General features: G+C 40.4%; 1 long non-coding RNA gene across 2 annotated transcripts; it reads left to right on the top strand.

Annotated features, from left to right (window-relative positions):
* The first annotated feature begins 34,333 nt into the window (after positions 1 to 34,333).
* Positions 34,334 to 108,361, top strand: LOC126084052 (uncharacterized). 2 transcript variants are annotated; one of them, XR_007518920.1, is made up of 3 exons: positions 34,334 to 34,362; positions 96,457 to 96,552; positions 107,834 to 108,361. It is a non-coding gene; the product is annotated as an uncharacterized LOC126084052 (long non-coding RNA). The 2 variants fall into 2 exon arrangements; XR_007518919.1 differs by lacking the exon at positions 34,334 to 34,362 and adding an exon at positions 34,631 to 34,650.
* Positions 108,362 to 144,179: the final 35,818 nt, after the last annotated feature.

Genomic DNA, 144,179 nt, shown 5'->3' with positions numbered 1-144,179 from the left:
CCATACATACCTTGCTAATTGAGGAATCTGTCCCTGCCTCAAGATTTAAGGGTCCCTGGCACAAAAAACCTCTCTTTCTTGAGCCAGAAACTAAAAATATCCTTATCTTAGTGTTTCTGAGCTGTGGTTCTATATCAGGCCCTCTGGAGGGCTTTAGAAAAATATGTATGTCTGAGGCCCACCCTCAGCTATTTTGACTCAGTGGATATGACATGAATTCTTGTCATTTGTCTTTTGACACGGCTCACAGAGGTTCCTAGGTACATGCAGTGTTGTGAAACACACTGCCTTGGGTCATCAACTCCTCTAAATGGACACCTGGCGGGATCATCAGTTTGGTCTCAGCCAGGCTACTCTGGTACAAAATACCATATTTTAGGCAGACAAGGTTGATGCCTTTTAACTTACTTGAACAGCACCATATTTGGATAAGAAAACAATTTATTATTTTTTGTTTCTACCTGAGGGTAGAAGTTATAGTGGAAATAGTAAGCCCTTATCCCTGAAAGCACTCCAGGAGAGGTTGAGTGACCATCCCTGTGAGATGCTGCAAAAGGCATACAGTTGGACTGGCTCTAAGATACTATGATTTAATTAACTAATAACACACATTTATTGAACCCCTTTTACGTAGTTTGGGGGATAAGAGAATAATTAGATATACATCCTGCCCTCAAAAAGCATGGAATCTAGAAGGGGAGATTTCATCCTCCACTGATTGATTCATCTACTTTGTCGGGCAAATAAAGTTAACTCTTTATTGAATACTTTCTCAGTGTTAGGCACCACGTTAACCTCTGGGGCTATGATGATGAACAAGATAAAATTTCTGCCCTCATGCAGCTTATATTCTAGTGGAGGAAATAGACTTCGAATATGGAAACATGCCACTTACCTGAAAACAACTATCAGGCATGGTAGAAAGTGGTGAGTATCTTAAGAGAGGTTGAGATAAAGTGCTCTGAGATTTCAGAGAAAAGGTATCTATATAGGCAGATTTATCCTTTAAGACAAAAGTCATGAAATTCAAATGCTGGACAAAACAATTAGCTCATGTAATGTCATTTTTATGCATGAAAAAACAAAAGCAAACTATAAGGGCTAAGATAACCAGACAGTGCTGTTCTGAGTTATCAACATGGTTCTAATAGAAGTGAGTCCACTGGAGAGATGGGAGCAGAGACTCTGTTTTATTCTTTTTTTTTTTTTTTTGTATCACTTCAGCCCTGAGAACAGATCTTTACACATGGTTTATGGAACTGAAATGAATTGAAATAACTTGTCAGCTGATCTGTACCTACACCTAATAAAAGACTCAGAGGAACAAGCTACTTGACAATGAAACAGCATTTTCTATTTGAATGTTGTTTACAACAACCACAAATCTGAAGTGTGTCAAAGGAACAATTTGTGATTCATTTGGGTAACACTGTCTTTCCCGGAATGAACGATTCCTTTTCATACAGAAATTGAAAAAGGAGTACGCCCTTTTTTTGAACTTATAGCTGAAGCAGCTTTGTAAACAAGAACAGTTTTCCAAGTCACAGAAATGATTTTCCAGTCTGTCATCCCATGAGGAGGTACAGTGTGGAAAATAAACAGACCTAAGGATTGACCAAATAAAATATTTCCCTTGGGGGCAGCACTCTCCAGCTCTCAGATACCCACCAGTCCTTGCTCACACTTCTTAGAAGGCACTTGGGTTGGTTGTACCATCCAGCACACATGAACCTATATTGCCTATATTGATGGACTGCAATTTGAAAGTGTTATTCACTTATTTCATACTACATTTAGTCCTGCAGCAAAAGTTGGTTGAATTAATAAGATGAATATACACCTATCACCCTAACTAGAATGTCTCCCTTCAATTTATTTATTTTTTTTAGATACTCAGGGTTTACCCCCACCCCACCCCTCCTCCTACCCCATGTAGCACAAAGTTCAACATGTGACATTTGTTATTCATTTATATTTATTATTTCTTGATAAATATTAATTTACTGCCTTGGGCAAGTACTCTTCGTAGGTATCTAAATATCTAGCATCACAGTGAGAAAACTGTATGAGAACTTAGATTCATAGATGGCATTTGGTTTCAGGGAAAATGTAAAAGAAACAATGGAAAACCAAAAACCAAAACAAAACAAAAAAACCAAGCCTCAAATATAAGGATTTACAGATCTCTATTACTCTATTTTTATTTACGTTTTATTTCTCTTCCTTTACATTTCCCCCTCTAAGGTGGTGAGATTAGCATTTGTTATATGAGATTTAGAACATTATCAAGATATGAATGTAAACTTAGAATTGAAGAAAATGCTTAAGAACATATTCAGTTATTTTAAGATTTACTGGAGCGCTGGTGGTTCAATGGTTAAAGCGCTTGGCTGCTAACCAAAAGGTTGGTGATTCGGAACCACCAGCCACTCTGCAGGAGGGAGAAAGATGTGGTAGTCTGCTTCTGTAAAGATATACAGCCTTGGAAACCTTACAGGGCAGTTCTACTCTGTCCTATAGGGCCACTAGGAGTCTGAATTTGCCTCGATAGAAATGGGTCTGGTTTGGGTTTTTGCTTTTTCCTTGAAAAATTATTCTGAATTTTCTGACATTTCCATCTAGAAGTGAGGTTTCTTTGAATAATCGGGGCCTTAAGAAAAGTTTCAACACCACTGTGTTCAATCCATCCACAAGACTGACCTTGCACGCAAACATCCCCTTGACGTCAGCAGAATTTTGGTGAAGTTCTTTTTTTTTTTTTTTTTCAATCACTGGGAACTGGGGAGTGGAGGTGGTGGAATGAGGTTCATGGGACTGTGCCTGGGTGCTAAGAGTGAGTTGACTGTGGCGAAATTTGGAATGTCACAGTTTTTTAATAAAATTGAGTCTTACGCTATTTTCTCATACGACAAGAAAAAAATGTGCTCAGAATGACATTTATTCCAGGAACATTTTAAAATTCTTCCATCATGTTTGATAGACTGAAGGCTGTTTTATGGTTTAGGAGGACTGGCCAGTGTTAAAAGATTTGGCATTTGATTTTGGAAAAGTATAGCTCTGAGCTGAATTTACTGGACTCTCTAAGACTGGCCCACAAGTCGAAATCATGTGTGTTTTTTCCAGCTGATGCTTCAACATAGAAAATGGTGTGCTTATGAAAATTGTGCATCTTTGTACTGAGGATAGACAATGCTAAGGAAGACTGAAGAAAAACTGATGCTTTGAATTACGGTTTTGGCAAAGAATATTGAATATACCATGGACTGCCAGAAGAATGAACAAATCTGTCTTGGAAGAAGTACAGCTTCTAATCATGTTCCTCAGAAGTGAGAATGATGAAACTTTGTCTCACATACTTTGGACATGTTACCAGGAGGGACCAGTCTCTGAAGAAGGACATTATGCTTGGTAGACGGTCAGTGAAAAAGAGGAAGACCCTCAATGAGATGCACTGATGCAGTGTTTGCAACAATGGGCTCAAACATAGCAGTGATTGTGAGGATGGCACAGGGCTGGGCAGTGTTTCGTGCTGTTGTGCACAGGGTCGCTATGAGGAAATGACTCAACGGCACCTAACAACAACCAATTAGTTTCATAAAAATCTACACGCTCCAAACATTTTTGAAATACAAAATAATTGATTATTTTTGTCTCGCATTTTTCAGTCTTCCATCTTTGTCTTTAGGACTTTAATTCATTTCTAAAGCTTCCTATCCTACTAAACTTGAGCAAACAGTTTTCTTTCTTTATTAAACATGTCTAGAATCATTCTGTTTGATTTACAAACTTTTATTGTATGCCTATGTGCCTAGCTCTGTATACAACAACCATGACAACCAGTTCTTGAGTTGATTCCAACTCATGGCAACCCCATGTGTGTCAGAGTAGAACTGCACTCCATAGGGTTTTTTAATGGCTGAGTTTACAGAAGTAGGTCACCAGGCCTTTCTTCCAAGGCACCTCTGGGTCTACTTGAACCTCCAATGTTTCTATTATCAGCAGAGAGCATTAACTATTTGCTCCACCCAGGGACTCCTAGCTCTGTATAGATCTGTCAGAAGGTCTCTAAGCTAGCTGGGTAGATAATATATAAGCACAAAGCATTTATGAGAACAAATACTTTTTGGGAGTGGTTTAAAATCTTAGTTAATTACAGCTTATAGAGGGGAGGGGTCATTGTCTGTAGAAATAGAGGAAAGCTTCATGAAAGAGATGGGACTTTTAGTGGATTTGGTAATTTACTATCAGATTTATAAAATACTAAAAAGACAACAAGATGGGAAATTTTTAAATTAATTTTGGGTTTTTTGGGGTCAACCATGGAGTCATGTGTAGATAAGTTTCAAGTTGAGCTATGCCTTCTTAAGGTAGACATGTGCCTGTGAATTCTTATTAGACTGTGTTCCTTTTATTTATAGCTCCCATTTGATTGTGCTCATAAGGTCTTTACTAATACTGATAAGATTTGTGGGTACAGAAACAGGTTGAAAACAACCTTTTCTACTTTTTTTTTTAGTTCTTTAGCTAACATAAAGGGGAAACTGAACAAAAAAAGAGTAACCAGATATTGTGAAGCCCCTAAATTTCTTGACCTTAGGCCAGGCGTCTGTTGAAAATCTGATTTACTCTAATCATGTTTGGCGCTCAGCTTCATTTAAACTAAATAACATGAAGACTTTTCTTGTTTGTTCAATTCAAGCGTAGTTCTACATAATCTGTCAATCAGCTAATAAGTATTTATCGAGCATCTATTATGTCCTCAGAGTTTTCTTATATCTGTAGTTTTTTTTTTTTTTTTTGCCTTACAGAGCTTAAAATATTTGCCACAAACAATAGAGGACTGAGTGTAATGAAGTGCTGATTAATTGTGTGATGTCATAATGGAGTGATAGTAGGGGGAGTCCTGGAAAGAAAGAAGTAAAAGACACCTGAGGTAATCAGAGATTTAGATAGCCACTGAGAAGAGGAGGCCCATTGGTGACTGGAAAGATAGGGGAGAAAGCCCTGAGGCAGAGAAGTGGAAGAGTGAAATACTGATGGGATTAGAAAGAATTAAGTGTTTTCCAAATAATTTTACTTTCCTGGTTATTTGAGAGTGCAACAAGGAGAGTTCTGAAATAATTTTATTTAGCACTTTTTTTGAGTTCTCATTTTCCTTCTATGTGTATTTGGGTGGATACACACACACATATACATATATTTATATCTAAAACTTCTTACTAATTCCCTTGATTACCTTTGTGGTTAATAATAAGAAATACCAGTCTTTAATATAATTGGTAGAAAAGTTAGTAATAGTTACAGTTGTAATTTTTAAAGATTTAAAATGTAAGTTTTATTGGTCAATAATCAGATCTGTGGTTATTATTATTTTTTAAAAATCTTAATAAATATTCTAAATAAGTGAGTTCCAAGGAAAAAATTTCATAATCATATCAAGAAAAGTCACAGAAGTTGAGTCCCTTCAATAGGCCATTTGGAAGTAAAAGTTAAAAACCAAGTATGAGAAATGCAGAAGTTATAAAGGGAACTTGACAATTTATTTTTAGACTCTTAACCAGACACACTTTTCTTGGCTGGTTCAAGACCCATTGAAAGAGTGCTCATCCAGAGAAACTATAATCAAATCTAAATTATTGTTTCCAAATAACGCATATATATTTGATGATTAATCTCTTATGGGTAAATTGCAGCCATTTCTCTTAAAAATATTAGTACCATGCTTTTCAAACTTTGTTGTGCATGTGGATCCCTTAGGTATCCACATGCAGATTCTGATTCAGAAGGCCTGGGACAGGGCCTGGATTCTGAGTTTCTAAGAGGCTCCCAGGTAAAGCGGATGTTGCTGAAACATGAGCCACACTTTGAGTAGTAAGATACTGGAAAATAGCACAGTGGCCTTTGGTGCTACACATTTATAGTACATTGGCATTTATTTTATTTGAAAATGAATGCAGTGTCAGGGTAGAGAGGAGCCTTTGTACTTTAGTATGGTCCAGCAATGTTGACCACTCATTAGTTTATTTGACTGTAGAAAGCTGCCGTGGGCAGGGGCTGAGCCACTTTTCTTTGCCACTTTATACTAGCTGTGGAGCCCTGGTGGCTCAGTGGTTAAGAGTTTGGCTGCTAACCAGAAGGTCAGCAGTTTGAATCCATCAGCTGCTCCTTGGAAACCCTATGAAGGCAGTTCTACTCTGTCCTGTAGGGTCACTATGAGTTGGAATTAACTCGATGGCAATGTGTACGGTTTGTTTTTTGTTTGTATACTAGTAGCTAGCACACAATAGATGCTCAATAAATGTTTAAGTAAATGAATACATTTAGTGTTGGCCTGAGAATGCCTTTAAGTGATATGCTTTTCCTCTTTGCACAAACAGAAGAAACTGAAAAAGCACAAGAGTCTTGTAGTCTCAACAAAGGTTACCTGGACCTTCAGGATTTATCCGCAGAAACTCAACTTAAATGCAGGTATTACTGAATTCACAGAGCAGTGAAACCACTGCCTGAAGGGGCTATCAACCTGAACCCAACCTAAAGAGAGAGAGAGAGAGAGAAAAAAAAAAAAAGAGAACTCCAAACTTCCTGACGGACTCTCTTTTAGACAAAGTTCTTACTACATACCTAAGAGGTCTCCCCCCACCCCTCCCAGCACCTCCTTCTCTGGTCAGCCCTGTTCTGGTCTCAACTCTAACTTCCTCTGCCCCTCCTTAATCTAACCTCTAGTGCTTTTAGCCATGCCCCAGCAGGTCCATCTCAATCTTTTCTCCCTTTTGGTTTGTGTGTGTCCTCCAAGTTCTCCCCGTGGCATATCTAGCCAAGCTTTGTGATGTATCTTGTTGTTTATCAAAGCAGAATGTAGCTCTTTCCTTGACCGCCTTGTTAGTATTGCCTAGAGAATTACAGCTATGGCATACTTCACCTTTTTTTTCCCCCCGCTCATTAGCTTATGACAAATAAAGAGCTGGTACTTGCCACCAATGTGACTATAAACTAGAAACAAGAGGAAGTACCGGCATTGTAGGGCAGTACTAAATTTTAAGGAGGTTATGAAATAATCTAAAATATTTATATTAATTTTTACAATTATTATTGAAATGGAAACACAAAACCAAAAAAATCCATGTAGAGAACTTGAGGACCCCCTAAGAATACTTCTTGAGATGTGGGAATTTTTAAACCCCAACTGGGGAACTTTCGCAGGCCTCTAGGTAAAAAGAGGCTTCCTGGCTTCTTTTGGGTCTCTCGTATTACCAGGAGAAGATGACGGGCTTTAAGGCACAAACCTTGTAAACCATGGTGTTTGTTTCCTGGTGCTTTCCTTGGTATGTCTCCCCTATGAATCTCTGGCAGTAGTTGGCTGATTCAGAATTAGAGGGTTTAGCATTCGTGGTCCTAGTCATATCAGAGTCTACAAAATATTCTGGAATACAAACACTCAGTTTGAGAGCTCTAGTCTTCCACAGAGAAATTACCTGGGTGAACAGGATCTCCTAGGTTCTTTTTTGCTTATTCCACTACACCTGAGATGCTTCTGAACGAGCTTACTAAAGTACAGGTTCTAAGTTTTAACACTGTCCTCTTCACAGCTTGCCTAACAGCTTTCTCAACAAATCAGCCCATCCTATCAAATCTTGTGCTATGTTGTTCTGCCAGGAGCTTGCAGCCAATTGAGAAGTTTTGCCCATAGTGGCACTCACTTGGTTACATGTCTTTAGTACTAATCATTCTGTTCTTCTCTTCAATTTTCCTTTTGCTTTCTTGCCAAGAAGCTCTATTCTTCAGATTGACCAACATCTGATTTTCTTCTTCCTAGTCCTTTCCCTAGACTATAATCTTTCGGTGCCTCAGGTTAACTTCCTTTTAAGTCCTTTTCCTCCTCAGATGAAATAAACTAGAAGTCCAAAAATTCCTCCACTACCAGAAAGTGGCGTGTCGAGCTTCCTCTTGACCAATGGTCAAGCCCCCGGAGGGAGTTAGTAGCGCTGTAATTGTGGATTAATGGAATTCAGAGTCTTAAAAAAACCAAATGAACCTATCATTCTTGATGTGGAAGCCTCCTTGATCATATATTGCAAAGTGCAATGTCCTTTTCTAGAATAGGAATCATCCTTAATTTCTTTCTCTCTTGATTTTCTTGTTTTGTTTTCTTCATTTGTACTGCTTCTAATTTGGCCCATATTACCATCAGCATGGTTTCCTTGCAACCACTACCCACTCCTACATCCACCCTCATCTTCTGAAAGGGATTTTTCTGAACACAATCTGATTACATCACTCTCTCAATTTAAATTATTCAGTGACTCCCCATGGCCCACAGAATAAATTCCAAACTACTTAGCTTGGTTTAGAAAGCTTTCGTGGTCTGGGCTCTGTTTACTTCTGAACAAGTCTTGCCACCCCCTCCTCTCTCGGTGCTCTAGCCAGTACTGGATTGCTTTCAGTTCCCCTAATTCGTGATGCCCTTTCCCACAGCTAGACCTTTGCACGTGCTGGCTCCTCTGCCTGGAAGGAAACTTTCCTCCAGACTCCTATTTCTCCTTCAGGAACTCAGTTTAGATATCACTTCCTCAGATAAGGCCATGCTCTCACAATGTTGTTGTTGTTGTTAGGTGCCATCGAGTCGATTCTGACTCATAGCGACCCTATGCACAACAGAATGAAACACTGCCCGGTCCTGAGCCATCCTTACAATCGTTGTTATGCTTGAGCTCATTGTTGCAGCCACTGTGTCAATCCACCTCGTTGAGGGTCTTCCTCTTTTCCGCTGACCTTGTACTCTGCGAAGCATGATGTCCTTCTCCAGGGACTGATCCCTCCTGACAACATGTCCAAAGTATGTAAGACACAGCCTCGCCATCCTTGCCTCTAAGGAGCATTCTGGCTGTACTTCTTCTAAGACAGATTTATTCGTTCTTCCGGCAGGCCATGGTATACTCAATATTCTTCGCCAACACCACAATTCAAAGGCATCAATTCTTCTTTGGTCTTCCTTATTCATTGTCCAGCTTGCACATGCATATGTTGCGTTTGAAAATACATGGCTTCAGTCAGGCACACCTTAATCTTCAGTGTGACATCTTTGCTCTTCAACACTTTAAAGAGGTCCTTTGCAGCAGATTTACCCAATGCAATGCGTCTTTTGATTTCTTGACTACTGCTTCCATGGCTGTTGATTGTGGATCCAAATAAAACGAAATCCTTGACAACTTTAATCTTTTCTCTGTTTATCATGATGTTGCTCATTGGTCTAGTTGTAAGGATTTTTGTTTTCTTTATGTTGAGGTACAATCCATACTGAAGGCTGTGGTCTTTGATCTTCATTAGTAAGTGCTTCAAGTCCTCTTCACTTTCAGCAAGCAAGGTTGTCTCATCTGTATAATGCAGGTTGTTAATGAGTCTTCCTCCAATCCTGATGCCCCATTCTTCTTCATATAGTCCAGCTTCTCGTATTTGCTCAGCATACAGATTAAATAGATATGGTGAAAGAATACAACCCTGACGCACACCTTACCTGACTTTAAACCAATCAGTATCCCATTGTTCTGTCCGAACAACTGCCTCTTTATCTATGTAAAGGTTCTTCATGAGCACAATTAAGTGTTCTGGAATTCCCATTCTTCGCAGTGTTATCCATAATTTGTTATGATCCACACAGTGGAATGCCTTTGCATAGTCAATAAAACACAGGTAAACATCCTTCTGGTATTCTCTGCTTTCAGCCAGAATCCATCTGACATCAGCAATGATATCCCTGGTTCCACATCCTCTTCTGAAACTGGCCTGAATTTCTGGCAGTTCCCTGTCGATGTACTGCTGCAGCCATTTTTGGATGATCTTCAGCAAAATTTTGCTTGCCTGTGATATTAATGATATTGTTTTATAATTTCCGCATTCAGTTGGATCGTCTTTCTTGGGAATAGGCATAAATATGGATCTCTTCCAGTCAGTTGGCCAGGAAGCTGTCTTCCCTATTTCTTGGCATAGCTGAGTGAGCTCCTCCAGTGATGCATGTGTTGAAACACCTCAATTGATATTCCACCAATTCCTGGAGCCTTGTTTTTCACCAATGCCTTCAGAGCAGCTTGGACTTCTTCCTTCGGTACTATCGGTTCCTGATCATATGCCACCTCTTGAAATGGTTGAACATCGATTAATTATTTTTGGTATGATAACTCTGTGTATTCTTTCCATCTTCTTTTGATGCTTCCTGCGTCATTTAATATTTTCCCCATAGAATCCTTCACTATTGCAACTAGAGGCTTGAATTTTTTCTTCAGTTCTTTCAGCTTAAGAAATGCCGAGCGTGTTCTTCCCTTTTGGTTTTCCATCTCCAGCTCTTTGCGCATGTCATTATAATACTTTGTCTTCTTGAGAGGCCCTTTGAAATCTTCTGTTCAGTTCTTCTACTTCATCAATTCTTCCTTTTGCTTTAGCTGCTCGGCGCTCAAGAGCAAGTTTCAGAGTCTCCTCTGACGTCCGTCTTGGTCTTTTCTTTCTTTCCTGTCTTTTCAATGACTTCTTGCTTTCTTCATGTATGATGTCATTCCACAACTCATCTGGTCTTCGGTCACCAGTGTTCAATGAGTCAAATCTATTCTTCAGATGGTCCCTAAATTCAGGTGGGATATACTCAAGTTCATGTTTTTGCTCTCGTGGACTTGCTCTGATGTTCTTCAGTTTCAGCTTGAACTTGCGTATGAGCAATTGATGGTCCATTCCACAGCTCGCCCCTGGCCTTGTTCTGACTGATGGTATTGAGCTTTTCCATCGTCTCTTTCCACAGACGTAGTCAATTTGATTTCTGCGTGTTCCATCTGGCGAGGTCCATGTGTATAAAAAAATGTGTATAGTCATCATTTATGTTGGTGAAAGAAGGTATTTGTAATGAAGAAGTCATTGGTTTTGCAAATTTTTATCATCTGGTCTCCGGCATTATTTCTATCGCCAAGGCCATATTTTCCAGCTACTGATCCTTCTGTGTTTCCAGCTTTTGCATTCCAATCGCCAGTAATTATCGATGCATCTTGATTGCATGTTTGATCAATTTCAGACTGCAGCAGCTGATAAAAATCTTCTATTTCTTCATCTTTGGCCCTAGTGGTTGGTGCGTAAATTTGAATAATAGTCGTATTAACTGGTCTTCCTTGTAGATGTGTGGATATTATCACTGACAGCGTTGTACTTCAGGATAGATCTTGAAACATTCTTTTTGACAACGAATGCAACACAATTCCTCTTCAGGTTGTCATTCCCGCATGGTAGACTATATGATTGTCCCATTCAAAATGGCCAATACCAGTCCATTTCAGCTCACTAATGCCTGGAATATTGATGTTTATGTGTTCCATTTCATTTTTGACGATCTCCAATTTTCCTAGATTCATGCTTCGTACATTCCAGGTTCTGATTATTAATGGATGTTTGTAGCTGTTTCTTCTCATTTTGAGTCATGCCACATCAGCAAATGAAGGTCCCGAAAGCTTTACTCCACCCACGTCATTAAGGTGACTCTACTTTGAGGAGGCAGCTCTTCCCCAGTCATCTTTTGAGTGTCTTCCAACCTGGGGGGCACATCTTCCAGCACTATACCAGACAATGTTCTGCTGCTATTCATAAGACTTTCACTGGCTACTGCGTTTCAGAAATAGAGTGCCATTTTACACAGTACATTGCTTTGTACTTATTCCCTTTAGAGTTCTTAGCGTTCTGCATTGCATTAGACTATCTCTTTGTCTCTCCTACTTAGGATGGTGAGCAACTTGAAGGCAGGCATTGCATCTTACATTCATCTTTGTAACCTGTGATTTCTCAGAATTTCAGAGCTTTCCAACACCCAGTTTCCTGGCAAGGAAATTTTAGCAGGAACAAGGGGAAATGAATCGTTCTATTCGTTCACAACAGGGTACCAACTGCTGGACTATCTCTTCCATATAATAAGAGCTGAATTCTTCCTGGCTTGACCTAAGAAGGAGCCTTGGGGGTGCAGTGATTAAGGGTTCAGCTGCTAGCCAGAACGTTGGCAGTTCGAATCCACCAGCTGTTCCTTGGAAAACCTATGGGGCCATAGTACTCCATTCTGTAGGATTGCTGTCAGTTGGAATTGACTTGTTGGTGACGGGTTTGGTTTTTTTTTTTTTTTTTGGTTTGACCTAACAAACCCAAAAACTCACTGCTGTTGAGTTGAATCCGATTCATGGCAACCCTATAGGACAGAGTAGAACTGTTCCAGAGGGTTTCCAAGACTGTAATCTTTTATGGAAGCGGCCTGCCTCATCTTTGTTCTCCTTCAGAGCAGCTGGTGGGTCCAATAGCCAGCCTTTTGGTTAGCAACTAAGTGATTTAACCGCTGCTCCACCAGAGCTCTTAGTATCCTGATAAGGTAAAATTATACTGTCTTCATCTATGCAAGGGTTTTTAACTCACTGCCTGGCACATAATAAATTTTTAATATATAGTAGATACTAGATATTTTGTTAGCGCTATATCTATGAGTGTAACTACGCAAATATTTTTAACCAAGCGGCCAGCAATCCATGTTGCCTTTTTAATAATTAGCTTGTTTTTATTTATGTCTACTCTATAATTTGATTTTCTGGTACATTTCTTTCTTTGAATTTATTCTGATCTTCGATATTTCTAACCCTTAGTCTGCCTTACACAAAATGGAAAAAATGAAAGTTTGGAGGTAAGAAAATCTGTGGGAATAAAGATCTCTCCAAATTCTTCATTAAACTGCTTGGATTTAAGAGCGCAAGAGTACCCGCCTAAACTGAATTGTGGGGAGAAGTTTCCATTTGCAACTGCAAACCAGGTGAAGCCTAGCTTGGTTCATTCTTACCCAGGAAAAGCAAGCTGCTCTCATTTGGCCATTTTGATCTAGAAAATTCATTATATCATTACCTAACATATTCATCCTTAAACTTTTATTTCCTGCTTTATTATTTTATAATGTATGTTACCTCCCCCACGAGGAACTGAGAGCATTTTACTACCTCTCATTTCCCTTTACTGCTTTGCCTGAAATTTATAATTTCTAAATTGTCGAGGTTTATGTCATTTACATTTTTTCCTTTAATAATGTTAAACTTTTCTGTTCTTACTCTAAATGTTTCTTCTAATAATTTAACTCCAACAAATCAGCAAAAGTTAAATCATGTGATTCGGCCCATAATGAAGAAAATGCAACCCTGAGTCAACTAAAAATCTTGTTGCTCAGAATAGACTATCTCAAATGTCAAGGTCCAGTGGAATCCTCTTCTAATTATTTTCAGCTTCCTTTACCTCTTCTGGGTCATACTCAGATACCACTGTTTTGTTGATTCACTTGCCATCCTCTTTCTTCTAAAATTGTTTCTTGATTTTACTGTTATACTTTCTTGAGTAACGTATTCGTATTGAATTCTTGGATGGGAAAGCTTCTAGTTCTTTCAGAACTTAAAATTTATTTGTCCCTTTATTTGGCCCTTCTGGAGCCCTGGTGATGCAGTGGGAAAGAGCTTGGGTGCTAAAGGTTGGCAGTTGGAATACCCAGTCATTCCTTGGAAACCCTATGGGGCAGCTCTACTCTGTCCTATAGGGTTGCTATGAGTTGGAATTGACTCAGTCGCAAGGAATTTTTCTTTTGGGTGGGTATTTGGTCCTTAATTGGTTACTTGGTAGAACACAGACATTTTAGATTAAAATAAATTTCCCTTATAAATTTGAAGACATTGTCTCTTCTTCTAGCATTTAGTGTGTTGATGACAAGTCTGATGTCAGACTGATTCTCATTACTTGAAGATCTGGAATTTTACTTAGAATCTATTTTCTTTGGAAACTACTACAATTTTCTCTTTATCTAAAAAATTTTGAAATTTCTAGTACAATATATATATCAATACATAAATTATATGTATATAAATTCAGAACTAAAAATTTATTGTCGTAAGATATATGTAACAATATTTGTAATTTAACCATTTCAAGTATATAATCTGGTGGCATTAATTATATTCACAATGTTGTACAACCTTCACCACTATCTACTTCCAAATTTTTTTCATCACCCCAAATGGAAACTCTGCACCCATTAAGAAATAACTCCCCATTCTGCTGTCCTTTAATCTACTTTTTCTCTCTTTGGACTTGTCTATTCTAGATATTTCATATAAGTGGAATCATGCAATATGTGTCCTTTTGCGTCTAGCATATTTCACTAAGCATAATGTTTTCAAGGATCATTCATGTCATAGCATGTATCAGAGCTTCATTTCTCTTTATGGCTGTATAATATTTCATTATATGTAAGTACCAATTTTTGTTTATTCATTCATCTGTTGATGGACGTTAGCATGTTTTTACCTCATGGCTATTGTAAATAGTTCTGCAATAAAAAGTATTTGCGTAAGTCCCTGCTTTTAATTTTTTTGGGTGTATAGCTAGGAGTGGAATTGCTAGGTCATATGGTAATTCTGAAGCAGCTCTGATGGCACAGTGGTTAAGAACTTGGCTGCTAACCGAAAGCTCAGTGGTTTGAACAAGCCAGCTACGGCATGAGAGAAGATGTGACAGCCTGCTTCCATAAAGAATCTCCCCCTGCCTCCGTGCCATCGCATAGCCTTGGAAACCCTATGAGGCAGTTCTACTCTGTCATATAGGGTCACTATGAGTTGGAATTGACAGCAACAGTTCTTGTTTTGTTTTTTTGGTTTATGGTAATTCTAAGGAGTCCTGGTGGCACAATGGTTAAGCACTCAGCTACTAACCAAAAGTTTGGTGGTTTGAACACACCCAGCGGCTCCACAGAGAAAGACCTGGTGATCTGCTCCCATAAAGATTACAGCCTAGAAACTCTATGAGGCAGTTCTACTATGTCACACGGGGTCACTGTAAGTTGAAATGCAGTCGTTATGAGTCAAAATCGACTTGACAGCACCTAATAACAACAACATGGTAATTCTATGTTTAACTTTTTGAGGCATAATTTATATTTTAAAATTTTGCTTTTTGGATTGCTTTCAAGCCATTTCAAGTCCTTTGGGTGACACCAAAGGAAGAAGAGATAAGGCAGGGAGGAAAAGAAAAAGAAGAGGGGAAAAAGGAATGGAAGAGAGGTAAGTAGAGCTTATAAGCGGATTTTACTTGAAAGGAGGATTTTCTGCTGAGTAAGAATTGGTTGAGGCCTTACACTGGTTTGGACTAGCCTATCTTTTCTCCCTCTCCCTTCCTGTATCTCCTTTCACTTTTGCTCTTCTAACTCTGTTCTGCTGGTAATCTGTTTATTTTCTTTGGACGACACTAGAATTTTTTTCTTTAAAGAATCTTGAAATTTTTAACATAATATATAAACTGTATTTCAATTCAGAACTAAAAAAATTATTATAGTAAACTATATATACTATAAAATTTGCCATTTTGCAGCAGGGGCAGGTAGCCCCAAGTTGTGCATGTTAACTTATTCCAGCAAGTGCTGCTGACAATTATTATGACTATATTTTCATCTTCATTTTCTTTGATAGGAAGAATCACCCATTGGCCCAAAGACCAGTGCACTGTCCACATGATTCAAATGACCAAGAGAGCCCTTGGGTGGAGGATAAGAGGAAGGAAACTTGCTGTGTCAGGAGCTCTCAGTTCTACTATTGATGGGAAAATGTCTTTACTTTTCTTTTTTTGGTCTGGGTCTGTAATTCCTCATTTTTTCTTCATACCCCAGCCCAGGTATGCATGCATCAGTGTTGTCCAGTGCAGTCTGCTCTGTGTCTTTCCCCCCAGCAGCCAGCCTAAGTTCCTGCACTTGTCTCTTCTAGAAAGATAGTAATAAAGAGGGTTTGAAGTATGTCTTTACGGTTTCCTTCTATTAGGCTATGGTGAGCTCAAGTGATAGTTACTCCTGAGGCTAGAAGGATGGATGTGTTTAGAAGTGGCAATTCTAATGGGTTCAGTGGACATTGCAGGCAAACAGGATTTTCAGACTTGCTCACAAAGAACATCAGTTTCTCGCCTAGGTGTGTATTAAGCTGAGCTTATTTTTTTCCCATTAATCAAGTCACATTTTTCTCTTTTTATATTGTTATAAAATATATACGTGTGTATATTTTAATTACTAAAATAGTAATTACTAAAATACTTTGAATTGAATTGTATCCTTCCCAAATATGTGTTGGAATCCTAACCCTTGTACCTGTGGTTGTAATCCAGTTTGGAAATAGGGTTTTCTTTATTATGTTAATTACATCGCATCCAAATGGGATGGGATGTAAGACTGATCACTTCTAAGTTATAAAAAGAGCAGAATGAACACAGACACACGTGAAAAAAGACAGATGACATGTGAGCATCACCACAAGTGAAGAAATGCCAAGGAACCAAGGAATGTTCAGGTCTACTGACAAGGACAGAACCAACATGTCCAAGACCATGGCCAAGACCCTAATTTGGACTTCTAGCCTCCAGATGGAGCCCTGGTGGTATAAACTGAGAATACAAATTTCTGTTCTTTAGAGCTTTCCACTTGTGGTATTTGTGTTACTGCAGCACTAGGTAACTAAGGCAAGTTGATTACAAACTGATATGCTTATTTAATGTCTCAACAAATAAAAGATAATTGACTTGAAAATGTGATATTATCAAGGGTCTAATCATTTATTATTTGCCTGTTACATGATCAATTCTTTTTTTGCTAAAGTTGATGATGCCGTGTTCATGTGTGATAAATCTGTTTCTCTGAGTGCCTTTAAACATTTAAAAAATAAATAAATGAGAAAAAGGTAATGCTATTTCAATTGCTTTTGTGCTAGCCACAGGGTAATGTCTGCAGGGGAGCTTTAAATGTGGGGTGAAAGCATAAGGAATGGGAGAGGATCTTTCCTCTCCAAACCTCGGCATGCTGAATTGATCTTATCTGCAACATTTGACCCAAAGAAGGCCCCAATAACTGTCAGAGAGATGATCAACACTGTTGTTATCTTGTGTCCATGAGCAGATAACACCTGGAATTGCCATGACCTTCTGGTCTCTATAACCTTGGATAGGACATTAGCCTCCAGACTTCCCATTCTGATGGGTTGACCTTGGCACATGGTTGCCAGAGCTGACTTTGATTATATCAGGCCAAGCCAGGTTTCTGGAAACATCTCACCTAAGGACCTGCAGATGTGCAGGACTGTGTGCTTTGAGGCAGTGGCTGGAGTCACTGATGGTGCCCTGACCTGTGAAGGGGCTGGTCCTGCTGGGGTGTCACCCAGAACAGCTGGCCAAGATGGAAGTGAGCGTGGATCAAAACAAACCCTTCATAACAACACCTCTCTCTTTGATTTTGTGTTTGTTGTTGTTCAGAGGGGCAGAGCTCCTGCTGGTCAAGCCCTAGAAGTCTAAGGGGATTTCCCCGGGAATGCCCAGCGTGCCTCCATTTCCTTGATTCAGCATAAAGCCTGTTTCTGATTTCGGGGTATGGTTCTTCACCATCTGTTCCAGGCTACAGCTGGTGTTGTTTTATTTTGTGTTACAGGACTTATTACTATTGTTGGTTCATCATTACATAATGTTTTATTTATATTCGCAAAAACTTTATACCACGTTGTTGTTCTTTTGAATAAAGTGCAGATTTCCTGGAATTCAACAGACACACGGAAACCTCTGGATCCCCTGGGGAGGGAAGTTCAGAGCTGGGGGAAGGGACCAATTATAATTCTGTTTTACCTTCAAGGAAAAGCATATGCAAGTGCACTGATAGAGTCAAGCTCCATCACAATCCTCTTTAATGTTAAGTGATGTTGAGAACCTGAAGGAAGTCTAGAAAATATAAACCAATGATATTCAGAATGTATATGTGTATATAGGGGATGTTGTGGTGAATGAAGAATAAACTGCTTTTAAACTTTCTTTCCCTGCTCCTTTCTTTGCCCTAATCCAAACCAAACAAATCTGTTGCCATAGAGTCAATTCTGACTCATAGCAATCCTGTATGACAGAGTAGAACTCCCCCATGGGGTTTCCAAGGAGCAGCTGGTGGATTCAAACTGTTGACCTTTTGGTTAGTAGCCAAGCTCTTAACCACTGAGCCACCAGGGCTCCTTGGCCTAATAGCACTCTGAAAATGATTGTTCAGCAATCTCTGTAGAAGGAAAAAATGTATTTCTTTATATTTGTTTCTAACATTGTAAGAAATGTTTGTTTCATCAATATATCATTGATTAAGAGTCTGTGGCTGGTGCAAATGGTTTAATGCTCAACTACTAGCCAAAAGGTTGGCAGCTGGAACCCACCCAGAGGCTCCTTGGAAGACAGGCCTGGTGATCTGCTTCTGAAAGATCAGTCTTAAAAACCCCACGGTGCAGTTCTAATCTGCATACACAAGGTCACCATCAGTTGAAATTGACTCGACAGCAACTAACAACAACAACAACAACAACAACAACAACATATCATTGATTAGGAGGCCCAAAGGATCTTACCATGTTTCTACTGGGACAATGTGAGAGAGCAAAGATTTCTGTTCTCCACATTGCCCTTACTTTTTTCAAAAAAAGCTTTTTAGAGCCTGTGACTATGGAAGGCTCTGGACAGCATTTGGGTTCCACTTCTAATTGTTAACACTCTAGGACACATGTGTGGGGCAGACAGAATAAGGGCATTATACCAACAAGTGAGGAGACAGTCAAGTATTCACATCATTTGCAGTGAGCTTTTGTTAGGAGCAGGTAGCAAGAGTAAATACAAATGTGAGGAGTATATCAGGAAGCTTCATTTTAGGATTTCCTTTTCTTTGCAGGGTGATATTTGTACATACTTGTGGTCAGGTGCTCTGTTCCAGGCACTGAATACGTGAGGAAGTGGTCAAATCTGTCAAGTTTGGAAGGTTTTATTCCACCCTCAAGAGCTACATTGACCTTGCCAACCTGTTAATAGGTTAAATTGTATTCAGAAGCAGTTGTGGGGTTGAAGTCTCCTTATGGTCCTACTGAATAAAAAACTCAGAGAATGATTGGGGGAACTATGGGGTGCTCCTTCCCCGGGGCCCAGTGTGTGTGTGCAGCCCTGTTGCCAGCAGCTTTGCATCTATTGGTAGAAACATAGGACCAAACCAAATTTGCTTTTTAACTGAATCCTCCCATCCGCACTTTAACACATCATCTATGCTGTGGATAAAGATGGCCACCTACTGTGAAGAGAATGATGCACATTTCAACTAAACTTAAAGACCTTTTGACATATAATAAGAATTCCCATAGTGCCTATTATAAGTCAGGCACTGAGATAGAAGCTTTAGATAAAAAATCTCTAATCCCTACCATGATCCTGACAGTCAGAGGAGGCCCTCTACCTTCATGGATAACAAATATGGCCGATGTCCAGGATAAGTCATCAAAGGAACAGAATCTCAACTCAGGTCTGAAAGCAAAGCCTGGATCCTCCCTTCAGTACACCTTTCTGTGCCTCTTATCATTCTCATGCTCTGCATTTACCAGCTGAGTCAGGGAGCCCAAACTTCTTTTTCAATATTTTTGAAGTAGAAAAGAAGATGATGATGTCATAGCACTGGGCTGAAACAAACAAACATTGCTAAATCAGCTTCAAACTTATGTTTGGATTTTCAGATAAAGATAATGGGCTTGCTTCCCTTGAGAAATAAGATCTGGGGAAGGAAAGGATGGGGTATATAAGGGGCATTTAGACTAACATTGATGAAATGGATTTGACTATTAAACCTGTATGGATCTGTGAACAGCCTATGTCTTAAGACCCTCCCCCTGCCTGTGAACACACTGTCTGACATAGATGGAAGTCTACAGAACACATAGAGAACAGAGGGGAAGCATTGAAGAGAACTTAAAGTACTTACTAATGAAGATCAAAGACCACAGCCTTCAGTATGGATTACACCTCAACATAAAGGAAACAAAAATCCCCACAACTGGACCAATGAGCAAAATCATGACAAACGGAGAAAAGATTGAAGTTGTCAAGGAATTCATTTTACTTGAATCCACAATCAACACCTGTGGAAGCAGCAGTCAAGAAATCAAAAGATGCATTGCATTGGGTAAATCTGCTGCAAAGGACCTCTTTAAAGTGTTGAAGAGCAAAGATGTCACCTTGAAGACTAAGGTACGCCTGACCCAAGCCATGGTATTTTCAATTGCATCATATGCATGTGCAAGCTGGACAATGAATAAGGAAGACCGAAGAAGAATTGATGCCTTTGAATTGTGGTGTTGGCGAAGAATATTGAGTATACCATGGCCTGCCGGAAGAACGAATAAATCTGTCTTAGAAGAAGTACAGCCAGAATGCTCCTTAGAGGCAAGGATGGCGAGGCTGTGTCTTACATACTTTGGACATGTTGTCAGGAGGGATCAGTCCCTGGAGAAGGACATCATGCTTCGCAGAGTACAAGGTCAGCGGAAAAGAGGAAGACCCTCAACGAGGTGGATTGACACAGTGGCTGCAACAATGAGCTCAAGCATAACAACGATTGTAAGGATGGCTCAGGACCGGGCAGTGTTTCATTCTGTTGTGCATAGGGTGGCTATGAGTCGGAACTGACTCGACGGCATCTAACAACAACAACAACAGGACATGGACATGACCTGCTTGTATCTAGTACAGATCAAAAGTGAGTGTGCCCATGCGTGATGGGCTTCAATCAAGTGCACAGCTGGGAAGGAAACTGGATGGTGGTCACATGCTCCTAGGACACAACAGATTTCTCTTGGCCACCACTCCAGTCCACACCGATGCCCAAATAAATGTGTGGACTAGTCAAAAGGAAAGTGACCTGCCAAGTATAATGGCCACACTCCTGGACTCCTAGTGGGTTTGCTACTTTGTTGTTAGGCAACTCCTCACAATCATTGCTATCTTTGAGCTCATTGTTGCAGCCTCTGTGTCAATCCATCTCCTAAGGGTCTTCCTCTTTTTTGCTGACCCTCTACTTTACCAAGCATGATGTCCTTCTCCATGGACTAGTCCCTCCTGATAACATGTCCAAAGTATGTGAAACAGAATCTTGCCATCCTTGCTTCTAAGGAGCATTCTGGTTGTCCTTCTTTCAAGACAGATTTGTGTGCTCTTCTGGCAGTTCTTGCTGTACAAAAACTCGTTGCCATCGAGTTGATTCTGACCCATAGTGACCCTATAGAGCAGAGCAGAACTGCCCCATAGACTTTCCAAGAAGCGCCTGGTGGATTGGAACTGCCAACCTTTTGGTTAGCAGCCATAGCTCTTAACCACTATGCCACCAGGGTTTCCGTTCTTGCTGTAGTTAGTGGCATTTCTTGTCATCATATTCATTTACCTGATATTCAAAATGATCCAGTGGTTTTTCCCCCTGAAGCTTTTTGTGGGAAACAACTTCCTAACCATATCCTGGTGCATGGTCCCACGACTCAGGGCCCCACCTGTCTTGATTTGGGGAAAGCCCTTTCTTTGTCAGCATCCCTCCCTTCTCAGCATTGCAGGCAGATGTGGCAGCAGAGGGAGGTTAAGGAACATGGAGCTCGCCGATACAGCTGGGGATTGTTTGCAACAATCAAGGAGCAGCATTAAAAGGCAGCAGGGCTGAGTGTCTCGGTTCTTACCCTGGCCTGCCTGAGGAAGCCATCTGGACAGAGGAAATATGCCTTAAACCTTGGCAAGAGAAATTTGTTCTGTTTGAACTTTGTTTAAAGCCCCAGAGTGGGTGATCATTTTGTTTAAACTTTCCTTAAAACAAAGAGTGGGAGATCCCCTGCAATTAACAACAGGAACCTTCCTCCCCTCTTAACAGATTTGATAGGAAAAAAAAAAAAACAAAAAAAACACAAGGACTGCTCTGACATCCATTAAAGTCGTCCGGTTAGCAGGATGGAGAGGCAGATACAAAGGAGTAAGATTTTGTGGCCTCGGGAGAGTTAAGATAATGCAATAAGTGTATAATCACATTATGCTTCATCCTTATTTGGACCTTTTCCCATTTGGGCACTATCTCATGGTATGGTGGAGGGCTTCAGCCTGTGGCTACTGTACAGCAGCCATTTAATTTTCAGCAGAATTTCCTGTGTTCACTATTCATCCTTGCCTGTGAATTCACACAGTGCTCTCAAATAAGGGGATTTGCCACTCTGATTCAGCAGGGAAGCACATCCGCTCAGATCGGAGGCGGTTACAAATGCAGCTGCTTTTCCTCTAGCACTGACGATTTCTTTAATGCAGTTCAAATATTGGGCTTCAGCCAAACTCACAGAGGGTACTAATGAAGTGAGCAATTTTAGCTTTAATTCAAAAGGTTAGTATTACATATGTGTCTGTATTGCTATACAATTATTTATATTGATACACGTGTCAATTGAATATCTAAGTAATTATTCTTTGTTGCTAAAGAAAAATCTAAAAGCATTACTTACATATTGACTGCATGTATTTCGTATGGGACTAAAATTTAATTTCAAATGTATGATTTTTTTTTTCAGTGTTGTATTTTGAGTCCCCATAGGAAAGTTAACAGAGAACCGTCCCCCCCACACCCCCACCGTTTTTACTGGCATAGACCTATGGATTCACTTTGTACAAAGTCAATTCCGTATCGGATCTAGGGCAAAGCCTTTCCCGTTCTGGGTCCCACTTTCTGACCCCGTCAAATGTCCTAGTTGGACTTGAGTTGGTATCTTTCTGCTCTAATGCTCTGTCATTTTATGACTATCAATAGGTGTTGAGGATGTTCAGCTGGTCTCTTGGATGGTGGGTGCAACAGTGACTGTTGGCTACCCTCCCTGCGAAGAGTATTTTCTCCCTCTCCATTCCCCTACCCCTGCAGCCTTACCCTGATGCCTGGCTAATGTCTATTCTGTGTTAACCATCAGGCCTCTGCTCAGTCTCTCTTCCCCCAGAAAGCCTCCCCTGCTTCCCCAGGCTGACTCCCGAGTGCTGCTATGGTACTGTGTTTGCTCTGTGTTGCCCTTGCTTGTCTAATGGCTTGTCTCTTTAGCTAGACCATAAGCCTTGTGGGGGAAGGGCATTCATGTTTACTGTGGGTTCTCTATGCCCTGCACAGTAGCTACTTCATAGTAAAACAAACACACAAACAAACAAACACAACCAGTTTCTGTCTGGTCAACTCTGACTCATGGCGACCCCAAGTGTGTCAGAATAGAACTGTGCTCTGTAGGGTTTTCAAAGGCTGATTTTCAGAAGCAGATCACTAGGCCTTTTTCCCGAGGCACTTCTGAGGGGCTTGAACCTTCAAACTTTTGGTTAGCAGCTGAGCATGTTAACCATTTATATTTATTACTGAGTAGGTATTCGATAACAAAAGAACAAACTGGCAAATGAATGACCGAATAAAAGGAAAGAGGAAATAAACAGTTTCTTCATGCATAAACATTCCTAAGAGGTGAGTTTAGGGAAGCCCAGTGGAAGGGATTGCTGCCATATTCACAGGCCTGACAAACCTGCTGAACTTGCAAGTGACTTGGATGAAAACATAGCCGCGTGATTGCTTCCTCAGTGCTAAACGCCAAGGGCTGCTGTGGACAGAGGAGGAAGCTGCATGGGTGTTACTCGCAAAGGATTGTGGGGAATGTAAGCCAGGAACACCTTCTGTCCTCTAGCAGAAGAGGGGCTGTGAACAGGAGGGATTCTCTAGAAGCTGTGGAGGCTCACAAGCAGAAGATCCACATTTTCCCCGTCCTGTATCCTGACTTCTTTATGAGAGAGAGTCTGCTTTTTCCCTCTTGCTGCTCTGTCAACGCATCCTGCACACGGGGAGCTCCGTGGTAGGGTAGTTGGCGCAGGTGGTACAGGTGCAGGAATGCTTCATAGGGGTAAACAGAATTCGGGGCTCCTGCTTGCCTCTCTGCAGTTCCCTGCTCCCACCCCCAAGCCTGAACTACTTCATCCCTTAATCCCGTTATAGTGCCTAGGTTTATAATTAGGTGGATTCTTAATTATAAACCACATCCATTAAATACGTAAGTGCTTTTGTCTTTGTCGCTGAAGCAAAACCTGAAAGCAATACTTAGGTATTGACTGTTGTTCTGTGTGCATACATACTTCACTTGGGACTTAAACTTAATTTAAAATGTATGTTTTTTTTTTTTTTTTTCAGTGTTAGACCAGCCAAACATTATTGGTCAACTAAAAAATAAGACAAGCGTGAACCTGTATGTATGCTACAAGTCATAAACAAACACTTATTTACAAAATGTTCATATGCTCTGCTTCAATAATTTGGCTTCTGGGAGTCTACATCCTAAGGAAATAGTTCAAAATGCAGACAGAAACGTATGTATAAAGATGTTCAACACAGCATTGTTTATAAGAGCAGAAAACCTGAAATGAGCTAAATGCCCAACTTTAGGAGAATGGAGAAGTAAATAATATCACATCCTCCTAATGAAAAGGAATGAAGCCCTAAAAACTATCTTTACAGAGGATATTTAATGATGGTTTGTGTTGTGAGGATGGCGCAAGACTGGGCAGTGTTTCGTTGTGTTGTATATAGGGTCACTATGAGTTGAGGCTAACTTGACAGCACCAAACAACAGTTTCGATACTAAAATAGCAGCATATAAAAGGGTGTGCATAGTATGGTTTCAACTATTTGAAACAACATGCATAGAAGAAGGGAAATGCAACAAAATGTTAACAGTGATTGTCTGTGATAGTCAATTTTTAGTCTATCACATTTCCCAAAATTTCTGCAGCAAACCGTCATTACCTTTTCAATGAGAACCGTTTTTTAATTTTATTTTATTTTGATTGTGGTGAAAATATACACTCCAAAACATTTGCCAGTACAACAATCTCTATTAAATGATTAGAATAAGAAATAAATGATTATAAAACATTGTAACAGGTATTGTACCACTGGACCACATGCTAAGCCAGCATCACTCTTCATCAAGAAGAACAAGTCATGACATCTTTTCAAGCTTAGAGGGGCACCAAAAATTATAACTAACATTTTATAAACATATACAGCAAAAAATTCGTTGGTCAAAGTAAGGGTATTATTATTATGCAGTTCTTGCTGGAAATTTCTAAATGAATTAGGCCCTCTGAGCAAGTTCTTCCCTGGAACCAACAACTAATACATTCTCTTAGAGTAGAAATAACCAGGGTGAATTACTGGTTCGTAAGATGTCTTATACAGAGGCTGAAGTCTTTATCACTTCATAGTTCACATCACAATCCTACTGAAGATAAGGTGATTTGTGTCTTGGTTTAGCTACTTGGGGGTATTAAATGGTGCAGACCTTGGTCATTATGGCCCAGTTTGGGATTGCTCTGCTGTCCTGCAAGCACTACTTGTACAGGCAATAGCCAGACAATTTTAAATTAGTGGAGGCATCCTTGAGGATGGTGAAGCTGCGTAATTAAAGGTCTAGGTGCCGGCACGTTCACTTGATGCAATATTCTCTTTTCCTCTGAAGAGACTAGGTCAAACAGAGGCTTTGGGTCATGTGTGGACACGATTGTGGTCTCTGCATCCTTTTTCAGTTGAATTTCAAAACTGCCTATGATGTGCCCCAATAGGAGGCCTCTGTATGAGCTGGAAGATTGCAGTATAGAAAGAAAAAGAGCTCTATTAGGGCTGGATCATAAAATCTGTGATTCTTCCTGTCTAGGTTGAATTTAGTTTTATTCACCCTATTCTTTCATTTAATTCTCTGAATTTTGGAGCTATCATAATTTATTAATCTCAGCGGAAAGGCTGTGTTTCAGAGCAGCCAGCGTGAAATGAGAAGGCTGGATATGAGTTGAGAAAGAGAAATAGGAACAAAGGAAAAAGTTCCCTGAGTTCTACCTAACTCGTCTACTGTGATTAGGAATGTTCTCCATCTCAACTAACAATAATAAACCAAAAAACCAAAACAGTTGCCGTTGAGTCAATTCCAATCATAGTGACCCTATAGGACAGAACAGAACTGCCCCTGGAGTTTCCGAGGAGGCTGATGGATTCAAACTGCTGACCGTTTTTGGTTAGCAGCCAAGCTCTTAACCACTGAGCCACCAGAGCTCTACTAATAATAATAGGACAAGATATCTATTGAGCCCTGCCCTAATGTTTTACTCTATTATCTCATTGAACACTCACAACTACCATTTGAACTAGGTATTTTTCCCCTCAATTATCTATGACTAAAAGGGGGTGCAGAGTCACTAGACTGGAGGATAATTTTCCTCCCTAGGCCAGGATATCAAATTATGGGCCCTCTACAAAGATTGAGCATTTCTACGAATCACTTGAGAACCACCATAAAACCAGTTGCAGTCGAGTTGACTCATATACATGATGACCCCATATATAGTCCTGGGTGATGCAAAAGGTTAACACTCTCAGCTGCTAACCAAAAGGTTGAGTATACCCAGAGGGACTGTGGAAGAAAGGCCTGGTCATCTACTTCTGAAAAATCGGCCATTGAAAACTCTGTGGAACACAGTTCTGCTCTGGCCCACATGAGTTTACCAGGAGAACCACCATATTGTATGTTTAATCATAAACAGCTGTCTCTGCATTTCTCTGTGCATGGAAATAGAACCTGCTCTAATTCTCAGGGTGTCTAGGACCCTGAGGTCACCAACAGTTTACACAACCCTGGTGAAGTTAGGACTTGAAGCATTTCTCCATCTTTACCTTTAAATTGCTTAAGGTAAGCCAAAGAATGAACAGTGAGGGAAAACTGAAGTTTTACTGGCATACGGTAATTCTCTCAGGAGTGTGACTTCCCACCACATTCTCAAGAAGCAGTCCAGAGTGGAAAAAGCCAGATGGAAGCTTTAGTTACTACCAGCAGTGCTGTCACTGTTCCTTGTCTTTTGTGGTGGGTAACCTCAGCTATTCTACTCTAACCTTTGAAGATGTAGACTTTACCTGTTGGGCCAATCCTCCAATTCCAATGGATCTTATAGGCTTCTGGTCAAGATGAAAGTGTAGTAAGCGAACACAGGGAGTCTTTGGAGACAGAAACAGTGGTTGTGGAACGGTAACAGGAAGCTTATGGAATGGAAATGTAAAGATCAAGAAACGATGATGCAGTGGAGAACCATCACTCACTGAATTGACTCTGATTCTAAGTAAAGTTTTCAACAAGTTATTTGGAGAGGAAATAGTTTTATTGTCCATGGATATCCCTTACTTGACCTTTTTTAAAAACTTGAATTTATCTTTAGCCAGGGAGAAGTTGGTAATTACTATTGGTCACTTACACATGAGGTACCTGCCCAACTATGCAGCTTTGTCCGAAGATATTAATGGGGTATTTGTCACCTTTGATAGGGAACCCAGACCTTCTGGCAATGTATTCCTGAGAAAATAGAGGTTGTGAATTTCACGCTCACAGGTGCATTTCCTAATTTTTTTCACTGATTGTCCACGTGATTCATGATTTAGTTCAACATGAGGACTTGTATACCCTGGATTTTAAGTTGTTAGTGCTGCTGTGACAGAAATACTACAAGCGGGGTGGGTGGCTTTAATAAACACAAATTTATTTTCTCACAGCTTAGGAGGCTAGAAGTCCAAATTCAGGCTCCAGAGGAAGGATTTCTCTCTGTCAGCTCTGGGGGAAATTCTTGTCTCAGCTTCACGAGACTTGACATTCCTGATTCCTTGGTGATCCTCGCAAGGTTTCTATCTTTCCCCGATTTGTGCTTGCTCCTGTCTGGGTAAGAAGCCCTGGTGCACAGTGGTTAAGCATTTGGTTGCCAACCGAAAGGTTGGTGGTTTGAACCCACCAGCCGCTCTGTGGGAGAAAGATGTGGCAGTCTGCTTCCATAAAGATTACAGCTTCTGTAAAGATTACAGCCTTGGAAACCCTGTGAGCAGTTCTATTCTGTCCTATAGGGTCACTGTGAGTTGTAATCAGTTTGACAGCAATGGATTAGCTCTTTTTGTATTTCAAGAGTCATTAGGTTTAGGACACACCCTATACTGAAATGACCTCATTAACATAACAAAGAAAACCCTATTCCCAAATAGGATTACATCCACAGGTATGTTGTTGTTGTTAGGTGCTGTTGAGTGGGTTCCGACTCATAGCGACCCTATGCACAACAGAATGAAACACTGCCCGGTCCTGCGCCATCCTTATGATCATTGTTATGATTGAGCCCATTGTTGCAGCCACTGTGTCAATCCACCTCGTTGAGGGTCCTCTTCTTTTCTGCTGACCCTGTACTCTGCCAAGCATGATGTCCTTCTCCAGAGACTGATCCCTCCTGACAACATGTCCAAAATATGTAAGACACAGTCTCTCCATCCTGGCTTCTAAGGAGCTTTCTGGCTGTACCTCTTCCAAGACAGATTTACTCGTTCTTTTGGCAGTCCATGGTATAGTCAATATTCTTCACCAACACCACAATTCAAAGGCATTAATTCTTCTTCGGTCTTCCTTATTCATTGTCCAGCTTTTCACATGCATATGATGCGACTGAAAATACCATGGCTTGGGTTAGGCGCACCTTAGTCTTCAAGGTGACATCTTTGCTCTTCAACACTTTAAAGAGGTCCTTTGCAGCAGATTTACCCAATGCAATGCGTCTTTTGATTTCTTGACTGCTGCTTCCATAGGTGTTGATTGTGCATCCAAGTAAAATGGGTTAGGATTTCAATGTGTATTTGCTGTGTGTGTGTGTGGGGGGGGGGCACACAATTCAATCCATAACACTCACTAATATTGTATTTTCTCTTCTCCTTGGGAACGTGGGTGACTACATTTCCCAGCCTTGTGGCCAACGGACATGTGCCACTTCAAAAGCAAGGCAGTGGGAAGCCCTTATGCAAAGTTCAAGCTCTCTTGTCCATTGCAGAAGCAGCCTGGAAACCATGGGTTAAAATTCTGAAGGGTACAGCCTGATTCTTCTGTCGCAGGTGGGAAGGAGCCGCCTTGAAGAGCTGCAGGATCCACAGCAGACTCTCCAGCAGTGAGAAAAACCTTTCAATAAGTCATTGCTGCTCAGGGTGTGCCTCTCCTGATTAATACACGTGCTCTTCCCCGGGGTAGCCTCATAGTGAAAGTTTCTCTACTGCTCCATCGTGCATCTCGGAAATCTTTTTCTAGTTTCCAAACTTACTTGGAATCTGGCCTAGCAAAGAGAAGCTGCTGAAAATAAGATTTTCCTCAACATCTGGAGCAGTTTTCCTAGAACCGTCTCAGATTGCCCGGTGTCTGAATCTTGCCTGAATGGTCTTGATAAACACCGTGTTTTCTTGCATCTGAGTGATTTATGGCCAGGAAACTGTACCGTGCCACATAGCAAATGAGGGATGCGTCTCTTTGGTTGTCTCCATTTAGACTATCCAAGCTAAGAGTGACCCTTTTGCTTTGCTTTTTAGGACAACTAGCCATTTTTCTCCCACCTTCATGGTTTTTGCATATAGCCCTACCCCCTTAATTACTTTTTAGTTAATACTTTTCTCTACATTAACTCATTTTTGACTTAAATATAGTTTGAAGTAACCATTACTGCTGGAAATCCACTATCATTTGCGGAAATAGAAGGTAACTATAAAAATAACTATAGTTTAAAAAAAAGTTATTAAATTAAGCTAGCTAATATTGCGCACTGAATGTCCTGAGTCTGAGGGGGACCTTTTACCTAAAAATAAAAGGGGAGAAAAGCAGTTGTTATAGAGATGTTAAGGCCACATTAGCCCAGTCTGAGACATCCTAGTTGATGGAATCAGAAGGATTGAAAAAGGATTGAATGAAGGAATAACTTTCCCAGCATTAAAATCAGACACCACTTCCGGTGGCATCTGTCTCACCCTTGAGTAACAATGATGTTACTCAGCAAAGGCGAGAGTTAGCCTGTATATCCTGGGACTTCAGATAACACATGAGATGGTTCCTTCCTCATACACACTATGTGTTTCTCATATCGTTTTCTTCTCACCTTGGCTTTTATCTAATTAACATCTACAGAATATTTTAATATGAAAATGAGGGAAAACTCAAGGCCTATTTTACATAAGATCTAAATAGTTTTTCCATGTCAGCTGAAGAGTTGGGGGGGGCGGGGTGGGTCTTGCATCTGACATGATTTATTCACATTTCATTTGACTGATCTTAGTAAAAGAAAAATTAACAGCTTTAACTATTTAAGAAATACTTAGGCATAAAAAGCAGTCTTCTTGCTGTCTTTTAGGCGATAGGTTTAGCTCAGTATTTAATAACAAGTTTAACGTAAAATAATTAGAAAATGAAGTTCTGTGGTATATACATATAGAGAGACATTGGTTCTATCTTCTTGCCCACTTGCCCTTAATTCCTTTGGGCACTTAAAAATTCAGTTTATTTATCTGCTGTAGTGAAGACAAGGCTGTCAAAGCTCATTATGAAATTCCCTCCAATAAAGAATTCAGCAAGTAATGTATGAATTCAATTCCAAACTTAGCTTGCCCATTTATTCCAGATTTAAAGTAGACTGCTGAGTTTGTTCCGATAATGGTGGTTTCATGGCAAAAGGAATAGCGTCTCTTTTCTAAAGCAGGGCATTGGTAGACACACCTGCTCCCAGCTGATGCACGAGGACATTGTTGCTGTTGTTAGCTGCTGTTGAGTTGGCCCCAGACTTAAGGTGACCCCATGTGCAATAGAAAGAAACGCTGCCCAGTCCTGTGCCATCCCTGATTGATGTGGTCATTGTGAAGCATGCCATTATTAAATGTTGTCTCAATCTTCAAGTCCTGGCATCCAGGGCACTTCCTTCCCTTTTTCGTTTTCGAGGACAGTAGTCATTCGTTCCATTCTTCATCTCTGCACTTGGCTGACTCATTTTATCTCACTGTCTTCAAATCCTATCTTGTTGCATTCCACCAGGCTGCTTGCTACAATTGAAAGTTTCCCTCTTCCAGTCCAAAATGCCACATTCCATTTTTCTTTCAACTTCCTCAGATAAAACTTCTGCAGAGTCTTGTACTGACCTTCTTCATAAGTAAGGGATGGAAACAGGGCTGTAAATGTCCACTAATGTTAGTGGTCTTCAAACAGACCACTCTTCTGCCCTGGGCCCACCTCCTGGCTGCTGACCAGATAGCTGTTTCCCCGGGATGTAAACCGAACGACTGTTTCCTGGGATGTAAACTGAACAGCTCTGGGCGCCTGCCAGTATGGATTCTGTCCCAGCGGCCTGACTGTTGGTGGTCTTCAGGAACCCAGACAGGGCTTGGCTCACACTGACTGACACTTGCAGGGCTCTGCTCATTGCAACCAGGTGATTCCCTGCAGTGTGTACATGGACAACTATTTTCCAGAAAGGGTCTCCAAACTTCCCTTGGAAATCCTGATCAGTAAAAAATATGAGTACATGCCTCTGGTATCTGTACGTTTATTAATGTACAAAATATATGCATGTTCTACTGTACCAAAATATGATACATTTTATAAAGCCTATATAATATATAACTTTTACAGGTTTGGGCCAAGAATGCAATAAACAAGTTTTAAGTATAATTTTTATTTTATTTAACTCAATGATACAAAAGACCTTTTTGAGCTCATTAAGATAAATGCTGTTATTATATATATGTATTTAGTGAAAGTACCCATTGCCATCAAGTTGATTCAGACTCATAGCGACCCTGTAGGACAGAGTAGAACTTCCCCATAGGCTTTCAAAGGCTGTTATCTTTACAGGAGCAGATTGCCACATCTGTCTCCCGTGGACCAACTGGTGGGTTCAAATCACTGACCTTTGGTTTAGCAGCAGAGCGCTTAACCACTGTGCCACCAAGGCTCCTTTTGGTGAAAATACACACAGCAAACCGGCTCCCAGTCCACAGTCTCTAGGCATAATGATCATTGACATTGGTAACATTCCTCACATTGTGTCAATATTCTTGTTATTTCTGTTCTAGTTATTTCACTTCCATTTACTTAATCTCCCTGCCCACCAACCTTCTCATCTATCTTTTAAAATAGCTGTTGACGCTTTGGTCTTACATAGAAATTTTTTTTTTTTTTACTTTTTAAAATAATCTATTTTTTATTGTGGTAAGAATACATACAATAAAACATTTGGCAATTCAGTGTTTTTTACATGTACAATTCAGTGGCATTGGTTAAGGTCGTAATGTGTAACCATCACCACTACCCATTTCCAAATTTGTTAATAATATTTTTAATAAGAGCAGTGTGATTTAATAAGTGAATTCAGATGAGAGCACCATGATTTTTAATGTCATAATTTGGATGATGAAGAGCTCTTACTTGGAGTGGAAGAGGCGTTGACTTTGCCAGTTTCTTTTTGTTTGCTGATCCTTGTATTAGAAGTATTATTTTGAATCCACAGTTTCTTTAAAGGAATCTTTTTGTTGCCATCTGTCTGTTTTGAGAGGGCTATTCAGTTAAAGATCTGATAGCACAGTGGTTAAGTGCTTGGCTGCTAACCAAAAAGTGGGTGGTTTGTACCCACCAGACACTCCAAGGGAGAAAGATGTGGCAGCCTGCTCCAAATAACATTACAGCCATGGAAACCCTATTCAAAAAAAAACCCAAACCTGTTGCCGTTGAGTTGATTCTGACTCAGCGACTACTCTGTCCTATAGGGTTGTTATGAGTAGGGATGAACTTGACTGTAGTGGGTTTTGTTTGGCTTTTGGTTTATTTAGTTAATACTAGGTAATATGAACTATAAGCTCAATCACCTAGGCACATGTGAGCTGCTGTATATTGCAATCCCCATCCTGCTAAGCCCCCCACCATCCACCAAGAAACACCCAGGTACACCTGTTCAAGTGTTGAACACAAGTGTTGTTGAACACAATTTTCTCAAGACCTCACAGTTTTTTCTCTGTCCTTCCCAACCCTCCTTCCCAGGAGCTCTTAAATAAATAAAATTTAATTGTACATGATTGATTACTTTTTTTCCTAGCTTCTTTGACTTGAATTTACTTTTGAAATGTCTGGGTGAAGAGATAGCATTTATGCTCCCGGTGCTTTACAGAGCCCATCTCATGCCATCTTCAACCACCTGAGGAGGCGCAGATAATATGAGGCCTTGAGGCTCAGAGATAGTAAGCAAATTGCCCAAGGCAACAGAGCTAATACATCATACCAAACCTGTTGCCATGGAGTCAATTCCAACTCATAGTGACCCTATAGAACAGAGTAGAACTGCCCCACAGAGTTTCCAAGGAGCACCTGGTGGACTCAAACTGCTGACCTTTTTGATTAGCAGTTGTAGCTCTTATCCGCTATGCCACCAGGTTTTCCAGAGCTAATATAGAAGAGCTGAAATTTGAACCCCAGTCTCTTTGACAAGAAGTCCACTTGTATTGACTTCTATCAGTGTTTTAGTGACAGAGAAAACCTGGTAGGGGCATCTTACTAGGGGGTAGTACAGAAGCATTAGTTCATGAGAGACCAGAAGCCTCAGGTCAGGAATTTTTATAGGAAAGCCCACCTAGCCATCCATTCGTCCGTCCGTCCATCCGTCCGTCCGTCCGTCCACCCATCTATCCAAATACATCTATCCATCCATCCTTCCCTTCACCCATCCCATCCATCCCATTCGTTTCATCTATCCATCCAAAAATCTATTACTTACTATAGTCAAGCCTTGGGGTAGGCACTGAGAATATAACAAGTGAGGGAAACTATGGGAGGCTGAGATGAAGAATGCTGAGGGTGGTGGATGGGGGCACCTATTTGGGAGGAGGCTGTGTAGCCACAGGGAGAGCCACACCAGGAGGGAGATGGAAAATTAGGAGGTCAGAGGCTGGAACAGGTGATGAGGAGCAGTGTTGGTGGGATGGAGTGAGTGGTTTAGAGTGAAAGCTATGGACAATTTTTGGGAGATGGAGACTCATGTTAACATGCTGCTCGTTCCATGGTGCATGTGTAGGCCAGGGTGTCTAAGTGCTGGGCAACACTAAAGCTGTTCCTTAGGCCCTATGATCTCTCCCCCAGTTCTTCATAGCACCTCTCCTGGACTGGAAAGAAGTAAAATGCTCTTTGATTGGTTGTCCTGTTGAATGGACTTATATTTTGTTAAAGTTCAGTAGGGTACTCTTGTATCATTTATTGCTGATTAAAAGGACCATGGCTTCTTTTATAACATCGATTTCTCTCTGAAAATCAGATCAAATTACATTATTTTGTTCACAGCATCTTTGCTAGAAAGCTAACTCAAGCAAGCTTGAAGTTTGCCTATCATAACATCTACTTGGGGCCCTCTGGGACTTTTTATTCCTCCCTCTTCCCCAGATGTTCAGGAGGTTCACAAAGTTAGTCATCTAGACGCCTAAATCCAAGTTTTTGATGATAGCTAAAGAATTGCTTCACAACATTAAAGTGACAGAGAACATTTCCTGTTTCCGTAGACTCCATAAATAAGTAGTGTCTCATTTGTCATATTCACTACTGAATCCCTCAAGCCTAGAACTGTGCCTGACACATGGTAGGTACTCAATAAATATTTATTGAAAGATGAATAAATAAGTTGTTTAAGAGAGAAAATAATGAATTATATATTATTTCACTCAGGTAGTTGGTGCCTGTCAGCTTTTATTCTATAAAGAAAATCTTAAGCAATTAAGAAAATGTTTATCATTTTAAGTAGAAAAAAGTACTTTTTTTTTTTTTTGTGCTTAAATTGGCTTTGTTCACAGGCGCTGAGTGTGTAAAGGTAGACATGCTGAGCTGGGGACAGCTGAGATCCACGCCCACACTCTCCGACCAGGCCTGGGTAATTCTCTTTCATGGCTGCTGCAAGTGTGGAATTATTTTCTTTTAAACATTGTGAGCAATATACCGAATGTATTGTGTTAGGGACATTTTTTTTTTCTTCGTTCATTTTTTAAAAAATGGGTGCGTGTATTCAGGGAAACGTAAGCCGTAAGTTTCTGATTCATTTATACCTAACTAACTCATCCAAATGTGGTTTTATGAGCACTCTTTGATATCCAAGAAGCCTTATGATCCTTTTTACTGTACTGTTGTACTCCTTTCCCCCTCTTAGAATCAGGAAGTAGTTGCATTTGGCCAGGAATATACAATTCTACACCAAAATACTTAAGTTGGACCCAAATGCCAATATTCTAGGAGGCTTTAAACCTGAGAAAATGTTGTCACAGTTCAATACATTTTTCCCTGTGAACAAGTGTTACAAAACCCCGAATAGGACGTGGGGTTGTTGTGCTGCCTATGGCTTGGGAAGCTTTCTGGTTCTTTCTTTTGAGAAAGTTCCTGGAAACTTGTGTTTAGGGAAGTGAATGTATGTTGATCTAATGGATTTTAGCTGTGAAGTATCAGTTTTTCCCCTTGTGCTTGAGTACATAATACAAATAATAAATGACTGAATAGTAAACAAACAAATAAAACTACTTTTTTTAAGCAGGGGCAGAGGGTAACATGGTATATGTAGGCTGAGTTGCAGCAAAATTTTAATATTTGAAAAAATGAACAAAATGTATGCATTCTGTTATTTCCCATTTTCTGGGTGGAGGTGTTCAGGCCCCAAAATAAATATACAAGATCGCTAAGCTATATATAAATTCCAAGTTTACTACAAATGTAGAAGAAATATGCTGTCCAGAAGTACTTGTACGTTGCTAATACAGAAATGGTATTTTTTTCAGGAAGTGTTTTTATAAAGATAACTTATTATCAGAATATTTCGTCAGACAATTTTGTAAAAAAAAAAAAGTTCACATGTGCCAATCTGAGACATTTCTAGAAATCAAATGTTCTGAATCCTACAGTTCCAGTTTTGTAACACACAAGCTGATAAAAGTGCTGTATGCCTTGTTTGCCTGCATATAATGTGTATTCAGGCCTCATGCTAATCTTTAGACCTGGGTAAACACACATTAACCCCATTTTCTGTAACAAATTAGTCTGAATGCTGAGCTGGCAGACAGCTGCCACGGGTTGCATGAGAAAAATAACTGAAGAAATGAGAAAATGTTATTGGTTCCTTAAATACTGGAGGTCAGGACTTTGAGAAGACAGGAAACAAAGTGCTTTGGGATTTTGCCAACAGGCTTCATCAGTTTCAGCTGTGGATAAAGAAAGGCCTCATCTAACCCCAGGGTTTTTTCCTGCCCCTATGTAAGTGATCATGGGCAGACTTTTTCTAAGGAAATCATTGGAAAGACATCAGAAGATGATATAAACTCTCTTCAAATGTCCTACTTTATGTCATTCCGAGAGTGTTTTTCCTTTTTTTACCTGAGTTAGCTAGCCTTCCCCAGTCTATTACACATTGTTGTTTGTTGTTGTGTGCCGTCGAGTCGATTCCGACTCATAATACCCTATAGGACAGACTAGAACTGCCCTGTAGGGTTTCCAAGGAGCAGCTGGTGGATTTAAACCGCTGACCTTTTGGTTAGCAGCCTGAGCTCTTAACGACTGTGTCACCAGGGCTCCTATTACACATTAGTTAGGCCTAGATTGGAGTTCCTGGGTGGTATAAACAGTTAACACACTCAACTATTAACCAAAAGATTGGAGGTTCAAGTCTACCTAGAGGTGCCTTGGAAGAAAGACCAACTTCTGAATGAGCCACTGAAAACTCTATGGAGCACAGTTCTACTCTGACACACACAAGGCCACCATGAATCGAAGTCAACTCAGAGTGAACCTGGGTCAATTTATCAGATTCAGACATGAGAAGACCCTCTGGGAGATAATAAGAGGAGGCTACATTCCTAAATCCACCGCTGACTTCTACAACAATAAGTGCATCTGCTTTTGTTCAAGAACTCCTCCTGAGTGGACAATAAGATATGGAATGTCTATACTTCATTCGAAGGGACAGACATGACAAATTGGAGTTATTCAGAGCTGCAAATTCTTAATCAAACAATGGCCATACTTGAAGCAAGCTGATGTCTTGTGACAGATTCAGGCAGTTTTATATATCACCACATTTTTCTCTAGTTAGTTGCTTCAATTGAAATTCATATTTCTGTTTTTATGACTAAAGATAGGTAGGTAGGGTATCTTGACCAAGCAATATAGTATTGACCTGGCCAAGGATGGATATCTCTACCTGTATTCAAGAAAGACCTTTTAATGTTTACCTTTTCCTCTTATCTCCAGATGATGACAAAATGTCTCTAATGCTGTGACATAGTTACTATGACTCAACCATCCAGTGAATTCATTGGTAGATAATTCTTAGAAATTTGGGAAAATCACTGAATTTTATTTATCCTCCCTTGACTGGTAGTATTGCTATCTTGTATTTTTTTTTTTTTAATGTTTCATGTTGTCTGAATTTATTCTACATTTGCTTCACATACATAAGATTCACAGGTTTCAAACATTTTGTTTTCTTCCAGTTTATCTAATATAAGCCCTGTCTGTGTGGATGACAGATGAAGAGTAGTTCACACTCTGTATGTCTGTTTCTGTATCTCCATTCACTCTTAAACTCGTAGCAATGTTGTTTCCACCTAGATTATTCCGAGATTCTTTTTTTTAATTTTATTTATTTTGTTGTTATTGGGCTATCTTGTGTTCTTGATGCAGAGAAAGCATGGAGTGAGATAAATGTGTTCCTGTTGATAGAACCATTTCAGAAATACAGTGCTGGGTACTTTGGGGAGCTCAATAAAACATCGATGATCAATATGGAAAAAAAAGATGGAAGAATTGCTGTCAGGTAGAAATTAAGAAATTGTTGTTTCTCAAATGATGAGAGTTATAGGAAGAAGTGGAATTTTCCAAAATGGTGATATTCATCTCTCATCTGTCTTCCCCAACTTTCCCCACCCTGCCCTCTAGCACCAAGTCACTAAAACTTAGAATGTGGAAAAAGAAGCCCATCTCTAAGTCAGCGTTATGTTGCTCAGCTTTGTCCTATATGGAGCAGCGGTGATTCATGCCTTCCTCTGCTGTCACACTGTCAGCATCCGCTAATCATAGCCCCATGATCACAGGACTTGTACACATAAACAATTTCCAGGAGGTACAGAACAGCCCAGGGACCTCTCAGGCATAAACACCAGTTATTCTGTAATTCATTACACCCTCTCCCATCATCTTGACATGTGCTTGAAATAATAGCTTTCCTTAAAACGTTTGAACATGTCCCAGTGGACCAGATCCTTTTACTGTCTTATACGTTTTTGTTTCACAAGGTCCCCTTTGGAATGAAAATCTTTGAATCTTCCTATGAAGCTCAGTAGATTTGCTTCTTGAAGAATACCAAGAGGATATGGTGATGGGACTTCAAAGTCATGCTAGTTCCTCTTGTGCTTTGCATTTATATTCTTTGGTTTTGGAGGGTCCAGTGGGCTAGCGTGATGCCCTTTATGGTTATTGTTAGTCAGGCTGTGTATATTTGGTGTTTCAGTTTGCATATTTTATTGTTTTACACTAGTTAGTTAGATCATTTAATGCTCGCTCCTCCCCAAACAGGTGTCTTCAACAAACTAAGTAAGTTGCTCCAGTCAGCCTGTTTATCTTGAGGCAGGAGCCAATAACTTTTAGTTACTCTGATGTAAATTATTTCTTTATTCAGTCAATACATGTTTATTGGACATCTACTGTGCCACACATCGCGATTGGCATTGGAGATTTAACAGTGAATGCAAGAGTTTCTGCTTCTATGGAGTCTAGAAAAAAGAAGAAACATTTATGATTTGAAACCAGCGCTGTCTGGTGCCTGAAGGCTCTGATGGGTGGTTACAATAAAAAATAGCAAAGACAACAACAACAACAACAACAAAAACAGTTGCCACTGAGTCAACTCCAACACATGGCGGCCCTACATGTGTCAGAGTAGAACCGTGCTCCGTAAACTTTTCAATGGCTGATTTTTTTGGAAGTAGATCGCCAGGCCTTTTTTCTGAGGCACCCCTCAAAAACAAAAAAGCAAACCCATTGCCGTCGAGTCACAGCAACCCCACAGGACAAAGTAGAACTGCCCCACAGGGTTTCCAAGGCTATAATCTTTATGGAAACAGACTGCTACATCTTTCTTCAGCAAAGCCACTGGTGGGTTCGAATCATTGACCTTTTGGTTTGCAGTGAGCCCTTAACCACTGCACTACCAGGGCTCCCCCTGGGTACAGTAAAGCTTTGTAAATGTTATAGAATATCTTAATGATATTAAACTTTCAAACAGAGAAGAAAAAGTGTTATCTATCCTTTGTATGTCAAAGTTAAATAATGCTCTCAATTATTAGAAAATTAGAAGATTGTATCTGTGTTGGAACTTCTAGTGTCCAAGTGTTGTTTTACTAAGTGTTCTTAGCTCTTTTAGTTGTGTTTCAAAACTAAGCCAAGCTTTTAAATTTTTTACATTTGAATACATATTTGCAGGTTTCCCCGGGCCTCCCAACAGGCCTGCATGGGCTTTCATATTATTCCTTTTTATTGATGGGGACATTGTTTCAGCATTTTTACTTGATTTACTGAAATAAGTGAACCCAGTTGATAGGTAGAAGCTGGATTTGATCCCATGATACAGCACCTGTACCATTTTGTACTGATCGATGAGAATAGCAACAAGTGTAAAGATGGGGCAAATGTTTTCGTTTAAAGACTGCTTGTGGACCTTGATGAGATTTTAACTGTGCTGCCTGTGGGGAATGTGCTTGAATCAACATTTGATACATTACGTGAGAGGAGAGTCAGGAGGAACTCCTAAATCATTTAAATACCACTTTGGAAGTCATTTTTGTTCCTAATTATGCTTTCTTCCCGCCCCCATGCTCTGGAAATTATGAATAGTTTTAATTATTCAATGAAACTATATTGTTAAAGTCGAGTTGTCAGGAACAGATAATTCACAAAAAAGACATATGAAGATATAAAAAATGCTGAATACTAGTCAACAACACACGCGTTAAAATAATAAAGCAATAAGAAACAACAGTAGCATAAATTGCAGCTCAATAGTTACCCCGACGAGATGAATCTCTTATGTTTTACTGGTGGTATTTTAAATTAGGATAAATTCTTAAGAAAGCAGTTTGGCAATATCAAGAGCCAGAAAAATGTCCATGATCTTTGACCTTGTAATCCCACTTCTGGAAATCTGTCTTGAGGAAGCAAACCAAAATATGGGGAAAGATACACCCATGAAAAAGCAGAAAAAGCTTGTGACCAGCATTAGTATAATGGCAAATCGTATTTTATCTGCCTGATAGAATTAATGGCCTTTAAAAATGATGTTGTTGTTCTATGCCACTGAGCCAGTGTCGACCCGTAGACATGAAAGTTGTGTAGTGACGAGGACAAAAGCTTAGGATACAATGTTAAGTGAAAATGCAAAATTAAAATATATATGAATCTATTTTATGATTACAAATAGGAGAAAAGCAAACACGTATTTAAAAAAAAAAGCTAAAGGAAACACACTAACAGTGGTTGAATTAGGGTCATGGGACTTCTTGGTGGTTTTTCTTTTTCTATTTTCCAAAATTTCAGTCATGTTATTTATATTACTTTTATTCAAATGATTAATAAAAATATATCTAGTTTAGTTGTTCTCCACAGCTGTGCTGAGGCTTACCAGTGGGTATGGGAGTGAGTGGGAGGGAAGGGGTGACGTTAGAGCTAGCAAGCAGAACAGGCACAGAAGGCTCTGGCCTGCCCTCTCCACATAGCTGCCCATGGGGAGGGACAGTTACTGAGGGAAGTGTGGTCTGTAAAAAGTGCTTGTCTTAGTTATCTAGTGCTGCTGTAACAGAAATATCACAAGCGAATGGCTTTAACAAACAGAAAATTATTTTCTCACAGTTTAGGGGGCTAGAAGTCTGAATTCAGGGTGCTGGCTTTAGGGGAAGGCTTACTCTCTCTGTTGGCTCAGAGGACGCTCCTTGTTTCTTCAGCTTCTGCTCCTAGGCAATCTTCATGTGGCTTGGCATCTCTCTTCCCCTACCTCTTGTTCTCTCCCTTGCTTGTTTAATCTCTTTTATATCTCGAAAGAGATTAACTCAAGATACACCATATTCCTGCCTTATTAACATAATAAACACAGCCTAATTTTTTTTAATCCTCATTGGGAGCCTGGTGGCTCAGTGGCTAAGCATTCGGCTGCTAACCAAAAGGTCAACAGTTCAAACCACCAGCCACTTCTCGGAAACCCTCTGGGGCACTTCTACTCTGTCCTATAGAGTTGTTATGAGTCGGAATTGATTTGATGGCAATGGGTTTGGTTTTGGTTTTTTAAATCCTCGTTGACATAACCTAATCCTGCCTCTTTAACATAGCAAACCCAACCTATTCACAAATGGGATTATAACCATAGGCAGAGGTTAGGATTTATGACACATCACAAAATGGAGAATAATTACATCAGATCACAAAATGGAGGACAACCATGCAATACTGGGAATCATGGCTTAGCCAAGTGGACATAACTCAATCCATGAAGTGCGGAGGTGATATTTGTTCGCAGAAATACTAATAAAGGTTGTGTTTTTCATCTGTTTCTTCATCTGAAATTCTGGAATAATTATGCTGATCTGACTTCCTTGCAGTGTTTTGCTGAGAGTGCAAAGGAAGTAATTCATATGAAAGACATTGTGTACCAAACACCCCATATGGATGTCAGTTACTATTATTTTAGTAACAATAACAAATACAGTAACAATTTATTAGAACTGTGGTTTCCTTACCGGTAAAATAGTACTAATAGTTTCTGTCCTGTTTACCTCACAGGATTATTGTTAGAATCAAATGGAATAATGTATGTAAACGAGTTTTGTAGATTCTAAGTGTTACAGAAATGAAAGCTGTTATTATTGGCTGCACACCTGGACTCCTAAGGTGTCATGAATTTTGGAGTAATGCCGAGAACTAGCTTTACAAAACAGGACCCTTTTCAAATATTTGTCTCTGCAACAGAGAAATACATGTTTTGAAAATTCTTTTTTCTTAGTTTCTGGTAGGCCAGGGTAAGAAGATCCGGTTTGCGTCAGTGAAATAAGTTGTTTAAGCAGAAGAGAATTTGCAGTCAAGATTATCACAGTGTAGACGATACATCTGAGGACGGTTGGTTTGATCGTGTTGGCTAATGAGGGAACGTGGTACAACTGTTGTCATCCTCCAGAGACAAGAAGCAGCAACTGTCAATATCCCAGAAAGGATCTGAACATGAGGAAGCCGCCAGCATGCCAACTTCTGGAATTTCCTAGGCACATTTCTCAATCAGAATCTGGAATATTAAACAGGAAAAACATCAGCTTAAGATAAATCCCATCTAAAATAGACCACATTCTGTCAATTTCTCTCCTTCAAAGATCATGTCTATAATAGAAAATCTCCAAAATGCCCGTGACTCTGTGAATACCAGGTTAGAAAAAATAAGGAGAGGGGAAAAAAAAAAGGTGATATTCCCCAGGCTTTGGCACCAAATGCCTTTTGTTCTCAAGCCACAGCTTCAGTGCTAAGAGTTGTGTATGCTGAAAAAATACTGATACTTGGGGCTGATATTTGGCAGGGCTCAATTTTCTTATAGACTTAGAACTGGGAAGACAATGATTCGGAAGAAACCATTGGGATTAATTGCTTTTCTAGGATGACATTTCAGGGCCTGGTGATCACTCCTGCCCAGTAAGTGAGGTAGGGTGCAGGTAAAATCATTTAATAATTTCCTTTAGAAAATGAAACATAACATTTTGTGCAAACTAATCAGAGTAAAGTACAGAGCTATATTGCAACACACATATTTATGTAAGAAAACCCCATCTCAGGGCTGACTGCGATGGACGATTTCCCCTTGTCAAGGGCAACAGTGCCCTCACATAGGACCTGCCTGCTCCAGTTAGGAAACACTTTGACCCTTAAGTTTTACACGAACTTAATTTTCCTAAGTAGTCTGTTTAAAATCAAGCCTAGCCACAAAAGAAAAAAAAAAAAAATTAAAATTGAAAGGAGTAGGGGTAGGCCATAGAAGAAAAAGTAGCTTAAACCAAAAATCTATTTAAAAAAAAATTTATTTCTTTTGTTGTTATTGAGAATATATACAGTAGAACACACACCAATTCAATAGTTCCTACATGTACCATTTAGTGACATTGATTACATTCTTCAAATTGTGCAACCATTTTCATCTTCCTTTTTTGAGTTGTCCCTTCCCCATTAACTTAAATTCACTGCCCCCTAAGGTTCCTATCATCTTTCCAGTTGCTTTTGTCGGTCTGAGCCCACATATATAGTTCTTGTTGTTCGTTTCCCCCCTTTTAATCAGGATTTGGAATAAATGTACTTGACCAGATCTTTTTTTTATGACAAAATAAGGACTCATTGGAACCAAATTCTACTCAGCCCAGAGAGTTAGCATAGATGCTTTTATCAGACAGACCTAGGTGGGGTTCAAATCCTGGCACCAGCTCACTTACTGTGTGACCTTGAACAAGTCACCCAGTCAATCCTCAGTTCTTATCTATAAAATTCAAGTGACTGATGAGTAAATTAGAAAACATCTATGAAATGCCCAGAATATCAGTGTATCTGTTTTACATCTTTCTCTCTCTGTAACAAACCAAATGCCATCAAATTAATTCCAACTCATGGCGACCCCATGTATGGCAGAGTAGAACTGTGCTCTATAGGGTTTTTAATGGTTGTAACCTAGTCTTTTGAAAGCAGATCGCCAACTCTTTCTTCTGAATTGTCTCTGGGTAGATTTGAGCTGCCAGCTTTTAACTTGTATACAAGTGGTATAAAGACTCCAGAGTGGTTATATTCGTAAGATTTTGGATCAATTTCGTGAATTGGATCACAGTTTGAGAGATTCTCCATGAAACGGGTGTTAAAGGGTCTCGGTGGGAAATTGCCCTGTAGCATTTGTCTTTGCCTCCTGTTGTATTAACTCATAAACTGGAATTTATTTTTGACCTGATTTTTAATTTTAGTATTAAAAACACTTTTTATTTTATGCTTATTTTTGGCGTGATAGAATGCAGTTATGTAATCTAAGTAATTTATTTCCTGGTGGGTGAATACTGAGGCCCAGAGAGGTTAAATAACTGGAGCTAGGTAAAAGCAAAACAAAACAAAACAAACACCAAACCCAGTGCCCTCGAGTTGATTCTGACTCATAGCGACCCTATAGGACAGGGTAGAACTGCCCCATAGAGTTTCCAAGGAGCACCCGGCGGATTCCAACTGCCAACCCTTTGGTTAGCAGCCATAGCTCTTAACCACTATGCCACCAGGGTTAGCTCAGTTGGTTAGAGCGTGGTGCTAATAATGCCAAGATTGCAGGTTCTATCCCCATATGGGCCACGGAAAGAGAAGAGCTAGATAGCAACCAAAAAACCAAACCTGTTAACCACCGAGTTGATTCTGACTCGTAGTGACTGATCCCCTAATCAATTTTTAAAAAATATTTTGTGTTTTTGTTAAAAGTTTATACAGCAAATTAGATACTCACATAATAATTTCTATTTTTATTGTTCAGTGGCATTGGTTACATTTTTCACAATATATCGGCGTTCTTCTTATTTCCATTTTGGTTGTTCTGTTTTCATTAATCTAGCTTCCCTGTCGCCCTTACTTTATCATCTTTTATCTAGGGTAAATGTTTACCGCTTGGTTTCATTTGGATGATTATTTATAGGATCACAGTACTCAAGAGTGACATTATTTATTTTATGAGCCAATCTGTCATTTGGCTTAAAGGTGACCCCTGGGAGTGGTTTGATTTCCAAGTTTAAAGGGTATCTCAGGGTGATAGTCTTGTGGGTTCCTCTAGTCTCTACCGACCCAGTAAGCTTAGCCTTTTTCAGGAATTTGAGTTTTGTTTTACATTTTTCTCCTATTGTATCTGGGACCATCTACTATGTCCCTGGTTGGGACAGTTGGTAGTGGTAGTTGGGCACCATGTAGTTCTTCTGGTCTGAAGGTAGGTGAGGCCATTGTTCACGTAGACTATTAGTTCTGTAGGCTAGTTTCTTCTTTGAGTCTTTGGTTTCCTTCTTTGTCTTTTGTGCAGACCAGTAGATACCAATAGTTGTATCTTGGATGGCGACTTGCAAGCTTTTAAAACCCCAGACTTTACTCATCAAACTAGGATGTAGAACACTGTCTTTATGAACTATATTGTGCCAATTGTCCGAGTTGCCCCACAAGACTATGGTCCTAAGTCCTCAAACCCAGCAAACCAATCCTGTGGGGTGTTTGGTTATATCTAGGAAGTATCCATAACCATGCCCCCAAGTGATTTATTTTATATATGAATATACATGCAGCACATAAATGTGTATACATATGCCTACAGACACACCTCTATGTGCACATCCAATATTCATATGTGCCTTCCTGTACATATATACCCATATGTATGTATCTATGTAACCACACACAGATTTTTTAGTTATTACTGTCATTGCAAAACTGTATACCCCTCAATCAATTTTATTCTGAGAAGATATTTTTTAATTGAAGTATTTTAAAAACAATCTCCATGAAGATGATTTTCTCTAGGCCTTTTGAAAATATGCACAGCACGTATTGACGAGTAGAATTTTTGCTCTATGAGAACTTCACCATTGGATTCATCTAATTTTCCAAGAAAATGCCCTTTCAGAAAAGTTCTGTGACAAGTGATGTAAAAGTGAGTTTTTCTTTTCTTAAAAAAAAAAATGCTCTTAAGAAAAGAAGGAAGTGCACCAGGACAAAGGCAGCAGCTGAGAACAGTGAGTCGGTCGGCTCCATAAATTACAGCTCTCAAGATAGTTTGAGTGAGTGCTCACATTTCCGAAAAACAGACCACCATGGCACCTAAGGGTGTAGAAACAGCCACAGATGCAATTAGCGTTATAAACAGCAAGAATTATTAAGTGTAGTAACCCTAAGGTACTTGCTGGCCCAGAAATACATACTTAAGTAGGCAAGTGCCAAAGGGCCTGTTGTGCATTGAGAAATCATTACCCTCAATGGTGGTGAGAGTTAAGATTGTGGTGTGTGTATGCAACAGAGGAGCTTGCCTGCCTGTGTACTTTTTGTGACCTAGGATGGAGTGAGGGAAGGGGAAAACAGCACAGAAAGGCTGGGCGCCATGTTCTCCTCAGCTGGAGGAGCAAAACGGACCCAAATAGCCTGGTCTGTTCCTATACGCCGCTTCCTTGGGTTTTTTTTCCCCCAAGGTCACAGGCCATAATCCCTTGGAAAGCTCCCACTTAAATGGATCCTCTTGAAAATGAACACTGGAGTGGAAACACCACCATTTGTTAGTTTTGTACTGTGATTGGCTTGCGTGTTCCTATGATGGCTAACGTGTTCAAATACCAGCAGAATCACCTATGGTGAACAGATTTCAGTGGAGCTTCCAGGCTGAGACAGACTAGGAAGAAAGGACTGGCAATGTACTTTGGAAAATCAGCTAAGGAAAACTTTATGGATTCCAACAGAATATTATCTGATATAGCGCTGAAAGGTACAAACACACCGATAACCAGGAAGACGGTGTAGAATCAGGCTATATTTTATTCCGTCAGACATAAAGTTGCCATGAGTTGGAGCTGACTCAAGGGCAACTAACAATAACAACAACTTGATAATGAGGAAAATTGAGTCAGAGTCTGAGAACTGACCTGGATAAGTCCATGAGACTGCACAGAGAGCACAGCTACACTGATAAAAGTATGTTCCCTCAAGACGCCCAATCACACACATTCTTTTATCATTCTCTTCCTTCATCTTCCGTCTTTGCAGCAAATATGTGAATGTTAGAACACTTCTTTAAAGTTCTTGGCCATCTCTGTGGGTATATTTCCAGAGAAGTCTTATCAGTTTCAATCTCTCTCATGCTGTGGATAATTTTTGGTGAATCTCCCCTGCTTGGCTTACCCCGCATCTACACACCACTATGGAATCCCCTCCATGCTCAGTCTTCCTAGATGAAGTTTTCCTGGCACCTGGAGTTGTTAGGCTCAGTCACTGGATTAGGTGTAGAATGTGTTTCCTTTCATTTCTTTCCCTGTAGGTGAAGAGAAAAATACAGCAATTTCTACTTCCTTCCTGACCCAATACCAATAGAAGCTAAATTTAAATTTATGGAGCAGAGCTATTTGCCTCATTAGCAAAATCAACTGAGAACATTCCAGAAAAAGTACATTTGGGTCTCCTTTGACTGTAACATTATTTATTGTCTGTACCACCCATTTCAGAATTATGCTATGTTGTTTTCTAATAGTTTAATATAGAAAGGCTTGTTAATGTGATATTTTGTCTTGTCTCATAAATAAGCATGTAAGCCCCTTGGGAGTTGGTGTTTGTTTGTCTTTTATTTGTCATGTGTCACGTGGACCCTGGGTAATGAATGGGGCATGCTCAGATTATACTCTGTGGTTCATTGGCTAGAGAATTCTGAGACTATAATAAACTATTTTCTCTTGAAGTCTAAGTAAAACCCTCCCCTGTTTGACCATTTCCTGTGTAATTGTTTTAGATACCTGAGAAAAATCAAGGGGTTCGCTACCTTTAAAACATAATCTGATAATGAGCTCCAGTTGGCCTGGTTCCCTCTGCCAGCTGCCCCTTCTGAGAAACAAGCTGAGGGTGATTGATAGTGGTTTATATCACCAACCTCTAAACATTTCAGGGTGCTCCCTTGGATATTCCAGTCCTTTTTTGCAAAGCATTTAGGCCCCTATTTGAATCAAATGAAATTTCTTCTTGTCATGGCTGCTATTTTACATTCTACACTAATCTCTAGCAGATCTCCCCCAACTCCTCAATCTGCAAAGATTTTAAAACTTCTTAAAAACAGATATTTTAACTACTATAGATGTGACAACTCTTTTTTGTCTTAATACACATTTTATTATGTTTTTAAGAAAAGTTCACACAAGAAATTAGGTTCTCATTTAACAATTTCTATACATATTGTTCAGTGTCCTTGGTTACATTCTTCACAATATATCAGCATTCTCTTTATCTCCATTTTGGTTGTTTTGTTTCCATTAGTCTAGCTTCCCTGTCCCCTCTAGCCTTCTCATCTTTGGCTGTGGATAAATGTTAACCATTTGGCTTCATCTAGATGATTATTTTGAGGAGCACAGTATTCACAGGTGATATTTATTTTTTGGGCAGATGTGGCTACTCTTTGAGGAGGAAATTTAGGCGAAAAACATTTGCGGGTAGATGGAGTAGGTTTCTTCCACATCACGCAAAGAAAGTCGTTTCTATGTGCTTCGTGGCAATCTTCTTTGGTTACTCATTTTCGATTACACTCCTAATTTCAGGTTAAATCTAATCACGAGGAGCACCACAGCCTCCATGAGCATGGTTCTTAACCCAAAGTCAGGACACATGCTCTCGCACCAAGGATTTTTGTGCCTTTTCTAGATGCAAGAGGTAACCTGGAGACACAGTATGAAAGTTTAAATATTGGGTTTCCAAGGAACAGCTGGTGGTTTCAAACCGCTGACCTTTTGGTTAGCAGCCTGAGCTCCTAACCACTGTGCCTCTAGGGTTTCACTTAAACATTAGAATAGTATATATGGGCAACATGACCAAAACCTGTCACCATCGAGCTGATTTTGACTCATAGCAACCCTATAGCACAGAGCAGAACTGTCTATGCTGTGATCTTTACAGAAGCAGAATGAAACATCTTCCTCTCCCTGAGCGGCTGGTGGGTTCTAACCTCTGACATTTCCGTTATCAGCTGAGCGCTTAACTATTGCAGCATCAGGGCTCCTTGGACAACACAGCAAAATGCTTTAAATAAGGATCATTCCACAAAATCTGGAATAAATGGTTGCCTTTGTAGGTTTTTATGATGTTGCGTTTGGGTTATGCCAAATGCATTATGAAATATGAAGCACTCAGATTGGAGGGTGGTGATCACCAGACTTTATATAGTGCAAGGGTTAGCAAACTTTTTCTGTAAAGGACCAGAGAATAAATATTTTAGGCTTTGTGTGTCATACAGTCTCTGTCAGAAACTACTCAGTTCTGCTGTTGTAGTGTGGAAAAGCCATAGAAATAAGTAAACAAATGACTGTGGCGTGTTTCAATGACACATTATGGTCACTGAGATTTGAATTTCATGTAGTTTTCATACGTCATAATTTTTTTTGTTTTTATTTTTATGATAAAAATGTGAAACCATTTTTATCTTGCAGTCTGAGAAAAAGAGCCTGTGGGCCAGATTTGACCTGTGGGCTATGGGGTGCTGACTCTTGATAAAGCGAATCAGTTAAGTCACTGGAGAAAGAGGTAATGTGTCTTACACATTTCCTGGATTTATTTGCTTTCTCCCTCCAGCTCCTGGATCTTCTGAATACAGTATTTGGGTGTGTTCGGTGATATGGAGATGTTTGTCCCTGGAGGGTCTGAGTATCACAGGGAGCCGATGTAGAGAGATTTATTAAAAATGTACTCTGATGATAGCACTTTCTGTCTGTGTAGAGCTAAGCGTCACTGACCACGATACGCACTTTTAAGAGTTGCATAAAAACCCAGCTTGCTGAAGTTTATGCGTTTAAAAGTTCCCTAAGGTGAGGAAATAGGGTGAACAAAAATAAGTTTTTGTTCTTCTTTAAATAGTAAACTTCTTAAATATCTTGGCTGTGACTATTTCCATCAAAGCAAAGGCATGACTCCAAAAGAAAACACTGCTAGTGAGCAGCATTCAGAGACTAAACCCTGTCTTAGAAAACGACTCTCCAGAAATCCCTGCTAAGTTTGCATCTTTACTTCACACCTTGCTTTTGGGAGGACAATCTCTCACCTTCCATGCACATTTTCTTCGGCATTAAATGCTTCCTTTGTTCCTTTTATTCTTGTGTTCTTAGTCTCACAGGCATAATTTGATTTTCCTTCCCCCTTCTTCCCTTTCTTAATCTAAAATGTTAAAAACTGGCTTCTACGCTAAGCCAAGTTCCCATCTCCTAGTTCCCATGTGAGTCTGGACTGCCTTTCCTTGTCTGCCTGCTGGTGAAGGAGAGGCAGGAAAACCATGTCTGCCTTCAACCGGAAGACCCAGAGCAGCGTGGGTAGGAAGACTGACTGCCTTCTGATGCACAGTATCTCTCAATGCTATTAGCACAGAAATACAACACAATAGTTACTTTCAAAAAGGGAGGTTCACTTTCTTTTAATATTGTCAGCTATATGCCTGTGGTGACATCTACTCACCAGTGGCCAGCCTTCACTGCAGAACGAGTGTACCTGACTATCAGACTCTGCCTGGGGTTAGTGAAGTCTCCAGCTTCCTTCTGGCTTAGTCTCTACAGTGCAGAAAGCACATCGGAAGAACCAAGAAAAGAATTAAATGAGTACTTATTTTTTAATTGAAAAACTGTACCATATTTATGCCTAATTTCCTCATGTGTACATAAATATTTTGAATACTTTAATAAAATCACCTGATAGAGGTTGCAAAGGAGTTCATTTGTATTCTGCACTCAATTCTTTGAATATTCCCTGAGCTCGTGATTCTTCTGTGGGCTGAGAAGCATTCTTGTCGCTCTCCACCTTCTGCAAAGGAGAGATTTAAGGAACGGGAAGTCGGAAGTCAGATCTGATGAAAGACTCACTGCCTCAGTGAAGGAGATGCTGCTGATTTTTCAAATCCTTTCATTAGTGATATTATAGGGGCAGTGGTGAGTTGGTGATAGAATTCTCACCTTCCATGCAGGGGACTAAGTGTGATTCCCAATCAATACACCTTATGTACAACAACCCCCTGTCTGTTAGTAGTGGCTTGTGCTTTGCTATAATCCTGAACAGGTTTCAGCGGAACTTCCAGACTAAGAAGGACTAGGAAGAAAGGCCTGGAGATTTAAAATCAGCCAGTGCAACCCTATGGATCACAGAGGTCCGACCCACAACCGACCATGGGGATGGTGTAGGATAGAAAAGTGTTTTGTTCCATTGAGCATGGGGTTGCCATGAGTTGGGGCCAACTTGATGGCAGCTAACAACAATGACATTGATGTTGTAGAGAAAAGTTACTGAGTAGCAACGGCATACCTGAACGAAAAAGTTTAAAAGCTACTGGTCTTAATTCCTAAACACAAGTTTCATAACATAGGAAAAAATCTCTTTAGTGTTGGATGTCCCATTAGTCCACTCATTCAAATAGGTGACAAACTCTGGTCCCTGTGAAAATGGATATTGATCTCTGCCTATTGTAGTGAAAGAACAAGTCACTAGCCAGATCTTGTATCTGAAGGTGGGGGCTGGTGCTGGCTCTCTGTTGCTTGCGTGGCCAATGTGGCACACAGGACACTCTCACCTTCTACCTGACCCCTCACCTCACCACTCTTTAGAAGGTGAGCCTTTGCTCTTCTGCCTGGATGGTGATGGTTGGTATATGCTTATGTTCACCCTCCACCTCTCCTGTGATCTGGGGACCCCACAAAATCTGTTGCTCCAAGGCTCTAGCCCTTCTGGCCATTATCTCCCATGCCCAAAGGAAAGGATCAGAAGTTTAACTTACTATTTTTTCAGTAATTGCCCGCAACACAGACAGAAGTCACAGAAAGAAAAGAAAGCGGTAACATGAGGGAGAGGCTAAAATACAGGAAAGAACACAACTTATACAATATTTGAGTTGTGTCAGCTGACCCCCTGAATTTGGACTTGTAGCCTACTAGACAGTGAGAGAATAAATTTCTCTTTGTTAAAACCATCCACTTGTGGTATTTCTGTTACAGCAGCACTAGATGACTAACACAGTCAAATATATCTTTTTACTCGATTGGATTTTCATGAATGCATCAATCCTTAGAAAAGAATGGTATCTCCAAAATTGAGAGGTAAGATTTACTACAGCAGAATCATTTTTATGAACTAAGTTCTGATGATTTTTCCAGCTTCAGTGTTCCTTGCCAAAGTTTCTACCTATCACTAAAAAAAATTTTTTTTTTTTTTGTACTATATCTCATACAAAATGGTGACTCTTCTTGGCGTTCTACCCTGGGAGTAGAGATCATGAACACCTCTTCTTTCTGGAAACGTTTTCTTCATTGGTTTTTGTGATGCCTTATTCTCTTGGTTCCCCCAACTTTTCTAGTTTTTCTTCTCAGTCTTCTCTAAGAGGAAGCTCTTTCTCATGTATTTTGCTACAAGTTGTATTTCCTGAGGAATTTCCTGTCTCAGGTCCCCTTCATTTCTCACACTATACACACTCCCTGGGTAATTTAATATGAACCTATTACTTTAATTATCATCAATGATAATCATGCCTATGATTATTAAATTTATACCTCCCACCCAGATCTTTCTTCTGTGCTCCATGTCAATTCTACTATTGCCCACTTAACCTTTCCACTTATGTATATCAGGGGAACCTTAAACATATCTGTTGGAAACTGACTTCACTGACTTCCCAGACCTACCTCAACTGCACCCTACCTGCTCCTCTTTCAGTGTCCCCTACATCTGTGAGCAGTTACTCAGTTCCCCACACAAGAAACCAAGGAATCATCTTTGACACTGTACCCTTTCTCACACTTCATATCACCAAGTCTTCTATGTTTTCTATATTCTATATTGCTTAAATATCTTTCCAAATATGTCTACTTCTCTCCACCTCTCTCTAGTCTAAGCTACCATCATGTCTGGCCTCAATGACTACAACAGTTACTCCACTCTTGCTTCCTTCCATTTTTCCACACAGCAGCCAGAGTGATCTCACTGTTACAACAATGAACACAATTTTTACGTGGGCGCATCTTGCTTTGTCTGCCTCTTCTTAGGCCACAGTCGCCCTCACTCTGTGCTGCAGACCCACTGGTCTGCTTTCAGTTCTTCAAAATATCATTCTCCTTCCTTCCATTGGATTTTGCCCAAACTTTTCCCTCTGTGTGGACAATTCTTTCTCCCATTCTTTAAAATCTTGTACTGCAGACAGATTAGCTCAAATGTCAATTCCACAGAGAAACACCTCCAACCCTCCCCTCTAGGTCAAGTTCCTCCATAATATACCCACGTAGCAACTTGTTCTTTTCCTTCAAAGCACTAGACTTGGATCGTGTGATTATTTAGCTAAAAATAGATCTCCCTCATCAGACTGTAAATTCCATGGCGCTGGTTAAACGTTCACTGAAATGGAGGGACAGGATCCATTTTTACATGGAGTTTTGCACTTAGTAGGTCCTTTATAAGCATTTAAAAAAAAAAAAAGACAGTGCAAAATGACCATGATTGAGGGAAGGCAGTGTGGGCACTGGGAAAGCTGGAATCTCTTTCGTTTTCCATTCAATGCCCAAGCTCACTCTTAAGTTTACTGCCCCAGCAAAGGCAAGGAAGTAGTGTCTCTTCCTGGGGCCTCAAAAAGTGTAAAGCTGCAGTAAATGTCAGCATGATTTAGATTTCAGAGGAGGACAGTAGTGAAAGTGGGGATCCTGTCCTTGTTTGTGATGCCAAATTCCTGAAGTCAGTGGTTCTCACACTTTAGTGTGCATAAGAATCACGAGGGTCTTCCTTCCTTCCAGTTTTCCATGCAGCAGCCAGAGTGATTTCACTGTTAAAATAATGAACAAAATGTTTACATGGGACATCTTGCTTTGTCTGCCTCCTCTTAGGTCACAGTAACCCTTACTCTGTGGTCCCAGTATGGGAACATTATTTTTTTAAATACAGATTGCTGGGCTCCATCCCCATGGTATCTAATTCAGTGAGTTTGGAGTGGGGTCCAAGAATTTAAATTACTAATATGTTCCCAGGTGATGCTGATGCTGCTGGTCCCAGGCCACACTTAGAGAACCACTGCCTTCAGGAATTTCATCATGAAGCTCAGTCCAGACTAACTGTCCTTCATAAGGATGGGCTCCCACACCACCACCTTCTTGTGGCTCTGGCTATCAACTTCATGAACTTGAAGAAGTGGGCATTGGGTGGGCAGGTGTGATCCCTTGATGATTCTACCAGAGGAAAGTTCTGACTGATTTTAATTATTTTATGAGAACTGACAGCTCTGTCAGATACTCTAAATAGTAAACACGTTATCTATTTACTGCATTTCCAGATGTCTTAAAAAATACAGTGTACTAATTAGAGTGTGTTAAGAAAAGGAAAAAGAAAAAACACAGGTGATCTTCTGTTTGTGCTGAATGACAGATGAGTATTACGACGAGATCTTTTGGCAGGGATAGACCACCCATTGTGGCACAATGCAAGCTGACACAACCCAGCAGGCGAGACTGTAGCATGGGGGTGAAAGCTAAAAGATGAGCTCAGGTAGAAGCAGCCCTTTGGAGAGTGAAATAGAATTTTAGTCCAGTAACATTTTAGTTTGGATGCTAAAGACTTGAAAGAGCACAAGGCATGGAGGTGACGGTGTAAAATTGTGCAGAAGAATTGGCTAAAGAATCAAAACCCATGGTCCTAGCTCTGCTTTGCTGACTTTGACAATTTATTTCATACCTCTAGGCTTCAGTTCCTTCCCCTGTAAAAATGAGGTTGTTAGTCTAGGTCAGGGCTCACTGAATTTTTTCAGATAGTAAATATTTTAGGCTTTGCGGCCATCCCTGTCAAAATTACTCAACTCTGTCATTGTAATGTGAAAACAACCGTAGACACCGTGCAAATGAATGGGCATGGCTGTGCCTCAATAAAAGTTTATTTACAAAAACAGGTGGTAGACAGAACTTAGTTCAGGAGCTGTAATTAACCTTTGAATGTTATTGATCACACACTCCTATTAAAAATAACAATAAAATTTTATCATGCAAGTTTCAATAGATTTATATTAATTTATAAAAAATATGTACATTATAAAATGCACTCTTGGAATAGAGCTTAAAAAGGATATGATAAAATAAATAAAAACAGGTGATTTAATAGTTTTCTACATTCCAATGAATCTTCTTGCACATCCCCTTGAGACTCTTGAGGTCACTTGTCTTGACAGTTTCTAAGGTTCTTCAATGCTCTAATGTCCTAAACCACCCAGAATACACATCTTCCAGGTGATTCTTGGCTGAATCAAATAAAGAGTGTACTCAGGGAACTGTGTTGTTGTTAGGTGCCGTCGAGTGGGTTCTGACTCATAGACACCCTATGTACGACAATACAAAACACTGCTCAGTCCTGCACCATCCTCACCATTGTTGTTATGCTTGAGCGTATTGTTGCAGCCGCTTTGTCACTCCATCTCTCCAAAGGCCTTCCTCTTTTTTGCTGATCCTCTCCTGTACCCAGCAAGATGTTCTTCTCAAGGACTGGTCCCTTCTGATAACATGTTCAAAGTACGTGAGACTAAATCTCGCCATCCTTGCTTCTAATGATCATTCTGGCTGCACTTCTTCCAAGACAGATTTGTTCGTTCTTCTGGCACTCCATGGTATTCAATATTCTTCACTAACATCATAATTCGAAGGCATCAGTTCTTCTTTGGTCTTCTTTATTCACTGTCCAGCTTTCACATGCATATGAGGCAATTGAAAGTACAAGGCTTGGGTCAGGTGCACCTCAGTCCTCAAAGTGACATCTTTGCTTTTTAACACTTTTAACAGGTCTTTTGCAGCAGATTTGCCCAATGCAATGTGTTCTTTCATTTCTTGACTGCTGCTTCCATGGGTGTGGACTGTGGACCCAAGTAAAATGAAATTCTTGACAATTTCAATCTTTTCTCTGTTTATCATGATATTGCTTATTGATCCAGTTACGGGCATTTTTGTTTCCTTTATGTGGAGGTGTACTCCATACTTCATCGGTAAGTGCTTCAAGTACTCTTTACTTATAGCAAGCAAGACAATATCATCTGCATATTGCAGGTTGCTAATGAGCCTTCCTCCAATCCTGATGCCCCATTCTTCTTCACGTAGTCCAGTTTCTTGGGTTGTTTGCTCAGCATAACAGATTGAATAAGTATGGTGAAAGGATACAACCCTGATGCGTACCTTTCCTGACTTTAAACCACGAGGCCTCTCCTTGTTCTGTTTGAACGACTGCCTCTTGTTCTATGTACAGGTTCCTCATGAGCACAATTAAGTGTTCTGGAATTCCCATTCTTTGCAATGTTGTCCATAATTTGTTATGATTATGATGAACTCTACTGACAGGAAAAAGAATAGATGTAGGCAATTAAAAATAAAAGATGCAGCCTGATGTTGCTTTGGAAATAACAAAATCCTGACCCTCACAGGCTAGGAGCCCTTTTCAGCTGGGCACTTACTGCAGTGGGCTGGGCAGTGGGAAAGGTCAGTTTTAGTGGTTGTGGGTAATTGAATATTTACATATGAAGAAAGTAAGTTATGGGCTTTTAATTCTGGAAGACGCTTCAGGAATCAGCCCTTCATGTTTCTTTCTTTTTCTTTTTATTGTACTTTAGATGAAGGTTTATAGAACAAACTAGTTTCTCATCAAACAGTATACACATTGTTGTATGACGTTGGTTAACAACCCCACGACATGTTAACACTCTCCCTTCTCAAACTTGGGTTCCCTATTACCAGCTTTCCTATTCCCTTCTGCCCCAGGGCTGGTGCTCCCCTGTAGTTTAGTTTTGTTCCAGGCCTGCTCAATCTTTGGCTGAAGGGTGAACCTCAGGGGTTCCCTCATTACTGAGCTGAAAGGGTGTTAGGGACCATACTCTCTGGGTTTTTTCAGTCTCTGTCAGGCCAGCAAGTCTGTTCTTTCTTTTCGAGTTAGAATTTCATTCTATATTTTTCTCCAGCTCTGTCGGGGACCCTCTATTGTGATTCCTGTCAGAGCAGTCAGTGGTGATAGCTGGGCATCATCTCGTTGTACTGGACTCAGTCTGGTGGAGGCTGTGGTAGATGTGGTCCATCAGCCTTTTGGACTAATCTTTCCCTTGCATGTTTAGTTTTCCTCCCCCCGAAGGGGTAAGATCAGTGAAGCCCCCTAGATGGCTGCTCACAAGATTTTAAAACTCCAGATGCTACTCATCAAAGTAGAGTGTAGAACATATTCTTTATAAACTATGTTATGCCAATTGAGCTAGCTGTTCCCCAAGATCATGGTCCTCACAACCCCCAGCCCAGCAATTCGGTACCTCAGGGAGTTTGGATGTGTCTATGTAGCTACCATGACGTTGCCTTGTACAGGTTGTGCTGGCTTCCCCAGTATTGTGTACTGTCTTACCCTTCACCAAAGTTTCCACTTGTCTATTAAATGATTTTCCATCCCCACACCTCCCCTACCTAGTAACCGTGAAAAGTTGTTTCTTTTTGTATGTAAACCGTTTCATGAGTATTATTAGTAGTGGTCTCATACAATATTTGTGCTTTTGTGATTGACTTATTTCACTCAGCATAATGCCCTCCAGACTCATCCATGTTACAAGATACTTCACAGATTCATCACTGTTCTTTATCATTGCGTAATACTCCATTGCGTATATGTACCACAGTTTGTTTATCCAGTCATCTGTTGATGGGCGTCTAGGTTGTTTCCATCTTTTTGCTGTTGAGAACAATGCTGCAATGAGCATGGCTGTGCGTGTGTCCGTGTGACGACTCTTATTTCTCTAGGATATATTCCTAGGAGTGGGACTGCTGGATCATATGGTATTTCTATTTCTAGCTTTCTAAGAAAGTACCTATTGTTTTCCAAAATGGGTTTATCAGCTGTTCATGTTTCAATGAGAACGTCGTATCCAGAAAAATTAAGTGACAGGTAGTTAGAGGTAAAGTAGGGCCTGAAGCTCGGTACTTTAAACACTCTTATCAAAGTTCTCTCCAGTAAAAATATTTTATTTGTATTTCTTCAGTGCCTTTCATTTGAGAATAACCTAAGATTACAGCCATTGAAAACTCTGTGGAGCTCAGTTCTACTCTGAAACAAGTACTTGGGAACTGGGGAAGGAATGCACACTTTGTAGCTTCTTTCCAGTCTCTCCATTTTACCTTGCACTTGAAGCACATGGGCACCTGGGACCTGGAGAAAACGCATCCCTAAATCAGCAGAGTGTTCTGTGAGTACTCCCATGTCCGCATCCCATTATGATCAGTCATTGACCTGTGATGAATGTGAAGGTGTTTGCAAAAGGAGGATAAATTCTGAATTCAATAATCTCTGTGTGACTTCATGCAAATGTTTTCATGAATTCTTTCTTTGAAGGAAAAAGAAATAGCGAGAACTCAAATAGGGGAAAGTTCTCCCCTATCCGATACCACACACCATGAGACCTTAAAAAGATAGAGATTATAATGCAGTGAAGAGATTTAGCTGCAGAGTAACCTGGGCTACCAAAGACACCAAAAGCTGATCTAGCACCTGATGCCTGTCCCCGAGGGATCAAAGGACAGCTAAGACAAGAATCTCTTGGATGCTGCAGCAAGTTGGTGTGCCTTGAGTAAGGATGGGAGAATAGGAAAGGCGTAGGAGTGTGATGCTTCCATAGACTGTGGGCTCTGCTGAGGACTTGACCAGTGTGAGCCATGGACAGAAAGCAACCAGGACAGCTAAGCTACGCATGGTGAGAAACTGATCTGCCTGTGTTCTTTGTAAGTTCACAGTGTGCAGACACATCTGGTGTCCTGATTCTGCTGGCAGTTCTGCCCAAATTCATCTGCCAGTCCCTTCCTTTTTGGATGTGCTTCTGGGCATTCCCCTTTCAGAAGGGCATTGGGATGGAAGTCCCCAAGGGTCTGTTCCCTTCCTCTAAGTTCATATTTCCATGGTAAGGAGTACAAAAATTTTCTGTGTGGGTGGATGCTAGAAGGGTTTCTCTTTTTTCTACTTTTCCCCTCCATGAGAATAACGATGAGCATTCTCTCTCTACAAGGTGTTTTGGCACAAAAACACCACCCTGTGCTGTCTGATCCTACTGTCTATCTTGTTCTTTCTTTCTTTGCAGATCTAATTTCAACTCTAACTCACCAGCTCAACACCACAAATTGTAGATCTGGAAGAGAATTTTTAAGACAGCCCCTGTCCTCACTCCCTTTCTTTTATGTCTTCTGGAGACTTATTTCACTCATTAGTTCTTTCACTTGCTAGTTTTTCTTTGAGTGGAATTTCGAGAGTGTTTTCTCCCTCTGGCTTCCATTTTCAATCACTCAAAGAGAGAATATGCCAGAATTATTCAGTTTTTCAATTTCCTAAAGAGATAGTGATTTTGGATGGATGTGAAAGAGAATAAAAGAGGATATAATGAGATTCTTTATGATATGAGAATCTGATTATATGCAGTTCTGTCCTCACTTTCCCTTGGAAAAGTGAAAACTTTGCAGCAAATCAAAGCTTATTCACTCCTTTTCTTTTTTTCTTTAATGTCTGGGCTAAAATTTCCTCTTGTTCCCATATTTGAATCTGAATCTTTGCTTAGGGAAATCACAGCTGACACAATGGTCTCTGATGGGCATGAGATCTGGTTCTCTGCAATTTTCCAAACACAAAAGTTAAAAAATAAAATTGTTGAAATGCAACCAGAAGAGTTCAGGATGCTTCAAGGTGAGTGCGGCTTGATGTGTTCAGGGCTGGCCAAAGGTTGACAAGGCTGAACCTTGATGGTGTCAGAGTTATACAACCTCTCGTAACAGAACTGAGGAAGCTTGCTGGTGTGGGGGGAGGGGAATTTTCTAGGAAGCGCTGCACACAGAGCTGACAGCATTTTCCAGGACAGAAAGTAAATAGGGGTTTTGTGTTGGTCTTTGAATACAGTACTTGTAAAAGCCCCAAACAGAAAAACAAAAATCTCCCAGATGTAGGTTCTAGTAAAAGACATCATGTTATCTACCTCCATCCATAAAATTAAAAAAGAAAAGAAAAACAAACCCAATGAGAGTAAACAGCACCTTCAATGATTCTTCAAATGCTTCATTGCACACCTCACCTCAAGTTGGTTGATTGAGTTTCCTCTACAGGTCTGAGGGGCATTGTTCCCATTCTTAAGAAATGACCTAAGACCCACGAGGTAATTGGGTGATTTGTCTGCTCCTGAATGGAAACCTTCCTGCTCATGAAAGTCTCCTCAAAGCTAATCACAGGTGATGTATGGGGACTGCATTCCTTCTAAATGCACCTTTCTTTATAAAAGAGTGTTTGGAACTTTGGTTAGAAAAGAATGTTACTGCCTAACCTCCAACTCCCAGGCTATGCTCTATGGCTCAAAGAAACACTTAGTCTCTTCAAGTTCTCAACCAGACTGAAGGGGACTTGTCACCTTTCTGTGCACAGGTGAATTTTTGTCATATTTATTCAAGGACTTCACGTGTAACTTGACATCTTTCAAAACAGAGATATAACTTGGACACTTAAAAATCCTTACATTCAACATCACGGAGGATTGAGGATATGGCAAATGACCAGGAATCCTTACTCATCTTCTCTTTCTCGGGCTTATCACGGATCTGATAGGATTCCTTTATTTTCAGTGACTACCTTTTGAATCCTTGAGCAAGATGTACACTATATGTGTTATATTTTTTCAATGTCTTTACTATTTCTACCAATATAAGACTCTTCATGCTTTTTAAGGAGGTTTGGAAGACTACTTTCACAACTGATGGTCTGTAATTCTTACCATAATCTTCCATCTCTCATACTAGACATCAACCTCCTGGAATGTCGGGGCCAAAACTTTTCATCTTTTTTTCCTTCACCACTTCCTGTACCCCAGCAAAGAGAAAAAGAGACACAAACTCATTGCCATTGAGTTGATTCTGACTCATGGTGTTAGAACTCCTCCATAGGATTTTCTTGGCTGTAATCTTTACAAAAACAGATTGTCAGACTTCCATGACACCGTTAGGTGGATTTGAACTACCAACCTTAGTAGTTGAGCACAAACCATTTGTGCCAATCCTCCAAAAAAAGTAGCACATAATAGGTGATTGGTAACAATAACTTACATTTTTGAAATATTTTACCTCTAACAAAGTACGTTCACAGATATTCTCCCACCTAATACCGAGTCAAGAAATCAAACGACTTATTGCACTGGGCAAATCTGCTGCAAAAGACCTCTTTAAAGTGTTAAAAAACAAAGACGTCGCTCTGAGGACTAAGGTATGCCCAACCCAGGCCATATGCATGCAAAGCTGGTCAATGAATAAGGAAGATCAAAGAAGAATTAACGCAGTTGAATTATGGTATTGGAGAAGAATATACCATGGACTGCCAGAAGAACAAACAAATCTGTCTTGGAATAAGTACAGCCAGAATGCTTTTTAGAAGCAAGAACGGTGAGACTACATCTCACGTACTGTGGACATGTTATCAAGAGGGATTAGTCCCTGGAGAAGGACATCATGCTCGGTAAAGTAGAGGGTTAGCAAAAAAGAGGAAGACCCTCAACAAGATGGATTGACACAGTGGCTGCAGCAATGGGCTCAAACACAGCAACGATTGTGAGGATGGTGCAGTACCAGGCAGTGTTTCTTTCTGTTGCACATAGGATGGCTATGCGTCAGAACCAACTCGATAGCACAAAAACATGAGAATTGAAATTGACTGAAGTAACTGAATTGTAACTACTTTAGTTGAGTGGTAGAGCTCTAGGCAGAAGAGGCAAAATCGAAGTGATTAAAATACATAAGGTGCAGAGTATAAAGTGCTACTAACAGCTATTTCAGGACCATATAAGATCCATTAAACAAGCATTCCTGCTACTCTAGATGAATGCCATTCTGAGCTCCATACAAAGAACTCTGGCCTTAAAGGCACAGAGTAGCTTCTAAAAACTTGGAGAAATGAGTTGAAAAAAAGGTTCACTTTTCTGGTAAGAAAGATGCTACTGGGAGGAACGCACATCTTGGTCACAACCCCATGGTCTTTTGCTTTTTTTTTTTTCCTCTCTGCTGAGAGAGTAAGCAGAAATGGGGTTCAGCTAAGCGATGAGGAATTTTTCTTTCTTTAAAGGAGACACAGGAGAGTTAACCAAGCAGGGAGAGAACAGGTAGGTCCTTGATTCTCTCAAAGTCTAAAAGAATGGTGAAGCCCTTGATGCAGGAGCCTGGGCAGAAAGAAATAGCAGTGATTGGAAAGAGCTTTCTTAAAACCAACAAGGAAAGCTATACTTCAGCTCAGCAGTGATTGGTCACTTGTGGTTAAGTTTTGGTGCAAATGGTTAAGAATGTGGCTACTAACCAAAAAGTTGGTGGTTCAAACCCACCCAGAGGTACCCAGGTAGAAAGGACTGGTGATCTGCTTCCATAAAAATTACAGCCAAAAACTATATGACACCACCTTAAAAAGCTAGAAATAGAAATACCACGGGATCCAGCGATTCCATTCCTTGGAACATATCCTAGGGAAATAAGAGCAATCACACAAATAGACATATGCACACCCGGGTTCATTGCAGCATTATTCACAATAGCAACAAGATGGAAATGACCTGAGTGATACATACACATAAACTATGGTACATACACACAATGGAATACTACACAACAATAAGGAACAATGGTGAATCCATGAAACATTTCACAACATGGATGAATCTAGAGGGCATTATGCTGAATGAAATAAGTAAATCACAAAAGGACAAATATTGTATGAGACCACTATTATAAAACCTCAAGAAAAGGTTTACGCACAGAAAGAAACAATCTTTGATGGTTACGAGGGATGGGGGGATGGGGAGGGAAAATTACTAACTAGATAGTAGACAAGTGTCAACTTTGGTGAAAGGAAAAACAATACACAATATAGGGGACGTCAGTATAACTTGACCAAGGCAAAGCATAGAATCTTCCTAGACACATCCAAATACCTCAAGGGACAAAGTTACTGGCGCTGAGCGCTGGGGACTATGGCCTCAGGGGACATTTAGGTCAATTGGCATAACATAGTTCATAAAGACAATGTTCCATATCCTACTTTGGCGAGTAGCATCTGGGGTCTTAAAAGCTTTAGAGTAGCCATCTAAAATATGTCTACTGGTCCCATCTCATTCAGAGAAAAGGGGGGAGGGGCGGTGAAGAAAACCAAAGACACAAGGCAAATATTCGTCCAAAGGACTAATGGACGACATGAACCACATCCTCTACCAGCCTGAGCCTAGAAGAACTAGATAGCGCCCTGCTACCACCACCAACCACTCTGACAGGGATCGCAACAGAGGGTGCTGGACAGAGTGGGAGAAAAATGTAGAACAAAATTCAAATTCACAAAAAAAGACCAGGCTTCCTGATCTGACAGAGACTGGACAAACCCCTGAGACTATGGCCCTCATATACCCTGCTAAGTCATAACCGAAGCCACTCTTGAAGTCCACCTTTCAGCCAAAGATTAGACAGGCCTATAAAACGAATAATAACACATGTGAAGAACATGCTTATTAGCTCAATCTAGCATATGAGACCAAATTTGCAACACTTGCCCCAAAGTAAAGATGAAAAGGCAGAAAGGGACAGGAAAACTGGATGAATGGACATAGGGAACCCAGAGTGGAAAGGGAAAGGGGAAGAGTGCTGACATATTGCGGAGATTGCAACCAATGTTACCAAACAATTTGTGTTTATGTTTTTGACTGAGAAACTAATTTGTACTGTAAACTTTCACCTAAAACACAATAAAATTAAAAAAAAAAATTACAGCCAAGAAAACTGTATGGGGCACAGTTCTACTGTGACACACATGGGGTCACCATGTGTCAGAATCTGCGTGATGGCCACTGGTTGGTTTAAGGCCATTTGTAGTGAGTGGGGTTGAAGCTAAGAACCACACAATTCACTGTCCAGTGTATGATAATCATTGTGCTGGGCACAAGGAGTATAAAGATGAAGGAGATCCTGTCTCAGTCTTTACTCCAGCCAATGAAGTTCATCATTGCTTCTTTTGCTCAGCAGACTCCACCTGATCTTTCAGGTCAATCGCTGCACCTTATTAATTTTCCTGACAACCTCCGTCACAATGTGTGATTTAAGTATTTGCCTTTGTGTGGGGATGTATGTGAGTGTAGGTGGTTATTTTCATTAGACGTAGCTTGATGAGGTTGGAGACCGTGTGCGCTCAGCTCCTATCACAGTACCCAACACTTAGTAGGTACAGAATAAATATTTGCTGAGCAAAAGAGTCAGCAGTCACAAAGCAAGTATCTGAGTTCTATAAAACCACCAAAAAATCATAATCTTTTTGTGGAAGACACACCTGTATAAATACCAGAAATATACCATAAAATGTTGGTTTTGAAACTTTTCTGGGTCACCACAGGATGGTATCTGGACCCAGTATAGATGACCCTTTTGACAGAACTTCAACAGTACCTGAGATTAGGAAAGAGTGTGTGTGCTTCCTGTCAATGGTCAGATTAATGACTCTACAAAACTCCTGAGACTATTTAAAGGATTAAGCTACTCAAACAAGAAAGTCCCTGTGGAGTGGCCACCTGCATGTGTGACCAAACTTTTGTGAACCCATTTAAGCCACTGGGGGAAATGACACTTTTTAATCTCAGTGAAGATTCCCATCTGGATCAGTCTGAGTTATGGGGATTTTTTTTGTTTGTTTATTTGTTTTCCTCAATTTATTTGACTCATTTCACCAGTCCTACAAACAAGACAGAAATAGCCTTTTGACATTTCCTTTTTTTTTTCTCCTGGAGCCTTTATTAACTGTATGGGTCCCAAAGGTCTCATAGGAAAACAAGGAAAGGAGTGGGCTGAAAAGGACGAGAAAATACCATCTGGGAAGTTTTGCAGACACCGCCACCGAACCTTGCTGTGGCTTGAAAAGAACAGGGAGGTTTGCCTATCAGAAAAGGACTCTGGTGGTGCCTTGACTCCCTATCTCTCTGTTTCCCTCCCCACCATCTCCCCCACTGCCCTTCCTACCTCACTCCTCAACCCCAGATCCTCCAACTCCACCCTTCCTTTCCGTTGCCCTGAAGGGGAGGACATGAGTCAGCATTCAGACTTGAAAGTGTGAACTGTCTCTGAGTCCTCAGAATGTAATCATTTCAGAAAATCTAGGACACACAACTACAGAGAATCACCCTCCCCACCTCCCTCTACCCCTTGGGCAGACTTTTACTTCTCTCTGAATGCAGCTTTGGCTGGGCTAAACTTTAACCTTAAAAGCAAAACAAAAAACAATTTGGGGGGGTTGGGGTCCCTGAGGAGAATAGCAGTGACAACCACCACCCAAATGCAATTGGGTGAACAGCTTTTGCAAAGAACTCCCAGTAGTTTACCATTTTGAACATCTGGTGCTTGGCAGTGTTGACTGGAATTAAAAAAAAAAAGCCGTATTCAGATCAGCCTCAGCTCTGATCTCGGAAGCCAGGATTAATTTTCTGCTTTATTTTTACAAAAGGTGAAGTGCTGTAAAATTTTTCTAGATATCATTTTAAAACTGCCAGGTATACCTTTAGACCCATGCTTTTTGGAAGGGAACCAACATCAATGATTTTTTTGTTCAGTCAACATTCTATCAGTCTCCACCTCCAGGTTTTGACTTTGCACTGGAAAAATAAATCTAAGTAAGTGCCTCTTGCCTTCCCAGAGTAACTTCTTTTGTCTTGGCTTTTCAAGAAAAGGCAAATGGACTCACAGGTGGGGTTGCTGAAGTCTTCATTGTGGATCAGACAGCTCTGAGGAAAAAATCTTCTTAGGCTTCTTAAGATTTAACATGTTTAGGATTAGGAGAAAGCCAAGACCTCATCTGCTATCGTGGGCAACAATCTGGCAAAGAGTAATTTAGAAAATTATAATTCTTCAGATATACAAAAGGAAGAATTGCTGAACTCTTTCTAAAACTCTTTACCTCATAAACCAAAAAAAAGAAAGAAAGAAAAAACCAACCCACCGCCGTCGAGTCCACTCCGACTCATAACAATCGTATAGCACAGAGTAGAACTGCCCCATAGAGTTTCCAAGGAGTAGCTGGTAAATTTGAACTGCCGACCTTTTGCTTAGCAGCTGAACTCTTAACCACTACGCCACCATAGGACTTGTACAATCCTTTGCTCTTGTTTGAAGTGTCTCTTCCTTTTTTCTTATTCAGTTATCAAAGCAGGCTTGGTTTAGAAGGAAGAGTGAGTGTTTAAGTGTGGCAAGTTCAGTTGTTGAGTTCCCATTTCAAGTACCTTGTTGCCAAAACAGACAGGAAGCACTCTCATCATGCTTTTATTTAATAAACTGATCTTGGATGGAACCAACTTGCACTCTCAGCAAACAAAAAATCAGATTTTACTCTGACTTTACAGAGTCCTTATAGAAACTGGGGGAAGGGCAATGGCATGTCCCTCTTTTTGAGGAATTATGGAAACGTGCATTTTTGGAATGTCATTGGAGGGAACTAAGAGACCACCAAGCTCAAGAGAATGGTGAGGCCCCAAAGGCAAAGGCCACACAGCTGGCTAGCACAGACCAGAATTCTCTGCTCCTTCTGCCAATCTTGGCCCTTTTTGCCATACCACTTCCAACTGTGCTAGCCAGGCTGTAATTAATCTGTGAGAGAATAGTGATTTTGTTGAGCTCAGTACTTATGCACATTTTGTAAGTAAGGGAGAATTGGGAAAGGGAGGAACGTGTGTGTGTTGGGGGGTAGAATTATGTAAACGATATGAACATAATCAAAATCGTTCCACATTTTAGAAAACAATGTCTACCATCTTTAACTTATCAAAAACCAAAACCTGTTGCCATCAAGTTGATTCTGACTCATAGTGACCCTAGGTGACAGAGTAGAACTGCCCTATAGGGTTTCCAAGGAGCAACTGGTGGACTTGAACTGCTGACCTTTTGGTTAGCAGCTGTAGCTCTTAACCACCACACTACCAGAGTTTCCTTTTTAACTTAAAGGCAGCCTATTTCCCTCAGCATGAATATTGTTGGCGTGGGCAATTCAATTCAATAAGTTTTCTCAGGCAAGTGTTCTGTGCCTGCAAAGTATGTATGACTCTGGACAACTCAAAAGATGAATAAAAGCTGAGCTCAGCCCTTCTGAGTTTCACAGAAGAAACTTACGGGTAGATTAGAGGCTCTAACACTCAGTGGATTTTGATGTGATGATGGGGTGAAAGCAGCACATTCTAGGAAGATGGAGGAGAAACCCCATTTGTTCCAGGAATCTGAAGAAGGCACTGGCCTTCTCCATGCTTCTGGAGATAAAATAGACAGAGCAACAGTGATCTGAAAATCTACCTAGGAGGCTGGCTTTGGAACTGGTTTCTGAGGAATGTCTACACCTGGATATGGATCCAGGTAAAGACTAGGTGACAGATGGCTTGTTTCTTTTCCCTTTATTTTTTTTCTTAAATTTTTTGGGGTCTTTTAAGGAGTTGTACACGGTCGAGTGTTGACGGCATAGATCTCAGGCATTTCAGGGGTTTTGCCAGCAACTATTATCCATATCAAGCAATATTCAATATGTTAGACAGATGTTTGGTCTGGAATACTCTCTTGCAGATGTCATTGTTTCACTTTATTTTATATGTGTACAAATATGTTTATAAAATACGGAGTCCCTGGGTGATGCAAATGGTTAATGCGTTCAGTTGCTGACTGAAAGGTTGGAGGTTTGGGTCCATCCAGAGCTGCCTCAGAAGAAAGGCCTGGTGACCTACTTATGAAAAATCAGCCATTGAAAACACTACGGAGAACAGTTCTACTAGGACACGCATGGCGTTGCCACAAGGCAGAGTCGAGTCGACAGCAACTGCTTTGTTTTTATTTTATTTCTAAAGGGAATTATAGTCAAAGATTTTCCTACAAAATCCTTTTTTTTTTTTTTTTCCAAATATCATCATGTTCATGAGACCACTTTGGCTAGTGAAAATATGCAATGCCTTTCCTTCCTTTATTTTTTAAGAGATCTGAAAGTAGAGTTGAGGGAACCTAGCACTTCAGTTTAGCTTTAGGAGCTATACGACTTTGAAACTCAGTAAAATCCCCATTCAATGTAAACACAAATAAGTTTCAGATATTAGAGAGGATAATTTTCATAAGTATAAATTTTAACAAAGATAGTTCCCAATATTGGTAATATTCATTGAGGGCTAAGGGTGATTGTATTATTGTTCCCTACACTGAGTTCTCTGCAGAGAATTCAAAAAGTGCCGAAACCATCAGAATGGCAAAAACAAAAACCAACAAAAACACAAAAAACTTGACAATACCAAGTACTTGCAAGAATATGGAGTAATCAGAACTCAATACCCTCTAATGGGAAGGTGAACAGTACAACTATTTTGGAAAACTGTTTGGCACTATGCACTGAAGCTGAGCACACACGTTCTATGGCCCAGCAATTCTGCTCCTGCATTTATACCCAAGAGAAACGAACACACATGGGTGTCAAATGACATGCACAAGGATGCTCTCAGCAGCACCATTCGCAATAGCCCCAAAATGGAAACAACTCAAACATCCATCAACAGAGGAATGGATAAATAAATTGTGATATGTTTATACAGTGAACAAACTATGACAAACTACTCCAGCGTGGATGAATCTCACAAACAGAATGCTAAGCAAAATAAGCCAGACACAAAAGGATATATATATATTATAATTCTATTTTTATAAAATGTAAAATCAGGCAAAACTAGTACATAATACTTAGAAATCAGGATAATAGTTCCCTTTTGCAGGGAGGTAGTGACTGGGAAGGGCCATTGGAGGAGCTGCTAGGGTGCTGGCTATGTTCTAGTCCCTGATCTAGGTGCTGGCTGGTTACATGGGTGTGCTTCTTTTGTGAAAGTTTATTAAGCTCTACCCTTATAATCCTTGTACTTTTCTGCATGTGTACTTTTCCAAACTAAACTCATGGAAGCACAACATAATCACATCTATATTCAAATCTAAATTTGACTTAGATTCAAGCAGCATCATGGGTGCTCAGATTTGAAGTGATGCTATATAATTACACAATAAATACATATTCTAGGTTCACATGTTGCTTTGTCCTTAACCTTGGAAAGGCAAAAGGCAATTACGGTTTGGGACAAAGCAAGGGCAGGTAACGGGAGATAGGATAGTCTTTAGACATACAGATGGACATGTGGAAATTGAAGACCATGGTCAGCATGTTCTTGCTGTTTCTTGGCACAGGCTTAACAGTTTGTTCTTTAAACTTCTCCATATTCTAAGGGACTGTGTTGAAAAACCACTGTAGGCGTGACTACTCAAGAAGGATACAATTAGTCACTTTTAAAAAACCCCTAATATGGCTGGCTAGGCTAGTTACAAGATGGAGTCCCTGGGGGGTACAGTTAATGTGCTTGGTGCAAACCAAAAAGGCTGCTAACCAGAGGCACCTCAAAAGAAAGGCCTGATGACCTACTTCGGAAAAATCAGTCACTGATAACCCTATGGAGCAAAATTCTACTCTGATAGACAGGGAATCACCAAGCATTGGAATTGACTCAATGGCAACTAGTTAGTTAAAAGATAAACATTAACATTGAATATATAGTACCTTTTACACAAAAGGTGGACTGCAGACACCAAAGCAAAAGCCTGAGACAAAATACCCAAATACAAGTATTCTTGTGAGGGGCAGGGAGTGCTGAGCACTGGGCGCTACCCAGCTTTGATATCATTAGAAGTTTAAATTGCTCATTTGAGATAAGTTTCAGTCTGATTTTTGTTTTTGAGACTCAAATTCTGGAGGGTAAAACCATCGTGACAAGGGAAGGCATCCGTGTCTAAGAAACTTCTTTAAAGGGTGTGTGTGTGTGTGTGAGTGTGTATGGTGGGGAGAGGGAGTATAAAGCTCTACTTCGGGGATAATAAATGTCTATCTCAACTTCTAGTTTCCACGTCGGCAAGGGACTTAGGAATTAAATACCTCATTTAACAAATATGAGTAAATATTTCCTAAAGAATCCCCCACGAATATTAAGTCTTCTCTAGCTTGGATTCGATTTGTCTTTCACTGATATGTGCGTGTGTGTGTGTTGTTTTGAGTACGTGGTTCTTATCCTTTGTTCTTGTTTCTTCTCTGCATAATCCTTCTCTCTTTAACTTCCTGAAATCTGGTCTCCACTCCCCTCTCTTCATCCAGATTGCTTCCTAGAAGTTGCCAGTTGCCGCTGCAGCCTCTGATGTCCGTTCTTCAATCTCAGTTTTGCTATGCCATCCACAGCACTGATTACTTTTTCCACCCCTTGCTTCTTGGAAATTTCTCATCCTTTCACAGTTCCAGCATTATACTGTCCTTGTTTTTCTGAAAACTTTCCAGTTGCTTCCGAAGTTTACCTTTTGCCTCTTATTCCTCCTCTTACTACCCAAGGCTCACAGCCCTTGGTCCTCCACTCTCCTTACCAGCACTGCAACGCACAGAAACCCTCTCTATTCTCACGGCTGCAAACACATGGGGCTGATGACTCACAGGTTTCCAGCTCATGTCCTGTCCCACACTCAAGGTTGATTCCCATAGCTCTGACTTCCCACTGGTCATTTTCACTTGAAAGTCTTCCCATTGCCTCAAATTCAGCGTCTCTAACTGAGCTCATCATCTCCCCCACAAAACCAGTTCCCCCTCCCAAGTTCCTTCTTTCTGCCACAGTACTCTTCTCTCATGATTATTCCGGCTCAAAACTTTGAAGTCAACTCTAATGCTTCCCTTGCCTTTATCTTTGCCTGTCCCACAGCCCTCCCACTTCACATCAGATAATATCAGGTTCTACCTTCTTTCCCCCAAATCTCTCCCATCTTCTGGAAAAAAAAAATTTTTTTTTTTCATTTCCTAATCTAGGTCCTCATCTTAGGGCTAGGTCACTGACAGTTCCTTCCTGGCTAACCTGCCTGACTCCTACCCCACAATCTGATCTCGTATGGGTACATTTTCCTTAAATACTGCTCTTTCCCCTGTATCCAGCTTTTGATGGTTCCGTACCGTTCATTGTTCTTTCTCGTTTTCAAATTTTAGAGTAATTGCTGATTGAATATCAACTATGTGTTACGTACCATTGTTAAATGCTAGTTGGTAGTAGATACAATTTTGAATAAATTGCACCATCCTAGTACTTAAAGGAAGACCTCACTCCTGCCACCCAACCTCCCAGTTGGGGAAATAGACCAATATCCAAATAATAGAAAGGATAAAGGAATGAGGGAAAATAGGAAGTGCTGCCGTGTGCTAGGAACGGAATAGCAAGCCCCAGGGAGCCAAATCCATACTTAAAGCTCTACCTATCTTAAGGCTCCACTGGTGTGGAATTCTCCTAACATCAGGGGAATAATAACTGACCTGGTGAAGGAAACAAAAAAAATTTGCTACTGATCATGTTAGTCATCCTATGTCTCAGGCTTTTTGAAGAAGGGACCAGACGGTATTCAGTAAACTTTGGAACGCTGAATTAATTGTTGAACTCCTTGTAGTTTTGGCAAATTCCTATTGATTCATTGTTTGATTAACCAATTATAGTCAATATTGTTGAATTTCCTTGTGACTTCCACTGACTCAGTCAATCACTGAAGCCCAAGCTCAAGTCCCCCAAACAAACAAACAAAACAAAGCCCATTACCAAGAAGTTGATTCCAAATTATGGCAACCCCATGTGTTACAGACTAGAACTGCTCCATGGGTTTCTTGGCTGCAATCTTTAGAGAAGTAGATCGCCAGGCCTTTTTTCCATAGCACTGCCAGATTAGTTGTTGTTGTTAGATGCCATTGAGTCTATTCCAACTCATAGTGACCCTGTGGACAACAGAATGAAACACTCTCCAGTTCTGCGCCATCATCACAATCGTTGTTATGCTTGAGCCCATTGTTGCATGTCAATCCACCTTGTTGAAGGTCTTCCTCTTTTTCACTGAACCTGTTTTACCAAGCATGATGTCCTTCTCCAGGGACTGTTCCCTCCTGACAACATGTCCAAAGTATGTGAGATGAAGTCTCACCAGCCTTGCCCCCAAGGAGCACTCTGGTTTTATTTCTTCTAAGACAGATTTGTTTGTTCTTTTGGCAGTCCATGGTATATTCAGTATTCTTCGCCAACACCATAATTCAAAGGCACCAATTCTTCTTTGGTTAGTAGTCGAGTGCAAACCATTTGCACCACCCAAAGACCAGCTTAAGTTATTTGAAGTTAAAATTTTATAATGTAATGATACCAATGATACATTGTTGTTGCTGGGTGCCACCGAGTTGGTTCCAACTCATAGCGACCCTATGTGGAACAGAACCAAACACTGCCCGGTCCTGCACCATTCTCACAATCATTGCTATGTTTCAGCCCATTGTTGCAGCCACTGTTCCAATCCATCTTGTAAAGTGTTTTCCTCTTTTTCCCTGACCTTCTACTTTACCAAGCATAATGTCTTTGTCCATGAACTGGTCCCTCCTGATAACATGTTCAAAATATGTGGGACAAAGTCTGGCCATTCTCACTACCAAGGAGCACTCTGGCTATATTTTTTCCAAGACAGACTTGTTCATTCTTCTGGCAATCCACAGTATACTCAATATTCTTCACCAACGCTGTAATTCAAAGGCATCGATTCTTCTTCTGTCTTCCTTATTCATTGTCCAGCTCTTGCATGCATAAGAAGAGATTTAAAATACCATGGCTTCAAAAAAAAAAATTTTTTTTTTTGGGTCAGGCGCACCTTAGTCCTCACAGTGACATCTTTGCTTTTGAACACTTCAAAGGGTTCTTTTGCAGCAGATTTGCCCAGAGCAATACGCCTTTTGATTTTTCCTGACTGCTGCTTCCCTGGGTGTTGATTGTGGATCCAAGTAAAATGAAATTCTTGATGTCAGTCTCTTCTCCACTTATCATGATGTTGCTTATTGGTCCAGTTGTGAGGATTTTTGTTTTGTTTATGTTGAGGTATAATCCATACTGAAGGCTCTGCTCTTTGATTTTTCATCATTAAGTGCTTCAAGTCCTCTTAACTTTTAGCAAGCAAGTTTGTGTCATCTGCATATCACAGGTTGTTAATGAGCCTTCCAGGAATCCTGATGCTGCGCTCTTCTGCATATAGCCCAGCTTCTCAGGTTATTTGTTCAGCGTACAGATTTGAATAAGTATGAAAGGATGCAACCCTGACACACACCTTTCTTGATTTTAAACCACGCAGTATCCCCTTGCTCTGTTCGAACAACTGCCTCTTGGTTCCACATGAGCACAATTAAGTGTCCTGAAATACCCATTCTTTACAATGTTATCTATAATTCGTTATGGTCCATACAGTTGAATGCCTTTGCATAGTTAATGAAACACAGGCAAACCCATTTCTGATATTTCTGCTTTCAGCGAGGATCCCCCGACATCAGCAATGATATTCTTTGTTCCACGTCCCTTTCTGAATCACCCTTGAATTTCTGGCAGTTCCCTATCAATGTAGCTGCAATGGCTTTTGAATGATCTTTGGTGAAATAGCAGGCCCTATGTCTTGTTTCAGATGGTTAGACTTGTGATGTCTACATGCACCTTCTTCAGAAAAAAGGGACCAGAAAGAACCTTTTGATTCATTTATGTCCAGATATTGAGGAGGGTGTTGGAAGAAGATAAAATAACCAAGCAAATTAATTTAAGAGAAGAAAGAGTCTAAAATAATGTCATTGAGTTAAAAATATCTTTTTTTTAAAAAAAGGGAGTTGTTGTGTGACTTTGTACTTTGTTCTTGCAGTCACTTTTATTTTCCTAACTACACTACATTGATAAAATCCAGATGAATATTTAGCTAGATTAACCCTCTGGGTAGTTGTCAAGTGATAGTTTTCCAGAGTGAGGCTGTCCCTCTTGATGCCCTACATAGACCACTGCAAACAGGAGATTAGAATGCTAGAGTCATTTCAATTCTTTTCTCCTTGAAAATCACCATGCTTGGCCCATCTTCTCATCTCATAGAAAACAACTCTTTTTTGTTCTAATGAATATGTGAGTGTCTTTACCAACAGACAAAGTCCAATAAAGCAATGTTTGCAGTCATGTTTACAAATTTTGTAAAAGGACATAAGGTACGCTATCCATTAAAATGGTACAAAATGAAGAGGTGGGACAATTCCTCTGTATAAATGTGATCATGGATGTTGATGTTCTTTCGGAGAGTGGTGGTAAAATGCAAAAATGTGAATTGAAATGCAGGTATATACTTTCAGGATTGTAGCCAGATTTCAAGAACTCATGGAATGAGGCCCAAGGAAAAGAGAAATCTGGAGCTAATGTCTATCTAAATTTTTTTTTTTTTTACTGTGCTTTAGCTGAAAGTTTACAGTGCAAGTTAGTTTTTCATTCAAAAGTTTATACGCAAATTGTGACATTGGTTGCAATTCCCACAATGTGACAGCACTCTCCCCCTTTCCACCCTGGGTTCCCTGCGTCCATTCATCCAGTTTTCCTGTCCCTTCCTGTCTTCTTGTCTTGCTTTTGGGCAAGAGCTGCCCATTTGGTCTCATATGTTTGATAGAACTAAGAAGCACATTCTTCATGTGTGTTATTGTTTGTTTTATAGTCCTGTCTAATCTTTGGCTGAAAAGTGAGCTTCAGGAGTGGTTTCAGTTCTGAGTTAGCAGGATGTTCGGGAACATAGTGTCAGGAGCTCATCCAGTCTCTGTTAGACCAATAAGTCTTTTTTTTTTTTTTTTTTTGTGTTTGAATTTTTTCTGCATTTTTCTCCTGCTCTGTCTGGGTCTATCTATTTTGATCCCTGTCAGAGCGGCTGGTGGTGGTAGCTGGCCATCATTTAGTTCTTCTGGACTCAGACTGGTGGAGGCTGTGGTTCATGTAGTTCTTTACTCCTATGGGCTAATATTTTCCTTGTGTCTTTGGTTTTCTTCATTCTTTTTTGCTCCGAATGGGATGGGACCGACAGATGTATCTCAGACGGCCGCTCACAAGCTTCTAAGACCCCAGATGCTACTCACCAAAATAGAAGGTGGACATTTTCTTTATGAACTGTTATGCCAATTGATCTAGATGTCTCCCAAGACCATGGTCCCCAGCCTTCAGCCCCAGTAACTTGATCCCTCAAGGTGTTTGGATGTGTCTAGGAAACTTCTATAACTTTTCTGGGTCAAGTTGTGCTGACTTCCCCTATACTGTGTGCTGTCTTCCCCATCACCAAAGTTGACACTTCTACTACTATCTAGTCGGTGATTTCCCCTCCTCATTCCTCCTATCCCACATAACCATCAAAGATTTTTTTTTTTTTTACTGTGTGTAAACCTTTTCTTGAGCTTTTATAATGGTGATCTCATACAATATTTGTCCTTTTGTGATTGACTTATTTCACTCAGCATAATACCCTCCAGATTCATTCATGTTGTGAGATGTTTTGCAGATTCATCATTGTTCTTTTATCATTGTGTACTATTCCATTGTGTGATTATATCATAGTTCGTTTATCCATTCATCTGTTGATGGGCACTTGAGTTGTTTCCATCTTTTTGCTATTGTGAATAATGCTGCAATGAACATGGGTGTACCTGTGTCTATTTGTGTGATCATTCTTATTTCTCTAGAATATATTCCTAAGAATGGGATTGCTGGATCATATAGTATTTCTATTTCCATATTGTTTTCCATAGTGGTTGTGCCATTTTACATTACCACCAGCAGTGCATAAGAGTTCTAATCTCCCCGTAAACGTTCTGTCTTAGGCTGGGTTCTCTAGAGAAGCAAAACCAGTGAAGCATGTATATATGTGTGAGTGTGTGTGTGCGTGTGCGTATGTATCAGGAAATGGCTCACACAGCCGTAGAGGCTGATGAGTCTCAAGTCCGTGAGGCAGGCTGGAGGCTTCTCTTGACTGACGTACCTGCAGGGGCTAGCGAACACAAGATCAGCGGGTCAAACGGCAGGCCTCTGGCTCACAGACTGCAGAGGATAATGAATCCCAGGATAGTTGTGGGGGCTGACAAATTTCAAGACTGGCAGGTATGCTCCAAGAACTGAAGGTCAGAGGAACAGGAGCTGCTGCAGTATCCAGAGCAAGCAAAAATAAATAAATAAATAAATAAGCCAGCAAGTTTTGCCAGAAAGTCCTTGTATATTGTATGCAGGCCATTCCCCCAAGGAAACTCTTTTTCAACTGATTGGCTGCTCATAGCAAATCTTATCATGGAGGTGATTATATCACATCAGATCTCATTATGGAGGTGATTACGTCTTTACATAGTTGCCAGACTACATAACTGCCAAACCACTGAGAATTATGGCCCCAGCGAAGCTCACACACAACTTTAACCATCACACTCTCCAACATTTATTATCTTCTGTTTTTTTGATTAGTGCCAGTATTGTTGGAATGAGAAGATATTTCAGTGTAGTTTTAATTTGCATTTCTCTAATAGCTAATGATCGTGAGCATTTCTTCATGTATCTGTTAGTCGCCTGCATGTCTTCTCTGGTGAAGTGTCTGTTCATATCCTTTGCCCATTTTTAAGTGGATTATTTGTCTTTTTGTTGTTTAGATGTTGAAGTATTCTGTAGATTTTAGAGACTTTACCCTCGTTAGATACATCATAGCCAATTTTTTTTTCCCAGTCTGTAGGTTCTCTTTTTACTCTTTTGCTGACGTCTTTTGCTGAGCATAATTGTTTAATTTCTAGAAGCTCCCAGTTATCATGTTTACCTTTAGTGTTTGTGCATTGTTAGTTATGGTTTGTAATCAATTTGTACTCATATTTGAGTAGTATTGGTTTTGATCTCTTCTCTGAATATTTGGTAGAATTCTCCAGTGAAGCCATCCAGGCCAGGGTTTTTTTTTGTGTGGGGAGTTTTGTTTTTATTACCTTTTGTTATGGGTCTGTTTAGTTTTTCTACTTCAGTTTGTGTTAGTTTAGGCAGGTAGTGTGTTTCTAGAAAATTGTCCATTTCCTCTAGGTTTTCAAACTTGTTGAGGTACGACTGATTGTAGTGTTCTGTTAAGATCTTTTTTATTTCAGTTGATTCTCTTGTGATATCACCCATATCATTTCTTATTCTGGTTATTTGCTTCCTCTCCTGTTTTTATTTTGTCAGTTTGGTCAATGGTTTGTCAATTTTGTTGATCCTTTCAAAGAACCAACTTCTGGTCTTGTTGATTCTTTCTGTTGTTTTTCTGTTCTCTATTTCATTTATTTCTGCTCTAATCTTTATTGTTTCCTTTTTTCTGGTGGCTGTGGGCTTCATTTGCTGCTCTCTTTCTATTTATTTGAGTTATAGGGTTAATGTTTTGATTTTGGCCCTTTCTTCTTTTTTGATGTGTGGGTTTATTGCTATAAATTTACCTTTAAGCACTACTTTTGCTGTGTCCCAAAGGTTTTGGTAAATGTATTTTCATTCTCATTCGTTTCTATGATTTTTTTTTTTTTATTCCATCTTTGATTTCTTCTATTATTCAGTGGTTTTTAAGCAAGGTGCTGTTCAGTTTCCATGTGTTTGATTTTTTTTTCTTGCTCTTCCTGTTATTGATTTCTACTTTTATGGTGGTGTGAGAAGAGAAGATGCTTTGTATTATTTCGATGTTTTGGATTTTGTTCAGCCTTGCATTGTGGTGGAAAATGTGGTCTATTCTGGAGAATGGCCCATGTGTATTGGGAAAGAATGTATACTTTACTGCTGTCTGATGGAGTGTTCTGTGTAGCTTATGAGGTTTAGTTGGTTGATTGTGGCACTTAGGTCTGAGTTTCTCTCTAGATGTTCTTTATTGAGTTTCTTTCTAGATGTTCTATCCTTCACCAAAAGGGGTGTATTGACGTCTCCTACTATTATCGTGGAACTGTCCGTTTCTTTTTCCAATGCTGTTAGAGTTTGTTTTATGTATTTTGGAGCCCTGTAATTGGGTGCACATGTATTTATTATGGTTATGTTCTCTGGGTGTATTGACTATTTAATCATTATATAGTGTCCTTTCTCATCCTTTCATGGATTTTGCCTTAAAGCCTATTTTATCAGAGATTAATATTGCCTCTTCTGCTCTTTTATTTGGTTGTTGCTTTCTCAGTGGAGCTCTGGTTAAAGCATTCGGCTGCTAACCAAAAGATCTGTGGTTTGAACCCACCAGCCACTGTGTGAGGGAAAGACGTGCCAGTCTACTTCCACAGAGATTTACAGCCTTGGAAACCTTATGGGGCAGTTCTAATCTGTCCTATCTGGTGGCTCTAAGTTGGAATTGACTCAACGGCTGTGGGTTTGGTTTTTTCGGTTTGCTTTGCTTAATATGGAAACCGTGGTGGTGTAGTGGTTAAGTGCTACAGCTGCTAACCAAGGGCTTGGCAGTTCGAATCCACCAGGTGCTCCTTGAAACTCTGTGGGGCAGTTCTTACTCTGTCCTATAGGGTCACTATGAGTAGAAATCGACTCGACGGCAGTGGGTTTGGTTTTTTTTCGGTTGCTTAATATATTTTTTCTAACCTTTGAGTTCGAGTTTATGTCTTTATGTGTCTAAGGCATGTCTCTTGTAGACAGCATATAGATAGACTGTGTTTTTTTAAATCCATTCTGCACTCTCTGTCTCTTATGCATTTAAGCCATTTACATTCAGCATAATTATTGATAGTTATGAGTTTACAGCTGTTGTTCTGTTGTATATATTTTTTGTAGTGTTGACAGTTGCTTTGCTTAGCTTAATTTTCTATGCTGAGTTCTTTTTTTATGGATTGCTTTTCATTTCTTTTGTTATTACTGATTTTGCATTTACCGAGTCTTTATGTTTTTCTTCTTTTTTATTTTGATGGGTAGGTTTGTTAGCTTCCTTTGTGGTTACCTTGAAATTTACCTTTATTTTCCTAAGTTTAAGTCAGTTTTTAATTTTTTCATATCACACTGGCTTCCTCTCCATCTGGAAGTCCTATAACTACACCATTTATTGCTTCTTTTTTGTTTTGACTTTGCTGTCATTCACACATTGACATCTTTGTTTCCCTGTTTTCAGTCTTTTAGATTTGTTTTATTTTTGAGCACTCCCTATCTAGGTTGGCATATTGTTGATCTGTCCCATGTCCTAACCATGGATTGTTGTCCAGTGTTGTTGTTTCTCTAACTGGAGGACTGTCTTTAATATTTCTTTTAATTTTGGTCTGATGTTTACCAATGTTTTTAATTTCTGTTTATCCGTTTATCTGGAAATGTCTTAATTTTGCCATTGTATTTGACAGACAATTTTGCTGGATATGTAACTCTTGGCTGGCAGTTTTTTCTTTCAAGGCTTTATATATGTCATACCATTGCCTTTGCCTATATAGTTTCTGCTGAGTAATCAGAGCTTAGTCTTATTAGTTCTCCTTTGTAGGTAACTTTTTGTTTTTTCCCAAGCTACTCTTGGGATTCTTTCTTTGTTTTTCATTTTGACAAGTTTTAGTATAATATGTCTTGGTGACTTTCTTTTTGGGTCTATCCTGTAGGGGGTTCATGGGGCTTCTTGGATAGATATCTTTTTGTCTTTCATGATATTAGGGCAATTTTCCACCAACAAATTTTCAACAATTCTCTCTGTGTTTTCCGTTGTCCCTATCACATGTAAGTTTTTCTTCTTGATAGTGTCCCTCATAATATTTAGGCTGTCTTCATTTTTCTTCATTTTCTTCAAACAAATTGGTGTCAAGGGATTTGTCTTCAATCTCACTAATTCTGCCTTCCATTGTCTCAATTCTGCTCCTATGTCCTTTTATTGAGTTGTCTAATTCTGAAATTTTCTTGTTAATCTTTTAGATTTCTAGTTGCTGTTTTTGTATGGTTCCCAGTAGCCTATTTATTCTATCACTCTTGTATTGTTTTCCTGAATTCTTCTGTTGCTTTGTCTGTATTTTCCTTGGTTTTGTCTGTGTTTTCCCTGTTCTCTTTCTTGATATCTTGTAGAGCTCTGTATTACTCTCTTGAGTTCTTTATCAGGTAGTTCCATTGCCTTATCTCCCTCCGGAAAGTTTTCTGGTTTTTTATTTTGGTCACTTGCTGGAGCCATCTTGTTCTGCTTCTTTATGTGATTGATATTGTCTGTTGTCTCTGAGATGTCAAGGAGTTATTATATTTATCTATTGTGTGTTTTCTGGAAACCCTGGTGGCGTTGTGGTTAAGTGCTACGGCTGCTAACCAAAGGGTTGGCAGTTCGAGTCTGCCAGGTGCTCCTGGGAAACTCTATGGGGAAGTTCTACTCTGTCCTATAGGATCACTATGAGTTGGAATTGACTCGATGACACTGGGTACTGGATTATTGTATATTTGCTGCGTCCTAACTTTTTGTTTTGTTTTGTCTTGATATATCCAAGTAGGGTGAGTATATGTGCTACTCTGGCTGCTAATCTGGGCATGATGAAACTCATCTCCTGTCTCCAGGTGACTTGGTGTGTGAGCACAGGTCCCTGTTCACTGTCCTTGCAGAGCTGCTGAGCATGTAGGTGAGGTGATGTATTTGTCTTGCTGGCCACCTGGCTCTAGGTGCAGGGGGTATTCTCCATGGTCATTGCTTGGATGTTGTGTGCGCCCACTGCTGCTTGCCGATTGATCACAGTGAAGGTGCTCAGGTTGTCAGTCACTCAGTCAGTGGTGTAGAAACTCTCACTGACAGTCCTGGGTGGGCAGGGCTGAGTGGAGGTGTTTGAAGCAGGTACAAACCTCTGGTTGTAGGGGGGAGCAATGCGGGGGGGGAAGGCAGGGGAATGTCACCTGACTATGGATGCCCTATTGGAGGGGTGTCCCAGTCCACTGGAAAGCATCATGAGAATGGTTGTACAGCTGGTCCCTGGGTGCCCAGAGCCATTGCATAGAGGGACTGGGCAACACCACTGGTCCTCAATCACCCAACTGAGTGACTGGATGGAGTGGGCAGCAACCCCAGCCCTCAGGCCCTCCATGTGGGTGGTTGAGCTCCTGTCATAGGGACTGGGGTGCAGGTTTGCAGGTGTGAGGAGTGGGGAGAAAGGCTGGATGAGTAGGGTTGGAGTGCTCCTCAAGCCCTCAGACCTCCAGTAGGGGTGGCTGGCATGTACACAGTGAGTAGGGTGGATGCAGTTAACTTTTGCAGGGCATGAAGCACTCCTGTCTGACTCTGGCCATGAGTGCAGAGTTGCTCCTGCTTGTCTGTACCAGATGGAGTGGATTTTGGCTGGGAATGCTGCTTGCTTTGGTCAATATGGCCACACTGCACAAGTTCAGCCAGCAGGGTACTGGCGCAGGTAACCGGAGGGGTCAGAAGGTGATGCAAGTCCATGGAGTCCCTGTGCCAGTGGCTGGGCAAAGGGGCAGGCACATTGGACTGGGCTGAGAGTACCTGGCTTAGCTGGTGGGGTGGTGTTGAATACCACATGTCTACAGCTTTGAGGTGTGGGGAGAGCAGATGGACAAGGAAGGTAAGGGTGGGAGTGCTCCTCAGGCCCGTGGACCTCCAGTGCTTGGGGTGGGGGCTGGTGTGCACACTGTGTAGAGTGCCTGCACCTACCTTTACAGGGCTGAAAACCCTTCTATCAGGCCCCTGACTTATGTGGAGAGTTGCTCCTGCTTAGCTACTGCAGGTGAAGTAGGCTTCAGCTGTGAATGCTGCCTGCTTTGTCTATATATGTCAGTGCTGTGCATAGGTGATTAGAGGGGGTTAAGGACGCTGCAGATATGTGGACCCCAGCACTAGTGGTTGGGTGAAGGGGCAGATGCCTCTAGATTGGGGCCGTGAGCTCCCAGATTAGGGAGCGTGGTGGTGTTGAATGCTGTTAGGCTAGTGTCATTAGCAGGGAGAGGGTATGGGTGAGGAGGTGGGAGTGTTCTTCAGACTTGTGAAGCTCTGGTGGTGGGGGGTCTGGTGTGTGCATGGTGGGTTGTGTGTGTGCACTTAACTTCTGCAGGGCTGGAAGCACTCCTGGCTGACTCTGGAGGTGTGTACAGAGTCACTCCTGCTTAACTGTACCAGGTAGGGTGGGTTTCGGCTGGGATTTATGCTTGCTTGTCTCAATATGTCTGTGCTGTGCAGGTTCGCCTAGCAGGATGCTTGTGACCTATAAGTTTCCATTTCCACTGTTTTTGGATTGTCTCTCCTTTCACCTGTCACTCAGTCTGATTCTTCATCCTTGTCTTTGATGCTTAAAAAAAAAAATTAGGGTTCCTAAATTGTCATATATATCCAGTTCACTTGTTTTTTCAGGTCTTTGTTATAAGAGGGACAACATTAAGCATCTGACTACTCCACCATCTTGGCCTGCCTCCTCTATATCTAAACTTTGTCTTTAGTTTCAGTCAACTGCTTTATCAGATTTATTAGGTGACTAACAAGTTTACACATTGGTTTGAGCCTTATCTTGATTTATATAAAATAAAACTTTGGGCTCTGTGAGGTCTTCTCTACCTAATATAAGACAGCGTGTCTGTTTTGTCTTCGATTGAGGTGACCTGTGGGCAGTGAGATGACAAAAAAGATTGATACCAATTTTATTGGCAGGACCAATACCATTGGCTATTGAATAATAAGAAGGTGATTGTGGCTTTTCCTAAAAGACCATAGGGCTCCCAGGATGGGCATGGGCCTGCTACTTTCCCAAACGTCATTGGCAGTGATAGACTTTTGTTTGTGTGATTCAATAGCTGATAGAGTTTGTGCCCCTTCCTCCCTATTTTAAGTACTACAGTGACTTTACATAGTTGAAAAAAAAAACCTAAAGCAACTTTTAAACAGTTCTTCACTTAATAAACAGCATGTTTGGATAGTTCTCTACAAAGTTCTGGCTATGAAATGGAACAGAGAGAAGGCATGGTGATTGTAGGGACAAGGGGGTATTTTAAGACGGTTGATAGAAGAGCTTGTTTTATAGGTTACAGGACTGATCTAGTAGACAGGGAGAAACTAATGGTTCAGAAAATAGAAGATAAACCAAGATGTGCGGGTCCCTGAAAGTATGGAAGAGGGTGGGATCTAGGGCCCATCAAAAGGGATTGGACTTCAATAGGAGAAAGATTTCTTTCACTGTAGCCATTGGGATGGGAGAAGATAGATGCTGCTCTGGGTAGGTTTAGAAGTGTTATGGTGGAAAGAATAGGGAGGGAGTAACTAGAATTTTTTGGTTGCAAGCAAAAGAAAGTAACTGTGATTAACTTAAGCTAACAAATAAATGATTCAGAGAATTCTGCATAGCTAAAAAGAAAGTAATAATAAAGGACTGTTAATGTTCAGTGATAGATCTCCTGATAATCCAGAGGGATTCTGACTCCCTTTGAGACCTCTGGACAGAGAAGCAGGTGAACGTAGTTCTTTACTTGAGGATCTAGCGTATCTCGCAGAGAAGATAACAAAACAGGGCCAGACATTCATTTCCTTTCACTACACAGGAATAAGAAGTCTTGAAAAGAGGGTGTCACATATTTCCTCCTCTCTTCCACCCCTCTTTTCAGTCCTCATTCTCTTCCCACCATTTCCACTCTCAAGACTTTCAGGATCTAGGTTCTAGCTTTCTCCTCAAGAAGCAGAGCATTTATCTTCAGGTGCCTTGTCTTTCCATTGCCTTCATCATATACCAGGTGTTAATGGATGTTCTTCATCCGGGCTTTGCAGTCTGGATGGGTCAGGGTGAACTCTGGGCAAATGAGCGCAGTTGATGAGGGGCTTCAATTCCTGTCCGGTCTTTCAAGCAGTGAATAACATGTCTTGTTTTCTCATAGAAACAATATCCCAACATAGAGAAAACATTGATTGTCTACAGAGGCAGCGCAGTGTAGTCCCATACAAAGGAAGCATATTTTTGCTCCTCCCCTTTCCGTAATAGTTATCCTGGTATTACTGTGCTAAGGAGCACTTGACTTGGTCCAGAGCCTCTTTTATTACCAGAATTACTATTAGTGGCACTTTCTCAGCCATCCAGGATGGCCAATTCCAACTCCAATTGAATTTTTCCTGATCCTCCAAAAGAAATGGCAACAATCTCAGTTTTCCCTGCCATACCATTGTGAGGTTTTTCAAAGCTTAGTTAAATGTTAAAGAGACTAGGTGACCATTTTTGGTAAAATATAAGAAATAATTATAATGGTCCAAGATCTATTTTTTAACTTTGTAGGTCATCATACTTGATCAGTTTTCTAAAGGTTTTCAGGTTCTTGAAGATTCACGCACATTTACCAAATTCCAAGGAACTTTTGTTGTTTTTGCTCTTAAAATAGAATGTGCTTCCAACTTACCAGTTTAGAAGACAATTTTTAGAAATCAGAACGCTTGCGACAGTTGGGCACCACACTGTCTATCCTGTGGAAAAGTCTACATGGACAACCATATTGCTATCGCCTGCTTCTTGGCCTAAGAGTAATTGGGATGGGGTATAAAAGAGAGCCCCTCTGAAACATAATATCCAAATTCACCCTGAAAGTTTTGCGTTCCAACACTACAGTGCACTTTCTCTCCACTCCAATTGATTAACTCCCTTGGATTAGTTGTTCATAGTCAATAACTTTTCTTCCCCTCACTAAACTCCTTTGAATAGGGACAATGTTTCATTCAACTGTTTGTATTGCTGTATCTTCTCACCAGAAGCCAGGGCAAGTTTTGCATACGATAGGTGTTCAAGACCTGTTTGTTGTTGTGTTACCACAAGAAGGAAAAAATATTTCCCGTCTTGACTTTCAAGAGGCTGGGTGATGTATGTTGGAAGCCTGAATTTACAGTAGAAGTTTTAAGTTTGACTCCTGATTCTGTCACCAGCTATGTAACTTGAGGTTAATCACTCAGCATCTCCAAGCCTCGGTTTCTTCACGTAAAAAATGAACAATTCCTATCCAACAAGATTGTTGAGGTGATCAAATAAGATCAGGTATGTCAAAATCTTTTAAAGCCGACATAAAACCAAGGCTTTAATAGGGATTATGGAGTCAGAACAAAGGAACAAGAATGACCTTAATGACTATTGTTAACACCTACCAACACTTTGGTCTACCTGTCCTTTCATCTCTATATCCTTAGCATCTAGCCCAGTGCTTGACAAAGTGGGTTCTCAAGAGATGATTTTGAATGAACGCCATCATCATTGTTTAGTTGCTTGCTGGGGGAGTGAATACCAAATAGCTCCAAAACATTTCATGTGGCTGTGGATGAGTGTGGTGGGTACAGAGGTGAAGACTGTCCCTTCTGGAGGGGCCTCCGAGGATAGATTTGTTCTAGAACCCCCTGTGGTTCTGAGCCTTCGAAGTGTGTGGCTGCAAAACTCAGCTTGCATTACCCCCTGGAACAGATAGATCTGATGAGATGCTTGTTTGTGGCCCTGTTATTGGGACACTAATGCCCAGATACTACACAGCAACCTTAGGATTAGGAATGAAACTTGAAAGGATACTCTGGGAAGTACGCTGAGAAAAGCGGATGGCTTTTGGAAAAGAGACACAGAAAGTGAGCTATGCCAGGATTAGCTACAGGCCAGAGGTAAGAAGAGGTGGACTGGGGTAGGGAGGAGATGATGATTGGAGCAAACTGTCACTGTCCTATGCCCCTGCAGTGACCACTGGTGTGGATTGGTACAGACTTCTGGTATGTTCTTTCAATTGTATTGACCAAGTAACTGAACACCAACCTTATGTGTTCATTAAGAAGTCTTTTCACTGAAAATGTCCTTTGAAATTTAAAATAGTAACAACCAAGTATTTTTTTGTTTTGGCCACTACAGTAAGGAATTTGTTGTTGTTAGGTGCCTTGGAGTTGGTTCCGACTCATAGAGACCCTATATATAACAGAATGAAACATTGCCAGGTCCTGCATCATCTTCACAACTGTTTCTGTGTTTGAACCCATTGTAGCAGCCAGTGTGTCAATCCATCTTATTGAGGGTCTTCCTCTTTTTCACTGACCCTCTACTTTACCAAGCATGATGTCCTTCTCCAGAGAAGTCTCACCATCCTCACTTCTAAGGAGCATCCTGGCTGTAATTTTTCCAAGACAGGTTTGCTCATTCTTCTGACAATCTATGGTATATTCAGTATTATTTGCCAACATCATAATTCAAACACATCAATTCTTCTTCGGTTTTCCTTATTCATTGTCCAGCTTTCCCATGAGTATGAGATGATTGAAAATACCATTGCTTGGGTCAGGGGCATCTTAGTCCTCAAAGTGACGTCTTTGCTTTTGAACACTTTAAAGAGTTCTTTTGCAATAGATTTGCCCAATGCAATACGTCATTTGATTTCTTGACTGCTGCTTCTATGGGTGTTGATTGTGGATCCAAGTAAAATGAAATCCTTGATAACTTCAATCTTTTCTCCCTTTTCCATGATGTTGCTTATTGGCCCAGTCACAGCAACCTGCAAGCCACCACAGTATGACAAACTGACAGAAGAGTGGTGGATAATAAGGGATTTATCTAACATAAAATAGATTTTTTAACATTTTAAGGAATAAATAAGGATTTAATTTTATTACAATACCACCTCCATCCACCATCTCTGAAAGAAATGACTAATCACGAGTCTACACTCTTTCTTTGTTCTATCTCAATTTAACACTCATAAACTAGTTTTTCAACAAAGACAATTTTTTTTTTTCTCCTTCTTTCCTTTGTTATCCTACTGCAGAAACTCACTACAGAAGAACCCAAGTTCTGTGATTCTCTTTCCTTGTCAGGTTCTGGGCAGACTCAGAAAAAGCTATAAGGCCTGGAAGAAATATCCCTACCAGCCCTGGCCCTGTGAACTGTTCTGAGCCCAAGAGAGACTGCTAATGCTTGGTTTGCTTTGGTGCGATTATTCTTGTCAGCACACAGCAGCTCGGCTTTTGGTTGCATTGTGAACATGTAGGACTTCGTCCTCCTGCAACCATGCTGAGCCTTTCTCAATAACACAACTGGACCTCTGTGGGAGGGGGTGGAACAGTGTCAGCCTGGCTTGATAGTGTAACCTGGAATACTGGGAGTGAACACAAACAAGGACGTTGCAGCTTGAAGCAAAAAAACTTGGCAGAAGCAACGTGGATCTGATGCCTTGGCTCAGAACAGGAACAAGGAATCCAATTTTAGTACACTCTGTATAGAGTTTTAAAAAAAAGAAAAAAAAGCTTTTGTTGTGCTTTAATCCCATAGAAGTAAATGAGAGAATTAGAAACAGATTGAGAGTTTTCCTTTAGACGGTGTCAAGATGGAAAACATCTTTTAGAGCTTGAAGAGTGCTCTAATGTGTAGAACAGCTAATTAAAGCTTTTTATAACCTGCATGGCCTGTTGTGATACTCTAAGAGCTAAGCAAAGGATTCACTCCCTGCAGAGCAGAAGCACCTGTGCCCTGTACATGGGATGCATTCTCTGTGCTGCCCACTCTGACATGGGGCACTATGTTCTAACGGACCCCCAAATCGCTAGTTGTAGTTACTCTTCAATAAGGGAACAAGAGTAATTGCACGAAGTTATAGAACAGTTTAACTGAGCAAAAGCCTGTCACTCACAGTTTGAGGCTTGCATTTTGTCACTTCGGACCTATATGAACTGTTCATAAGATCACATATGAGTTTATATAAATATCACTTATAAATAACTCTTTATAAACATATAAACATCCTATATATCAGGAAATATCCATTTTATAATGGAAACTATTATCGAAGGAGTACAATTATTCCAAATTGAAGGGGCTTCAATCAGGACACTTGAAATCATTTTTGATGTTGCATTTATATTTTACATCAACTGTGAAGCATCAACTTTTTTGTTGTTGTGAATGTGTGGTATGGTCCATACCCTGTAATCTTTCCTTAGGGCTTACAATTAAGTGAGTAATGAACTTGGAAGGTTAAGCAGATAATATGATTGTGAAAACCTATTAAATACGATTATTATTATTTTTTTCCGAGACCATGAAACACAATCTCTAAAAGCTGAGATTGTGCAACTCCCTGGAAGGCTCATGGCTCAGTTCAGTGTTGCATCTAATGAAAACAAAACCAAAAATAAAACACAAGTGATCCATGAGGCTTGCTCTCTGAGCCTCATTACTCATAATTGTAAACATCTGAGCTTCAGGATTTTCAGGAAAAGTTCTGTCCTGCAAGACGTGTGGAAAGGCAAGAGTGACTCAGCTCACCTGTTGTTTGTGACTGGCGACTCTTCGTGCTACTTGTCATGATTCTCCCAAGAGAGGTGGCTAAGGGGTTGCATTCTTGTCTATGCAAAAAAGGTCTTTTCTGGCCTGGAAGAGCAGATAAGTTGTTGAAGCTCAACTTTAATGCATGTGTTCTTGGCTGACCAAGATCTGTGTTGTTGTTGCTAGGTGCTCTCAAGTCAGTTTGGACTCATAGTTACCCTATGTACAACAGAACGAAACACTGCCCATCCTCACAATCATTGTTATGTTTGAGCCCATTGTTCCAGCCACTGTGTCAATCCATCTGTTCGAGGGTCTTCCTCTTTTTCACTGACCCTCTGATTTAACAAGCATGAAGTTCTTCTCCAGGGACTGTTCCCTCCTGATAACATGTCCAAAGTATGTGAAATGAAGTCTCACCATCTTCGCTTCTAACGAGCATTCTGGCTATATTTCTTCCAAGACAGATTTGTTTATTCTTCTGGCAGAATGTAATATTCAATATTCTTTGCCAACACCATAATTCAAAAGCATCAAATTTTCTTCAGTTTTCCTTATTCATGTCCAACTTTCACATGCATATGAGGTGACTGAAAATACCATGGCTTGAGTCAGGTGTACCTCAGTCCTCAAAGTGACATCTTTGCTTTTGAACAGATTTGCAGCAGATCTGCCCAATGCAATATGTCATTTGATTTCTTGGCTGCTGCTTTCATGGCCGTTAACCGTGGATCCAAGTAACAACTTCAGCCTTTTTTTTCTGTTTATCATGATGTTTATTATTGGTCCGGTTGTGAGGATTTTTGTTTTCTTTATGTGGAGGTGTTATCCACACTGAAGGCTGTAGTCCTTGATCCTCATCAGTAAGTGATTCAAGTCCCCTTCACTTTCAGCAAGTAAGTTTGTATCATCTGCATATTGCAGGGTTTTAATGAGTCTTCCCCCAATCCTGATGCCCTATTCTTCTTCATATAGTCCAGCTTCTTGGATTATTTGCTCAGCATAGAGAATGAATAAGTATAGTGAAAGGATATAACCCCGGCACCCACCTGTGTTGACATTAAAGTATGTAGTATCCCCTTGTGCTGTTTGAATGACTACCTCTTGGTCTATATACAGGTTCCTCCTGAGCACAATAAAGTGTTCTGGAATTCCCATTCTTCGCAATGTTACCCATAAATTTGTTAAGATCCATACAGTTGAATGCCTTCGCATAGTCAATAAGACACAGGTAAACATCTTTCTGTTATTCTCTGCTTTCAGCCAGGATCCATCTGACATCATCAGTGATGTTCCTCATTCCACATCTTCCTCTGAATCTGGCTTGAATTTCTGGCAGTTCCCTGTCAATGTACCACTCTAACTGCTTTTGAATAATCTTCAGTAAAATTTTACTTGTGCATGATATTAATGATATTGTTCAATAATTTCTGCATTCTATTGGATCACTTTTCTTTGGAATGAGCACAAATGTGGATCTCTTCCATTCAGTTGGCCAGGAAGCTGTCTTCCAAATTTCTTGACGTAGATGAGTGAGCACCTCCAGCGTTGCGTTTTTTTGTTAAAACATCTCAATTGATATTCTGTCAATTCCTGGAGCCTTATTTTTCACCATTTCCTTCAGTGCAGATTGAACTTCTTCCTACAATACCATCAGTTCTTGATCATATGCTGCCTCCTGGAATGGTTGAACATTGACCAATTCTTTTTGGTGTAGTGACTCTGTGTATTCCTCCATCTTCTTTTGATGCTTCGTCAGTTGTTCAATATTTTCCCCATAGAATTCTTCAATATTGCAACTTGAGCCTTGAATTTTTCTTCAGTTCTTTCAGCTTGAGAAATTCTGAGCCTATTCTTCCCTTTTAGTTTTCTAACAGGTCTTTAGGTGGAGAGTGCACCATGGCATCGCAGGTCTCTGTCCTGGAATTGCTCTTTGTGAAGAGATGAGATGCTGACCCACGAAGGTGCTGTTATCACCTGGGCATGGGCATTGTTCCTGGTGGCAATGGCACTTGATACCAAGGAAAGAGTGAGTTATACCATTATCACTGAGTTGCTTCAGTGTAGGAGGTTGCGTGGTTGCCTATGTTGTCACATGGTTTAATAATCTTCAAAGGGTAGAGCTCCCTCTGATGAGTTTTCTTCAGATTGTTAACACTGAATCCTTTCTGTCCTCTCAATAACGATGATGATGATGATAAATGTTTCTCTTGTGATGGCATTAATTTTTAAGTTTAAATTTATGACACGTCTAGGCTAGTGCTGTGCTTATAGATCCGACTTCCTATCACGAGAACAATGGTTTGCAATAAAAAAGATGACCCCTTTCAATTGAAGAACACTTTAAGTTTAGGAAGCACTCTTACACCAACTATCTCCTTGTCCTCAGACAAACCTGTGAGCTAAGCATGAGAGTCATTCTTCCTCCCTCCACCCCCTTCTTAAGGGAGTGAGGCTGTGAGGCTCTGCATGTCAAGAACCAAAGGTCACCTATGTAGTAAGTAACAAAGCCAGCACAGCAATGTAGATCTTCTAGTTCTAAGACTAGGTATCTTTTTTGCCAGTACTTCAAACATTTGGTTGCAGAATTATTTGATGACTTTTTAAGGGCAGAAATGACTTAATAATACTTCAGGAAGACAAGCACAACTAAAATAATCTGATGGTAGCATTTCCACATCTAGCTACATGTCTTTTGATTTCTCTCAGTTATAGGGAGAGAAAAAATGGTCTTTTGTCTGAGGGAGTTCTGAGGCTGATATTGCTTTACCCATCATTTAAAATAATCCAGGGACCCAAGTGTTCCTCAAGAGGAGACTGCATGCCTTTTTGTGCTATTTTCTACTTCAAGGGTACACAGAGATTAGCTTCACTGCAACTCAGAGCTTTAAGGGAAGCTAAGAGATCATTCCTCTCTCCACTTAAACATCTACTCATGAGAAACTGATGCCAAAAACACTAAGTGATTTACTCAAGATTATACATTATGTCAGTAGAAGATAAACTGCATTAAAAAAAAATTACTGTAAAGAATGAAGTCACTTTTCCTCCAGTGAAGAATGCCATTTTGTGAGTGTGTGTGTGTTTCTATTTCATTTCTTCTTAAAGTTTTTATCGTGGGGAAAATACAGCAAAACATTAGCCAATTCAGTAATTTCTGCATGTATATATAATTCAGTGACATCTATTATGTTCTTCACCTTGTGCAACCATTATGGCTCTTCTTACCTGAACTGTTCTACCCCTACTAACATAAAATCAATGCCCCCTGAACAAAAACTTCCCTTTCTCTCAAACCATTAATAATCTTTTGGTTTCACTTATTTCATTTGCTTATTTCAAGTAAGCGAAAAGAATGTCATTTTTAAATTTTAAGCTGTCTATGTCATTATTTGCCTGATGAAAATAATGTAGAGTGGCTTGGATCAGGATTTTTGCCTAAGGTAAATACGTATGCAATATTTTTGACAGGAGCTGGCAAAGCTACTCCACAAATTATTATTTTAAGATGTGGCACGTGCATTGTGTTTTGGATCGATGTTAGTACATCCCCCTTGAATGAAGTGCTCAGCAAGAGCAGAGGCATAAATCAAGGAGTCGTATGCTTCACTGCAAGGGTGAAGGGTCTGATGGCAGCTGAGGTCCCTTTTATAGTAAATAGGGCGCAGGCCTGCTGTCAAGGGACCTGGACTCTGTGCTGGCTTCTTTGCTCTTTAGATTTATGTTTGTTCTAAGTTGTTGAGGCTGTTTCCTGACTAAGAAATACCTTTGACATTCTAGCAATGACTCACGGAGTCTCTTCATGCCCACGGAGTAGCCAGTGTTGCCTTCTGGTGTTTTCAGCCTCTGCCTTGCTGATTTGGTTTGGACCTTTCGCACGTAAAACACGTCAAAAGGAGGAATCGAGTTCCTTCTGGATTAGTCTGCCCTCTTGGGAGGCTACTTTCTTTTGTTCCCTAAGCCAGATCTCACTGCAGCTTTGGGCTCCCTCAGGCCTCATTACTCCGTGGAGCTTCTCTGACTTTCTGCTGTCTCCTGTCTCTAAACTCCCTCTCTGAGAGTCTGTACCAAGTTGCTTTCTTCTCTGGCCGATCCATTTTTTTTACCTTTTTTTGCTACATGATAATCTTCCTGAAGGGAGGAATCCTGATTGGCATTTCCGTCTTATCCTAGCCGAGTGCAGAGCACGTACTAAGTGCTACTTAGTGGATGGTTGATTGCTGTGGTGATGATACACCAGTTGCCATTGAGTCAGTTCCAATTCATGGCGACTCCATGTGTGTCAGAGTAGAATTCCATAGGATTTTCAATGGCTGTGGCCCTTCTTCTGAGGCACCTCAGCGTGGACTCAAACTACCAACCCTTCGATAAGTAGCCGATCGTCTTAACTATTTGCACCTCCAGGGACTCTAGCCATGGTAATGAGACTAAAAGAATTTTCTAAGATTCCTCCCTTCCTCCTTCATTCTCTTATTTCTTCCTTCCCTCCTGTTTTCCTTCTTTCCCTTCTGTCTTCCCTCCTTTCCTCCCTCCCTGCCTTCCTTCTTTCTTTATTCCTTCCTGTGCTTGGTTAGGGGATAGATCAGTGAACAGGGCAGACGTAGCTCTTGTTGTCATGGCTTTAAGATTTAACCAAAAATTTAGGGCAGGGGAAGAACTTGTTGGGAAAAAGGGATGATGGCATTTTGTTTCATACTTAGAGATGAGTACTAGATGGAGAAAGACTGACTCCTTTTTTTATTTGGGAAAGTAGAGTTGAGGAGGCAGGAGCTTGTGTTGGAAGGAGCACTGGAGTTGGAGACGTATTCAGGCTCTGACTTGACCATTTTAGAAGCTACAGGCCTTTGGGCAAGTTACTGAACGCCCTCAAGCCTCAGATGCTTCCTCTATAAATAAGGGTGGTTGTGAGGATTAATTTAATTAATTAAATTTAATTAAGCAAATATTTCGCTTAATGTCAAGTAAAAGCTTTTAAAAATTCTGTAATATTATGCTCGTATTATGTGAAAATGCTTCTTAAACTTCTATTATACAAATGTGAAGGACTTTGTTTTATAGGGCATGTCACTTTTTTTTTTTTAACCTCTGCAAAACTTGGCTTGAGTAGTTGCTACCTCCTCTTGAGAATGTGATGATAGGTGATAGGCCAGTTCTTTGTGGGCAGAGTAAGAATCCCTGTGTCTGTTGGAAATAATGTACCCCTAAACGGACATTTATTTACTACAGCGCAGCAGTGTTTTGTTAAATGACACATATAGTGCCTGAGTGAGCTCATAAAATTTCCAGTTGAAGTCACTGTCGGAAATTGTTCATAATGTAGAATACGGTCCCATGATAATTAAAAAAAAAAAAAAAGGAAGTCTTTGTTATTCTGGAATGAAAGACACTAGTTTTGGTCAAAATTTGTTTTTTCTGAAATGGTGAAGACTCCCCTTCCCCAATTAAAAAAAAAAAAACCCTTCCCAGAGCTCGATCCTCCACTATATTTGTTATATTTTCAGCACAATTTAGGGGGCTGGGTTCCTGCTGTGGCCAGGGAGGTGGGTCACAGAATTTCAGGCATGATGCTTCAAAGTGGCTCACGTTAAAAGAGGCTAGAATTGTCAAATGCTCACTCTAGTGTCTCCATTGGTTAAATTAAGAGGATTGGTACTGACTTGATTAAAAATCTTTCCTTTTATTTTTTATTTTAATAATGAAAGGCTTATAAATCCCTCCTGATAAAGTATGGAGTTAAAAAGCAGGACATGACTGTTAAACCAGTTCCTGTGGGTGACAACCACCATCCAGCACACGTCGCTTTCACTGGGAGCCACTCTTGGTGCCCTGTGTTGCAAGCTTGTTTCCCATTACATAAGAAGAGTGGCTCCTTCCCTAACCAAGGCAGAGCTGCCAGACTTAGCTCATGTGCTGGTCTATGAAATTTAGATCTCACTTTCCCTGTGGCTGCAGACAGACTGACTCTTTTTAGGAAAAGCCTATTATGGCTTACTTCCAGACGAATTGAGATCCCACTTGCAATTCACAAGCTCACTGGTTTTAAAGGTGGGTTCTGCAAAGTAATTAAATCAAATCCAATTGAGTCATTTTTCATTTTCAAAAGTCACAATCAGCACAGCAAAGCTTTCCAGAGACCTCCTGGGTAACAAGGGTACATTTGTCACACTTGAACAGTTTTCTGGTGAAATGGAGACAATTATTGGGTGTTGGTGTTATAATCAACAACAGAGTAGTATATTGATTGACCACTGATAACGTCTTTTGACCTTCTCCATTTCTGAGAAATGCCTGGCCTGACAGTTGTGTGGCATATAGCAAAATGTACACCTACATGGAGGAGATTAGCCAGCAGGGCAACATATTTTCTCTAATCCATTTGTTTTAGACAGTAAGCAATGCAGGTGTTGGACTTAGAAATTCTGGGCATTGGTTTTCTCATCTGAAAAATGAGGAGACAGGGCAAGATGATCTTCAAGGTCTTTTGTAGAGTAAAATACTCTATAATTCTCTGAATTAATGACAGTCTTTTGTATTAACTAGAAATAATGGACTCTACTCTTAATTCTACCTTTGCTAATAACTTGCCAAATGACCTTTGCCAAATGACCTATGACTTCTTCATCTGGGCACTTGACATGTGTGTTGACTTCCTGCCATCTGGCGTATGTTCCTTCTCCCTTCAGCCAGAGGCTCTAGACTATCGGAATGCCTGGAGGAGGGGCTATACAGTACCCAGTGGAGCAACAAGATCATGTCTGTGCCATAGCTGAAGTTTGTGTGGATGGCTTAACATAGAGTCAGCAGACTGTCAGTAGAGTAGGTGAAGGGGAGCCATGAGGACACAGTTTCCAACAATCTTTCCTCTTCTGTGTCACAGGGCCAGCGTTTCCTCCTAACTATTCATCAGAACTGGTTCCTTTTGGTTTACAACCAGGAAAAATGGGGCATCAACAGATTGGTCCTAAGATGCAACTATGTTAACTGACGGGAAAGGGGACTCTTTGTGTAAATGGGGAAGGGGGCCTCTTTTAGATTCTCCCTTTTGCGCCCATTAAATCAGAGGTGGTAAAATGGCTGCCTGTTGGCTGTATATGACCTGTTGATGTGTTTTATTTTGACTACATAAATACTATTTAAAACAAATAAAGAGATTTAAAAAAAAAACCCACACAAAACTCAGAAGATGACTTTGATTTACTTGGCCAACATTCGTAAATTCAAGATCGTAAAGAAAAATCCAGATTTTTTACTTTTCCTGAAAAGATGGAAGATCTGGTCACATTGAGACCTTTATTTCTGCTAGGTTACAGCTAGCTAGAGCTCAGAGGCCACTGTTTCTTCATGGTTCTGGCACTTGCCAGGGAGACAGATCCTACCTGGTCTATTTTATTAGTTATTTATGTGCCTGGCCCCTTTAGGCTTTTCAGTGTGTGACCTGGGATTCAGTTGATCAATTGAGTTGACTGTCACTTGCATAAACCACAGAAAACCTGGGTCCAGACCACCAATTTCACAGACACTGAGAAGCCCATTGGGGGTGAAGGGAAGCTTGAAGCATGCACAAGCGAGGAGATTCAGGAGAGAAGTCCCACTGCAAGCCCTGGACAACCACGAAGGTACCAGGCCAGGGCAGTGAGGCAGGCAGGTACCTGGAATGGAGCCCAGCAGCATGAAGGGGTGGTGCCCCAGCAGGGAGGACCTGCTTTTCTTCTTACTTGCCTTGGCTCAACCCATGGCTTCATCTAAGTCTAGGTCTCAGCATGGCCTCCGAGCGCTGGCACGGAAGTCAAGTTGATAAATTTATCAATATTTTTTTAATATTTAATCTTCTGTCACCAGCACTAATCATTTCATTAAAATCATCTTCATCCTTAGCTATTAGAACCCATGAGCAAAGGATGGTGCCCATGATGTTTTAGAATTTAATGGTCCTTATATTTCACAACAGGATCTCAGCTCCGTCAACATTTCAAATGTACTCAAAGCTTGGGTTGGTCATACAGTAGTAAATAGTCGCCCATCTGGAACATGGCCCTGTCAAACAGAACCGGAAACTCCACATCATGTGGAAAGTTGTACTTTTAGTTTCATGACTCAACTTTTGCCTTACAAAGACAGCTCTTATCGAAACAGCCTTTACAGCATAAGAAGTATCTTTAAATATTTTGTGAAAATCATATCTTAGTACCAAATATTTTTCTAATATGTCATCTTTTGGTGGTATCACCACAATTCTCTGAGGTAGGCAGAGTGGTTACTATTATAACTGCTTTATAAAAAATAAATTTGGGGTTCAGGAAAATGAAATGACTTACTCCATATCACACCATTAAGTAAATGGAATCATAACTGGCTCCCAGGTCTCCTGCCTCTAAGTCCATGGTTCTTTCCACCCTCTCTCTGCTGCCTCTGTGTGTCGTGGGGTGTATGTATGTGACAGTGTGTTTGCCAGTGCAGGGATACAAGGGCTTTTATTTAAGAAGAACTTTCAATATGCTTATTGCGACATTGCAAATGTTTGTCTATGGATTACGCATGGTACTTCAGTAAAAATTAGGAAGCTACATTCTCTGAAAATGTATAGAAAACATTTCTTTACAGCGAGGGAATAGCAGTGCAAATAATTTTAGAAGCTTATTTTTCTTGATAGACTCATAACATCTAAGAAAATAGTGTTTTGTGAACTGTTTATAAGAAAATGTCTATGATGTATGACGCTGTACAGTGTTTTCCCTAATTGTTAACATGTAATTTTTTTTTTTTTTTTAAATGGCTATAAGTTGGAATCGACTTGACAGCAGTGGGTTTGTTTTTTCAGGTTTTTTAAATGACTTTTGGTGGAGCTTCCAGACTAAGACAAAATAGGAAGAAAGACCTGGAGATCTACTTCTAAAAATCAGCCAATGAAAACCCTGTGAGTCACACCGGGCAGCGTTTCATTCAGTTGTGCGTGGGGTTGCCATGATTCAGGGGGGTGACTTGACGGTAGCTAAGAACAATAGCATTCTCTATGTCTAAAATATGCAAACAAACAAACAAAAACCCCAAAACAAAAACAAACAAACAAAAATACCTCATGATCTTGCAGCTCGATTATTCAGTAGCTGGTAGCAAATATATATTTCCATCAGTCTTCATGTTTTATGTAAACTACCTCCCACCCTTTTGTCGTTGCTATTGTTACATTATCAAAACAAACAGAACACACCAAACAGTCAGTGGCTTCAGCAATGTCTCCCACGGGGAGTGATAAGTCCATGTTGTTGTTGTTAGTTGCCATCGAGTTGATTCTCATGGTGACCCATGATGCAGAGTAGAGCTGTTCCACAGAGTGTTCAAAGCAGTGACCTTCCGGAAGCAGATTGCCAGCCTTGTCTTCTTAGGCATCTCTGAGTGGGCTTGAGCTGCCAACCTTTTGGTTACTAGTCCAGTGCTTAACCTTTTTGCACCTCTCAGGGGCTCCAAAGCCCGTGTTGTTGAGTCAATTCCAACTCAGCGACCCTGTAAGTTAGCCGTTAAGGAGGTGTGCCATTTTTACTTCTGAATGCACTCCAAGGAGTTTGAATGTGAGCTTTCATTTCTTTTCTTTTTGCTAACTGATAATGTATTAAAAATATACTAAAAGCAAAAAAAAAAAAATTTTTTTTTTTTTAAAGCAAAGTACACTTAAATCAAATTTTACTGCCCTATAGAATTGGTTATAGAGTTTTAAAATATTTGATCAGTTTTTAATATTTTGGATCCTCAAAACAGGCTTTTAAAAAAATAATTAGATGGCATTTTTATGAGAATCTAGTGACCTCATTTTAATCGAGTTTTTATGAAAAAAATATGATTTTTTAAAAAAAAGAATAAAAATCCCCAAACTTCAACTTATGTTATTTTCAGGAAAGTACGTTATGTATTTGATGGTTGAACACTGAGTCTTTAAACAAACGACAAGTGTTGGCTTGACCTCTGGTGGAAGAGACCTCATTTAATAGGCCTCACTACAAAATTCTGCCTTAGTTTTATTTTTATTGCAGAGCTTTCATGTTACAAAGTAAGCTACAAAAGGTTAATACTTCTGTCTTTCTCATCTTCTGGGAATCAGAAGACTTTATGTGATCACTTTTTCAAATTAAGTTTACAAAGAAAATTTTATCAAAACTTACTCCTTTCATTATCTCTTCCTTTATACCTCCTTATATAAATATTAATTATACCAGTTTTGGCAATAATCTACCTATTGTTTTTGTGTGTACTTTGAGAATTTCTAACTTGGTGCCTTTGATCGTGTTACGTAGGCATAGATCTTGCTCTCTAGGAGCTTAGAGTTTAAAGAGACAATAGTCTATGCTTAACAAATTACACTGCAAAGTAAGAGTATTCCACAACAAATAAGGGAGTAGGAGAGCACATGACTGAGAGGTAATGTCTAATATACATGGGAGCCTCTATGACAGTCCTTGGCATATACGAGGTGGTGAATAATTATTAGCCCTTTTCTGTGTAGCTGAGGAGGAGGTAGGGGAATCAGGGAAGGCCTCATGGAGGAAATGGCTTTCAGTACCGATCAAGTAGGTAAGACCTGGATGAGTGGAGAGAAGGGGAAGAACATTGTAGGCAAAGGAACTTAGTCTAGGCCAGTGATCCTCAACCCTTCTGGTCTCAGGACTTTTTACACTCATAAACTATATTAAGGACTCCAAAGAACTCTTATTTGGACTGTATTTAACAATTTTGCTCTATTAAAAATTTCAACCTAGAAATTAAAATGTTATTATTTCATTCTAAAATAACAATAAAAACTCATTACATGTTAACATTAATAATGTATTTTTAATAAAAAAATAATCATACTTTTTAAAACAAAACCACTGAGTGAAAAGAGTGACGTTGCTTTACATTTTTGCAACTATCTTTAATTTCTGGCTTAATAAAACAAAACTGGATTTTTTGTTATCTGCTTCTTCATTCAATCTGTTGCAATATCACAGGTCATGAAGTCTCTAGGACACTCCACTGCAGACTCATGAGAAATGGGAGTGAAAAAAGCAAATAGCTTCTTAGTGTTACTGTGGAAATAGTTTTGCCCTGGCAGACTCTCAGAGAGAGTCTCAAGATCCCCTAGAGGTCCCCGGATTACACTTTAAGAGCCACCTGTTTATGCTGTACATGGTTTCCCATCTCTTTTTATGGATATTCTGTATTCTTTCTCTCTCCAATAACACTGCCAGGTCCTTGAACACAGAAACTGTGATAGGTGCTCAATAAAAATGGCTGATGTTGACAATGATGATGATGGTGTGTGTGCATGTATTCATAATAATTAAAATATATATATGTGTATATAGGGAGAGAGAAAGTGAGCCCTGGTGGCATAACGGTTAAGTGCCCGGCTGCTAACTGAAAGGCAGGTGGTTTGAACCCAGCAGATACTCCATGGGAGAAAAGATCTAGCCTTCTGCTCCCATAAAGACTGCAGCCTAGGAGGCTCCATGGGGCTGTTCTACTCTGTTATATATAGGGTTATTATGAGTTGGAATGGACCCAACAGCACACAACAATATCTATAGCTATCTACATAGCTTAAAAAAAAAATAGTATTGTGTTTTCAATGAAGGTTTACTAAATGAAGAACATGGCATCAGAATTGAAGGAATACTCATAACAACCTTTGATATGCAGATGACACAACCTTGTTTGCTGAAAGTAAAGAAGACTTGAAGCACTTACTGATGAAAACCAAAGACTACAGCCTTCTCTATGGATTACACCTCCACATAAAGAAAACAAAAATCCTCACAGCAAAAATCCAATAAGCAACATTGTGATAAACAGAGAAAAGACAGAAGTTGTCAAGGGTTTCATTTTACTTGGATCCACAATCAGTGCCCATGGAAGCAGCAGTCAACAAATCAAATGACATATTGCACTGGGCAAATCTGCTACAAAAGACCTCTTTAAAGTGTTCAAAAGAAAAGATGTCATTTTGAGGACTAAGGTACACCTGACCCAAGCCATGGTATTTTCAATAGCCTCATATGCATGGGAAAGCTGGACAATGAATAAGGGAGATGCCTTTGAATTATGGTGTTGGTGAAGAATATTGAATATACCATGGACTGCCAGAAGAACAAACAAATCTGTCTTGGAAGAAGGACAGTCAGAAAGCTCCTTAGAAGCAAAGATGGTGAGACTTTGTCTCATGTACTTTGGACATGTTATCAGGAGGGACCAGTCTCTGGAGAAGGACATAATGCTTGGTAAAGTAGAGGGTTAGCAAAAAAAGGAAGAACCTCAACAAGATGGATTGACACACATGTCTGCAACAGTGAGCTCAAACACAGCCACAATCGTGAGGATGGCACAGGACAGGGCAATGTTTCATTCTGTTGAACATAGGGTAGCTATGAGTTGGAACTGACTTGAGAACACCCAACACTAGGTTCCCATTCAACAATTTCTACACAAGTTGTTCGGTGACATTGGTTACATTTATACACATAACTTTTATGGAGTAAAAATTCAAGCTCTGTAATACTGAAGTGATACAGTGGGCTATTAATGATTTGCCTAAAGGTACTAATAGAGATGATGTTAGTAATAAAGCTAATTACTCCTTCTACAAAAGAAATTAGTCAGAAAAGGAAATCCATGTGCATAGGCTGGCAAACTGCCAGTTTCACTTTTGCAAATTTTAAATTCCTAGGGCTTTTGGTACCACTTCATTGTGTCCCTTTCCTGCCTGGTGACAGATGGCAGGTGAGGTTGGATTTACATATACCTGGAAGCCCAAGGCTTGAAATCTGCCATAGGAAGTCCATATTCTTTAGCAATTTCTCAAGAGAATTGCATCAGGAAGAGTTTAGCAAGTTCTTTCAGGAATCAGTATTAATATATCATACTCAGGGTTCTGACAGAGAAGTTAGATGTATCTAGCTCCATATCCCTTCCTTAGAACAGGCCACTGCTGGGCACATCAAAACAGGGCCAGGCCTTGTCATACTACCTTTCTCCTGGTCAAGGTTTACACTGATTATGACTTGATTATTTTCAACTCATGCAAGTAAGATGAAATTGAGCTACAAAGAGATCTTTAAAATCCTCTGGCATTTAAAACTAAGAAATTTATATATATCAGAACTCCTTGAGATGTATGTGTTCCATTCCCATTTTGTAGAAGGAAAGAACAGGTCAGTACAGATTGAAATGGTCAGGTGCATTGGTTAAAGCGCCATAAACTTACACATTTTTAAAGCTAGAAGTGGTTCAGAGATTTTCACTCTATGTTATAGATGAGGATCTTGAAACCAGAGAGAGTCCACTTGCCTGAGGACTGTGGGCTTTCTCTTTTTGAGTCTCTAAGCCGAAAATCTTTTGTGTCCCCTACTTGTTCACTAGCACAGTGAGTGGCTGACTTTAAGCTTCTTGAGAACCCAGGCATCATCTTCATTGGGAACAGTGCTGTTTCCTGTATTGAGAGCTTATGCATAAAGCGAGGTATTAGGACATTGTCTCTGGTGCCAAATGAGTGAAAAGAGGCCCCTTTGTTTTGCTTTTAAAGGAGCCTCCACGCTTCCGGGTGAGGCTTTGGCAAATCATCTAATAGACTAGGGCCCAAGTGTTTCTCAATTCTGTCTGCCCATTACAGCTACCTAGGTTTGGATAAAAAATCCCAAGGCCCAGGCCCTAACCCATGTCCGTTAAATCAGAATGAGTGATGAGGGTGGGATGGGGGAGATCATCTGAGCATCAAGCCGGGTACTTCTCACAAGCCAGGGTGGCGAAGCTCTACTCCAAGCTCCGTCGGAGACGTTGCTCATGGAATCTTGCTCTGCTCTTGATCTGAAGACTGAATTAAGGTGCCTGATTCTGCTCTACAGGAAAAGGCAGCACCCCACACAGGCCTAGGTTCAAAATTTCAAGGAGAACTTGTTGATTTTGTTAGAGAAAGAGAGTGTACTGCCCACCAAGGGAGGTGACCATGTATCTCCGACTTCATGAGGGGCGAGTAATTCTACGACATGCAGCTTCCTGCTTGTCTGTACACTGCCCACCGCACTGCCTGTCTGGCCTTCCATGAGCAAAAGTTTCACTACTGAAATCACTGGGTGACCTTTCTCATTTCTCATACACCCAGAGGAAGAGACGGTTTGCTGTCGAGTAGGTTTACTATCGAGTTTAGTACTTCTGCAAGAGAGGTGAGAACCTGCTATGGAAGCCTGCATGGGGCGCACTCCTCGGTGTGCCCAGGGAGTCCTTTGCATTCTCACTTTTTGCTGTAAGACGAGGTGGTGTTTTTCTGAACATTTTCAATATCTTTGAAACTCACCGAAGAGGGGTACCCACAAAATGTCAAAATACTATATGTGGCCAGGCAGCTGTTGTTTTCTCCTCACTTTTATTTCAAAGGCATTGGCATTATGAAAACCCAGTAGGCGATCCCAAACTGTGGAGGTCAGTGTAATCTCTGCCCAAAATGTTGGCCCATCCTTGGAGGAGCTGGGCCCCGAGGCCCCTCACAGTTAGGTGCTGCCTCTTCCCCTCTCAAGCACAGCCCAGCATTTCACAGAGTGACAGCTGAATAAAATCATTATCTGGGGAAGTCAAGCAGGAAAAAAGAGAGGGAAGAGACATGAAGCAAAAGGTCAAAAAAACTTGGGGGACAAAGGGGTAATGGTGAGGCAGGAGCTGTACAGTCTTCAGGCAACCAGCTCTGGCCTCCTTTCCCCATCATCGGCTCCTCGCTGGCCTGTCTCCACCCCACTTGGCCTGATACTTCCCTAGCAGCATGGAGGAAGTTCCGATACCCTTGGCAGCTAGGGAAGGTGCCCTGAACCAAATCACCCAAGGCTGATCTTGCATCTGAATTATTTTACAGAGGAAAAAGAAAATGTAGTTACCACCCCCTACTCTCCCTTTACAGAAATTCAGTCCAGTAGTTCCCATGTGAAAAAGCATGAAATAAAACATGGATCTCATAAATTCTATTTTAGGAAATAGTCATTTTACAGTAGAAACCAGAATTATGTATATACATAGTGCAAAGACATGCATGTATGTATGCATAAATATGTATATATATATATTTTGCAAAGACAAGCATGTATGTATGCATGTATACATATGTATATGTATGTGTATATATACATACCTGTATACATGCATGTCTTTGCATAATGTAAAAACTCATAGTAACCGAATGTTAAAGATATATTTATACATCTCTGCCAATATTTTGCTTGTGAATTATTCATTTTGTTCAGATAAATTGTAGACGGTATCTTAAAAGTTTAGAGACTTCTGTGGAAGAAACAAATAAACAGGATAATTTTTTTCCCATTATTTTTTTCTCCTATAGATCAGGAGAAGATTACCATTATGCCAGATTTAGTGGAAAATCACCTCAGTTCCACTCTCAAAGCCAAGTTTGAGAACTTCTGGTGTGAAGGATAAACTGCTAGAGTCTAAGGAAAAAAAACATACACCATTTCACATTGAAACTCAGGTCAGCACGCTGTTCCTGACAAGCTGGGTGGCTTTTGACAAAGTCTCAGTCCCTGTGTGTGCCTGAAAAACGATGCTCACACAGCTGGTCCACAGCAGCCTGCTGGTGCGGTGAAGATTCAAGCTGACTTCTCAGTTGCCTTGGAGGCAGATGTAATTATTGGAGAAAATTGTCAAGCAATTTTTTTATTAGTTATCTTATTATTTATTTTTATTTGTTATTTGTTGAGAGCAGAGAGGAATCCAGCCAGCAGTAAGGCAAACTGTGGTGCTGGTGCTGATCAAGAACCCGACCAACTGCCTCTAGGAGCTGATGGCTCATTGAAGTATCTGAGGCAAGAGGCTGAATTTCAGGCTTTCAAGGGAAGAGGCAGGCTTTGGAGGACCCTATTCATAGAGAAAATAAAACTCGAGTGGAGAAAGAGGGAAGACCCAGAGCAGAGCAGGAAGTTTTCAGTCCTCTGCGAGCTTTAATTATTTCCTCTGCTAAGACTACAGGAGGAAAGAAGGAAGGTCTCAGCTGCCAGGGGACAAGAGGAACTTGCCGGTGGTGAAGGGCAGGCGAGAGTGGCAGAGAAGCGTGATGAGTAAGACCTATAAACAGATGCCATTGAAAGATAAAGTGAGCAAATCTCTATATAGAAATTATGTGGCAGATCAATTCGCTAAAAGGTTCCCCAAGTATAATGCCTGAAATTAGAATGAGTTATAACACTAATCAAGACAAATTCCAGGGTTCTGTGATGAAAAGTCTGGTGGTGTAGTGGTTAAGTGCCATGGCTGCTAACCAAATGGTCGGCAGTTCAATTCCACCAGGACCTCCTTGGAAACTCTGTGGGGCAGTTCTACTCTGTCCTATAGGGTTGTTATGAGTCAGAATCGACTCGATGGCAATGCGTTCTTTGGTTTGGTGGTGGAAAGAGCTTGGACCATGCCCTTGACAGACCTGAGTCTCAGCCCAACTTCAGCTTTTAATGTGAAACTGAGGACAAATTGCTTAAAACAGCTCAGCTTCAGTTCCCTCATCTGTAAAATGCTGATAATAATAACTTCCTCATAGATCTCTTATGAAGTTTGAGACAGTGTATGCAAAGGACCTATCAAGATCCTTGTCACGTAGTTAGTGTTCAATAAAGAGCGGCACCTCTGGGTGATACAAGCAGTTAATGCACTCAGCTACTAACTGAAAGGCTGGAGGTTTGAGTTCACCCAGAGGTGCCTTGGAAGAAAGGCCTGGTGACCTACTTCTGAGAAATTAACTGTTGAAAACCCTATGGAAAACCAAAAAAACCCATTGCCGCTGAGTCGATTTCAGACTCATAGCGACTCTATAGGATGGAGAAGAACTGTGCCATAGAGTTTCCAAGGAGCGCCTGGTGGATTCAATCTACCGACTTTTTGGTTAGTAGCTTTAGCACTTAACCACTACGCCACCAGGGTTTCCGTACGGAGCACAGCTATATTCTGACACACATGCGGTAGTCATGAGTCAGAATCAACTCTATAGCAACTGTTTTTTGTTTGTTTTTCAACAAAGTTTCATTATTATCATCTTGTTTTGAATGAAATGTTGGTCATGGAGGGTACTTTTTGGTTGAACGTATTAGAGAATCAGGATAGCTCTTTCTATATTTGTCTGGTGTTATGGAGGAGTCTGGGGAGTGGACATTAAGATAAGTCAGTTATTCTACTTGTGTGTCGTAGAGGTAGTGACTGTACAGAACGCAGCCCACTTAAAGCTTTTCATGGCACTAGCAGGGACACTGAGGAGGCACACAGCCCTCCCACTGCCTCCTGTACAAGTAAAAAGGAGAGTACAGATCAGATCCCCAAAGGCAGGCCGTGACATGCTGGCTACAAAGGACAGGTGCAGTTGATACAGGTCTGACCCAAATTTCTATTGGCAATCTGAGAGCTCACAAGAGCTAGTTACAAAAAATAAATGAAGAGGACAGTGAAAGGAATAATCCAGAAGATCAGTAGGTGGGTATGGGATAGAAAAGGAATTTAGAAACCAAAATGTGGGGAAGGGTGAGATAGGCAACTTCTGATCTTTCACCTGTTAAAAGGTGATTTATGGTTGAAAACAGTGAGAGTTGAAAATAGATGTCTGCAAAAACATTGGCCTGTGCCTGACTCTGGAGAGATGAAGAATTCTGAATAAGAGATCACGGATACTGAGTGTAGATACAGCCCTACAACAAGTCATGGTAGCAGTTGCAGTAAGACCCAAGGACAGAAGTTTGAGTTCTAGTTTACAGTTTGTCTTTAACCAGTTCTACGATCCTTACCCACCACCCATCTGTCAGTTTGTTGGACTGTGGTGGCTTGCATGTTGCTATGATTCTAGAGGCTATGCCACCAGTATTTCAAATACCAGTAAGGTCACTTATGGTGGACAGGTTTTAGTGGAGCTTCCAGACTAAGACAGACTAGAAAAAATGGCCTGGCAATCTGCTTCCAAAAGTTAGCCAATGAAAACCTATGGATCACAACAGAACCTTGACTTGCTTGCTTTGGGCACGTCGTTAGGAAGGATCAATTGCTAGAGGAGAACATTATGTTTGGTAAAGGAGAGGGCCCATGAAGATTAGGGAGACCCTTGTTGAGATGGGTTTGAAACAATAGCTATAATGATGAGCTCCAACATGGGGGCAATTATGAGGATGGTTCAGGACAAGGCAACATTTCATTTTATTGTACATAAGGTCACCATGAGTCGAAGTTGACTAGAGGCAGCTAACAACAGCAACATGATCCTTACAAGTCATTTTGCTCCTCTGGTCTCAAACTCCTAGCTGAGAAGGAGTTGAACCAGAATGTCAATTCTAAGCTTTTTAAGGAATCCATACTCCATTTGAAAAATATCAAAATCTCCTGTCCCTTTCTCCTTCTCAGTTTGGATACCTGGCCCTTTTCAGTAAGTGCCAGCTCCACTTAAGAACCAACACTAAATCCTCACCCAGGCCCCTCCATGCTGACGTTTGGTTGTCCTATGAAGTAAGGACAACATGTGTTCCCAGGATGGTAATAAAATAATGGCAGAGAGGCTCAGAATGAATTCTTATGTGGATGTTGCTCCAGAATAAATTGTCTAATGGAAAAAGTCCAAGTCAGGGTTGTTGTGGTTAGTTGCCATCGAGTCAGCTCCAACTTATGGTGACCTTACGTAAAACAGAAGGAAACGTTGCCTGGTCCTGTGCCATTTTCATAACTGCTGGTATGTTTGAGCCTATTGTGACTATTGTGTCAGTCTCCAGGACCTCTTACCTAGTGAGTTGAAGGAGTATAATTTAGGGAATTTGGAGTAGGAACTTTCCCCCTTACCAAAACAAAAAAAAAACTAACGAAACAAAACGAAAAACCAAACCCGGTGCTGTCAAGTCAGTTGATAGTGACCCTGTAGGACAGAGTAGAACTACCCTATAGGGTTTTCAAGGAGCGCCTGGTGGATTTGAACTGCTGACCTTTTGGTTAGCAGCCAAGCTCTTAAACACTGCACCACCAGGGCTCCTTCCTTCTTACACAGATGGCTCCTTCCACATGGGAGACACTGGGGAGGTTCCATGTTATCTCTCCAGCTCCAAGGAAGAAACGTAACAGAATATAATAGAAACCCTGTCTCAAAGTTGTTTCCACAAGATTCCAAATCAGCACTGTCTCCTGACTATTTGAACGGGAAACCCTTGTCCAGGGATTTCCTGTAATCAGCCCCTCAGCCCTATGGTTGTGATGCTTCTAACCTTAGCCACTTAGTCTTTCAACGTTCTTTGAGTATTTTGACCTGTTACCCTACTACACATGTGTAACTCAATAAATCCTTATGAAATGGTGGTAAAATGTAACAAGGCGATGTTGCCTGATGATTACAGAACAATAACAACAAGATTCTGGAGCTGCACTGCCTTGGTTCAAACACAAGCATACTGTGTGTCCTTGCGGGAGGTTACTTAATCTGCCTGTGCTTCGTTTCCTCACCTGTAAAATGAGGGTTGCTATGAGTCGGAGTCAACTTGAAAGCATACGACAACAATGTGAGGCTAATAATCCTCCTAACTTCACAGGACTGTGAGAACCAAATAAGTCAATAAGTGTAAAGTGATTAGAAGAATGCCTGGTACAGAGTAAGTGCTACATAAAATATAAATAGCTGCTATTACTTTCTAATTTCTCACATTTTTTCTCTAAATTTCTTTTCTCAGTGTTCCTTTTTTCTTTTTTGCAAAAGAGAAAAAGCTGATACCCATTGCTTTGAGTCAGTTCCAACTCACAGCGACAGTATAGGACAGAGTAGAACTGCCGCATAGGGATTCCAAGGCTGTAATCTTTACGGAAGCTGACTACCACATATCTTTCTTTTGAGTGCTTTAACTGCTGCACCACCAGAGCTCTTCAAAAAGCAGCTGTACAGAGTCAGTAATGACAAACCTGAGGCGTTTCCATCGTCCTTCTTTTCCCCTACTCTTGCCCCCATTTGGGAAGGACCGTTGCGGTCCTTCCCAAATGGGGGCAAGAGTAGGGGAAAAGAAGGACGATGGAAACTGACTCTGATGGTGCAGCAGTTAAAGCACTCAAAAGAAAGATATGTGGCAGTCAGCTTCTGTAAAGATTACAGCCTTGTGACCTTATGTACAATAAAATGAAATGTTGTCACTCCTATAGATAATCCATTATCTGTCATTAATTAATTTTTCCTCTCTTAGGATTGCTAGGGAACAGAATGAAAACAGAATCTGGGAGAAGTCTCGGGGGACTTTCTTCTCGTCTCACAGGCCGCTGTCTTCCTCCATCCCTGCCTTCACTTCAGGAGAGGATTTTAAACCACAAATACTCCCTTTTGAATTTTCAAGTTCAGTTTTGAATTTGAGAGCTGATTTTCAGATTTCGTTTTTGAATTAATCCACCAAAGTCTTGGAAAGAAAGAAAGTGGTGGCGTTTTCATTGTTCTACGCAGTGGAGAAGCAGGACAATGAAAACTACTCGGCAGTGTTCAGAAATGTTTGTCTGTACGGAACTGGAAGATCTGAAGGCGAAAAACTTAAAAGGAGAGTGGAATGAACATTTCTACCTTCAAAGGGCTTTGTTTTTTTCAGGGGAGTCTTCTACACTGGAAAGGGGATGGGGAAGTTAAGCAAGTCATACTATCTTTCATTGTCCTTGTGTTTTATACAATATCTATGAATGAGAAAATATTGGGAAAAGCTGAGATAATCACAGGATTTAAAGTTTAAACAAACAAGCTAAAAATATTTTCAGAAAGTTTTTTTTTTTTTTCATAACATCAAGGGATTTTATTTCCTACCACATAGCAAATACTTTCTGGCTGGCTTCTTTCAATTTTGCAACTGCTCTTAACCTTATATACCAGGCCCAAAAGTCCCTTGACCCAGGGAAAGTCACCTAACCACACCCCAGAACAGGAAAAATAAAGGACGTATTACTGTGTGAGCCACTTTCTTTGAGGTAATGTGTCAGTTGTGATAAATTATTTCATTTATTCATCATGAGCTGGAGACAGTCATGGTACCTTGTTTACAGGAAGTTCTTTCACATACGGGCTTTACAGCTTAACTGAACTTACAACAAATCATATCACTCAGAACCCCGCCTGTAATTATTTTCTTTCAGTCTTACCTGACCAGATGAGGAGGTGGAGGGTGGGAGCCCTGTGAGAACAACATACTATTCTGGAGGATTTTGGCTAGTCCAAAAACGGGGCAGAGAAATGGCATAAATGTACCTTAACATGCAGGGAATTTCTTGTGGCTTCTACAGCCCTCTGTGGCTCCCTCTAGGATAGTGCTGACCCTGAGCTATCTGTTTGCCTGTCAGGCTTCTCACTAGATAGTGAGCCTTTGGAAACCCGGGACCACGTAATTTCACCTTTTATTTCCTCAGTGACTAGGGTAAAAAAAAGGGTAGAGCCTAGAATATTGTTTATCCATTGCCGTCAAGTCGATCCTAACTCATAGCGACCCCATAGGACAGAGTAGAACTCCCCCATAGGGTTTCCAAGGAGCAGCTTGTGGATTTGAACTGCCAACCTTTTGGTTAGCAGCCATAGCTCTTAACTACTCCGCCACCAGGGTTTCCCGCATGTGTTAGAGATGGCTAAATTATTACCTTATTGTTCTTTTATATCCTGTCTTATCCTGCCAAAGAACTTAAGAGAATCTCAGTGGGCATTCCGGATGAATTAACAAACATTTTTGAATCACATGGACTTTGATACCAAGAAGAGAAAAAAATCAGAGCAGGCACACCTTGATGACAAGGCAGAGATGATTAATGACCCAACTGGGGGCAGGGCTGGGTGGGGAGAGAGCACTTGAGGAGTCATAGGGTGATGGCAGCCTCACCAGCAGGGGGGTTTATCGAGATTCCTCCTCATCCCTATTTGTGTAATTCCCCCTCTGACTTTACATGAACTCATACAGTTGTCTGACACCATCCATGCCTGTTACATAACCAAAAGGTGGCTTCTTGTAAGCTTCTGATTTCACTAGCTGACAGGTTTGAGTTTTCATAACTTGAAAACAAACACACCCAAAGCCTCATGGAGAAAAGGCTTTATACTCTTGTAGAGTGATAATTATCCCAGCATGGGGAGCCCCACCATCAAGATAAAGAAATGGAAACCCTGAGGTAGGCTGTCCTGCTCTAGGTCAGACAGTCTTCTGAGAGGGAAATTAGCTGTGCCCACATCTGCTTTACCATCTGGCAGCTGGGCCTACTGTACCTCATTGTACTTTGGAGAACTCTGCTTTTGAACTAAAGATGTAGGCTCCCCAGTCAGAAGGAACAATTCGTGGTAAATCAATTCATCCCATCACTTTGGCCCACAGGGAGAATACTGGGTGAGATGCCACAGTTCCATGGTGGAGCCTAAGCGTCTTCTACAACAAGGGATGAATTTAAGGGTGACCACGGGAGAACAATACTTCCTATGCTGTGGAAAACCTCCTCTAATTTTTCTCTTAGTTGTGGTTCCTGCTAAGGCTGTTTGTTCATGCAAGTGTTTATAGCATGCCTTTGCACTTTGTCAGGGAAAACTGGCCTTCCATCCTGCCATTTTGCAATATTATTTCTGTGTCTTACTGATCCTAATAATAGACATTGTAGCAACCACCTGTACTTAAGGTCATTGCCTCATGGGTTTCATTCTAATGCTGTCCTTCCTGGTGTCACAGTCAGAGATCTGAATGGGCACACCCCTTCCTAACTACATGTAAACATGTCGTAAAAAAAAACACAAACAACTTGCTTCTCCACGAAAAGCTTGTGACATTCCACGAAGTATAATGTTGACAGACTTGTTCATCTTTCCTAACCGTGAGTTTGGTGGACGTCCACTACCTAAATTACCAGACAACCTGAAGGAAAGTATTTTCTGTTATTATTAAACTTATGTATGAAATCAGCAGTGAGTTTATACTTACATCACAACCAACTAGATTTGGTTGCATGGACTGCAATTCAGACAATCCAGCCCCACAGATAATTGGTACATGTCTCTTTCAGGTCAGACACCTATTTACACAGCTGATACCTGACTTGTAACACACTGTATTCTTGAATAATAGAAATGGAATATGGGGAAATCCTCAATACAATATAGCCCCAAGAACATGCCAGGATACTTGGGATTGGTTGCTGTATTTTCCTTGCCCTTTATGAGCTTCATGATCCAAGTTGCTTAATGTCTTTTGGTCTTAGTTAATTCATCTATAAAATGGGGGTAATAATAATACATTATTCATCTCAAGAGAGCCTGCTTGACTGATAATCTTTTAAGGTTCCTTAACATCTCATTCTGGGTCATATTGTTATATCAGCAGGGCAGAATCGTTCTGCAGGTCTCTCTCTCTCTCTTTTCTAACTGATTAAAATGAAGGGAACATTCATGGATACGGAGATTAGGTGCAGTTGAACGTAACCAGCCTCCACCTTTGTTACCCCCTGTCCTGCCCATGTTCAGAAATAGGTCAGGTGGCTTTGGATGGTTATACATCACACACAGAGTCACCCAGTGAGCTCTCATGTCAAGGTTATTGGGCTCAAAATTTTGTCTAGTGACCTAAGTTAGATGGGCATAACCAATTCAGAGTGACCTTATCATGGCCCAGGAGTCCCTGGGTGGTGCAGTTAATGCACTTGGCTGCTAATTGAAAGGTTGGAGATTCAAGTCTGGTCAGATGTGCCTCAGACGAAAGGCCTGCTGATCTACTTCCAAAATATCAGCCATTGAAAACCCAATGGAGCACCATTCTACTCTGACACACATGGAGTCACCATGAGTTGGAATTGACTTGATGCAACTGGTTATTATTTGTTCTCATAGTTCAGATTGTTTGTGCTGGTTAATGGAAGGGGAAGACATCCTCTCTGTGCTGGGTTTATGAGCAGAGATCTTTGAACCATATTGTCTACCCGCCTTGTGCCAGTGTAGGGTTAAATGACTACAATTGTAATTTTCTTTCAGCTCAGCTGGGTAAGCATTTTAAAGAGTTTTTTAGAGATGAAACTTTGAAAACAAAACGACCAAAAGAAAGGACTGTTGGGGATATATTTTAATGATCATCTGCAAATGGTTACTACATAATACGTGCTGTGTTGTTAATAAACTGAGTTACCCAACAGCCTTGCTTGCTAGATGTGCTGTGTTTCCTGCATGTACATCTGTTTCTGTCACAGCTTGGCACCGTGTTTAAAACATCTGGGTCCTGATAAAGGGGATTTGAATACAAAAGAGTTCTACATAAGGTAAAACAACTTTCTCCTCTCTTTAATGCTTCCTTTTCACTCTTGCCAGCTCCCCAGACTGGAAGAAGGGTCTCCAGTCCAGGTCCCCAAATTCCATGCTCCCTACCTAGAATGTCCCCACTCCTTTTTGCTTATCTATGTTTTGTCTGTTCATTGAAGCTTACGTTTACAGCTCATCTCCTCTAATTTTTGGTTTTTCCAAACTTTATCACAACCCAATTCTCTGTCTCACACGCACACTTTATGTTTTATTTAACAAATACCTAAAATGCCTAGTTTGTCTCAAATGTTGTTCTAAGTACCTTACAAATATTAATCCAGTAAATCCTCATAGGCCTACATGGTAGAAACTACTATTAGCTTCGCTTTATGGATAAGAATACTGAGAAGTCAAAAGTTTGTTATTTCTCCAAAGTCAGAGCTATTAAGTAGCAGAACCCATTTTGAACTCAGGCGTGGGTTGTATTCTTTTCTTTTTTCCTATTATTCTATTTATCCTGTCCTATCCTATCCTAGGAAACCCGGCTGGCATAGTGATTAAGAGCCATGGCTGCTGATCAAAAAGTCGGCAGTTCGAATCCACCAGGCACTGCTTGGAAACCCTATGGGACAGTTCTGCTCAGTCCTATAGGGTTGCTATGAGTAGGAATTGACTTGATGGCAACTTTTTTTTTTTTTTACACAAATGCTAGTCAGGATCCACTTAATGTTATTGTTGTTAGTTGCAGCCAAGTTGGCTCCGACTCATGGCGATCTCATGTACAACAGAACGAATGTGAAATGTTGCCTGATCCCGTGCCGTCTTCAGATCGTTGGCATGTTTGTGTTCACTGCTGTGGCTATTGTTTAGTACCTTCCAACCTAAGGGACTCCTCTTCTAGCACCGTATTGGAAAATACTCTGTTTTGATCTATGGGATTTTCACTGGCTAGTTTTCACAAGCAGATCACCAGGCCTCAAGTAGATTTAGAAAGAGAATTGGGGTTTTCTTTTCATAGAGGCTGGAATATTCTGAGCTGTATGGAATATATGTCATATATTACGCAGTGTCACATATTCTACATTTTTCTTATTGAAATTTGGACGTATAGTTGAACATGGGATTTTATCAAGTCATTTATATAAATTGCTATTACAATGATAACAATTAAATTATTTAATCGCTGGATTTTATTGCAAAGAATAAAATGACCTGCAATTGGGTTCTTCCAAAGAGATCATGAAGTTTATCTCCCTGATTAGTTGGTAAACCACTTGAAAGCAGGGACTTTGTCTTCTACTACTCTGTAACATTCAGTGTTTAGTGTGCTACAGTTAGACTCCATTAGAATTTGAAAACATATTTAAGTGCACCTTCTGAAATAGAATCTGGGAAAAATGCAGTAAACGAAGTTAGCTGGTGTTTGTAAATGTGTTGCTGATGATTATGGCGTACGTGATGAACCCCATGAAGGAGACTAGAACACTTAGCCAATTCAAGTGACTTGCTTATTTGTTCTGTAAAATAAGACTGAAATTTATAAGTGATTATAAAAATGAAAGTTGCAGTCTATTTAATAGTATGATGGCAAATATGATGTTAGCAATGATGCTTGCAGGACTTATTTGAAGGGAAATGAAGGGTAAAAGTTTGTTACTGCAGTGATACACTGCATGTATCTTATTTTTTCCTTTTTATTGCTGAGTAGTATTCCATTGTATGAATGTAACAATTTGTTTATCCACTTACAAGTCAAAGGGTACTGGCTTGCTTCCAGTTTTTGATGATCATCATGAATAAAGCTACTATAAAATTTGTCTTTGTGTAGACTTATGCTTTCATTTTTTGGGAGGGTAAGGAGTCCGTGGGTGGCGAAACTGGTTAAGCACTCACTACTAGCAGAAAGGTTGGCAGTTCAAACCCACTCAGAGCTACCTTGGAAGACAGCCCTGGTAATCTGCTTCCTAAAGGTCACAGCCTTGAAAACCCTATGGAGCCATTCTACTCTGCACATGTGGGGTTGCCAAGAGCCAGAATCAATTCGACGGCAACTAACAACAACAAGCACCTGGGAGTGGCATTGTGGGGAAGTATGTTTATAAGTAACTGACAAACTGTTTTCCAAAGTGGTTGCACCATTTTGCATTTCTACCAGCAACATATGGGAGTTATTGTTTCTCCCCATCTAACCAGCACTTGGTTAAAACACCTGGGGGACAGCCACCTCCATTCTCCTCTGCCCTCCCCAACAAACACAGAGTGATCTTACATGCTAAGTGCTCTACATATATTAAATTACTTAGTCCAAATCTCCAGAGACTTTAAAAAATTTATTTTATTTTGTTGTTGTTGAGAATGTGTCAGCAAAACACACACCAATTCAACAATTTCTACATGTAACGCTTCGGGACATTGATTGCATTCTTCGAGTTGTACAGCCATTCTCACCCTCCTTTTCTGAGTTGTTCCTACACCATTAACATAAATTCACTAACCCCAGAGACTTTTTTTTAACACTTTTGTTACAGATGAAGAAACAGGTTTATGAGGTTAAGGGACTAGACTAAGGCCATGTACCTAAACGATGGGTGTTTGATCCTGGTCCCTTGGACTACAGTGCCCATGCATCTACTGATCTAGTCTGCTAAGGAAATGGAGAATTTCATGAAAAAAAAAAAAAAAACCAAAAATCTCATTTTGAACTTTTTTTTTTAATTGTTAGAAGAAAATTGTCTGCTGATGTTGGATGGAGCTTACTTTTAACTGTTCCTGAATTCTTAATAACACAGTCATATGTTTTCTATAGTCAAAACTTAGTTCTACAAAACCAGTGTGTTGTAGAACCAAGAAACTACAAAAACTCAGTTTTTTAAAGTGCAAAATGTTACAGTATTTTATTTTTACTATGTATTAAAAAAAGGATAAGATGCCCAAATAAAAAATTCAATCTCCTTTATTCAAAGAAAAATAATGATTTCATGATGTGGTGAGTTGCCTTCATTACCATAAAACACATGGTTTCATAAACGTAATTGGTGAAGTAAGGATGTTTGTTCAAAAATTTTGGCTACACGGCTTTCCAGCGTGTAGTGACTGCTTGATAATGAGAGGTAGAACTTGCCAGGACTCAGATTCTCTTGAATAATGTGACAATGGCCAAGGAACTTCACTGGTTGGCCTGCAGTACCTCTGTTTCCTGCCTTATCACCTGCCATTCTCCCTGCCTGTGTTCCCTGCCCTCCGGTAAATTCAAAGCCACCTACAATTACCTCCATCAACATTTCTTAGACCACTGTGCTTTTGCTGTCCTTCTTGCTCAGAGCCAGTGCTGCCCAATAGAACTTTCTTCGATGAGGGACATATTCCGTATCTGCACCATTCAATACTGTAAGCATTAGCTGTGTGTGGGCATTAAGCAATATCTTAATTTAGAGAAATTAAAATTTATTTTATTAAGTTTTAATGAATTTGAATGTCCACAAGCGGCTAGTGGCTCCAATATTGGACAGGGTAGGTCTGATGCTCTTTGCCTTCTTGCCTTCCTCCCCAGCTTCTAGATCCTTATTGTTAGGTCACCACCTACTCATTTTCCAAGCCTTAAGACTCAGTCTCCTGGGAAACCTCGCTGCACCTTCTCCCTCTAACGCCATATGGTTCTATTGTTCCGTTTTTGTACCCATAATATGTCTTTCTTTGATTCCAGCAGTATTACAATAAAGGTTTTATCCGTCGGACTGGGAGTTTTGTGACTTTTTGGACTGTGTCTCTGAATCTGTAAGTTACCTAACACACTTCACTGTAGCTGACCAATGATTCCTTGTGGACTGAATAGGGTTGGAGCAGGAGCAGCTTTTGATTGTAAGATCCTTTGACAAAGTGAGAGAGAAATTGTGGAATGTTGCACTGATGCTATCAATGAATAAAAAGTTCAATTGAATTTACCTAAGGGAAACTTCTGACCCACCCAGAGAAATGAGTGTCATTATGTGGCACCTTTTAAAATGATCGTATTGGAGGCTACAATTTCTCTTAATATTGTTGGGGAACTTAACACGGCACTTGGTGGTTACAATGCCCAGCTCTTTGCTCATTATTGCCAGCGGTGGTCTAATTTTTATATATTTAAAAGCGAATGTTTCAGGAAGTGGCAAACCAATACCTCAGGTTGGGAAAAATTGAAGGAAGTACATGGATCACTGCCTTAGAGATTTTACCTGCATACCCCAACCTCTCCACCTCCCCTCCTCCCTGGAAAAATTGAACAAGCTGAATATCTTCCCTAAGGCAAGACCAAAAACTTACACAAATGAGGAGTTTGTGTGCAACTTTATGCCATCTTCCCAGGCCATCTGAGCCTATTTTTTTCACTTGGCTCTGACGATGGTAGCCATTTTATTTCTTTGTTCTCTTCTTGTTATAGTGAGAATCTCTAGGAACACAAAATCTTTGGTTCTTTTATCAAAAAGACTTATGTCTAGTTATTTAGTACCAATATAGATTTTAAACCGATTGTGAAGATAGTGACAAAGTCCATTAAAATATTAAAATAAAAATACTTTTCTAAAACAAATAATGATAATAAATAATAACAGTAAGACTGCTAATAACTTCTTTTTCAGATTGGATGCCTTGCCACTATTAGTCTCACTTTGTGGTGGGAGGGAGAAAGGAAATTTTCATGCCTTAGAATTTAGCATAAAAAAAAAAGAAAAACAAAAATTTAGCGTATGGGTCATTAATATGTGAGGCACAAATTCAAACACCATGCCACAATGCTTAGCTGGTAATATGCTTTTATGCTAAAATAATAGGTTTAGACTCCTGACACTGAATTAAAATCATGTATATATATATTTTTATATTTAGTTTATGATTAGCAAGTCTTAAGTTGCATTCCCCCCCCCAAATATATCCAGACATTTTGAAAATCTCTTCAAATGGTTTTGTTTAGCTTCAAAGAGTTTTCACTTAAGAATGTAAACATTCAAATTAGTCACACAGCTAGTGGATGACAAAAGATACAACAGCAATCTTGTTCAAGGAATGAGCAGTTTCAAGTTAACCAAGTTGAGCAAGATGCATTTGAATGAAGCTGGTAGTTGATTCAGGACTTCCAACTGGAGTTCCAGGGTCATAAAGCCAGCATTGTCATTGGCATGTTGAGTCATTCGGGTCAGACAGAAGAAAAACTGTCCCAGCAGCATGTTCCATGTGATTTAGCCTGGTGGCAGATTTTCGTCAACGCGGGAAGTGACTCTTCATTCGGAAATGTCAAAATGGAAAAAGCAGCTTCTGGAGGCATCACCTGGACACTTAACCAATTTCACAATAAATTTTTCTAACTCACTCAAGTCTAAATCTACTTTGACTTTTAAAAACTTTCAGTTGCTCACCACAAGTTGTACATTGACTGGAATACCAGTTCATTCATTCAGTGAATATTAATTGAGCATTTACTATTGATGAGGCACTATTTCTGAAGGCAGTGGGGGTTCAGTGGTAGAATGAATTCTTGCTTTCTATGGCAGAGACTTGGGTTTGATTTCTGGCCCATGTATCTCAACCATAACCCAAAACCCACTGCCGTCGAGTTGATTCCGGCTCATAGTGACCCTATAGGACAGAATAGAACTGCCGCATAGAGTTTCCAAGGATTGCCTGCCAGATTTGAACTGCCAACCTCTTGGTTAACAGCTGTACCACTTATCCACTATGCCACCAGGGTTTCCACCTCAACCATAGCCACCACCTATCTGTCAGCGGAGGCTTCAGTATGATGCTAAGGAGGTCTCAGTGGTGCTTCCAGAATAAAAAAGACTAAGGAGAAAGGCCTGGTGATCTACTTCCAAAACTCAGCCTACGGATCGTAAAGCTCCAATCCCATTGTGCATGGGGTCGTTATGAGTCAGGAGCTGACTCCATGACAGCTAACAACAACAGGCACTTTTTCAGGCACAAGGGCTAACCCAGTGATTAAGACCTTATCTTTACAGAGCTTAATTTCTTGTGGGGCAGATAGACAATAAAAAAATCAACAAATAAACACTTATAATATTGTGGTGTTGATATGTGCTACGAAGAAAGAATAAAGACGGAAAGTGATTGGGGCTCCTTTATTTAAGGTGGTCAGTGAAGGGCCCTCTGATTAGGTGATATTTGAGCAGAGACCCAGGGAAGAGGATACAAGTCAAATGGATTTTCCAAAGGAACAGCAGAGGTCCTACAGTGAAGAGTGGGCTTAGAATTTTGTGGTCAGAAAGGAGACTAATGAGACCAGAGTGGGAAGGTGGCTGAGAGTGGAGGCGGGAAAATGGTTAGGAGGCTTTTGCAACGGCCCAGCTGAGACAGCCAAGTGAGCAAGGAAAAGCCTGGTGGGAGATGATTTTGCAGAGGTAGCCAGGGCCAGATCACTCCCTCTGAGTAAAATGGGAAGCCACTGGAGGTTTTTAAGCAGACGAGTGATTTGACATTTTGCTGTGAGAGTAGAGACTGTAGGGGCAAGGCTGGGAGTAGAGAAAACAGATGGAAGGCCGTTGCAAGAACCAAGAGATTAGAGTGGTTTGGATAAGGGTTATCATGTTGGAGAGGTGAGAAGTGGTTGGATTCTCAATGTACTTTGAAGGTAGAGCCTTCAGGATTTGCTGAAGGAATATTCATAAGATATAAAAGAAAAGCAAAGTCATAGACCACTTGAAGGCTTTTAGTCTGAGCAACTGGAAACATAGGGATAGAAGTGCCATTCACTGAGTGAGATGATTAAGACCAAAGGGGGTAAATATTTTACTTTATATTGAGGAGGAGCAGGGAATGAGAAGTTCAACCATGAATATTTGAAGTTTGGAACTTCTGTTAGATGATCAGATATAGATGTCTAATTGGAAGTTAGATTTATGAATCTTGATGGTAGGAGCATGTTTGATGTTGGTGATGTAAGTTGGGACCTGTAAATTATAAACCATATGCATGTGACTAGCGGATATTACTGAGGGAGTGAGTATGTGTAGAAGATAAGGGGTCTGAGGACTGAACTCTAGGAGGAACCACAAAGTAGATTGAGAAGGACTGGCCAGTGGGGTGGAGGAGGCCAAAAGAGAGAGTGTCCTGAGAGCTAAGTGAAAAAGGTCAAGAAGAAGGCAGGGATCTGCCATGTCAAATGCTGCTGGGAGGACAAGTCAGAAGAAAACTGAAGATCAATCGTTAGGTTTGGCAAAACAGGAAAACCCGTGTTTATCATGAGGAAAAGTTTTTATGAAGGGTGCTGATGAAAGCCCAATAGGAATGGACTGAAGAGTGTGGGATGTATGGGAATGGAGTTGGTGGGCATAGAAGATTGCTTTGAGTTTTCCTGTAAAATAGAGCAGAGAAATGGGCAGTAGTTGCAAGCGTGTGTGGCAGTCGAGGGAAGTTTTTTTAATCCTGTCATGGTTCAGTGCTTATGGCAATGTTCTTTTAGAGAGAGATCACATTTGAGATTGAGAACACTGTTAACAGTGCTCTCTGGAAGACAGAGATGATTGGAGAAAAGTCTTTAGCAATGATGTGATCACTACTTTCTCTTTGATCCTACTGTTCTTTGACCAACTATTATAATAAACCATTATCTCAATCTGCCTTCTGACTCATAGAGAACCCGTAGGACAGAGTAGAACTGCCCCATAGGGTTTTCAAGGCTATAATCTTTACGGGAGCAGACCGTCACGTCTTTCTCCCGAGGAGCGGCTGGTGGGTTCAAACTGCCAATCTTCTGGCTAGCAGCCGAGTGCTTAACCACTGTGTCACCTAGACTCCTCCAATAATCCCCAATGAATCTAATTATTCAAAAGCCTAATTACAGAAATAAAAGAATATTGTGGGGAAAAGTTCTTGTGTTTTCCAGAATAAATCAAAAAGACAAAATACATTAACTTGTCTTTTCAACCTTAGTGAAATAAGAGGTTGAGGCATGCGCAAGTATGTAAAATATAAGCACATAAGGGGATAATACAAGGATATAATATATAATTGGGTGGCGCAATCAGTTAAGTGGTTGAATACTAAACGAAAGGCTGGCAGTTTGAACCCAACCAGAGGCCTGGGGATCTGTTTCTGAAAACTTACAGCCTTGAAAACCATAGGAAGCAGCTCTACTCTGCACACATGAGGTTACCATGAGTTGAAGCTTCAACTTGATGGCAACTTGTTAAAAAAATATAATGTATAATTATAATATCAATACATAAGTATATAAAGAGATAAGTGATAATAAATCAAAACATGATTTATTTTAATATAGTGTTAAAGATGTCTTATTAGAAAAAGGTGATATTGCTACATTCTATTCAGTAGGTAAAATTTATCTATCTTTAGAGAGAGATTGAAGGCACAGTAAAATAATAAAACTTGATTGCGTGAGGATCAGGTGTTCCTTTGGTTCACCAGATATGGAAAGAGATCCGGATATGGAAAAGAGATTTACAGGGATAACCCCACTTCACATGAAGCATTGCTGTCAACCCTGCAAAGTAGCCGATCCTTAGAACTTAACCTCTTCTGTTAGTTGAATCTTTTTTTTTTTTTTGTAAATCTAAACTACTGTTTGCTTTTAAGATGATTTCAGGGGTTATTTTTGGTTTAAAGTTTAAAGATTATCTCAGGGCAATGGTTTCAGGGGTTCATCTACCCTCCATGACTCCAGAAAGTCTGTAGTCCATGAAAATTTGAAATTCTGTTCTTCATTTTCCCCCTTTTGATCAGTATTCTTCTATTGAATCTTTGGTCAAAATGTTCAGTAATGGTAGTCAGGCACCATCCAGCTCTTCTAGTCTCATGGCAAAAGAGGTAGTTAGTTGTTCATAGAGGCAATTAGCCACATTACATATTCTCCTCCTATTCTTGACTCTCCTTTTTCCTCTGTTGCTCCAGGTGACTAGAGACAAATTGTTGTGTCTTGGATCGCCACTTGCTAGCTTTTAAGATCCTGGGCACTAGAGCAGAACCACTAAACATGTTTTTAGGCCGATTAGCTGGAATGTCCCATGAAACCATGATCCTAAACCCTCAAACCAAGGAACCAAATCCCATAAGATGTTTGGTTGCACATAAATAGCCTCAGCAGATACTCTTTTTTTTTTTTGTCATTGTTGTAAACTTATCTATCACACAACTTTTGCCCATTCAATTTTTTACAGGTGTACAAGGTATTGACAGCAATTACGATAATTGGCTGGGTCTTGTTTTGAATATGACACTATTTTTCTTTTTAACTTGAGGCTTGGCCATTGATAATCTGCAGATTGGTAGAATATAAAATCCCCATGCTGTTAAAAATTTATAAAAGTAGTATAGTTTTCTAGTTTCTTCTAATATTTGACACTGCTGTCTGTTTGGCAACACTGGTGGCATAGTGGTTACATGCTATGCCCACTAACCAAAAGGTTGGCAGTTCAAATCCACCAGGTGGCCCTTGGAAACTCTATGGGGCAGTTCTACTCTGTCCTATAGGGTTTCTATGAGTCAGAATCTACTTGACAGCAACAGGTTTGATTTTTAGTTTGGTCGTCTGTTTACGAACTTTATTAGAAGCTGAATTGGCCTGAGATGTGTACTAGATGCTTTGAGATTCTAAAGTTACTATAGCTCACTTCTTAAAATTTCCCAGCATTCTTGTGTGGCCCCTTCCTCCCTTCATCAGGAAGAAGGCAATCACAGACGATCTGCAAGTTCTTATTCATAGTAATTAGCACCCTTCCCCCATCTCATCAAAAAGCATGTATGCCCTTACCTTGGGTACAGCTGCTGCTTCTGTAGCATTCTTTTCCTTTATAACTGAAGATGACCTACATCAGGGTATAGTATATGGCAGCTGTTTGGGACTAAGAGCATCAGCATTTTTTATTTGGGGAAGGCAGTAAAGGATTCATTTGAGTATTTATTAAGCACCTATATAGTGATATACATAATACCAAGCTACTAAATTCTGAGAGCTTCCATGACTAAGTGACCTAGCTACACTTGCCTGGGGCAGTGTGATGCTAGAAATGTGTAAGTTAGACAAGACTAGATTCGTTTTCACCCTCTATATTGCTCTTTAATAAGAAACCCAAACATACAAGGAAAAGGCAAATGGAGACTTTGCCATAAGACACCCTGCAATTTTAAGTAGCCAATAGTGGAAGAGTGGGCATTAGGAGGGTGGGCCCTAAGTAGCATGATTCTGCCTCATTGTTATTGTTAGTTGCTGTCAAGTCAATTCTGGCTCTTGGGGACCCAATGTGTGCAGAGTAGAACTGTTCCATAGGGCTTTCAGGGCTGTGCCCCCTCAAAAGCAGATTATCAGGCCTATTTTCCAAGACGCCTCTTGGTGGGTTTGACCCACCAACCTTTCACCTAGTAGTTGAGTGCTTTAACTTTTGTGCCATCCAGGGACTTTATGATTCTGCTTTGCTGTTGTTGTTGTTATTAGGTGGCGTAGAGTCAGTTCCAACTCATAGCACGCCTATATATAATTGAACAAAATGTTGCCTGGTCCTGTGCCATACACACAATCATTGCCATGTTTGAACCCATTGTTGCAGGCACTTTGTCAATCCATCTCTTTGAGGGTCTTCCTCTTTTTTGCTGGCCTCCTACCTTACCAAGCATGATGTCCTTCTAAAGGGACTGGTGCCTCCTGAAAACATGTTCAAAGTGAGATTAAGTCTTGCCATACTCGCTTCTAAGGACCATTTTAGCTGTACTTCTTCCAAGACAGATTTGTTCATTCTTCTGGTACTTCATAAGATATTCAATATCCTTCACCAACACCATAATTCAAATGCATCAATTCTTCTTCCATTTTCTTTATTCACTGTCCAGCTTTCACATGCATATGAGACAATTGAAAATACTACAGCTTGGGTTAAAAACCAAACCTGTTGCTGTTGAGTCGATTCCAACTCATAGTGACCCTTTAGGACAGAGTAGAACTGTCCCATAGGGTTTCAGGAGCACCTGGTGGATTCGAATGGCTGACCTTTTGGTTACCAGTCGTAGCTCTTAACCACTACCCCACCAGGGTTTCCACAGCTTGGAGTAGGCGCACCTTAATCCTCAAAGTAGAATCCTTGCTTTTTAACACTTTAAAGAAGTCTTTTGCAGCAGATTTGTCCAATGCAACATGTCATTTGATTTCTTGACTTTTTTCTCCCATGGGTGTTGATTGTGGATACAAATGAAATGAAATCCTTGATAACTTCAGTCTTTTCTCCATTTTCATGATGTGGCTTATTAGTCTAGTTGTGAGAATTTTTCTTTTCTTAGTGTTGAGATGGCAATTATACCGAGTGCTGTCTGAAGTCTTTAATCTTCATCAGTATTTCAAGTCCTCTTCACTTTCAGCAAGCAAGGTTGTGTCATGTGCACACTGCAGGTTGTTAATGAGTCTTCCGCCAATCCTGGCACTGCATTCATTCTCATATAGTCCATCTTCTCAGATTATTTGCTCAGCATACAGATTGAGTAAGTATGGTGAAAGGATACAGCTCTGACACATACCTTTTCTGATTTTAAAAGAATGTTCTAAACTCTGCTTCTTGGTGTATGTACAGGTTCAGATGAGGAAAATTAAGTGTTCCGAGATTCCCATTTTTCTCAATGTTATCCATAATTTGTTATGATTAACACAGTCGAATGTCTTTGCATAGTTAATAAAACACAGGTAAACATCTTTCTGGTGTTTTCTGCTTTTGGCCAAGATTCATCTGACATCAGGAATGATATCTCTTATTCCATGTCCTCTTTTGAATCTGCCTTGAATTTCTGGCAGTTCCCTGCCAATGTACTGCTGCAACCATTTTTGAATTTTCTTTGGCAAAATTTTACTTACATGTGATATTAATGATGTCATTCGACAATCAATTTCCACATTCCATTGGATCACCTTTCTTTGGAATGGGTACAAATAGGGATCTTTTCCAGCTGGTTGGCCAGGTAGCTGTCTTCAAAATTTCTTGGCATAGTCTACTGAGCACTCCTAGTGTTGCATCTGTTTGTTGAATCATCTCAATTCTGTCAATTTCTGGAGCCTTGTTTTTTGCCAATGCCTTTTTTTTTTCAGTGCAACTTGGATTTTTTCCTTCAATAGCATTGGTCCTTGATCATATGCTACCTCCTGAAGTTCTTAAACATTGGCCAGTTCTTTTTGGTACAGTGACTCTGTATATTCCTTCCATATTCTTTTGATAATTCCTGTGTCATTCACTATTTTGCCAATAGAGTCCTTCAATATTGCAACTTGGGGCTTGAATTTTTTTCTTCAGTTCTTTTAGCTTGAGAAATGCTAAGCTTGTTTTTCTCTTTTGTTTTTCTAACTCCAGGTCTTTGCACATTTCATTATAATACTTTGTCTTCTTGAGCTGCCCTTTGAAATCTTCTGTTCAGCTCTTTTATGGGATCATTTCTTCTGTTTGCTTTAGCTACTCTGTGTTCAAGAGCAAGTTTCAGAGTCTCTTTTGACATCCATTTTGGTCTTTTCTTCCTTTCCTGTCTTTTTAATGACCCTTTTACTTTCTTCACGTATGATACCTTTATGTTATCCCGTAACTCATCTGGTCTTCGGGCATTAGTATTTACTGTGCCAAATCTCTTTTTGAGATGGTCTCTAAACTCAGGTGGGATATACTCAAGGTCATACTGTGGCTTTCGTTGACTTGTTTTAATTTTCTCAGCTTCAACTTGAACTTGCATAAGAGCAATTGATGATCTGTTCCAAAGTTGTCCCTGGTCTTGGTCTGAGTGATGATATTGAGCTTCTCCATTGTCTCTTTCCACAGATGTTGTTGATTTGATTCATGTGTATTCCATCTGGCAAGGTCCATGTTTATAGCCATCATTTATACTGTTGAAAAAAGGTATTTTTAATGAATAAGTCATTGGTCTCACAAAATTCTATCATGTGATTTCTGGCATCATTTATTGAAAGATGCTAAAGCAAGGCCATATTTTCCAAAGACTTATCGCTCTTCTTTGTTTCCAACTTTTGCATTCCAATCACCAGTAATTATCAATGCATCTTGATGGTATGTTTGGTCAATTTCAGACTGCAAAAGTAAGTAAAAATGTTCAGTTTCTTCTCTTTTGGCCTTAGTGGTTGGTGTGTAAACTTGAATAGTCATATTAACTGTTCTTCCTTAGAGGTATATGGCAATTATCCTATCACTGACAGTGTTGTACTTCAGAGTAGGTCTTGAAAATTGTCAAAAATGAAATAGAACACTTGAAGATTGATATCCTAGGGATCAGTGAGCTAAAATGAACTAGTAGTGGCTATTTTGAATCAGACAATGATGTGGTCTATTATGCTGGTAATGACCAATTCAAGAGAAATGGTATAGCACTCATAGTCAAAAAACAAAAAAAATTGTAAGATATATTCTGAAATACAATGTTGTCAGTGATAGGATTCTGCCTTAGGCTCAAGAATATCTGAGTCTGGCCATCAATCTGATCATTTGTTTGCAAATACTTTTTTGGAGTAAGTAAGATTTGATATTAGTTTTACATGATTAGAAGTGTGTCCTGGTGGGAACTGGGAGCTTATGTCAGCTTAGGTCACTTTGCAAGTAAACGAAGCTGCCTGTGGAAACCATCAGCAAATGCTGTGGATGCAGAGAGTAAAGGGCGGAGTAGACTGCAAATCAATTTTTTTTTGCTGAAGGTAACCTAAAGCCAGTGAAAGGGATGCTGATTCTGGGAGAGCTCTTCTGTGTTACTGTTATTTTTGCTGTTAGCTACCGCTGAGTTGGCTGGACTCATGGCAGCCCCACTAAAAATGGAACGAAATACTGCCTAATAGTCCACCATCTTCTCAATCTTACTATTGTGATCCACAGGATTTTCACTGGCTGTTTTTCAGAAGTAGATTACCGGGTCTTTCTTCCTAGTCCATCTTATTCTGGAAGCTCCAATGAAACATGTTCAACATCATAGCAACAGGCAAGCCTCCACCAACAGATGGGCAGTGGCTGTGCCTGAAGTGCATTGAGTAAGCAATGAACCCAGGTCTCCCACATGGAAGCCAAGAATGCTGCCATTGAACCATCACTATCTCCTTTGTGTTACCAGAATCTAATTTCTGTATATTGATTAATTGTTTTTCTGCTTATCAAATATAATGGATACCAAAAACAAACCAAACCTGTAGCCGTTGAGTCAAATTTGAATTCATAGCCACCCTATATTGACCCTATAGAGCAGAGTAGAACTGCCCCCATAGGGTTTTCAAAGCTGTATTGGATGCAGGCTGCCATGTCTTTCTTTTGTGGAGCAGCTGGTGGGTTCAACCCACTGACCTTTTGGTTAGCAGCCAATCGCTTAACCACTGTACCACCAGGGCTCCTCAATAGACAACTTTCCTAAATTTCCATGCCCTTTCTCACAGGTTCTGCTCTAACAGGCCTGGCTAAGCAGTATATTTTTTCTTTCCTTCTGGATTAATAAGGTTCTTAGATCTTAGAATTTGAAACTGAGACCCAGAGAATGTCTTTAATCTCAGAAGGGTGATATCGGGGCAGTGGTGGGGCAACCACACCTCAGTTTTGTGCAGGTGGAGCAGAAAAGCCAGTCAAGGTGAAAACTGGAAAGGGAGAGATGGACAGAGGGAGACAGAGACTGAGAGTGAGGACAAAAGCAAGAGAGTATAGGACTCAGGAGCAGCGAAACCTGTGCCAACCTGAGAAGAACCCAGTGCAGCCCCCTCTATGGGTAATAAAAAAATTACTGATTAAATGAGGTGGCAAGTAATGAAGGCTTTCACCCCATAAACCCCTCCACCCCCCCCCCAAAAAAACCCCAAACCCATTGCCATAAAGTCAGTTTTGACTCATAGCGACCCTATAGGACAGAGTAGAACTGCCTCATATGGTTTCCAAGGAATGCCTGGTGGATTCGAACTACACTACCAGGGTTTCCTTTACCCCACAGTCCCTCCTAAAATTGGCAAATTCTAAATGGATTCTTTTTGTACTGAAAAGAACATCTGACTTGGACAGCATGTACCTTGCAAGCTATCTTTGAAGAGTATTCTAACAACATTTTGATGCTTTGCAATTTGTAGGAGATTTACAACTTGTCTGTTAATTCTTTGATATGCCTCTCTTTGAGAGGCGAGGCTTATGTTCCATCTCTTTCACTCAGGGTGTGCATGGACTGTTTCAACCAATAGAGTACGGTGGAAGTGATGCTGTGTGGCTTCTGATACATGGCTATAAAAGGCCATGCAGCTTCTGCCTCGTTCTTTTGGGATGCTCACTCTGGGAAAGATAGCTGCCATGAAAGAAGTCAGACTCTCCTGGGACCATCATGCTGGAAAGGCCATTTATAGGTTCTGCAATAGTCAGCCCCAGCTGAGACCCCATCCATAGCCAACATCAACTCCAGCCATGTGAATGAGCCATTGGACATCCAACCTTCAGGTGATAGCAGTCCCAGCCAGTGAACATCTGTCTACAACTGCATGAGAGACCCCAAGCAAGATTTTCTCAGGCTAGCCCTTCCCAAATTCCTGACTCACAAACCCATGAGCAAGAAAAAAAAGAGGTGATGTTTGTTGAGAATGCAACTAACAGGGCCTGCCACAGATTACTTAACTAAAGAGAATTTTATCGGTTTTCTTGAAAACCAAAGATGATCCAGTAGGCAAATATCTTCTTATTCCCTGTGTTGGAAACCACCCTACTCTGTTGGGTATAACATTGACTAAGAAGATCAATGGTATTTTTTATGGCCTAGTCTCTGTACGGATTAGTTATCCTCATCCTCTTTCATTTCTGTGTCATAAGTTGAATTCTGAACTTCCATCTATCTTTTCATAAATTTATAGCATGAATCACAATGTTTGTGTATGGGATAGGGTGGTAAATCTGGTGAGAACGTGCATATGTGACCGTATAAATTCTACTGGGAAAACTCAGACAAATGCCTCATGGCAGTGCTGGGAACAGTCAAAATAGTAAGGCAGAAGAAAGGAAGAGAAGTAATAATGTGCAGGGTGGGGGGCAGTGCTTGCTTGATTGTGTGCCAAGCACCTTGGTCTTGAAAGGAACTGGGAATTCCAAAGCCCCTAGATTTAAACACATGACTTACTTAAGACAATCGCTTCATTGATACTCAGCTGTATTGGATCACAGCTCCAAGTATGCTATTTCATGAACTTTTCCTGATTCATGGAATCAATTATGTTGCCTTTTAACGAGCCATATGAGTGTTCTATCTTAAACCGACTGTGATCTAGCTTTAGACAAAATGAAGCAATTTATACTTGAGTGACATAATCCAAAGGACAGGCTATCTATTCACTAATCTAGATCCAGTCTCCAGTGGCTAGGATGGTGTGGCAAATAAAGGAAGCCTCTGTCTGAGACCATGATGCACAAATGACCCCCCATCAAAGGTCAGTGGCTACTCAAGGCCAGCAATGGCTATTGAAGGGAAAAGATTTCTATTTGCCAAATATTGCAGCCTTTAGAAAAAAAAATCAAAAGCTGAACTTTCATGTAAAATCTGATTTGAATGTTAGTGATAAATTAAAATTTTATGAAACACCTTTTGTACCCAATTCAGCCCATGGCAGCTAGTTGGCTGCTGCTGCTCTGGATTCTTTGTTTTATTCCTGCATCAAGCTCTTCAGAAGGTAACATATAGAGGCTACATTAGACGACACCTACAGAAAGAGCCACTGATCTTTGTGTTAACATGATGTCCTTGACTTCTATCAAAGACTAATGTCCATTTTGCTGTGCAACTTTTCATGTATAAAGATACTAGCTGCCGTTGAGTTGACTCTGACTTATGGAAATCCCTTGTGTGTCTGAGTAGAACTGTGCTCCATAGAGTTTTCAATGGCTGATTTTTCGGAAGTAAATCACCAAGCATTTCTTCCAAGGTGCCCCTGGGTGAACTCAAACCTCTAGTCTTTCGGTTAGCAGCTGAGCATGTTATCCCTTTACACCACCCTGGGACTCCCTTATAAAGGTGCATGTGGCAAATTTCTACAAGAATCCTGTTAGAAAAAGAAATCTACCTTTCCAGATAAACTTGTGTGCTTCCTTTCATCAGATAATTAGAACTTTTAACTCGTTATGTTTCCACATTTGGCTTGACTTCTAAGAGACTCAAAGTTAAATATAGTGCTCAAAGTTGTATACTCCATGTTTCTGGTTGTATGAACTTTCACTTTCCTCTAAGTTGAAATGGTTTCTAAGTTTCTTTTCAATTATCTGTAACTTACCTGTTTTTCCTATGTCTTATTATTATGGAGGTGAAAATCTTTTTTCACGAATGCATTATATATGTGTATGTGTGTGTATTCTGAGTCCAATACTCCTGTTAGCACTTCACACCACACCTCTATCTTGTTTTGTAAAAATACATGCAAGAATTAAGCATAAAAAGTAAATGATTCCCAATTGTATCTGCCTATCTGGCTATTTGATGATCTTAGAAATATTGCTTATGGCACCTAAGGTGTACATTCTTTCCCTTTTTTTTTTTTTAAGGTTTCCTACGCCCCATGTACCCCATGTGGCCCCAAGCACGCAGAGCAGAACTGTTCCACAAGGTTTTCAAGGCTGTAACCTTTCGGAAGCAGATCTCCAGGCCTGTCTCCCAAGGCACCTCTGGATGGGTTTGAACCACTAACCTTTTGACTAGTAGTCAAGCTCTTACCTATTTGTGCCACCCAGGGGTCTGATATACTATATGTACTATATATAATATATAACCCAACCCAAACAAAACCCCTGCTGTCGGGTCGATTCTGACTCATAGAGACCCTATAGGACTGAGTTGAAATGCCCCATGGGGTTTCCTAGGCCATAATCTTTAAGGAAGCAGACTGCAACATCTTTCTCCTGCAGAGTGGCTGATGTGTTCAAACCGCCAACCTTTCAGTTAGCAGCTGAGCACTTAACCACTGTGCTACCAGAAAGCCTTCATATAATACATGCATGTACGTATATTTATATTTTATACACGTGATATATAAGGTCTTATTTTAAATACAATTTTAGAATCTGGTTTTTCTTCTTAATCTTTCATCTTGAGCATTTTTCCATGACCTTAAACATTTTTTGAAAAAAGGATTTTTAGCATTTTTGTAATATCTAATTTTGTAAGTTTTAATTAACTTTATTAATTTGTGAGTAAGCTTTAATTAAACTATTGTCCTATTGTTAGACACTTGAGTTTTGTCCATTTTTCAACATTTAAACAGTGCTGTGAGTCAGAACTGACTTGATGGCACCTTACAACAAAACAACTATGAACGTGGAGCCCTGGTGGCACAGAGGTTAAAAGCCCAGCTGCTAACCAAAAGTCTGGCAGCTTAAATCCACCAGCTGCTCCTTGGAAACCCTATGGGGCAGTTCTACTCTGTCCTAGTGGGTCACTGTGAGTAGGAAAACACTCGACAGTACGGGTTTGCTTTTTTTTTTTTTTGGTACTGTGAATGTAAATATTTGTATGTCTCTCATAACATTCCTTATGGCAAATTCCTACAAGTGGCTTATGGGGGACAAAGGGCACGCCTTTTCAAGTAAATATTGGCAAATTACTTTCCATAATGGTAGTATTAATTGAAGCAGTATACAAGTGTGCCTGTCTGCTCATGCTCTGTCCAAAGAGTAATTTATCCCATAAAAATTCTTTTACTAATTTAATAGATTTAAAATAGAATCTTGTTGTTTTATATCACATCTCTTTGATTATAAATGAGGTTGGTTTTTTTTTTGTTTTTTCTTTTTTGAGTGTTGTCATTTGTGCTTCTTCTGCAACCTGTATATTCACATCCTTTGCCCAGTCTTCGACTGCGGCATTAGTGTTTTTCTTATGTCTTAAAATAAAAAAAGAAAGAAAGAAAGAAAAACATGTGGGCTAGACATGATTTCCGTGACTGCTGCACTTCTTCGGAGTATCTGAAAAATCTCAAACTTCATACCAAATGTTTCCAGACTAAACTCTACAGCCCCCTCCAAGCAATTATATACAAATCTGTAGCTTATAGAAAGGGAAATTCTACTGCTTTGTAATAACTCTCACTGTTGTTTGCCAAAGTTCAGTTCCACAAATTGGTTCGGCCCTGAAAAGAGATCCACACTTTTTTTCAATCCCCTCTGAGACAATGAGAACTTATATTTCCGCGCCAAGCGGAGCTGAGTGCTGCTTCGTGCAAAAAAATCCCATTTGCCATCAATTCGGTTTTCCAAGTGGGACTTTCCTGATGGGGCTTTCTTGAGTCTTACTCATTCTTTGCTTTCCTTGCCACCCCACCTCCTTCCTCTAATAATTTAGAGTTCTCTTTCCAGAAATATCAACCAGGCGGGTACAGCTTTTCAGTGCTTCCTACTGCAGTGACGTAAAACACCCACAGAAATTTTCTGCTAATCCTGAGTAAAACAAACAACAATATGCCAGAAATGCTCTGAAGGTCAGAGCATGCAAGTCAAAATGCACACACGCTCTACAAGACTGTGGGAGTGGTGTATGTGTCCTTGAGGGGCGAGGAGGCAGCTTTTGCTTTTCTTTGGATGGGCTTAAGCCTCGTAAATGCTGTTATTTAAAGAAGTCACAGATACTTTTTTTGGGGTGGGGACTGGAATTCATGTCCCAAAATAGCTATGGTTTTTTCAGAATTGATCATTGCCAAAGAAGCAATTTGTAAGCTGCAGTAGTGAAACAGGGCTTGGTTTCCTTTCAACTTTGTTATGTGCCTATTAGGTTTTGTTATTGTATTTACACAAAGCAATTCTTTGGAAACTGTGTATATTTGGCAGAAACAGGAAAAAGCAAAACACATTTAGGCTTCATCGTTGTCTCTGTTTAGCTTTGAAAGAGACATGGAGGGGCACGGAGTTTGTCATAGTCTTTCCTGGGTAACCTTCCCACACGACACGCAGGCGAGGTGCTGGGCTGAAGGCTTCCACAGGCAAATGCTCATGGTCCTTCCTGGCCTCATGGAGATTTTGCAAAAGATTCTACATTTTTGATGCGGTGCCTGAAAGTCTACCGGAAAGAGTGCAAAACAGTAAGATGTACAGAAGCTGTCCTTTCCCTCTGTTTCCATGAATATTTCCGTGCCAGCCCACCACAGCCCACCCTATACTTTCCTTCCCTCTCTGGGAGATAAGGGGCTCCCAGGAACACATACCCCAGGCATGGACTTGATCCGAAGCATGTTTTTTTTGTTTGGTTGGTTTTTTATTGTGGGGTTTGCACTCCACTACTAACCTAAATAAAGACTCGTCGTTCAAGCTCACGTAGCAGCACTATGGAAGAAAAGCATGGCGATCTGCTGCCATAAAGATCACAGCCGAGAAAACCCTAGGGAGCAGTTCTACTCTGTAACACGTGGGGTCACTCTGAGTTGGAATTGACTCTATGGCAATGAGTCTGGTTTTGGTTAAAATATATATAACAAAACATTTGCTATTTTAAGCATACAATTCAGTAACATTAGTTACATTTTCACTATGTTGTGCAACCATCATGACTAGCAAGTATTTGTTTTTGAGACTACAGCACAGAGAGAGAAAGAAACCATGTGCTGGTTACAGAAAGGATAGAACCCCAGATTGTAGGAACTCACATCATGGGTGAGGGTGGGGCCTGAGAGTAGAAAGTGGGAGAGTAGCACTGGATAGCGTGTTCAGGAGGCCTTGCCTGAGCCGTTCGTACAGAAGTTTGTCATTTCTCTGGGGTATGTGTTGGCCAGAACTCTCATTGAAAGTGATCAAAATTAAAAGGAAAAAACAAAATAAAACCAAACCAAACACTCAAGTGAATTTAAGCAATAAAAATAATTTATTAGCTAATGTAACTGAACAGTCTAAGGGTAGGACTAGTTTCTGATACGGCTGGATTCAGGGGCTCAAATATGATTATTTCTGGGTGAGTATGATGACCAGAGGCTGCTAAAGACTCCCAGCCTATCAGCCTCATGGCATCAGCAGAAAACAAGCATCTTTCTCCAAGAGAAAAGACGGGGGAGAACTAATATTGACTGAGTTTGGATCAGTCATTTATCCTTTGACCAAATGAGGAGACCTGCTCTCATGGGCCTAGGTCACATGTCCATTCCTAAGGAGGGGAGTGGGATCCGTACAGGAATGAGAAGTTTCTGTTGCCAGAAAGAGGATTCTGTTGTTAAAAGAACCAAGGCTATCGCAGTCTACTTGGTCATGGTGTGGTAGCAAAAGCACTAGGCTTAGAGTTAGCAGACCTGCCCCAGCTCTGCCTCCATCCTGCTATCACCAGGAGCGAGACATCTCTATAAGCCCTGGGCTCCTTAGCTTTTAAATGGTGACCAGAATATGCACACCATCATTTCAGTGAGACCACTGTGTGAAGGATAGAGAAGCAATACAAGTGTAAGGGGTTATTGTTATTATCTCTTTCTTGTTCCTGCATTAGGCTATTGTAGGTCATCTGTTTACTTGTGCCTAGGACACAATTTACTGTATTTTGCACAAATAACACTTGCTTTCCACATTTGTTGGAAACCCTGGTGGCATAGTGGTTAAGTGTTATGGCTGTTATCCAAAAAGGTCAGCAGTTTGAATCTGCCAGGCACTCCTTGGAAACTCTACGGGACAGTTCTACTCTGTCTTACAGGGTCGCTATGAGTTGGAATCGACTCGACGGCAGTGGGTTTGGTTTGGTTTTGGTTTTCCACATTTGTTTGCCAACTTACATTTGTTTGCCAACCGTGCCCTCCCACTGCAAGGTATTTTCATAAGCACTGCTGTGCCAATTTTTTTTTACATGTTGATGTCGAAAATTAGCATAGCACACTTACAAAAATACCTAGCGGGCAGAGGGTATGTTTGGCAAACAAATGTAGAAGGTGTGCGTTATTTGCATAAAATACAGTAATTTATAAGGTTCTAAAAGGGAAGGTCATTGCTTAATGTTTAAACTAAAGAATTGTCTTCAACCTACCCAGGTGTGCAGACAGTACATCTGCCTCCCACCTGCTTCATCTAAGCAATGCAAAGAAAAATGTGTTGGTTTGGCTTCCTAATCGTGATCATCAGGGCATCGAGAGGCATCTCTCTCTGACACAGCTTCACTCCGAAGTGTTGGGGTTCTATTCACAGACACCTTTGGAACCTGTATTTGACTTCTGAAAATGAAAGCATTTGAAATATTCATTGTTTTAGCCCTAAAAATGGAATAGGTGAACTGGCATCCCTCTTAAAGCCCCAGCCACACCTGCTGTTTATCCTGAATTAACACAGTGATGACTCTCCCCTACAGTTCATGACATTTCCTTTGACACATCAAAGTGAAACTCTGAGAAGACAGAAACAACATGTCTACTGTTAAGTGAAGATTAGATACTCCATTTCAAGGTGAAAACTAAAACACTAGGTTGGATTTTTTTTTGAAGTCCTAATGAGTGTCTAGATTTGAGGGTTAGGGATGAACGAATGGGTATCGGTAAAAGCGCAAGCTGTCATTCTGCAAAGCCATCCTCCTGAAAAGGACAATATTATAGAAACAGTTTTTAAAGAGGAAAACTGATCAAGGGGATTCATAAAAGAATTGTTCCTAAAGGAATAGCATGTCTACACATCCAACTGACCACTAGGTTCCGTGGATTCTGGATTTTCCACTTAAGCGTGTCCTCTCTTCTCTCCTCCGCTCTGCCTTAGTTCCGGTACCTTCATGTCTCATCTGTATGTTCCCTCCTAACACGTTTCTAATCCCTTCTCGTATCTAATCTGTCTTTTCTCCAAACTTTCTTATACATTTATATACACTGGTGGCCTTATTCATTGAAATACACATTGAAGGTCTTTTACTATACATGTCTTTGGGTCAGTTCACTAACTTTTGTGTGTGTCTCAGTTTCCCTAGTAACAAGCTCAGAGGGTTATGTGAGGATTAAATGCGTTAATATATGCAAAATGCTTAAAATCTACCGGGGATTTAGGAAGTTCTAATTAAGTATTGGCTGAATAAGTGTTAGCTATTTTTAACCAATTCTGATGGGCTCTAGCTTAAAATTCTTGACAATCGTCTGGTCAAGGAAGATGTAGCTCCTGTGCATGGCGTGGACCTCCTCATAACCTGGTCTCTCTCTATGCTGCCAGACTCTTCTCTCACCGTTCTCTTTCATGCACTCTGTCCTCTGGGCTCCAGCCACACTTAGGCCTAGACATGCTTCATCTATGTGGTTTCTTCTCCCTTCCCTCTATGACCATATGGGGAGTACCCTTCATTTTTCTAGGCTCTGCACCAGTGACACCTCACCTGGACTTCTTCAGGGAAGACTTGAAGATGTCTTTTTGGTGTTTTTTTCAATTCTAAGACTTATCCTACTACACTTAATAGTAATGGAAAATAACTACTGCTTATTGGATGTCTAGAATGTACCAGGAATTTTCCATAGATCATCTCATTTAGTCCTCACAATGGAAACACTATTCCTATTATATATATAAGAAATGTGCTCACAGAGATGGATGGATAAACAAACTATGGTACATACACACAATGGAATACCATGCAACAATAAAGAACAATGATGAATCTGCAAAACGTCTTACAACATGGTTGAATCTAGATGGCATTATGCTGAGTGAAATAAGTCAATCACAGAAGGATAAATACTGTATGAGACCACTATCGTAAAAACTCATGAAAAAGTTTACACAGAAAGAAACAATCTTTGATGGTTACTAGCGAAAGAGTGGAAGGGAGGGAAAAACACTAACTAGACAACAGATAAGTGGTAACTTTGGTGAAGGGTAAGGGAGTACACGATACTGGAGAAGTTAGCACAGCTTGACCAAGGCAAGGTCATAGAAGCTTCATAGACACATCCAAACTCCCTGAGGGACTGAATTACTAGGCTGAGGTTGGGGACCATGGTCTTGGGGGACATCTTCCTCAATTGGCATAACATAGTTTATAAACAAAATGTTCTACGTCCTACTTTAGTGAGTAGTGTCTGGGGTCCTAAAAGCTTGTGAGCAGCCACCTAAGGTACTCCGCTGGTCCCACCCTGTCTAGAGTGAGGGACAGTGATGAAAACCAGACACAAGGGAAAGATTAGTCCAAAGGGCTAATGGACCACAATTACCACAGTCTCCACTAGACTGAGTCTAGCACAACTAGATGGTGCCCAGCTACTGCCACTGACTGCTCTGACACGGGTCACAATAGAGGGTCCTGGACAGAGCTGGAGAAAAATGTAGAACAAAATTCAAACTCCCCAAGAAAGAGCAGACTTACTGGTCTGAGAGAGACTGGAGAAACCCTGAGAGTATGGCCCCCCTGGCACCCTTTTAACTCAGTACTGAAGTCACTCTTGAGGTTTACACTTCAGTCAAAGATTAGATAGCCCCACAAAATAAAACAAGACTAGATGGATACACCAGCCCAGGGGCAAGGATGAGAAGGCAGGAGGGACAAGAAAACTGGTAATTAGGACCCCAAGGTCGTAAGTGGGGTGTGTTGACATTTCGTGGTGTGGGCAACCAGTGTCACAAAACAGTGTGTATTAATTTTTTAATGAAAAACTCATTTGCTCTATAAACCATCTGAAGAACAATAAAAAAGAGAAAATTTAAAATTAATAAGAAAAAAAAAGGAACCTGCTCAAGCAGCTGAAGTCAGTTATGTGAGGAAGCAGTGGTTACAGGATTAAAACTGTGGTTCCATTTCACAACCCATGATCTTTCGACTACACTCTATGCCCCTTCTCAGTGTAGGTGTTAGTTGCCCTGGAGAAATCTGTGCCCCAGTTGAAGCAAGTCCTCCTCATCCTTCCCTGCCCCAAACGGGAATGACTGCTCTCACGTATTTTCCTCCATATCTGGTCTCTAACTGGATTTTTCTTCCACATTACAGACTCCACTGCCTGACTTCTGTCTTCGGTTCTCCAGATCTAATAGTCTGGTTCATGATCGGGATTAGAGGAATCACCACTGGCGCCACACGTTAAAGCCCTGAGTGTAACCTGTCTAACTTGGCCCAGGTTCCCTAGGCACCACCAGCTCTGGCCAGCGTTCCCACCTCTTGTGTCCTATGGAGAAGAGGCTTGACAGCAGACTTCTTGAGGGAAGGGTATGTGCCCTGTTTGCAGCATATGTAGCCCAACACCTGGCACATTTAAAAAAAAAAATGCCATCGAATTGATTCCGACTCATAGCAACCTTATAGGACAGCAGAACTGCCCCATAGGGTTTCCAAGGAGCACCTGGTAGATTCAAACTGCTGACCTTTTGATTTAGCAGCTAAGGTTGACCTTAGCCACTACGCCATCAGGGTTTCCACCTGGCACACAGGGTTTCCACTAAATAACGGTTGAATGAACGAATGATTGGAAGAAGCAGTGATAACCAGTGAACAGGATAATTAGGTGGAAATTGAAGTCAAGGAATGAGCTCCTTAGGAAGACCAAAAATAACTGATCCTCCATTTTGCTTCTAACGAGAAACTCATCAGTGGTAGCTCATGGGGGGAGAATATAGAGATCTGGATAACTGCCATTTGAAGGCTGGATTGTGATACTACTTTGTTCCACCACCTACCTACCTGCTAATCAAGACAATGGTGACTTCTCTATCTGGCCAGGCTTGAGCGGAAGAACTTTTCCTTCTGATAAACTTTTACTTCTGTTACTTATTTCCTCAGTCTTTTAAAGTTTAATAATTTTCCAATTTGTATCAATTCTAAAATTATCTGAAAATATCTTTCTTCAAGGAAGTGAAATAACGGTCGAAAAACGCTTTAACACAGAACCTGGCACGTACATAACACTCAACACATTTGCTTTCTGTTTCCATTTCTTTCTTCACCAAAAAATATTGTTAATACCAATTATGTGTGATCCTTAAAAAGAGTTGTAGAAATAGATTCTTCATAACATTTAGTTAGCCTTCTAAGTAATAATGTAGAATAAAAAGAAGGAAGTCAGGTGCATTCATATAAACTATAAATAAGTCAAACCTCCCATTTTAATGAGGAAAATAGACTACTGTGCTTGGTGTCTTTGAACTCCACAGGTATTTACTCTGGTCTGGGGGAGATGGAAGGAGCTGTGATGGCGCAGTGGTTAAAGTGCCCTGCTGCTAGCCAAAAGGGTGGCGGTGAAAACCTAACAGCGCTCTGCAAAAGAAAGATGTAGCAGCCTGCTTCTGTAAAGATAGCAACTTTGGAAACTATTTGGGGCAGTTCTACTCTGTCCTATAGGATCACTAGGAGTTGTAATAGACTCAATGGCAACAGGTTTGGCTTTTCAGTTTTGGAGGAGATGGGCTCTGTCACAGCCCAAGATTTGCTTTTGCTTACCCGTATCTACAAGGTCTAACATACTATTCTAAACGCTGTCTGATTCCAACTAGAGCTTTTTCCAAAGTTGACATCCTTAGGGCCTAATTGTTCCCTCACAAAAGGAAGTCCACCTTCCCAGTCTCAAAGTGTTTCCCTTTCTGCCCTTAAGAGAATTAGTATTTTCTTGTTGTCCCAGCCAGCTGCTTTCTTGGATTAGCGTTTGCAGGCTTTTCCAGGCTCAAGGAAACTTGGCAGGATTGCTTGGCAGCTCCCTAAGCTTACTAGAAATACCAGAAGCCCACAGTTTGCATAATGCTAATTAAGTTTTCAGCTCAGCCTCCAAACTCGTATAGTGTTTAGACAATCAAGTAACTGAGGAAATGTCATAAATAGAGACTAACCGGAGAGGAAATGAATCCTAACCCACCAATAAAACAAGGCTGTGGAATTCACAGGTAATCCTGGTGACTGTGCCCAACATCCCCAAGTTAAAAACGGTCTTTAAAGTTGTTTTTTCACTTACAGTAAAAATCTTGTCAGCATAATGTTATTTTCTAGTATCACTTCCTGAGGCGCCTCTATTGATTTCTCTCCTTCACCTTCACAAGTGTTTGGTTTTCACTGAACCATCATACTTGATGGGCGTGGTGATACTCTGGTGTTTTGCCACACCTTAGGGGTGTGGCAAGACAGGGTGCCTGTGCCAAGTGGCTTTACCCACCCAAGGTGTGGTGATATCGTCTATTCTTACCACATCTTGGAGTGTCTTACTAATCTCTCACTGTAAGTCATCCAAAAAGAAAACATACTGGTCTTGTGCTTTAAACCTTTCCTTTGAAAAGCTTCAAAATATTGGTTGTTGTTGTGGGGTTGAAATCTCATATTACATATCAACAACCGGGCTTTTAATTTTCAATTTTTTTAATAATTTATTTCGTTCTTGTTGCGAACATGCAGCACGGAAAAAACAGATACTAATTCAACAATTTTGACATGTACAGTTTAGTGACATGGGTTGTGTCCTTCAAGTTGTACAACCGTTCTCATGAATTTTCAATTTCTTATGCTAATTAATGCAATATCTTTTAAGAAAGAAAATTCCAAGTTGAAGAGATCAAAGTGAAGAGATGTTAGACTCTCCTCTTTCCTTTAGAAATTTGTGTATTTGGGGAGGGTAATGTTAAGGGATGAAGTTGGTCAATGTTCCCTCAAACTCTGTGCTTAAAAAAATCTTTCTGTAATTAATAATTTCTCTAACTGATCAGTTTTGAGGTGGGTACAGATTATGGCTTTCAGTCATGTTTGGAGTGAAGGGGACAGGTCCTTTTCTTTGAGCCTCAGGGTTTTGGTGCCCAAGAGGGTAGCTTCACGGCTGATTCAGCATAATCAGGCCTTGGCAAGAGAGGCTCTGGGCCAGATAGGTGGGCAGAGAGTAACACAGCCTAATCTTCAAAGGAATGCCAGGGAGTAGCCAATCCTGCCCATTGGGGAGCCCACAACCTCTGCTTGTGCTTAGTACTGAGTTAATTAGTTTCTGAGGGAAAGAAAAATAAGGATGACTTTGATTTCTTTCTTGGAGTGTTTTTGATCTAGTTGAACAGTGAAAACTAACAAATGCGAGAATTCCAAGAGACTTAAAGGGTAAATTATGTTGCCTGGATCATGAGCTTAATGGCAAAATAGAGAAGGTAGACATTGGGTGGGCTGGGATAGCTGCAGCGGCGCATCTAGGGTATTGCACTGGCCCTGGGTATGTGGCATATCCTATTAACAGCTCGAGGTCCTTCCTCAAGTATGGTAATGTGCTAATTAAAAGATTAATGATCCTGACTTGTATTTTTGAGCTGATATTATGGTAAAAAATGACATTTTGCATTGGACAAATACGCTGCAAAAGACCTCTTTAAAGTGTTCAGAAGCAAAGATGTCACTTTGAGGACTAAGGTGTGCCTGACCCATGCCATAGTATTTTTAATTGCTTCCTATGCCTGCAAAAGCTAAGAAATGAATAAGGAAGACTGAAGAATTGGTGCTTTTAAGTTATGATGTTGGCAAAGAATATCGAATATACCTTGGACTGCGAGAAGAATGAATAAATCTGTCTTGAAAGAAGTATAGCCAGAATGCTCCTTAGAAGTGGATGGCAAGACTTTGTCTCTTGTACTTTGGACATGTTATCAGGAGATGTTATCCTGGAGAAGGGCATCGTGCTTGGTAAAGTAGAGGGTCAGCAATAAAGAGGAAGACCCTCAAGGAGATGGATTGACACAGTGGATGCGATAATGGGCTCAAACATAGCAATGATTGTGAGAATGGCACAGGACTGGGCAGTGTTTCGTTGTGTTGTACATAGGGTTGCTGTGAGTCGGAAATGACTCGACGGCACCTTAGAACGACAGCAACATTATGGTAAAGTTATTTAAAAGAGGGTGTCAGATGTTTAGACAGTGACACAATTTCAGTGCTTGCCATAGGCACTATTTTCTGTAGATAAGCTGTTGGTTGTACTGGGTTAATAGGAACTGCTCAGTGGCACCATGTGCCCAGGGCAGGTGTGATATTTGCCATACCCGCTATGTCCTAGGAACACATCTGGGCTTCAGCAGGAGAAGGCTCCCTGGGGGTGGGGGTGGGGTGCAAGGACCCACACTAGACCCAGAACAGTGGGTATGATTTGGAAAGTCCCCATATGAGGATTTCCTAAAGTTTGATTTGTATAAACCACTCTATAACAATTGCTTTACCTCTGAGAGGTGTTGTAAAAGAAACAAAGCATGGTCTTCTGCTTCCACACATTCAAGGTCTTTTCTGAGCGGCTTGTAAGAAGCAATTTATAGAACAAACAACTCAACTTAGAAGTAAAATGCACTTACTATATTAATAAGAAAACACTTATAAATTATTAGCAGGGGAGGTGAGTTGGTGGAAACTAAGATGAAGACGTTATTTCACTCAAGTAGAAGTAATCAGGTAAGGCTTAATTCTTTTCCAGTTAAAGAATTCTCCGTAACAGGAGTTGGCAAACTGCAGCCCTTGGACCAAATCAGGCCTGTTGCCTGTTTTTGTATGATTGAGAGCTCAGAATGGTTTTTATATTATTATGTGGTTAAAAAAAAAAAAAAAGATCAAAAGAAGAAGAAGATTTTATGGCCAGTGAAAATTCTACGAAATTCGAATGTCAGTGTCTAAAAATGAAGTTTTATTGGTACATAGCCACACCCACTTGTTTACGTGTTGTCTATGGCTGCTTTTGTGCTACAAGGTCAGAATTGAGTGGTTGTGACAGAAACCACATATGGCACTCTGGTCATTTTGCATTGCCACTTGCTTGGCACACCGAAAATTACAGTGACACAGTTACAAACAGACAGCGTTTTGAGTGCCATGTCTATCACCTCTCTGTGCAGAAAGATATTTTCAAAGACGAAATATATAAAATCTTCTTACAGGTCAGCATTAATGATGAACATTTGCAATCCATTTTGATGACAGGAAAAACTAACTTTAACCCTAATTAACTTTAACCCTATTGCCCCCCACAAAATTTTATTCTTCTCATTATCAGATCCTTATTATGAAAAAATATACTCGATTATTATTGTATTTTGAATTTTTGTCAATAAAAAATTATTGATATTAGTGTCCTCTCATTATATAAGTATCTACATAATAGCCTCAATTTTGCCTCCTAGCTCACGAAGCCTAAAATATTTACTATCTGATCCACAGAGAAATATGGCCGACTCTTGCTCTATAATAAGGGTTTACACATGAGTTGTGCTTTAGGGTTTTTTAAGTGATTTTTTTTTTCCTACCATCTCATAAAATCTTTACAACAAGCTTACTAGGTGGCCAAATCAGATGTAATTATCTCAATTTTATGTAGAAATTTTTAAACTTGAAGGGAGCTGATATGTCACGTCACTCGAGTAGGGCTCAGTATTGGAAATGTACACAAATCATCTCAGCCATTGCTTGGGAGTAAAATATTGTGATGTTGTCAAGACAGTAAAGACCTGGATGTAATAATCTTGGCTCAGAGGAGAAAGTGGACTAATATGAAAAGGAAGCAAATGGCCTTCTGGCAGAGGAAGAATCAGGACCACTACTTTTGCTTCTAGAGATTCCAGGTCTTGGAGACCTAATGTGGTGGGCCCAGTGGTGGTGTGGAAGCTCCAGCCTTTGGCTCGGCTGAATCTGGATGTTCATTTTGACTGGCTTCCCTAGGACTGTGGGCATGCTTTGGCAGTAGTATATGAGAGTCAGCTGAAGAGCTCAGTGCTGAAGACCTGAGAGAGTCCTTCCCCAGGCTGGGAAGTCTTGAAGCAGTGGGCAAGAATAACCAAAGTGTGCAAAGGCAGTCTTGAAAGAAGTCTCCGTGTGACACTCAGCAACAGCATCATTTGTGACTTGGCCACACTCTAGTTGTCTGCATGGTTTTGGCCTGCATATATTCCCACTGTTATAACTCTGAACAGGTTTCAGTGGAGTTTCCAGACTCGGATGGACTAGGAGGAAAGGCTTGATCTACTTCTGAAAATTAGCCAATTAAAACCCTATGGATCACAATCCACAAGGAATTTTTTTGTTTTGTTTTGTTGAGCATGAGGTCACCATGAATTAGAAGGATTAACTCAAGGGCAGCTGTCAATAACAACAACATGCCCCTGGACTTCTTGATCATTTGCCTGATATTCCTCAAGAGGGAATTACCAGTTGGTTGGTTAACAGGGCAGGTTAGACTGAAAAATAAATAAATAAAAGAGATTTTACTCCCTTTGTATTTCTGGTTTGGAAAAGAGTCTGTCCAGTTAAATTTGCACGTGATTAATTAGCCACACTCAGGGCCTGACATTGTTTAAGCAATGTAGCCTAAGAGATGTACTGACAAACAAACAAAAATCCTAGGTGTCTGGAGTCCAATCCAGTCCAGTTTCATCCCACCATGCTGAATTAGTTATGGGCCATTAGCTGCCTTATGCATAGTCACAAAGATGATCTTCATCTAAAGGCTTAATTTTTATTGAATTTTGCTAAGAATTGAAATACCGTTTACAGAAATGTATTCACTTGGGAAAGGGTTAAGCATTTCAAAGCCTGTTCGTAATTCATACCATTTATTCATTAATTTTACTCATACTTATTAAATCTCTCCTGAGCCTTGTTGGTGCTGAAAAGCGATAAATACCACACTTTTTTATTTCTCATCATTTTATGCTCAAACTTCAGTTTCTCAGCATCGGGTAAAAGATAATTTTTGAGGGGTCTGCTTCAAATACAATGGAGCAGATCTCCCTCGATTCCTCTCAGCTGTCTGCTTAGGAAGCCACTTATGGACAAGGAGAGTATCCACCTCCATGTTTAGAATGAGTTTTAAAATACAAAAACATCCTTTCAATTAGCCATAATATGTTCACTAAGAATAGATTTGAGTTTGAGCCACTCTTGAATGTCACTCTGGGTCAACAACTCTGCCATGAGTGGGTTTTCAAATTTCTTTTGCATATTTTGGGCATATTCTGGGAAGCCCACATGTTTGAAGCACAACAAATAAAAAGACAGAATAGCGGTATTTTTGAAAGCACAAAGTTGAAGCTGGAGTGAATGTGGCCCAGAACCTGTTGCTAGTTACACAAGACCATTTGCATTTGGGAGACAGCAGAGCACTGTAGGGACAGCACTAGCTCTAACTCCAGCATGTCTGTTGTTATCACAAAACCAGGGTAGTGAGAGTCTACATCCTTCGTTTGGGCAAAGGTGGAGCCTCGACCTGTCTGGTATTAGGTAATGACTTAGCCTACTTTGTCGTTGATCAGTGTTTCCTCCTTCTTCTCCTTCTACCTGGTGCAGTGTGATTTCTTGAAGTGAAACCTGGGGGAAAGGAGCAGAGATAGAGAGAAGGCCTCTCTAGAGGTGACACACCGCAGAATCAGATGAAAACTGCATGACGTCATTAATGCATGACGCAGAGGCTAAGGTGGATACCCTACGTAGTTGTGAAGCAAACACTTAAA

This window comes from Elephas maximus, chromosome 1 (assembly GCF_024166365.1).
Source record: "Elephas maximus indicus isolate mEleMax1 chromosome 1, mEleMax1 primary haplotype, whole genome shotgun sequence".
NCBI classification, from domain to species: domain Eukaryota; kingdom Metazoa; phylum Chordata; class Mammalia; order Proboscidea; family Elephantidae; genus Elephas; species Elephas maximus.
The sequence above is the reverse complement of the archived record's forward strand: the minus strand, read 5'-3'. Positions and strand labels throughout refer to the sequence as shown.